Here is a 144179-nt window from a genome sequence, read left to right as displayed (position 1 = left end):
TGTCAGGGGAGACCCTGTATCAGCTCCAAAAAGTGGTTCATTTAACCACCTTCTGCAGATACCTCCTTACAGTAGGACAAATTGCCCCTCTCTCTCACCAGCTACAGAGAAGCCTGGACAACTTGATCATACTAAACTCTAGCACAGCAGATTTAAAGATAGGTGAGAGAAATCACAGTATCAGAGTATACACTCCTTTTCTGGAGCCCTGCTTCTTGTCTGTACTTTAAAGCACGCAGAATTACTTTACAAATAAAAGTAGTTATGGAGACTGCTTAAAGAAGGTATTCTCTAGAAGCTACCCTCGCTCTAGGGGTAGGCTGTCACAAAAAAAGCCCTCAAACAAGCAAAAACCACCCAACAAGTATCCACATTCAAAATTAAATCAGACTAAGACATTCAAGGAATGACAGAGAGGCTGTTGATGAGATAGAAGTTTCATCAGCAGGAACAGAGTTGGCTAGCCTGACACCTTAAGATGAATGAGAATGGCATGTCATCTGTATCTTTCCAGTGCATTTGAATTTGGTTGTGGGAAGCAAATATTAAGTTACATAGAACAGCCTACTTATTCCCATGGATCCTAACTGTAGGTTGAGAACAATTTATCCTCACTCTGTCTTCCCTTCATCCACCTCCCTCCTTAAGAAAATCATTAGAAAAGTAGAGATAAGGTTAAATCTAATCTTGAAAGAATTTGGTGAATGTATGTCCAACTGAACAACACCCACTACTATATTGAACTAATTTCTTATGCTCAGGTGGTGTAGCTGAAATAGTGTTTATAAAAAGCAGAAGTATGAATTTGTACACTGGATATCTACATGCAGGATTATTCACAAATGCTTGGCACTGGTGCCAGCGATGGCTTTTGTCAGGCAATGGAAAAGAGCTGTATGTGTGTGTGTTTAGGGAAGAAGGGATGGGCTTTCATCCTTGCAGAAAAATAGTCTGTTGAGGCATATTTCTACACTGATTCCAGAATAACAATGGGAGTGACTGAGATTACAGAGGAATAGAAATAACAGGTCTCATTTGCCTTCAGTGCTCTGATATCTGACCTAATGCCCATTGCTTAGAATAAACTAAGCTGCTCAGCGGCAAATGGACACATCTGGTAGTACAATTTGCTCATCATCTTTAGGTATTTGAAATACTGCTGTATTCTGTCTGGATATCATGTTTCCATATGCATTTCTTTACACTTCTAAAATCTAGCTCTATCAAGCCAGAGCATTTTACAAATATATATGATCATTGCTTCATGCATTTTTTTTTCTATCAAGATAAACCTCATGACTATTGTGATAACAAATGTTGTACTGGAACTCTGAAATGGGTAAGTTTTCTATTATATTGAAAGTTCTGATGTTTTAAAAAGAATTTATATTAGTATGCTTGCACAGATGCTAATGAATTAATCTGAAGTGTTGTGTGAAATTTGTTGGTGGGTTTGAGACAGTGGATTAAAATTAGAAGGAAAATTGGTACAGGAAGAAAAGAAGCATGAAAGAAAAAAAATGCAGTGGGGAAATCAGGATAGGAACAAAGAAGGCATGCTTATCTTAGACTTGGGTTCACTGCTGAGGAAGCGGGAAAAGTTCTAGAGAGAAGGTGCATACAAGAAGCTCCTAAAGCTATGTTAGAAGTCTGCTTGCCTGTAGGGCTAAGATAAAATATGGTACAAAGGCTTGCATGGAAATTGCTTTTTTTTTTTTTCTTTTTTTTTTGTCCTCCCCTAAGGAAGATGGGGACACAGAAACATGTATGCCTAGAAGGTCTGGAACTAATGTGAAGAGGACACCTGGCATAGCAGGGGCTAAGATAAAGAAGGGCCACAGGAACTGGAAAAGAGAAAGTCAGAAAAATAATGTAGTAAAGCACAGCTAGAAGTTCAGTTGGAATACATGGTAGAGACAGCTCTTTGAAGTATGACCTGATAAATAACTGTAATGGGGGACGGTGCTAAAATGGATATGAAATTTGTTTGTGATGATATTAGTGGTTGGAATAAACCTAGCAAACACTGAAGTTGCCAGTGTAATTTTGAGGAAATAAATTAATGGAATATACCTTGAAGGAAAGACATTTTTTGTCAACATAGAGAGGTTAGAAGTGGCAGAATATTTCAATGCCAGGGGTCCTTGATCACTTAAGATCACTTTGTCAAAACCAGCACACAGCAAAGTCAGCAGATAACCCAGAAATGGGAGGTAGAACACAAGGCAGAATAGTCAAATTCCAGTACAAGAGAGCGGTACCAATAGCCGAAGCAGTAGTGGTAATTGAGTAAACAACATAAGTAATATACAGAATGCAAGTTTTGCTTTCAGTTTTCTTCTGCAGAAAAAAGAGAGTTTAATCTGTTTATTGGAATATGGAAAAAACTTGGGGACCAAATGATTTAAAATTAAAAAAGTAAACTGGAGGCAGTCTATTAATGTATGGCTAAACAATCAACATAAAGCACTTGTATAAATAAAGAATGTAAGAAGACTTGATATAATAAAGACATACTTCACAATATTTCTGACTTCAAATTACAACAGACTCTAGCTGATCAGAAAGAGGCATACAGGCTGCAAACACTTTTGTGTGCTGCAAATTGAGAAGACCATTCAGATAATCCAGACTACAGTTTGTAGTCTAAAAAACTAACAGGGAAAAAATAATATATCCAGAGCTAGTCAGAAGTAACTCCATGATGGAAGAGCTGAGGAGAAGCAATACAATATCAGTACTACCAGCAACCTTAATTAGGAAAGGTTATTGCTTGTCCATAATCCATTCAAATATATCTCTGCAAAGTTAAGAAGGTTGGCAGAGAATCATCTGCAAACCTAATCCTTTTCAGTCCTAATTCTTATTCTTTCACACTCCTGGATGAATAATGTGTTGGTAATCTCTCTTTCTCAACTTCTCATATAAACAAACAAAACCTACAACCCCTAAATTTGTAAAACAAAACCCCACAAAGTGAAGCAGAAGCGAACTCACAGTGGGAATATTAAGAGCAATGTTGAAAAAAAAAAAAAAAAAAAAAAAAAGTTTGTACATTAGCTACAACCCCCTGAAGTACAGAGTTACCCCAATTTGGGTTTTGCAGTACAGCCACATTTCTTGTTCTCACCGAAGAGCAGTGAGTTATAAACCCTGCTGCTCCTGAACCCTTGAACTGTATGAGACGACTAGATGCAAGTGGTTTTTATAACCTTCCATATGTTTTTTTTAGTGTGCTGTGATCTCTAAAAAGGCATAGAGTAGATACAATGAAGTGAGTTAAATTAAAAAAGAAAGCATTAACAATAGATTTAATCTTAGTATTTAATTAGCTAGAGGCCATGTAGGAATAGACTAAATATCAGCACACAGTTCTTGATTATAATCTTAGAACAGATGGGCATTTTTATCTTGAAAGGATGACCAGCTTATCTGTAGTTTTCCAGCTATCAAGACTGATCTATACCTTCTTTATCCAGGCTAATCAAGTACAGAAAGTTTATTAAGATAATAACACTGAAAGTTATCACCAGTTAGGCTCTCTAATCTTGATACAGTTTTGCTGTGTACTGTGTTTCAAGAGGTCTGTCAGCCAACAAAGGCTAAAGTTTGAGGGGTATCATTTACAGGCCTACAATGATTTTTTTTGCTCAACAACAAGCAACATAAAACCCAGTTTAAATTGACGGCAAAAGGTTATTGTCATGACAACTCCAACAGGTTAAACACAGGCTCTGAAAACAGAGTAAAAGGTGGAAATCTTCCCCCAGGACAAGCAGGTTGCTGGGTCTCCCACTGACTCTACTTTCCCGGCACTGCCCACTAAACTGCTTTCTACAAATATGGAAGAGATTCAGCTAGTAAAAGTCAGAGTATTGGAATCTATGCCAAATGATGCAGACAAAATGATACATATAGCTAGTGGATGTAAGCCTAGGAGAGCTGACTGTTGGGAGTGTGAAATTAGTGTTCGCTTTTTTAATGCATGTACATTCTAAACATTGTTAAAATAGTCCTTCTGGTTTTTATTGTTAAGAAATCTAGTTTTAAGATTAAAAAATATTCCCCAAGAGACTTTAAATTTGGATTTATTTTTAAACCCAATTAAGTGATGAGAAATGTCCTCCATCCCATTAAGATGACTGCATTTTTGCGTAATTGAGAAGAATCAGTTGATTTTGGGTGAGTTTTACATCAATACATCACTGTGTCAATGATCACGTTACTGCACGATACTTCAAGTTGAAAGACAGTTCACAACAAATAGAGGTGCAGTGTTTTAATAGTCTGAAAAAGTTTTTGTGTTTTAAATCTTATTTAATCTTTTTCCCCCCAAAAAAAATCAGAGGCATGCATACTGTTGCTACTTGAATGCTAGAACCCCATCTTTATTTTGGAGGTCTTTACAGTATATTGCCCGAAGAGCTGTTCTGATGTCTGTATGATCATCTATATGCTTGTAGAACAGAGTACAGTCTATATTGGTTGTTGTGGCATTTCTTGTCTGGCCTTGACAAGTCAGAAATTCTTGAGGAGATGGGCTATGGGGCTCTTGACTGAAAGATCAATGCTTAAATAAAATCTGTGTGCTGATTACACATCTACACATTTGATCAATGAGTCACTGAAATTCCGTAACAAGCTAAATATTGATGACCAGAAAACAAATGTGTACAACTGCGCTTCACTGGTTTTTCTCTTCCTCTTCCTAATTTCACCCAGCCTTAATAAATAAGAGGTTGTTTCTGCCAGTTATACTACAAGTAACCAGTTATTGTGCTATAAAGTGCTACCATTTGCTGTTATTGATCTTACCTATCTTTTTAATTATTGAAGTGACCTGAGGCTTGGTTTGGTCAGCCATGCAGGTCATTCTTCCACCTTAATGATGTGAAATGTAATTGTCAGGGTGAGGGAATCAGAGTACCCATAGTTTAATGATCTTTTACATGCCAGTTATTCCCCAGACTATAGAACAGCTGCAGTCAATTAAATATCTAATCTGGAGGTCATCTGTCTTTTTGTTGACCTCTTTGTGACTGAAGCCTAACAATAGATATCTTTGGTAATCTTGCCTTTCCTATAAAAGAAATTGTGTACTAAAATTTATAGGTCCAAAAGCCCAGGTCACTTTTTACCTGAGACAAATTTGGGAACAGAGCAAAAATCATGGTCACATTGCTGGCGATCAACTTACATTTAAAACAGACATGAGCAGAAATACTTAATGTGGGTCAGAGATATTCTCAGCTTTGGCATGTGCTGGTTTTGCAAGCAAATGTGTCAGTTTTTCAAACACAGTGGTCATAGAGTAAAATTTTCTTCTTGATCAGAATATGGCCAGTGATGGCTAGTGTAGCTCTTAATTCCTGTAAAAAACCAAAGTTATATAGGCCTTAGAGACCATTTGGAAACTGAACCAAATGTTGAGTGCAGAATTTTGGTATCTGCTTAAACATAGCTTTTTAGGGGATGTGTCCTGGCAGGCAGCAAATTTCTGGCTAGTTCACTTTAATGGCATTAGTCCTCAGAGCCCTAGTGGCCTAGGATTTGCCTGTTTGAGAGTTTTTCTCTCCTCAGCTGACAGAGCAGTGGGCAACAAATCACTCTGGGTGTGATCCAAAGCCCAATAAAGTCATTGGAGACATTTGTGGAAGGGAGGTTGGCAGGACAATCTTTAGTAATGATTTCTCCAGAGCTCTCTCGTACAGTTGGTTTACCATTGATCTGATTTTTTTAACCTTTGTAGCAAGCTGAAAAATCCACTTCGCTGTTTCCACTCCACTGAGAAAGGCTGAGCTGAGAGCTGGGAGGATTTTTTTGCTTTCTTGACATTAGGCTGGTGAGTATTTGCCTATGGTCAGAGGAACATTTATTTTTCCAGTTTAAATTTTTGGGAGGGATGCAGCTGAAGATAGTTGATTATTGAGGGGGTTGTAAATATAAATGAATAACCTAAATTGTACTTATAAATGACTATAACAATCCCCTCTCCTACCTTCCTTGGGATATGTCTTTCCTTGTACTTTCCACTGCAAAAATAACTACTTGAAGCGAATGTGATTTATAATATTGCACTAGGGCGCTATGGATTTCTGAAAAGTACCTTTTTTTGTGATATGTTAAAAAAAATCTTGGCTGATTACAACTTGTTAGCTTTGCTGCTGCTCCAGTTCCGTTTAGGAAAAAAAAAATATGGCTTTATATTCCCTCCCACTGATTTTCAACTAAAACAGAACTTAGTTGCCTGCTGATCCTGCTGGCTTTTTTAAATGAAAAACTTATTCTTCTTAAACTACTGGAAAATTATGTTTAAAAATCAGCATAATTTCATTGCCTTTTATTTCTGTCTGTCATGAAAACTGCAAGGCTGCTTTCTGGAACAGCCCAATGTAATTTAATGCAGAAATTTAGTTATAGTTATGAATATATTGACTGAAAAATATTTTAATGATCCAGAGATATTAGTCACTCTATGGTAAAATAGCCTGTGTGCATACACTGGAAAAAAAAAAAGTCTGTCTATAGGTGTTTCTATCTTCATAACAGATAATTGTGTAAGAGTGAGAGTTGGCAGGTTTAGTAAGGAGTGACTTTGCCTAACCAGTGTACCAGATGTAGTTCAGCCATTTAAATGGCAGAGGACATAGAAATTAATTCAGAATTATGACCTCACATGCCAGTTATTTTTAAGAATGGTTAAGGACATTCAGGAGACCAGGAAATGAAACACTTCACTTGAAGACTGACAGAAAATGACAGTATTTCTGATTACAGGAGGATCTGGTGTTTTAGCATAATTTCGCATGTCTGTTCAATAAGGAGGATGTACCTTGGAAGAACCAACAATGGTGACAAGTTCAGATCTTGTGGAAGTCAAAACTCACATGCTGTTCTGAATCTCTTGTTTGTGAAATTTTGAAATGTTTTATAAAACTAGCCTTTTCTGGTAAAATTTCCACCATTCCATTTCCATTTATTCCTCCTGGAGTGACTGTGAACCTGTCCTTCTCAGTTCTCACACTCTCTAGTGGATAATTGTACAGAAGAAAGAAGATAGATATGTGAGCGGGACTACATATACAGATTGGTAAACCTTACTGTACCCTGTAGCAAGTAGTTCTGTGGGCAAGGCAAGGCATGGGTTGCAAGACAAGAATAACCACTAAGACCTTACGTAAGCCAGAGAATTTCAGTGGAAGAATTATTCTGCATCAAACCCTTCTTTTTTGACTGAGTAGGAGGCAGGGGAAACACTGACTACACTCATGGAAGAAGTTCATATGATGGAAAATCTGCTCCATCTCCCACTTTCCGATGGTTAGTTACATTCACTGTTCAAAACTACGTGCCTGGCTATGGTTGAAAGGATCGTAAGTACTTGAAATGTGCAGCTTGCGTATTTTAAATTCAGTCAGCTGACCATCAACTGAACCTTAATGGAAAGTTCAAAGTCAATTAGTACTCTATATTTCAGGTTTCCCGTTCCATGAGAAACCTTCTGGCATCTCCACTTTCCCTCCCTGTCTATACTCTGATTGTAGGGAAGGTATCACACAGTTCTAGCATGGCACTGTTTAGTCAGCATCTGAATAAAAATAAAATGGGGAAGCAAACAGTGGACGTATTTTTCTGTACTTGAGTGGTATGATTTTGTCACTAAAGGCTGGCCTAGAGTGTGTGATCAAAATTGCGGGAGTTTGTTATATGCTTAAAAATATGAGAAAAGCACTTCTATCCCAACATTTTTTGACTATGAAGGAATTCAGCTCACCCTGTGTCCTCAGGTTTCTAGAAAAAAATGTGTTTGCTGCTGGGTCCTTCAGAACGTGATAGTTGTTATTGCAGTGACTGTCATGTTAACAAGTCTTCAAATCATTTGGAATAAAGTGACTGCCATAATAAATCACAGTGGTGACCCAGTGATCCTAGTGTCCTGTCTTTAACACTGCCTGGGGATGGATGCTTCAGAAAAAGAGTCTTCTTACTTAAGCTCCATCTGTTGGCTTATTTGCACAGTCATTTTCTACTAGTAGCATGATATTCATACTTATAGTGGTGGGAAGACTCTTCCGCCAATTCAGACTTGATCTGTTTCTTTAGCAGTAGCCTCTGAGCATTTCAAGGAAGTAGACACAGTCTTGTAAAGTTCAGCTTGATGCCGCCTGTACTCCTCAGGGACAGTTTCTCACTCATCACTTAAAGTGGGCGAGTGCCTTTTTCAATCCCTGTGAAACTGGTAAATCTAACAGATGGTAGATGTGGCCTATATGCCTGAAGTCCTTTCATATCACCCTGTCGTGTTTCCAGAACTACTTTCCAATGTGCTTTCCCTTGGAAGTCATTGGAATATTCCTGTTAGGGTTGGTATTTCCCTTTCTATTTTTTTTTCCCTAGCTGTAATTCAGAGAAATTAAGAAGCTTTTGTCATCATGTAAACACATATTTATAGCAGATTTTGAGGGAAGAATAGTTGGTTAGGCTAAGACTTGTAGCTCCTGCAGCAAACTTCGGGGAGCTATGAATCAGTTTCAGTGGGATTCAGGTTTATATCAAACCTACTGCTTCCATTACCTCCCGTGGACTACTACTGCATAGCTTAGCTTGCTTTTCCTACTCACATTACGTGTTTTAAGACTGTGGTGGGTCACCATCATTCTAAATGCCTGACAAGTTTAACAGCCATTGCAAGCACAATGGTTGCCTACCGGTCACAATCAGAGGGGTGTCTTTTGCATGCTTGGGTCAAAAACTTGGTGTTGGGGTGTTTGGCACATATGGTGTAAAAAAAGAGCCATGGAAAAGAGAGTTGCACCTATTTAAATGAGCTTGGATTGCCCAATGGTGTGATCACTCTGTCACCTCTCTTGTGCTGCTGGTTGTTGTATGACATAGACATTAAGCCTAGGGAGGATTTATGAAGCAGAAGTAAACTCCTCTGCTCTCAGTATACGCATTATTTTCTGGGTCACTTTTACCAGCTTTAGGTTGCCCTCAGTGAAGTGAATTTTCTTCTCATCATATGGGGCCACAGCTGGTCCCATTTGTACAAGCTGGACAACACAAAGATATTTCGCCAAAATAGGCCTTTAAATTTTTAGCACATTACTTTTTCTAATTACCAAGCAAAAAAGAAAAAGTTATCTTCCTCGTGGGTGGTAGGTCATAAAAAAATATACTAATGGCATCTATATGCTTTCCTGCCAAAAGCACAGATCCACAACAGTCCTAGAGTAATGAATGTAACATTAGAGTCTTCAGAAATTATGTGGTGGGGTCATACGGACAAAAGGGAAGTTCAGGTGGTGAATTTTATCCCAGATTCTGCAACCAGCTGCAGCACTAACTAAACTGCAGCATCAAGCCACCTTCCATCACAGGTGTGTATTGAACTCTATGTAAAAATTACTATTGACTTCAAAGGGGATGGAATCGGGTCCCGCAGTGCTTGCAGTATGCACTTACTGCTTGCAAATAGGCTGAATATGTCAAGACTGGGACTTCAAGGACAATACTGGAAGGGATGGTTAGCCTGCACTCCAAAAATAATGCAAGGTGACTTCGAGAACGTGTGCCCAGTAGAACTGAGAATTTGAGTCAGGCATCTAGATTTAAAGCAATATAAAAAACAAGCTGTAAATTTTGTAGTGTCAAAAAACTGTAATCTATCTTGTGAGAAGTTTTCCGTTATCTTCTTTCTGTATGATGAGACCTGTCAATACCTGTGTGTGAGTGTGCATGTATGTTTTTGTGAGCACATAATGTTCCTTCCCTCTCCTCACTAGATTGGATTATTAAAATGTAGGTGAATTCTAGAGCTTGGAACATAGCTAGCAAATAGTGATAACAATCAAATTCAGAACTAAATGATCAGAATTGAATTTTTTAGAAAATAAATCAACAATTGGGTTTTAGTAATGCATTAAAGTAGACACTGAAGTTCATTTTCTTATGACCATTTTGCATTTTAAATTGATAATCAGTTATTTAAGGTAACTGAACTTCTATCACAGTACAATATCGGATACAAAGGTATTTCCATTAGCTTTTGAGACAACATTCAGACTGCTACTCCTCTGGACTGTATATGCTGGGACTCTTGATGGAAAAACTGGTTTATGTCACACAAGGAGAGTCTTATTCTCTTCAGCCAAACATGTTTGAAGCTCAAAGAGAAGAAGTGAGCATTTACTGTCCTATGTATGATCAGCCTGAAAACCTTCTGTGGGGACAGTTTATTTTCCTTTCTGTCAAAGTGGGTCTAATATTATTGAAACAGGTATCAATATCCCCATCACATTTTTCTGACTATTTCTACTGGAAATTATGGACTAGTCAAACTAGGAAATATTTATTGAGGAGAGTATTTTTTGTAAATTTCCTAGTTAAAAGAAATTCCTTTATTTTTTTTTTTTTTCAGTTGACAGCATTTATTTGCTTTTGAAATCACTTTTCAGTTTCCAAGAGACAGTTTGGAACAAAGCAATGCAAAATAATTTCAACAAATCCTGTGTTTCTCACTCATGCTTCCCTTTCCTCTAATTTTTCATCAGCTGATGAACATTTTCAAAATTTTAACTTGTTCTGGTACAGAAGGGGAAAAAAACCACGTGAAAAATTCTCATGGGATAAAAAAGATGCTTTACTATTCTGATCTACATCTAATTTCTCTCTTTGGCACTCAAGGACATCTCTTATGAGGGGAGAATAGGCTGAATACCAGTCCCTCTTCCCAGGAGTTTAGGTCCTCATGTTCTGCTAAGAAGTAAACAATTTCAGTCTCAGTGATGGATTTCTGTAAATTTATCTCCTTCCTTGCAAGACAGTATTTTCTTACAGCTTCTTAGAACTGTATTCTGCTAGCAAGATGGTTGGATGGCTTATGTTGCAGCTATCAGACCTGTGTATGTGTACTAGAAAAGTACATTATCTTTGCTTCAGGGATCACCACTGCCTGCCTCTATTTATACTCCAGTACTGTACCCTCCAGCTCTGTCACTCCAATAGTATTCTTGAAGCGAGCTTGATCCAAAGCACATTACAGAATTGCAGACTCTCTCAAGAGTTTTGTGGCAATGTGGCAAAAATGGTTACAACTTTTGAAATGCTGTGGAAATGTTTGCTGGAAGCCAACGAATTTCTTTGCAAAAATTTCAGAAACAAGTGGAAGTGAATAGAAAATCTGGAAAATCATTCAGCTTTTTGCAAATAAAACAAATGAAAAGGAAAATTGCACACCTCAACCCTCCTAACCTGTTGGGTTTTTCTCAGCTTTAATCAATTCTTTATGGCGTCCTCATTAGTCCAGACTTCAAGGTCAATGTATTGAGTCTTCTATCTGGAGAGGATCTTTGAAAGGAAATGTCATTCTACGTGGTGTCTGTACAGATCAAATATGCATGTGTTAATTTTACAGACTGGTGTCAGTGTTACATTTATTTATTTGGGACAGTGGTGATGATGTGTAAGCCATTTTGCTCCAAGAGAACAATGCATTGAGATATTTTTTAAGCATTAAATTCTGGTTTACTCAGGGCCTTCTCCACCCACTTTAGATGAGGGAGGAAAAAATCTTGGCAAGCGGATGCTCTGAGGGGGCACATGGAGGCGTGTGTAATCATCTTGCCAGTTTAATTAACAGTGCTTTTGACTGATATGTGTTAATGAGGATAATGTACAGTATGGAGGGAAAGAACCCTGTGTGCTATATTAAAGGGACAGGTGCTGGGCGTACTGGAAACTTCCTGCTACTAAAAGGAAACAAAGTGTATGAAATGACTTAGAAAGTGAGGGAAAGGAAACATTTCTCAGAGCGCTTGTAAGGGAGTAAATTTGTGCACCCAGTTTATGTGCCTTCAGAGTCGCTCGTGGTGGAAAATGAGGGAGTGGAGAAAATCTGCCCACCGGCGGGACAGTTCTTCATAGACAGGCAGCGGAAAGTGTCTCCTGTCTCCCTGTGCCTATTAGACCTCACCAGATTGACTCACCTGTGCATAAATGTTTGCAAGAGTGGGCCTAAAGTGTAACACATTTGACATTCTGCACTACTTCCTCTGAAATGACACCATTTATAGTTAAGAGCAATCAATGAAAGATTTCCTTCTGCATAAGGGCCTGATCGTCTGATGTTGCGAGAGCCTCCTGCAAAGTGCTGAGTACCCTCAACTCTAAGTGAAGTCAGTAGGATTGGGCGCTAACATTTTTAATTCTTCTTATTTATGGGGTATTTTTATTCCCTTTCCTATGCTTTGAAAGTAGAACTAACTTTACAGGATTCATTACCAACCTGAAATGAAAGGTAAGAGTTCAGTGTGACAAGCTTATTTGTCTTGAAGATATCCTTAGAGATTGGCAGTGTCATATCAGGGCTTTTAAACTTTTATAAAATCTATGTCTTCCTACACTCTTTACTCCAACAAAGTTGGATACAAGTCTTTCCAACACAAAATCTTCACTTACAGGAAACAATGGTATTGATGGTCCAAGAAAGCTAAGTGCTTAGTGAGTGTCTCAAGATGACTTGTGGCATTTCTTTTTCCATGACCTTATTTATTTTGGAGAAGTACTGGTGAAGTGCGATATTTGAGTTTTAATATCCCTCACTGCCTTCAAAGTTCATACTCTTTAAGGGTTTCTATTCTTTTCTTTTTTCAAAAATTGTCATGTTTCTACAAGATTTATGTGTTTTAAATCAAAACTTATAAATGTGAGTTACAATTAAATTAGATCTTTACAACACTTTATGGCTTTGAATACCCTGAAATTTCATTATGTATGTTCGCTGCCTTAAACAAAAATCTGAGATTGCTACATATGTAATGTATTGAAAACTATCAGTATCTGTAAGTATATATGTATGTTTCTGTAACTAAAAGAGAGATGATCATAAGCAGGTAGCCTGTTCCTGCTCTTTGAAAAGAAGAAACAGACACTTCTTGAAAAACAATTCCTCTTCTACCAGGGGATGTACTTGTTTTCTGTGAAACTTTATGCCAAGACTATAAATGGCAGAAGAGCTCTACAGGCTTGGGACAGGACCAACAGATGGTATAGCACCTATAGCAAGGAGAGGAAGATGTTTGTATTATTTTCCTTATACAAAAAAGAACCCCAAAAACCCTGCAAAAAAAATAACCTCATTTTTTTCTGGGAAAACCCTGTTACATGACTAGTTCAACGATAGGAGGAAATCAGCGTTTGCCCTCACAGAACAATTGCTTTTGTGTAAATAGCCTTAAACTGGTGCAATCCAGAAACCTTGAAGATTTTGGAAGCTAGTTTGCTGTGTTTTCTGGCTGTAAGAAACAAGCTGTACCCTCAGACAGGGGTGATTTGAGCAGTGGCATTTCAAAATAACTGTTAAGCAAGGCTAGAAAGAAGATGACTAAGTTATCTGCTGGCTTAGGTGTGATTAATTCTAGGGGTAGTTTCTTGGCTGTTTTCTTATTCTGGAAGGTCCAGGCTTATAAACTGTTTCTCAAGACAAAGGTAAAACTATATTTGCTTTAGATTTTGGTGGGTCATATCAAAAGCAACTAAATGTGTCCAAAAATCAGGATGCAGGAGTATTTTCTATTTTTAAAATTTTAACAGTGTAAGTATAACAGATTTTAAACAGTGTAATCCCCTTTTCTCCTTTAAAATTTTTTTATGATGTTTCTTCAACTAGAGAAGAGTTAAAATCCAAGACAATGTTGGCATAAGATCAAGTGGGTATAAACTGGTTCAAAATATATCTTGGACAGAAAGGAGAAGATTTATAACTAGCAGAGGACTGAAGTTCTGGAACAACTTTCAAATAGGAGCAACAAAGGAAAAAAAATCTAATAGGCTTTAACAAAGAATCTGATAAATTTATTAACAGAATTATATGACCTGGTTGCCTCCATTAGTTGTAGACTGGACCTGATTACACAGGACTTCACTTCTGTTTCTGTTTTCCCAAAGTAATGATGCAAGTACCAGTATTTGTAATGCAGAAATACAACACATTGAAAAAAACCCTGAGTAAACAGAAACCAAAGCAGTCTGGAATCAGCTTTTACCTATAGTAAACTGACATCAATAACCGTCAGACAGAAGGCAGAAACTGGCCCTATATCAAAATGCAGGCCCCCCAGTTTTGACCTTCTTTACTTCTCCCATATACGGCAGATTTCAGACATTAATTTTATTCCATCTCTATTCAAAGAAGACATGAGCAAAAAGATTGGCTGAATGTACTGTTATTCATTTTAGGGTAAGTCTCTCATCCTCCCTGGACAGCTTTACACATACTAAAAGAAACTAACATCCAGCAGAGTTGAAAGCCTTGAACAGATCAAGGATCAGGCTCACAGTTTTAGGATCTGTGCCTCAGTTCAGCAAAGCATCTGTTTAACCCTATGTACACACTTCATTTCAACTGAAGCATATGCCTAAATATTTAGATGATTGCAGACAGACTCCAGCACATGCTTAAAGTTAAGATTACGTCTAAATGCTTTATTAAATTGAAATCCTGCTTAACCTACAAGAAGCACAAGTTATTAATGGATGATGCTATTTAAAGAATCATCAGTAATCTCCATTATTTTGATTTATGTATTGAAGCTTCCATCATAAACAAGCATCACAAAAATACCTGACAAAGTTAATGGTACAAATATTAAGCCATCCACTTATAAACAAGAGGAAACTAAGTAGAAACTAAGATGAAGAGGAACAAGAGATAAAGACTTTCAGTTAACTTTAAACTTCACTATCATGTTCATCATAACACAGTAGATATTAAACTATATCAGATGCTCTGTTTTTCTCCCACTTAAATAATGAATAAAAATTAAAGTACAACATTCCACACATTGTTCTTACCCATTATTATCTAATGATATTCCATTCTTTTTCATTCAAGCATTTCTGGTATTGTGTGTTTAACCATCTCACTATCAGTTATATCCCTGTTAGTCTTGTTGCTTCCCTGCAGACAGTTTGTTATAGGATTCAACAAATATTGCTTCCTCTGCTAGTAGGGCTTTTTTCTCCTTCTGTTTAGAATTCCCTTATTAATTTCATGACACTAATTTAAATGCACCTAACATGTTGTCTACGGATCCTAGATAACTGTTTTGACTGATTTTACTTACTGGGAAGAACATTTATGTTTTTTTTAATCTTCGTACATTATTGTAGTCTGAGTCTTTTTCCTCTCTTCTGTATTATGTGATATATATCCTGAAACATTTGTGATCAAGTTTTGAAACAGCGGGTGTCACATTCTCAGACTGAGTATAATAATCACGATGATTTGAAGAAAAACATTGAGCTCCATGGAAGTGGCAATAAAGTCAGAGAACTAAATATGTCATTTTTCTAGGGACGATGCTATTTACAAATAAATGCTTAATAAACCCAGATCTTGCATTTTTCTTTTGCATGATATTATGCTTCATATACAAATAGAATAATTTTATTTCGATTGTAACTTTTCCACTTTAACAGCATACAGTCCATCAGCAAATAACAAAGGTACACAGTGCCTTAGAGTTATGAAAATAAGCCCTCTTAAAACACCCATTGCAATAACTTCTACATTTACTTCTACCATTTTTAATACACAGAAATAATTATCAATCACAAATACTGTCTGTTGAGGGTTATATCTCAATTATTTGCATATAGTTTAATTTTGAAAAGGGATTTTGCTGTTGAAAATAACGTTACTGCCTCTGCTAGAGAACAGTTTTATAATTAGGCGAATACTGTACCATAAAATACTCATCACCATAGCAATGGTTTTTCATGGGGCGTAAGTAAGTTGATAACACAGACAATACATTTACTACAGAGACTATTGTGGTTGAATAATGTAAAGTTATAACTTCTAGTAAAGCACCTACTAACATAAGAAATCATGGCACAGTCACACTACATATTGACATTAAGAGTTATTTTAATGAAATACATTAATATTTTATACAGCATCCTTCATACAAAGCATAATAACACTGCAATGTCTTACGATGTAGTGTCTCATATACTGCCTCTCATCTTGAGGGGTCATGTGCTTGTGTGTGTGCGTGTGTATAGGAATCACTTCAACCACTCCTGAAATTCCTTTATTTATTTATATGTATTATTTTAATATTAACCATTGCAGTGTCTGAACTGCCATGAACCTCTCTCTGGAGAGCAGAACAAAAATTGTTTGAAAGTGGATTGCATCCCTAAACAACATTTAAATTCTGGCAGCAAAAAAAGGTTAGTCTATCCAACTGAACTCCAGAACAAAAATTCAGGTAGGCAGAATGCAATTATCCCAATTTGAAATCAGGCATAACACTGGGGATGCTATTGTGAAAATTACTCCGAGGTCTTTAATGGTGGCAAATAGCCAAAATAGTTTTGTTTCTCTTACTTCTGCTATAGCACAGTCAACTCCAAATGCCCAGCAAAAATACAGTTTTGTTACTGACTTCAAGTAATGGTGCCATTCATTAAGGCACAAACACTTTCTGGCTTTTTCTGGCTGCTTTTCCCTGAGCGGCTCTCCCATCTGAGGACTGATATACTCCTGCTTTGCTGAACTTGTGATAACTGACTCCCTGCAAGGGGAAGCTGAACAGAGAAATCGAGGTTTGCTTTGTACAGGTACACTGAGACTTATCTGGGCTAGACAGCAAGCAGTGTAATGCATGTGGAAATTCATGAATGGCACAAATAAGGACAGTAGATCCTCTCCTGCCGAGCTGAAGAGTCAATCACAAGCTAAAACAGACAGGCCGGCACCATAAAATACTGGCAAGCAGAAATAACAGCAGCTCCGGTGCAAGACTCCATCACAAGCTTTATGGCTGTGAGTGCTCCCACTGAAGTCAGTGGACATGTGCTTAACAAACGGCTTCAGGCACGGCCAGTAACGGAAGCAGAACACTCGTGAAGCTGAGATGTTTCATCTCAATGGGATCTCAGTGCTTAAATAAGCACTGCATACAATCATTACAAGGCCAGGAGTGGTAATTTTCTGTACAACAATTTGACTTTTTTTTTCCTTCCCATGTGGTGGTAACTGGACTGCATTTGTCCAAATAGTTGAGAATTATGCTGTTTGTGAAATGCAGTCAATGGCGTGTTTTGAAGAAGACAAAGACTGAGGATTGCTGTCAATGATAGCATTGTGACATTGCTGTCACAATGTTGTTGTGTTGATAAAACAGAAAGTGTTGATAAAACAGAAAGAAAGATGTACAGCATCATACTGACCACTGTGTTGATAAAACAGAAAGAAAGATGTACAGCATCATACTGACCACTAAAAATGTCCGTAAAATCTCACCTGTTCACTAGAGATTTTCGTAAAAATGTCAATATCATGCTTACTCATTTGATGAAAACATTTTTTTCTAAAACATTACTGGATTATATGGAGGACTCTTGAATTCAAATTTGAAAATAAGCAGAGCTCTGAGATTTGTTAGAAGAGCTCTGATAGCAGGAGCTATCATCTGCTTTTCAAGGTATTCCATCTTTAGTGACCTGACCATGTAATAACTTGATATCTCTTCTGAGACTGAAGTCACTGAGAATGGAGGTTACTTGGTAACAGGTCAGAATGAGCTTTCTACTCTTCAAGTCTTCTGAGAGCATCTTTTGAGTATGCCATATTTAAAAATTATTTTATACCTATTGTTTGTGCTGTAGGTGCAAAAAACCTTAGAATTACAGAGTATGCTTTCCCTTGGAATTATCCCCAAGGAATTTGTAAGCTTTTTAGTTTTGCTTAAGTGAGTTTAAATTTTTTATGGTATGAAAGGATTTGAGGCTTGTATAGTATCTGTGTTAGGAACACACTTGTGAAACAGCATCAGGAAAGGAGGGGGCTTGTTCTGAAAGAAGCGAACTGCTTGTGTATTATATTTCTCTTGAAGTGCTTCTAAACTTCTGATATTTAAAATGAGACAAAAGATTTAGCCCATTTCTACCATGTTTTTTTTTATATTGGCAAAACAGTATTGAATGCATAAGGGATGCATAAGGGGTTCTTGGAGCAGAATCCACATGAGGGAATTATAATCTAGCGTTACCACAGCTAATGGATATTTTTAAAACAAACGTGTTGATGGAAATTAGGTCAGATAATTCTATAAGCATTCTATTTAGAAGGCAGGAAACTGCATAACATTTTTCACAGCATATCACAGAACCAGGTTGACATTCTAAAAAAGACATGGTTTGTTTCAGTCCTGTGCCTTTTTATTATCACATCTTATTACATTATGACTTGAGATAAAAATCACACCTTGGGCAGTTGAATACACTCAGTTTCACCTCCTCCCTCACAGGTGTCCCTCGAGGTACATTGTTATGTTACAGTATCACACTCCTTGTCGTATCTTATTGCTTACTTGCAGATTGTGGTAATATTTTGAATCCTGACGGAGTGGGCACAGCCTCTAAGCATCAGCACCAGTTTGCACTAATGTAATGTGCCACTGTACCAGTACTAAAGACAAAAAAAGCAAAAAAATCTGTAAAAATGTACTGAAGACATCTCTGGAAGTGCATATTACTACTCTGCATTATCTGTCAATTTATCTATTTTAGGTAGGACTGCGAGAGCAACCTCTCTGTCACCTTAGCACTGCTGCCAAGGAAACAATCTGGATGGCATGAAAAACTTTTGGGTTCATTGGCGTTTAGGGTTCGGTGCACTCAGTGAGAGACACCAAGTCTTGGCCACTCTGCTGTGTGGCTGCCAGGATGAGAGGAACAGTGATGGTGCAGGCTGGAGAAGGGGTGAACCACATCTGTCAACTTTCCCTGAGCAGCATCAGGCAAACACTGGAGCTGGAAACTGAGGTTTCTCTGCAGTGAGTAAGGGGGAAGAGGCATTTTCCGTTTCTCCTCCCACTGTGAAGGCCAGAAAAAGGACTGAAGGGGTGATATGGTAGAGATGATGATGGGTAATGTTGCCTGTTGTTGGTTAGTAGGTTTGAAGAGGTGATATTTCAGAAGGAAATTAGAGATTTGGGATGTGAAGGACATTTAAAAAATAAGAGAGGAGAACAAACTCTTCTGTAGTCCAGGTACTTTACGTCATATGAAAGGGCATAAAGATGCCAGCAAAAAGGTCAGAACAGTGTAAAAGGGAACTAAAAGTCAGAATTTCTTACTGGAGAAATGACAGAAGTCAACCTTAAAAACTGCTTGTTGGATTTGGGTATAGCAGATGCAGCAACTATGGAAAGGAGAAGTAGGGCTGCAACATGTAATGTGGGAAGACTGGCAACAGCATCCTGGGTGGGGATATCTGGGATGTGCCCTCTGTGTCAGAATCACAAATGAGGAACGAGTTGAGAGCTTGTGGGTTAGAATTAAGGGACAGGCTCACACAGGTGACATTACGGTGGGTGTGTACTACAGGCCATCTGACCAGGAGGAGGAAATTGATGAGGCCTTCTACAGGCAGCTACAAGCAGGCTCACAATCACAGGCCCTGGTTCTCATGGGGGACTTCAACCACCCTGACATCAGCTGGGAAGACCATACAGCTAGGCAGGCGCAATCCAGGAGGTTCCTACAGAGCATCGATGATAACCCTCTTGTGGACAAAGACCCAGAAGCTTCATGGCTAGTTCAACAGTGCTGGCCAGGAAAAATAGGCCTGCTTACCTTCTGGAAGGGTCTCAATGTCTCCAGCCAGTAGAATCCATCAGATTTGGAAAAGCAAATGTAGAAGTACCCAGATTCAGGCTGTTCCTAGGAGGGCTGTATCAAAGGTAAGTGTAACATAGCCTGAGTGACAGCCGGGATGTGCAGTTGCAATTTAGAGGTGCTGAGGTTTGCCTAAGTGATTTTCAAGGTCTTTTCAGTCTCTGAAGCAGTCTAGGAGCCAGAAGATTGTAGAAGTGCTTAAAATGGCACAGAGTCATAACCGAGACCCTCAGATGGACTTCAAATGTTTAAGTGTTGCCAGCAGCAGCATCTGTGTGATGGAAAAGATCAACTCAATTGAGCAATTTAGGAACATGAAAAAGCAGCTTCTCTGGGGCAGGAGAAAGGAAAGAAAATCTTTCACACAAAAAAAAAAAAAAAAGAAAAAAAGCAAAGTTGTCTGTCAGATCATAAGTACATTAATGTAGTTTAGTGGTATTAAAAAAAATCTGCTTTTGAAAATGCGCCAAATTTGCACACACATTTTTCATTCAAAAATTTCTAGCTACTCTAGTGAATAAAAATGAGACTGCCAAAGTCAACAAACCTGAACTGTTCAAACTTTAGCTGAAGTCTCTAATGCAGCTTCTTAAAAGGACGGTTGATTGAAGGGACCACATAGCTGGGACATGTGTGATTTTTCTCTTCTTCCAAATGCTTTACAAATCGATTTCTACTTTTGATTCTACTTAATTACAGCTGTTAGAAGACCCGCTGATGGACAAACTATCACAGAGAAGGATATGATCTGGGCATACAGTATGGTAGAGTTTTAGCTATATAACCTCCAAATAATGCTGAAAGAGTTGTTCACTTGGCTCTCCTGGGACAGCAAGTACAAACACAAGAAAAATCTCCATGTATAAAGCAGGGCTTGCTTTTGTCTGGCTTCACGCACATATCCACAGTCATTTTGAGTCTGATTCTGCTATGCTTATCTTTGCTGAGTAGTACCTCTGTTTTCATGGTCAATAGAACTTAAATGTGTGTATTTTGGCTGTGGTTTGATGTATTTCAAAATAAGGCTGATATGGTTCAGCCATCCTCGTTGCATTCAGGAGAGGAGGCTGTGCCAGTGATGGCTGTGGTCATGAAGGAACTTGAGGAGGTGATGGAGACTCTATGAGCATCCCAACATCAGCTTTTTACTGAATGCTCTGACTGGGAGTTGAGTGTATGTGTATTTTTCTCTCTATTCAGTAAGGACCATGTGCTTTTGTTCTTAGTGAGGAAACGAGGTTCACATCCCTACACTGGTAGCTAGCTTGCTTTCAGCTGCAGCTGCTTTGAAACCTCTCTTCATGGGCATGCAGGAGAGTTCACAGTCCAACAATTTTAGGGCAGCTGTAAGCTATTGTGTAGCTTCAGAGTAAGGCTAATGTTATTCAAAGACTTCCTTGCTGTTAACCTAGCCAGCTTTATTCATTCGTCTTGCATGGAAGCCACCCATGCATGGTATAGTTTTGTATTTTGTTTTGTATTTAAACACTGTTTATGTGCATGCAAATGGCAAGCAGCTAATAGATCCCAAATGGTTAGAGAGCATACTTTTGCCCAGATTTCGGAGGCATAGGTAGGTAGGCAGCTCAACATATGTGAGAGATGTGGGACTTCACATGGCATACGCAGCTCTTCTACCATCAATTGGAAGACAGAAATAAACATGGCCCCACAAAATTAACTTGCTTGGCAACACTGCTTGAGGCAGGAATAAAGGTTTAGCTGTACTGTTGGGATCTGTCTTGACACTGTTGTGCACTTCTGAGCACGGGAAGTCATATAAGTCCATCTGAAGGGGCAGGAAGGCTGGCTCGAACCCTGCCCAGCAGAAAACGCGGAGATACAGAGATACAGTCATTGCAAAAGCCCCTTCTTTCTTTATTTTCTTATTTCCCTCTTTCTCACTCATACACTTTTTTTTTTTTTTTTTTTATCCTTTTTGGGTCACACATGTCTGCAGGCCACAGAGAGTTGAGAAGCAGCCTGGGAGATGAAGAGCTTATGGAAATGAGCTCTCCTCCTCCTCCTCGTGTGGACTGCTAATCCTGATTCAACAAGATTTTTAATTCCCCCTCCGTGGCTGTGCAAACAATTTGCTGATCCCCGAGAGTTGCTCCAATCCAAGGCTGGAGTAACTCTCAGGTGCAGCTGTGAACAGGATTTTGGTTAAAATCAAGTTCATAAATATTTGCCTAATAAACCAGACTCTTTAAGTGCCAAATAAAACAAGCTGAGGCTGGGGGTGGGGGAGTAGCGGGAGTCAGAAGGAGGGAGAGAAACACTCTCCTAAGTTTTTAAAGGCTCATTTAAATACTTTTCAGTATTGCTGATATTTTATGTAACACTGGCCTTATTTATGTATTTATGTATTTTGCTTTGATGGGGGATTATTTTTCTAACTGCAGTCTTCTTTTGATTGATGCAGCGTGCCTGCTCACTTTCAGATATGGTTGAGGAAGAAGCAGCATAAGTTGGGTGACTGTATTTAAAATGGCTAATATAGAATAGTTTTAAACTTTAATATTTCACATAGACATTTAGTTTTACAAGCAATTTATTTTGTGAGATGCAAGTTTCTGCCTGGACAGTGTTGATTTTGAGTAACTTGATGTTCATTTCTCACCTCTGCATATTAATATTATTTGGACTGTGTGCTTTCCAAATACCTTATCACTGTCGGATTCTTTAATAGCCATGAAGGAAATAAAGTGAACTCCTTTATATCAAAATATTGGTTTTCTCCTTGTGATGACTTTAACCAACATATTCTTCAACAAGAAAAACAACATCACCTACTATACGAGACAGCTCTGTTAATCATGAAAAACATTAGGTATAAGAGTGAATAATTTGTAAAATCATAAATGTTTTCCCATCTAAAGTATTTACAGCTTGGGTCAGATTCACTGTTGATATAAACAAACATTCCTCCATTTACTTTAAATCAACTTTGCTAATTTATGCCCAATGAGAATCCTGGCCCTCCCTGATTTTTTTATTTTTTTTTTTAATTTGGCAAAGCAAAAGTTTCATTTTAAAAATCAGATGCCTCTGAAAGTTAGAATCTCAGTAAAGAGAAAATAAACAAACAAAAAATCCCCACTTCAAGTCCTTGAAGAGAAATGACTTCTTTCTTTGACTGCAGTATGTTTAATTGAACTTCTAATTGATTTTTCAGAAAGGAACAGACCAAATGTATTTAGATTTGTCACTGAGTTGCTTCTTTTTGAAGGCAGATGTCCGCAGTTTTTGAACCAGGACAAAAAAAGAAATGTTGAATTTAATAATGCTTATTATACCACTATCTTTTGAAAAGAGGAAAACAAACAGTACTTACCTGTAGAGGAAAGGTAGTGAAATGTATCTGTGAGTTAAATGTGTCCAGGACTTTATTCATCAATTTTATGCCACCAAACAGATATACCTAGTAAAAGATTTATTTAAGAATATTACAGCAGTGCTGGGAGAGAAAAAACATGCTTCCACAACTTATGCCTGGTACATTTAAACCTTGATTATGCATGCTTAATATTTCCAATTCTTCTGAGTTGAAATTTCAAATATGCTTAGATTTAGAAATAATTGTGACATGTCAGCTGTCTCAACATGGACTGGATCAGTAATGGTACTTAGCATGCATAACATTACTTAACAGAAACTATTATTATTTTATTAGATCTGAAGGCATTAAATGGACATAAATATATGTTAGTCAACATCTCACTCTCTGACTTCTTTAACTAGAGGGAATATTGCGGTTTTATTAAAAAAAACAACAACATTACTGATGATTAAACATTAGGTGTGGTTTGACCTTGATATGTTAGGAAAAGAAAGTGAGTCTGGGACCCGGTCTAGTAATGAAAAGTGGTTTCCATGGAAATCTAAGTAAAGAGGAGTCAGGTTACATCTGTCTAATTCCTGCCATGACTTCTAGGACTCGGTAAAAGCTCTAGGTTAATGTAAGGTTCAGTTCATATTTTTCAATAGTACAAAACTGTTCTGTAATATTTTAATGGTCATATGATTCTCTGTGAGAATCTTCACCTGTGTTAATATTGGTGTTTCATGGAATAAAATTATATGAAAAAGTTAAAATAGGTACCATACTTGGATACAGCTAACAAGCTCATGATCATAAATAGTAAAATACATGATAGAAAATTGCAGAAATCCTAGCATTCATATCAATTAGTCATAATTTTTTTCCAAGGAAAACATTTGTATTTTCTTACTGAAGGAATGTGACTGTGGGATTCACCTCCCTCATTGCTAATGATCATCAGTTCTGGAGCTGAAATGGTTCTAGAGCAGGCTGCAGAAGGCAAAATGAAGACCTGTTGTTTTCTTCTCTGCCAATTTTTAAGGCCAAATTTTTCATACATCAATAAATGGAACAGTTCCTGCTGACTCACACGACCAAAATGAGACTTGGCCTTCCATTAATGAAAGATGTTACATTAAGTAGCATAAAATATGTGTCAGGGAGTTTGAAATTCATGGGACCATACTGAGCAATGAACACACTACAAATATCTCTTCCAAGGTTCCTGCTTTGATATTGATTCTGTATCTTTTTATAACCAGAATTGTCACATCACTTTTGGATAAGAGAAGAAAGAGCCCCTCTGAGCACTTCCACCAGCCTCACACTGTGCTGGCCTGCTTCCAGAAGGACCTAGCAACCTTGTTTCTTCTACATGGAGGTTTGCATTTCAGAGCTGGTGCTTCTCAGCTCATGTGCTGCTGAGGACTTCTGCGGAGAAGCATGATGACCTTCACTTTCTTGAACCATCACTTGTACATGGAGAGTTGGTGCTCACCAATTCTTACTGCTTCTTTTGTTCCAGGCATTTTTTCAATTTGATTTCTGACCAGTGTAATGATCTCTACAGTTAGGTTTTACCCCGAGAGGTATAATAGAGTTGATGCCTTTGAAGTTCAGCTCGTTGTGCTTCGGTACATTTTGCCGTGATTAATTTATTATGCCACTTTTTGACAGCAGCTCTTGCTGTCACTGCAATGCCTTGGAAGGCTATTCCCATCTTCTCTTCCTACACAATGCTCTCTACAGATGTTTTTCGCTATCTCACTTTTTTATTAATAGTTCTCTGGAGGCCTGGAGTACCCTTTTGTTGCCTGTCTTAGCCTTACAAAATGAAATGTCTGCTTGGGGTTTGCTGAGTTTCTTGGTGGCTCAGGATGTGTCATAATTCAGCCAACATCAGCCAACATTTCTGATATTCCCCAAGGCATCTTCATAACTGCACTGCATAAGCTTTAACCAGAATCAGAGTAATGTAGGTTGGAAAGGACATCTGGAGGTTAACTGGTCCAAAATACTGCTCAAACCTGAGCTAACTTTCATGTTAGATTCTATTTCTCAGGGTTTTGTCCTATACTCTATAAACACAAGCTTTTTAATAAAGTTAGGAGACATAATCTAACTGGAGTTAAAACTGTTAGACTCTGCAAAGTTGGATGTAAAGGTGTAGACTGTCCTCTTTTCACCAGCGTATTAGATCATTGTTGCCTCATGCACCTGACTGTTGGGTGGGGAAGCTACTCCATTCACCTGCTCCTAATAATAGCTCTGAGAACAGAACTTCGATGATTGTTTTGGTCAAGAAAGTGATCTTTGAGATCCTTGACGATTCATTAATCTCTGTAGAACTAAGTGACATTTTAAGATTTCTAAAAAGAAGAGAGAACAAAAAAAGAAAACAAACCCCAAACCAGACAGAGGCATCCTTTCATATTCTGTGGCTGTGGAAATCAGGGCACTTATTTAACTGCTAACCGTAAGCACCCACATTTTAAAATACAGGTAAGATACTTGATAAGAAAAGTGACATGAATCTCTTTTGCTAGAGTTATAATGTGCTAGGCAAACAGTACACCCCCAAAATTAAGCCATCTGGTTAAATAAGTCGTCCATGGATTGTGTCTCTCTATACCTATTTGTGTGATCCCACTGAGGGCAATAGGTTTTCATACATGTTACAGATCAATGTTTGGCTCTCTGAGCCCCCCAAGTTTGAAAGCTCTCTGGCCTGGCCTACATTCCGATTCATAACAATAACAGAGTTTCCTGATGTTTTGGGACCTGTTAGATTTTGTTATCTTTGTCTCCCCATTTTGTTACTTTCTGAGGAAAAACATTACAAATAAAGCTACAAATAATATTCAGGTTGTGGCACCTTGGAGAGAGCTTTCAGAAAACATCACGGAGGAAATAGGCACACACAAAACCTGTGAAGAAAATACAGTAGGTTGTACACACACTTCTCCCACTCGTTGTTTGCAATTTGCGCCATTTGTGTCAGTGTTTGTAGGCAGCCCTAGAAAACAAGCCACTGCCTCACTGTGAAACATAGCCTTGGGACTGAAACTATTAAAGAGCTCATGACTTCACTTCCTTGCCTCGGCTTTACTTGCTTATAAAACCCTGTATGATGGAGAGTGCAATTCTACCACTGTCCACTTAGCCTACGCTTTCACAGTTTTCTGCAAACTTCCCTGACCATCCATATAGAAAACCTTCCAGCCTACTCCAGGTAATGCCTTTGTCAGCTGACACAACTACAGTGGTTTGCAGGCTGAATGCTGCTCCAGTCCCCAGTGTGACTCACTGGCTTGTAGTGGGAATGTAGTCCAAATCCCTTCGCTCCAGTTCAGGCAAAACTGGGATGTGAACTAGAGTGTCCCACCTTCCAAATGAATGTCATCTCTCTCCCTCTGCTGTTGACTAGAGTATAGAGAAAAAATTCTCATTTGGTTCTCATGATGAGAGAGTTCTTTGGTTCTGCAAACCAAGTTATAATAAAATGCAGTGCTTAAAACTAGACAAATTCAGATGAAAACTTTCAATGGTATACATTTTGAGGGAATATTTGTTTACGTGTTGTTTGGATAGAGAGAGTAATTATGGTGTTGTGCAGTGAACTCTCCATCCAAGAAATCCTTTTTTGTTTTTTTAAGTATTTAATCCGAGAAAGACCTCAGCCCTGCGATGTATCCTAAATAATCGCAATAACCCTTTCTGACCTTGAAATCCAAAGTCCTGACTGAGGACCGTGCAACTGCTGACCTGGAGCAAGACCTCCTCTATTATCTTCTCCAATCAGTCTCTTCCTGGATGCAGCCTGCCCACATGCAAAAGAGTATTTGCTTTCATTTGACACTTTTGCAAATTACGGAGTTGCCACCTCAACTCACATGCTCCTGACAGCAACTGCAAGAGGAAAAAAAATCTAGCTTTATTGCATATAGGAGCTTTTTTATCAATCTAGCCTTAGGTGTGCAGGGATCTTATGCTCATCAAGTGTATTCAAGTATGCATTTTAGAACTGGCACTTTACAGAGCTAATTTTCCTTGTCAAAGCAAGCAAAAGCAATTATATAATGTAAACATTTGATTCACTTTCATTGTGTAGACTATATTTTTGTTAACCCCACATTCTTAAAAGCATCTTAACTTCAATGGAAAGCATCTGCATTTGTGTAAAGACTATGAGGTTGATTCTCTCCGTTGGTGTAGCCTTGTTGCTCCCAGTGCCACTAATGGGAGTTAAACATGTGCATCAAGGGACTAATATTCAATTGATAGGTTGATCTCACAAATTGTTTGGTAAGTCCCTATCCCTGCACTTAGCTTCTCTGGCATCTCTATGCAGTGTGAAGAGGTTTTTAGTTGAAAAACTTATTTCCAGCATTCGGTACTCACCTCTACATTTCAATCTAATGCACTGTGTAAAGAGATTTATTTATGGACCAGGTGCCCTCTGATGGAATCTAAAAATCAGTCTTAAACTGACCTTATGCTAGTTGATATTACAGAAACTGTTAGCTTGTATTATCACTGGTTTGATGTGAAAAGGCTCTGCGGTATTACAAGCATTCCCCACGCTCCCCCTGTACCTCTGTGTCTCTTTGACATTGTGCCACCCCATTGTTTAGAAATTAAAATATGCAGCTTTCCCTGCACTGCGTGCAAACAAATGAGCGTTCATGCAACCCATACAAAATAATGGTGTTGACCTTGTTAATGGAAAGATATCCTCCACCTAAGACTAGCTTCCTACTGCAGTAGAGAGAAACTAAATGCCTGTCTGCCTTATAGATATAAACAACAAAACAATTTAGGTGAACTTCTTCTATAGCAAAAACTATATTCCAGCCTACTGAAGGGATAGCAGACTCTTCTTGTCTGTAGTAAATGCTGTATCATGCCCATTATCCCTGTGTGCATCCTATATTTGTACAGAAAGAGATTCAGGAAAGCTAATGCTTATGGCTGAAAAATTGACTCTGGGATGCTGTTCTGAGCCACCTTACCACAGTCAACCCTGTGTACCCTACCTGTTGCATCCCATCGGTGCCAAAGTGGCTCCTCCTCCTCTCCATTTTGACAAAAGTCAGATTCTAGGGTCCTTCCTGGAGAGATCCTGCCCTCTTTTTTGCCTGGACTTTTTCACACTGTAAGGGTTCTTCATGGACACACAAGCATCTGTTTGCACCAAACATGCTGGACGATGCAGCTATGCAGGACTGTGCAGAAGGACTGTGATGCTTCCAAACATATGCCAACAGTCTCTTTTCCTCACAAGAGCAAACTGTAACCTGGGTAACAGCGCCTTTTCCTCATCTAAAAATTCTTATTTTGGGTGGAATTCAGACCAGTGCAGAGGCCTCGAGAACGTAATTGGTGCACAGGCCCTTTTCTAAGGCTCTTCAAATAGGGCTGGATTTCACCCTTAATGAAGTATTAAGTGGGCTGCCTATGAGTCTCAGGGGAAAATGTATTGGAGTACTCTGGCACCATTGCTCCCACTTTATGTAAACCCACTCCAGCTTGCTCCACACTTCTGGCTCAATGCCTAGCTTTGCAGACAAATGTCAACCTGCCAAATATCTTCCATTTGCATTCCAGCCCATTTCAGAGACCATCCAAACCAAACAAAAAAAAAAAAAAATGAAAGGGGAGAGGCAGTGACTTGTCGAATATCCTTCCTTGATCCCTTAGGGAAAGGGGTTATTACTGAGTGTTGTTGCACAGGCACCACCATGAAGAATACGTGAATGGGAGGGTGGGAAAGAGGCAGAAAAAATGCCTTTAAATCATAAAACTGTCAGTGAGCTTAAAAACATAGAGCAACATTTCAGTCTCAAAGCCGATCATGTAGGAACTGTTGTGCATGTTATGGTTTCTAAGGGACTTATTCGAAGGCTATACTTTTTCCCTTCTGCATTCGTCAGGTAGTGGGCATAGTTTCTGGTGGACAGATTAATAGGTTCATAGGAAAGTTTATTTCTTAATATATGAACATATAGAAATGTGCAGAGTATTAATCTGTGAATATAAAGAGGGGTTTAAAACACAGTCATGGGGATCATAAACTAGTAGCTGTAGTGTTCCTGCATGAGGGACGCTCTTTAGAGGTAATTCTCAGGAGAAACTAATTCACGTGCTCTGAATGGTCCATTTGAGCAGCTCAGCTGACTAGATAAGGAATTGAGGGAGGCCAGTTTCCTAACTGGGATAGCTAGAGTTTACCACTGGGGAAATGAGCCTAAAAGCCTTACTCGTCTTTTCAGTAGAAGGAGGAATAAATGTTACTGCAGAATGAATAAATGTTACTGCAGGTCCATGGCTGCATACTTCTGACAATCGAATGCAAAAGAGAGATATTTGTCAGGGTTTGGAGCTGGCAGAGGGCACCATGCTGGATATCTCCGAATCAGACTGACTAGAGAATTGGACAGCTGCTGGGGAGATCCACCCACACACGCTGTAGTTTCTTTCATGACTGCGCATTTGATAAGAAATAGCCGCTAACTCTTGAAATGACCTTGTGCACCTGACCTGCATATATGGGGAGCTGGTGCTTGCGTACAGGCGGGTGGAACTTGTGCTGTTGTGTGAAGTTGTAGCAGGCAACTAGAAATCCTGCCTCAGCTTCCTGCCACAGGTCCTGCTTGCATTTGCTTTCTAAACACCAGTTCTACCTAGACCCCTTTACTGTTGAGCTGACAGGACAGGCATCCAGTTTAAGTCCCTTTATGTTTCTGAACAGTGATAGCCTGAAAAGAAACTCCTGAGTGGATTTGGTTAATTCTGGTTAGTTCCTTTTATTGCACTCTCTGAAAAGTCTCAAAACATCTTGTTCTAGGGGAAAGAGCACAATTGTGCCTCACAGACAGGCAGCTGGGGTCTTGTGCAAACTTATCAGTTACCCTCTATCCACGAGAAACCATTCTCTGTCAGTCACTGCCCTTTTTCAAACTTTACTCTGATAATTAAAATATTAGCATCGGGAACAGACTTCATCACCTCAGACCACTGCAAGTAAAGATGATTATGTTATAAACTGACATCACAGAAGCTGAACAAAAGCCACATGCCACCAACAACTAAACAAACTGACTTCCTGCTTAAAAGCACCGTAACACATGCATAATTAGCTAATTAAGCTACAAAATAAATAATTATCCAGTAGAAGAGTGAGAGGAGGAAAGAGAACAAGAGTTAAAAGGTTACACACAGACACATTGTTTTCATTTGGAAAGATAACTAAATCGTTCCACCAGGAACTCACCAGCTTTATTTGTGCTTTTCATTCAGGACTGTCTACTGAATGGTTTGCTAATTACACATATTCACTGGAAATGGCAGTGGCTGTTAGCCGCGATCTTTCTGGGTGATGAACAGTCTGTCTTGTCCGCCCTCGCTACAGATTCTTTTCTTCCTCGAGAAACTGCACGGGAGTGCTGGAGACCAAAGAGGTGGCTGGCTGTCACAGCCTGGGCTGTGCCTTAGGTGATGGCTCTTCAGGTCTTGCTCCTCGCCAGGCTTCCTGTGTGGTCTTGGGCAGGTGACCTGGGGCTAGATGCAGGCAAGGGCAGGGGGGTCTTGAGTCCTGGCAGAACCACCTTACCACCTACCCACTACATGTCAAGTCCAGACGGGGAGATCCCCCAGTGCCTCCAGCTCTGCTGCTGGGCACAACACCAAGCCTCTTAGTGCCGGGTAGCTCAGCACCTAATTCATGCCTGGCTGGATAGGGATGTACAGATGAGGCATTATCTTGCGTGTGGTCCCCTTAGGGGCTTGGTCTGCCTGGTGATCTTGGAGCATGTACAGCAGCCGGAGGAACAGTGCCTCTGCTCTTGCTGTGAATGAGCAGCTTGGGACCTGGAGACCTAGGCTGAGTTTCCTGTTCTGCTCGAGAGCCTTTGAACCCACCTCTCCAAAAACAGGGGAAAGGCGGTGAGGGAGGTGTACTCTCCCCATCTCTGCTGTGGAAGCTATTCCACTTTGCATCAGATAGTTATAGACTCATTAGAGAGAGATAGGGAGATAAGGAGATAGCAAGACCAAGCACGACTCTCTGGTGGTTTGGGGCCCTCACCTGGAAGGGCAGGGCGCAGACCCAGACTGCCGTCCCTACTCTAATGACTATTTAAGTATTTTATCCAATGGCTGTTTAATATAAACACTCGTTGAAATAAGAGAATGGAGCCCAGGTCTCCTCCCTTCCAGGTAAGTGCCCTAACCAGTAGTGTAGAGATTCATGCTCGGTCTTGCTTTTTCTCTTTGGCCAAACAAATCTCTAAATGTTTCTTGTAAAGCGAAATAGATTCGGCAGGAGGGACCGAGAGCTCCTGCAATGGCTCCGCAGATGGGAGTAGCTGGTGGGCAGAGCTCCACCAAATACAGGAACATCTCCCAGCTCCAGCATTGCCTTGCATGGGGATGGGCAGCTGGGGAGAGAAAAAAGCGCAGGGAATCCCTACCCTCTTCCTCTGCCCTCTGAAGGAAGGGTGCCTGATCCCAGTGGAAAGGTTGACTTTGGCCTCAGCTGAACCATGGAAAGCCCCTGCAGAGGGTGGATCTGCACCCCTAGCACTACGGTCCCAGGCGGGAACACTTTATGAAGGCTATATCAAGGCACAGGCACCAAGAAATGCACTCTTGTGCCACCAGATGCTGCAGAGCTGACTTGCCCTATCACAGGCACCCCTTCATCTCCTTGTGCCTCATTTTCTTCTGAACATATTTCTCCCACTGGTCGTACAGCCCGTTTATTCTGGTGACCACATCTCTCATTGTGAAGACATACAGCTCTCAGCAGTGCAAAGTGCTCATTTCAGTCAAAGCTTTCTAAGTATTTTCAGAATTGAGAATAATAAGTAGTAAAAAAGTATCATCTCCCTGAAGAAAAATTATTAGAACTCTAGAAATAGGGTACAGAGGGCATGTTTGGGCATTTTGTTTCAATACGGGGTAGTACTCAGGCTTGAGCTAGATTTAGCAAAAGTAGATCTGACCCTAAAGACTTGTTCACGGAGCCATAATCACCAGCCTGAGACTACGAGCCTAAATTACCTTCTTAGAGCACTTATTTTGATTTGGCCTAAATGAATTGACTCTATGGTAAATAGATGCATATGGAGACATAGGTTTCTCTTAATAAAACAGGGTACTAAAATGTTATGGCAAAATGTTTATCTGGGTAGTGAGATCATACACTTGCCTAGATTCATTCATTTGAGTACCGAATGTTTTCTCAAATATCCCCTAGTGCATATCTGGCAAGATCTCAAAACATTCTTAACGCAAATTGTCTTTGGTCAATAAATACCAGAACAGAAGCGTCCTAGAGGAGAAGATTTATGATATGAGCAATACAAACACACCCATAAATCAGGACAGGAACGCTTTCAGGTAGCATAGTCGGCATTTATGTAAATCACAGTAAAGGCAAAAATACACATATAGAACTTTTAACCAATGACTTACCTTTCAGTAGCTCACATTGACTAAATAAAATGCCTGAATTTGCTTAGGAAACACATGGACATGATCTCAGCTATCTAGACTGTGTTGTTTTGTCTGTAGCTAATACATTTTCTTCTTCCTTAATTTCACTGAGTTGGTAAATTGGATGCTTCAGATTTGTAATTAAAACATCAGCAAGGTATAAAGGAAATTCAGTCTTCATTCTTCGCAAGCCTGCATTTTCTGCAGAGGACACTAAACTATTCTTATTGACAGTAAGTTGTCTTTTGCCCCTGTATTCTTCCCCTGGACTGCCTTAACTCTCCCAGTCTGGCATGTACATTTAGGGCAGTGCAGGCAGTGTGACCAGAAGATGTGGGGGGGGGTAGGTGAACAGCAAGGTCATTACAAACAGAAGGAATTGTGACTAAGGTGCAGTCACTTAGTGTTTAGGCAGCGCACAAGGGGTGTAGCAATCCGGCTGACTGCAGTCGAAAACAGCACACCATAACATGAAGCAAAGTTCAGCAGCCCGTCAGGACACAAAGGAGATGAAAGCAGGTGTGCATGTTCATGCAGGGCACATCCGGGCAAAGGGACCAGATAACTGACTTTGCAGTACCAGCATCTCTCACACTCCCCTAATTCTTGTGTTATCATCATGTGATACAAGGTTTTGAAGCAAAGCACAGTCACACGGCAACCCTATATTTTACTGCTCGTGGGTAATTTTCTTGTCCTGTCAGAATCTAGTAACTGTCTCTTTGCTATCATTGTGTATTCTAATGCATACATCATGTCAGTGCTGCACCAGGCTGACATACGCATTAGATGCACTGACAGTAAACAGGAAGTAATCCAAAGTTATTAGGTAGGAAAAACATCAAGAAGCCTGTAAGCTCTTCTGCTGCAAAGCTATCAGCCTCTCAAAGATTTTTTTCTTGTTGCTTCTTGATGTTGAGGCCTACAAATATGCATATTAAAAAGCTTTGTTTTCATAATCTGTAAAAGCAGGAATAGCTACAGATCTCCCTGCTGAAAAGAGTAAAGTCCTAGGTGAATTCTCATTTCACTGACGCTGTTGTCAAAATACTCATGGGCTACCCGAAATCTGTCCCTGATCAACAATGTAATAACTTTACCAGCTTCAGAAAAGGATTGGAATCTCTTTTACTATCTCCCTACAAATTCACATTTCTCCTCTCTTGTAGGCCTTCATATTCTCCCTACCTGGTAACTATTCACTGTTGGAAACTGTGTTATAACTCTAAAACCAGTTATAAAATCATAACTACATAGCTTATGCTGTTTTAGCTGTAATCAACTATTTTTCTCCTCTTTCAGACCACTATATAACTGTAGAATTTCAAACAATTGTTGCTGGAAGGTGCTCCAACCCTATAAATGTCAAGTTACCTGAAAATTACTCCCTGTACCTTCTCCAGAATTAAGTAGTCTTTAACTTGGCAAGGGCTGGTCTGAGAAGCATTTGTGAGAGCCATTGTGACAAGGTAAGGGTGGATAAGTCCTACGGCATTTGAAGGAAAGATGAGATGAGATGAGGAAAAGCAGTAATCTTCAGGCAAAGAAAAGGCAGGAGATTTGGCTGTCCCTGTAGGCACTTTGGTGTGGCCTGTCACCACAAGATCTTTCAAAAGGTAGCTTAAAGAAAAAGAATAGGAAATCTTTGGACTCTTATTCAGGAACATTAAAACTAAGAGAGATTATTGCCCTATGTCTTGTTGAAGGTAGAAAGATATTTTTATGAGGAAAGAAGGCTTTTAACTTTGATAACATTGTTTTTCAATTGTGCCAAACCTTGTACCACATTTTAGACAGGCTAAGAGTAAAACTTGTACTCTTACTTTATTGTAAAATAAACATACTTTCTTGGGACCTTGATACCTTGGGAATCTTAAGGCAGTATGACAGGAAGACAGGATAACATAAGACAAAGTAAACAAACAGCTTAGAAATGAGGAAACATAGGCCACTTTTTCCAAAGTCCTAAATGTTCATATTCCCCTACATTATTCCAAATTAATTTCAAAATTGTTCTTACTGAAGCCAGACTTCTCTGGTATGAAGTCCTGAGTTTTGGAAGTCCACTGGATGCTTATTAAAGACACATTTTTGACATTTCAGACTCTCCTTTTTGTGTGTAAAAAGGTGAGAGAGTATTTGTGCTTGTATAGTTGAGACCTGGGCTGAACGATAGTAATGTGTTGCCAGTACTCCATGTGAGTTAGGTCAGATTTTAATCTCTTTGTACAGGGACCATGTTTTTGATCTGGTAGCGCCTACTTCACTTTTCGTAGTGGGGTAAATAAACATAAAGGACGTGTTTAATCTGTAATCCAGTGCATCAGCTTGTAGGATAACTTCCATATTAGCAGCTTTAATAAAGGAGCCTTTTCCTCTTTGGAACCACTGAAGCCTGCCTCTTATCATTCTGACCATGTCTGCAAGAGAGGTGGGGTACGGAAAGACCGTCTGAAACCTGTAATGGTGGTGGTGAATTTGAGGCAGCCTGGACAGCAGCCCAGTCCAACACATGAGAGAATTAAATCACAGTAAAGTTTATTTCCATCCCAAGCCCGGGCGAAGCAGATCGCCCATGGCTGAGCTGAAGTAGATGTCCTAGGCAGGATACCTTGCATGCTCCAGGATACCTGAAGCAGTTGTGGAAACATGTGGAGCAAGGGCAAGTTTTAGTACCCTCCCTAATGCTATGGTGGAGCCCACCACTTTCAGGTGAACTTGAGTGTTAATTTCAGGGATGTGAAATGGGTGTCCCCTTATTTGAAGTTCAGCCAAATCAGCATGAGCTGGAAACTTCAGTGATTTTAAGCCCTCAGAGCATTCATGCTATTAGTGTTTTACCAAAGTGGACTACTTAAAAAAAAAAAAAAATACCCCCATCCCCCTTCAAATCCCACTGAACTCTGGTGGAGAAGAGGACTGAGTGAATAAAAATGCTTTGGCTTACTTTTGAGTTAAGGCATGGTATGATTCTTGTTGTAGTTAGATCTGGGTAACAGATTCAAGTAAAAGATCTTGTTGCTGTTTCCAGCTTTGCAAGCTCTGGGAAATATTTTAGCTTATTTTAGCCTGTTTTTTTTCTTTCCCTAAAGTTAGTTTAAAAAAAAAAGAAGGGCAAAAAAAAACTATGCTCCTGGCTGGAGACACTTTCATGCCAACTTTCACCCTGGAGCAAATTTTTCATGCCTGACTTATAAACACCTCAGAAAAATAGGTGGTGATATGTAAGGTAAACATCAGAGGACCTTGAACTACAATTTTGCAAAGGGTGTTGTGAACCTGACAGGACAAAAGATTAATCAGACGAAAGCCTCTCTTCATAGCTGTTCATCTTAACAGGGCACTGGTGTGTTGCGGTGGATTGGGTACAGACACGGGAGATGGAACACCTCGCTTCTGGTCGTGTTTCAGCTTGCTGAGTGACCTTTAGCAAAACAGAGTATCTGTGAAGGAGAATAACAAATATCCATTTTTGCAAAGATCCTTGGATAAAAAATGCAGTGTAATTTTTAAATATTGGCATGCATTAGCATGCAGGTTTGCTCTCCAGACCCACCCCCTTTTCAGACTTTTATACTGTGGAATTAAATGCTTGCAAGAGCATAAAATATTTTTGGTTTTCCTGTGTAATCCTCCTCCTCTCTGCCTTTATTAGCTCTCATAAACTTTCTGAAAACATGCTGAGAGCGTAACTCATCCTGGGTATAATTCCAGAGATGAAGATATTTAGGAAGAAAACTTGTAAAAACATAAGGTGAGTTATGGATATTCTGAGTCTGGTGATAGTAAGGAATTTTTGGAAAGGACATATCTCTTACTTGGTTCCTATATTTTTCGTGACTGACAGCTGAAGTACTGACACAGTGCTTAATACAGATGGTGTCTGCTATATGTCCAGAACAGCATACATTTGTAAATGGAGAGCAACAGGACTTGTACAGCTACAGTTCTTTTCCAGGGGACTGGACTATTACATAAGGATACTAAAAAAACAAGAAGTTGAATGAAAATGCCTAACCTATAAGGATCTTTTCTTCACTTTTCCTTCTGTTTATAGACTGTCACGTCTGTTTAAACGTTGCAGGGAAACTGAAGACCCATCTCTTTTTTTTTTTTTTAAGAAAATAAACCTGAAGAATTAAAAGAATCTTGGCCTTGGTTCTTATTTTATAAAATGGTCCTGTTAAACACCCACTTAAACAAACCATGTGCTCATTTTAGAAGAGAGTAAGACAGATTCGCCCCTAAGAGTAAAGAAATGAAAAGGAGAGATGTATCCACATCTGCTCTGTCTCTTTCACACCTATTAAGGATGATAATAGTGTCTGATTTATTGTAAACATCAGTCTGCAGCTTATTAATGCTAAATTAAATTACTTTTCTTTCCTTTGCTTATTTTTCACCCCAAAGAGAGAAATGTAGTTGGATGACTCAATGATTCACACTGATACTTTGTAACAAAATTAAAGGAAAATGAATCAAATCGCATGGATTAAGTAAAATACATTTAACGTCATCCAGAGCACAAAGAATAAGACAAAGTAAAAGTACAGTTGGTTAAGTAAACTAATTAACCATTTTCTGAGTATACTTAAATAGTGAGCCATCTTTCACATGAAACAATTGGCTTCCCTGTAATTAACCAGAACACTCAGAGTGTTCTTACTGTGTGGGTTAACCACCATGTTTGTTACTTCCTTTTGCCCTGCACACCACGTTATTCTTTCTCAATGAGGCAATTCAAACAGATATATGTATGTATTTTCTGACTCTCTTAGTGTTTCTTTTGCTAAAATACTACTTTGCAGCCCTGTTTTTTTTTTTCAGCAACCAATGTAGATATAACAAGGCATTGGAATATCACTACTAATTCCAGCCAAGCTCATCAAGTTTTAGCAGCATGATGAAATGCAGTAACATGCATTCATTTATGGGAAAATTAAGTGGTATTTGGAGATTAATGCAACCTTGGTGACATTTATAATTCAGTGTTTTTTGAGATAATTACTCTCTAACTTTATACCACTATTTTTCAAGAGAGATTTAACTTTCAAATACTCATTCCCTTTCCAGCATATTCAAATCTGGTAATATAACTTTTCCCTGCTGTCTAGATCAGTGAGGGATGACGAGAGCAAGGAAGCAATGCCAGAAGTTTAGAACTTGAACAACATCAGAGCGGTCTGAAATCCTAACCTCAGACTTTACAAGTTCCTTCATAAAGCTGGAACCTCATGTTTGTGAGATAGCAAGGGGATAGGCAGAAGACATTCCCATGCCCTTATGTGTCTTAGCTCAGACAATTATTTCTTTGAATTTCCAAGTTTAAGCTTATTCAAACTTGCTTCTTTCTCTGTCATTCTTGCCCCAGCCTACCTGCAATTTAAGGTTGATCAAGTAACAGTCTGAATGAAATAAAATAGTCTTTAAACTTATTTTCAGTTACAGACTTACCAAGCATTTTTGAGTGCATGAAAAGAACTTCTGTCATTAACCATACAGAATTCTAGCTGATTAAGCCAGGACATTTCTTCTAATCACAGATTTCTTTCGTGTTGCCTCTTGTTGGCTGGATTGTGGCTTGCAAATGCTGCTAATCCAATGAACACTGGCAGTTCTCCATTTTTGACATTTCCAGAGCTCTTTCTCCAAATTCTGTGACATTTTGATGTCTAAAATGCTATCGAGTTAACATTTTTAAATCATCACATGATGTTAACATTGTCCAAATCCACTGACTTCGTTGGGTTTTCATCAGGGGTGAAGCTGGCCTGTGAACTTAATCAAAGGCTTGTATTAGTAAATTCTTAAGAACTAATTTCAATTACATGTTGCAGTACCAGGCAGTATTATGCAGCTGCCATCGCGTGAATACAAGGATGACACGAAACCCATAGCTATTCAACTTTGGTAGTGATTCTGAAATTCATGAAAAGTGAATAAATTGGAGAAATTATTCAGAAACAAGTATATTATTTAGAAACATTTCTGTTGTATTCCATCTGATTGCCTACTGTACTAGTGACACAAAAACTTCAATTTTTTTTTAAAATGCATCTAACTAATAGAAGGGCAAATTAATCCCCTCCCTGTGAAGTGCCAAGTTCCAAGTTTTGCACAAAATCTTTGTGAAATACAACACCTTATGGTTAGTTCACTAATTGTCCTTCTGTTAGGAAGTAGCATATTAGCTCCTTCCATCATAGTCTGTGAGATGAAATGTATTGCTATGATATCTAACCACAGGAGTTCCAATAAAGCACACTTTATATTAACAATAGACACGTCTCACTCTTTTCTGTACTCTTCCGTTATTTCGTGGTTAAAAGAAATTATGCTGGAACAAAAGTTTGATGTAGCAAGGATGTCCTTTTGGGTATTTGATATAAATTGTGTCATAACACTCTCAACAAATGGAATTTTGCAACACTCTTCTGGATATCGTGCTGCATACACTGAATGACCAACCAAATTATTTGTCAGCAAGAGTGTTTTAAGTGCAGATTTGCTAAATTAAGGAACTATGTTGAGAATGCACGTTATTTCTGTTCACGCAGTGCAGTGATTCTAAAAACCCATTCATACTCAGTCAGTCTAGGGCTTCACCCAACACGGTATCTTTTCTCAAACAGCAGCTGTAAGTGCAACTGCCAGAACACACCAGGAGAAAACACGGTAAATGTATGTGATCTTCCCCTGCCATTCTCCTCAAGCATCCTCTTATGTTCAGTTTAAAGGACATCCTGAGCCTGATGTTGTTTGTCTGTTTAGTAAGCTGCGGATCTTTCTTCCATCTCTGGAACCCGTGTAAATGCTTCTCATCCTTCTCCTTTGGCAAGGAGCTCCACTGGACATCTGTTGCATAAAGAAACACCTCCTTTTGTTTGTTTAGAGTCTGGTTTCTCTAAAGGCCCTTAGTACTTGAACTGGAAGATAACAAGGAATAGCTGGGTCTTACTCAGCCTCTCCAGGCCACTTGGGATTTTGTAGACCTCTACTACATCCCCCCTACATTGTCTCTTTTCCAGACAGAATAGTCTTCACTTCCTCACTCATTCGTGTGGACGAGCTATTCCATGCTGAGATCCTTCTGACCTGTGTCTGAATCTTTTCCGATTCTAACACATTATTTTTATGAGATGGGATCTGAACCCCATATAGTCATTGAATGGGCTAATTGTGGATTTGTACTGCAGTATGACGAAGTTTTCTTTTTTTTTTGTTTTCCACTCTTTTCTTAAGGATTCCAAAAATTTCATTTACTTTTGCGATGACTACTGAGCTGGTATTTTTCACGGAACTGTCTTCAATACTTAACAGACAAACTTTCTCCACTGAAAAGTAATAGTGTGAATTTAAGAGTTTTTCCCGACGTGCTTCCCTTTATATGTATCTACATACATCACATTTTATCCTCCCAGCATTTGCTCCATGTCACCCTATGAATGCACTGAGCAGTGCTGGTTTCTGCAGAATTTCACAAGTCATCTTCATCCACTGCAAGAACAGACCATTTACTTCTAACTTCTGCTTCATAGCTGTTTCAGTAAGTAGTCCAATAAAATACTTCTGGTGGTTTCTGGACAAATGAGAAGTCTAAGGAAAAGAAGCTTACTGTGCATAAACTTAAATTCCCAGTGGAGGTTTCATTTCTTTTGGAAGATTTGTAGGGGGTTCCTTAGTCAAATAAACTCAAAGCCACTGATTCAGACCATTTTGATAGGAAGCATCCTGTAAAATCTCAGTGAAGTTTTTGGCCTTTGCAGCTGACAAACAACCAAAATGATTTTTAACAAGCTCAACTCCCACATAGGCATTTAAATAAAAAGCAGATTTTCAACGGTACTTAGTTCTCTGCAGTTTCTGGTAATAGCATTCTGGGCCAGTTTTTCAAATACGTATAACACCTTTTAACAATCTTCCATCAATTTACTAATAAAATAAAAAAGGAATGGTGTTTAAAGCCTGTTATACTTTGCGAATATTACATCCTTGGAATATTACCCTTAATATGTGTATGGGAGATGCAGATTCTAGTGTTTTAACTGATTTAAAAAGGAAAAAATATGACACTGAAAATTATGTTTAGGAGGTCCTTATTTCTTTCAATAAATTTGAGATTGAAATTTCACAGAGACTGTGGTCTTTGGGTCAGAGTTGGGTCTCTCTGGCTCTACATAAAATACTTCATAGTATTCTGAGTGCTAAGATTGTTGGATTAATGATGAAGTGTGAGCAAACTGGTAAGTTTCTGAATGTGAAAAACTCAGGAGGCAGGTATCTCAAGAATAAAGCTGTTCTTTTCTGTCTTCTCCCTCTTCCTCCTCCCTTAAGGGTAATAAGGATTTTTGATATTACAGATCATTAAAGTAATTATTTGGAAAGAAAAGTATTACTGTGGGCTGCAGAGGCCACATCTCTAGTATATTTTTTTACTGTCAGTTTTGTGAGCATCTCTGTTTTTTTTAGAGCCCCTTGCAACTTGTCCGACACTATTTTAATAAGTAAATGTAAAAGCATTGCCCATTCAAAAATTTTGCAATTAAAATTTGTGTGACATTTTTTTGCTGAGAAGGCAGAACAAGATCTGGCTTGATTTTACTGTTTTCTGATTTCTTTTACCAAGTGACATTTCTACGCATAATCACATAAACCTTATGTGTTTCCTAACCAAATGGGCAACTGAGTCATATAATACGAAACCTCAAGAAGACTCTGAAGTAATCGATGTATCATGATCCATTTGGGTTACAGGATATTTTGTTTGAATTTCTTGTCCTCTTGAGGCTTAGAAGCCTGGGCAAAAGACCATACAGACCAGTTAGTTGCAAGCATTTGATAAATAATGCAGTAATGTTAACTTGTATATAGTGCGATACTCTTTTGCTGCCAGAAGAGTGGAAGAGAAATTCACTATTAAGAAAATAAGAGTCTTCTTCCTCCCATTGCCATTTTCTGTGCTGGATAAAACTATTTTGAATTCAACATCTATATCCTACTGGACTGCCAGATATATTCATTTCTAGAAGACCATGAAGAAAATAAGGTTCTCCCTCTTATTGTCCTTCTTCTCTTTCTTGTAGCTCTACAGATCTCTTCCTAAGTAGAGAATTACATTCATGTCTGGAGCAACAGAAACCATCATGCCAGTGACAACAGTGGATTTGTGTCCACCTAGGCCAATGTCCTCAGTTTGGCCAGAAGAAAATGTTAGGCTCAAAAATGCATGGCCTGCCTTCTAGTTATGCAAAGGAAATTGATCCTGCATGGTTACAGGAAAAGTGGAGGTTACTTGTGTATGATACTAACATGACAGACATCAAGAAAAAGAACAACCATTCTTCACAATTTAAATTTTGCTGGCTCGGTTTTAAATGTAAATGTGCATAAAGAATTGGTGCATTTTTAGAAAGCACATGGATTCAACATTATTCACTCAAGGTACATGAGATTTGCTTTGTCATGTACTTTAGAGAGTTGCTAAAGTTAGTATCAACAGGAACCAGCTGCTGCGAACAGTAAAACCTTGCATGCAAAAGTAGACCTGGGGATGGGGGAGCAAGGGAGGAGCAGGCTGAGCCCTTCTAGCTGGCGTCTGTGCTAGCCACTTCAGAGATCCCTTCTGAATCCGTAGCACCATTGCTGCTCCAGCACACATTTTTCATCTGCTATGAATCCACAGTTGTCAGTGCAGCCTTCAATATGTTCTATTTAAATTCTCACCGAATCTCCATGGGTTCCTCTGTCTCTTCACACTAAAAGAGACGAGACAGAGAAAGCAGCAAAGTGGTTAGAAATCTTCTGCCAAACACAGATGGTATCTTGATTGCTCTTTCAGCCTACCTGTGTCTGTCTGTGGAGCTGTGGATGTTGTGGACATGTGTGCGAAGAAATCTGAATGCTCTCAGAGCATTCACCCAAAGGAGAATTTCCATCTAGGTTTTAATATTCACTGCAACAGCCTTGCGAAACAAATATGGCTATATGGGATTTATCTCTGTAAAAGTGTGTTTGTGTGTGAATATGTTTATAAGAAGAGAGAAGTAGAGAGGAAGAACAGGAAGACTCCAAAATTACACAGCAGTCTGCTTTTAAAAAGTACTGACACAGGCACTTGCTTGTACAGTGTAGGCAGTCTATGAAAATCCAAAAAGCTGTGGAAAAAGCCCCATACTGGCTTTACCTCATGGCATCTTAACATGCTCAGCTACTTGCCCCTCTCTTCCATGCAGACACAATATGGGATACGCTTGCATTGCAGCAGTTTAACAAGTTAGTGCCTGTCAGCTGACTTGCTGTAACCAACTGTGTATGCTCTCTCCGTCTGCCCCATTTGCAAGATAAAATGCATTAGCTTAACTTCAGGTACAGTGGATTTCCCTTCTGAGCCAGATCTCTAAATAGTTTTTGGCATACCTGGCACCGTGAGCTGGTATTCTCTTCTCAGCACAGGAAATATCCAGTGCAGCGGGGGAAAGGGAAACCTTCGTCCTTGTGAGGAAATAAATCAACCTGCCATCGGTGCACTTAGCACACGGAGGAAAAATCCTTGCTCAACTCCTATAGGTAATCATTATGTAGAGCGAAGCATGAGATTTGATTATCCTCATTATCTTAGCGCAGATAGCTTCAAATGTTGCTAGTTGTCATGAAACATACAGCCCTTTAAAAAATCCGGTTATGGTATTTGACTTACTGACCTATTCTGGTATTAAATTGCACAGTATGCCAATGCACTGTGAAAATTCAAGTCCTTTTTTAGGTTCTATGCATATTACCTTTAATTCAAAGGAAGGAGCTTTGGAGCTGTTAGCTTTTCCTTCTCTGCTTTTGGTAAGGCAGGCCTCAAAAGAAAGAGAAGGAACAGGGAACAGATTTCACTACCACTCTTCATATATTTTAATTTTTCAAACTTGACCATTCTATTTATTCTTTTTTTTGAGGTGAAATTCTCAAGGAGTAGTTGTGGGTTTGGGATCTTGCTAGCCATTTCTCAACGCACATCCTTAATAGGGTTGTTCTGAGAACTCCGTGCTGGACTTGACTGTAAAGTCAATAGAAGTGGTAGCAAGTAGAGGCATAGGAGTTCTTAACAGTTTCCTTTCCCTTTTGTCACTGCAGATGAGACCAGAATAAAAGGATAATAAGCTAAGTTCTAAGTTCTTTTCTATACCTCAGTTGTGGCTGGAATTTTTTCTTATCGCTAACTAGCAGACCAATTGATTCCAGCAGATTTTTTACTTCTGCTGGGGAAGTAACACGGATGTAAAAAAGTGGGTGAAGGCTTTAGATCACTGAGTCCTACGAAGCTTCTTGTTCCTTCTCTCCTCTGCTTCTACCTTCCTTCAGTGTTGTATGTTTCTTTACAACAGGGAGTTCTGTGACCCCATGTGTCCATGTTTTCACACACCTTTCATTCATTGATTAATTTCTTCCTTTTTGTTCCCAGTTCAGAGGTTTACAGGATGGTTGTCACGGCTGCAGTTCTTGCTTGGCAGCATTTAAATACATGCTAAACAAAAGTCTCTGTCTTGCCCATCTTAAATATAGGCAAGTTAGTTGATAAATAGCATTATGCCACCCAAGGGTGTGATTATACTTTGAGATAGCACCACCCGTAGGATGGGTGAAGGCCCTTTGATTTTGGCCCTACATCTACTCATGCGTTTTAACTCTTTCCAAGCACTGGGTTTCTGTTGATCTCAGCAATTCTGTGCATGTTACAACTGATATGGTTACTGATATACCTGATAATGCAGCTGGCATCAATGAAGGAAACTATTTGGTGGGGCTAGACAGAGCTGCACCAAGACTGCAGTCATCATTCAGTTAATATGCTAGATTATTGGCAAATTTTTCCACTGGCCTCCTTCTGTTGTTTTCTGCAAAGCATTAATGTGGTTGAGAATGATAGTGATGCGATCTGCTGGTTTTGGTTCTTGCTAATCTTAATGCTCTTGTTTTTACCTGGGAAAGTTCTCATCTGTTTTCCTGTTTTCCTGTCTATCTCCTTTGTGCCTCACAGCTGGAGACTGGTAGTGTTCCCTGTACCCAGGTTCAGTTATCTTCCCATTTTTCTGGGGGAATTTTCATGAATCCCTAGTGTTGTTCTTCAGCACTTCCTGGAGAGGTGCACACACTTAGGTAAGTGGCCAAGTCTCTGTTCCAGCCACTGTTTTTACTTGTTTCAGTTTAGGTACTGAAAAGTTATTTTAATATAAGAATGAGAGAACTTAATAAAATTATACCATTGATACATGACTTAGTATGGTAAAGCTTGCACTTGCAATTTTTGTGCTTCCCATCTATGCTAATATACGCTTACACAAGACTGACAGAGCAAAGTTTCTTAATGTAAATTACATTTGCATTGGCTTTAAGTCAGCTTTATACTATCAGAAAAGAGAAGAATAAATTCCAAAGGGTTTACAACCACAAATACTCCCAGAAAGTAACTAGTCCTGATTTCCTTTATTTACACTAGTATAAATCAGGAATAAATTCATTAAAGTGGTCAGGATTATTTTACTTTATACTGTAGCTTTATTATACTGCTCTGAAGCACTACATATTTATGCTACCAATGCAGCATGAAGGGGGCCACAGTTTCAGGCCCTATGGCCCTACATGGGTGCAAGAGAGATGAGATTGAAACATGCTGGGACTATATTCGGCAGTTACTGACTGCAGAACTGGGCTTTTTGATCATAAAATAAGAGAACATGGTTTCTTGGAGTTCTGCCTAGCTGTGTCTTTATATAATAATCACTTCTGAATAAGCTAAACAACCTACAAAATCTTTAACTGAAACGTAGACCTGTCACTTTAGGTATCCATCCATTTCCTTAGCCTGTAAACTCTGGGCTTCCATAATTATAGGTGTTTGATGCTTACATGCTTTTACATGTAAAAAAACCCCTGCTTTCAGATGCATTCTGGTTGCAACTTATTCTGGTTGCATAATATGAATGCCTAAGAGTCCGGCTCCTTAAACAGTACTAATTTTCTAGGTATGGGGGGGGAAAAGCTCTTAAAGATGTTCCCACAGACATCTAAATGGGTAGGAAGTTGAGATTCCCTTTATCCTATTTGCTTTCAGTGAATGGTGCAGAAAAGGCATTTGCTAACTGGGAGCAAGGTGTAGATTTAGGATGTAAGGAAATCCTGGAGAGTATGCACAGAGAATATAATATTATTTGTAAAAGTGTCATTATTACATCTTAATTATTTATGTTTTAAAAAAGTGAATAATATATTTTCGGAGTGCTTGCTAATTATTAAATGACACAAACAACTCCACATTTCAATTAGCTTGCCTTTCCTGGCAACAGTTTCAAATAAAAACCCAAGCAAAACTCCAACACATTGCCCTAGACTTCTGAGAGCTCTAGTTTTTCATAATGGCCTGGTGAGGAGAATGACTTTCAAACAGGAAAAAAAAAATTCCATGTTATTTTAGACCACAAAGGCATTCTAGAGCACTGGGTCATTTAGGGTGAACACCCTGCTAACTGTCCCTTTAATTTTCTCTAAGTGCAAATATTCTCAGTGAAACTGACTGCAGCCATGTTAATTACACAGGTGACAGTAAAGTTCTTCTCTATACCAGTAATGTTTCAGACAAACAGAAAAATATATTCCCCATCCTAAAGGTCTTGTACTCAGAAACAATGTTTCCACTATAACACCAACTTTATGAGTTTTATCCAGCCAATGCTTGCCGCTGACATCTTCAAAGTAATGGGAAATACAAATATTGCACCTAGGAGAGAATGAAAAAAATCAGAACTAAAGGTTGCAATAAATCTACATTTTCAACATTGGAACAGGAAAAAAGCAAAACCTACCAGGTGAGTTTCATGCTATGAATTCTTACTCAGCTCCTGTTCTCTGAGAAAAGAGGTTTATTCTACTGTGGACCATATCCTCCAGTATCCCCTGATTTTAAAAAAGTTGTTCTCCAAGAATAAATTTCCATGATTGGTATAAGTCAGGGTATGACTCTTTATGGAAACAATGTGGCAGATGGTGGCATCTTTTTTTAAAAACAAATTTGGCGAAGTTTGCAAAATGTGCATTGGTTTTACCGATGAGAGAAGTTTGTTACTTTCCTTCCCAGGCAGGAAAGTGAGGCTTACTGATCACGGAGGGTAGCCCCAAAAATCTTACCAAAGCTCCTGTTTATCAGGCTCTGTAGGCAGCCGGAAGAGGTGCAGAGCTCAGGGAGACCTCCTGGTTCGACTTCCAACAACCAGCAGCATGATTAAAGCAGAGCGGTATTTGAGACTGCTGCAGATTGAGAGAACAGCCAAGCCAAGCCTAGAGGCTTCTTTCTTTGCCTGGAGTTTATCAATTAACTTGGAGCTTTTTATGTTGCAGTTCTAGCTGGAAGCTTCATTTGAACTTCCTCCGCAGACTTTAATTTCCATTTGATCTTAGAGACACACCATCAAATAGTTTGGGTTCTATAAAGCTGAGAGATAACTTTATTGCTGTGTTTCATAGTAAACCTGAAGAAAACATTCAGTGATTGCTGAAACATGATATTCACCAAGTTCTTTAAAACCACAATAGAGCTATGATTATTCACGCGCTTAAACGATGGCTTTTTTAGTGGCAAGGTGGTGTACCTATTGAGAAAAATCCCGTTTTGATGCCAGGAAAGAAAGGGATTGCAAAGGTTGCCATTTCCGATAATTACTTTTTACTGCTTTCACTATCTGTCGCATTACATGTGGACGTGAAAAACCATGCACAGTGAACAGAATTGTTCTTTTTTTTTTTTGAGGAAGAAAGTCTATACAGTCATACCTAAATGGAATTTTCCTCCAGATAGACTTCTAGGTCTTATAACCATCCTCCCCCAAATTTTAAAAGAACCCTGAGTTTTGCATGTTATTTGTGGCAATGCTAGCGTGATGGTGTCATTTGCAAAATAAAAGTATATATTGAAGACTTGACATAGGGTTGTAGAGGGTTAACTTAGCCTAGCTGCAAAGTCCAGCAGAGCCTTTCAGAAATTCTAGTCACACACATACATAAACTGAATTATGCAGGTCTTGTCAACAACTGCCTCAGAAGCATATAACCGGTAAAGACGAATAAAGGAGGGTAAAAGTATGTGTTCATCCTTTTAGAAAAGGGGAAAAGAACTCTTTTATCCAATGTTTGAGAACTGCTTGTAGAGGTCAGAACATTTGTACTCCCATGTCAAACCTAAGACAAAAGACATTTGACTGAGAGGATAAACAGATGTAAATACCTAAATGGCAGTTGTTGGCATCTGTCCAAAGGTTAGGGTTGTTCTCCCAAAGGTTCAACTGATTAGACAATTAAAACATTGTCTTCTTTTTTTGTTGATTTCCAACCTCTCTCTCCTTCTTTTAAAGTATTTATATTTTGAAAGACGAAGTATATAAAAAAGAAAAGTAAATAAAGACATCTTTATTTTTTAAAGATCAAAATGAGGAGATTAGACTACATTCCAGCATGTCTGAATCTATGTCCTCTCACAACCTTTTATGAAGGAGACCACAATGGTTGCCAGAAGAAAGAAAAAAAAAAACAAAACAAAACCAAGACAACCTGTGTGTCTTTGTGCAGTTCTGAATTATGCACAGAGAGATCTATAGCAGATTTCTAGATATAAGCCTGGCTCTGATCTCTCTACATACTAGCTTAAATCAAGAGGAACTCCTGACTTGTGAAAAGTTAATATAAGATCAAAATCAGAACTATGTACTTCATTAAGGTCATGACCAAGATATTTATTGTGGTTTGAGAACAGACAAGATTAAACCACTACACTGCCAATAACTGTACATTATGTGGGATTGCTGGGGAAGGAGTTTAAAAGAAGTCATTGCAAGCCGACTCCTCCCTCTCACGTATTTTGTTTATATTTCAAGGCAAATGAACACGCTCTGTTTTGCAGCCAGAATAACTCTTCTGTTTGATATAGCTTACAGGCCTATAGTTGTAGCATCTGAGTGTTGATAGCAGAAGTTCTTCTCTCATAATTTTCTTTGCTGAGACGAGTGATTACACAGTTGCTGGTCCATATCTGGTTGCCACTATGTTTATGTCTCCACATTTAAATGCTAATTCCCAATCAAAATGAGAATGTGCATGCCAGTTTGCCTGCTGAAAATGAGACTGTGTAAAAATAAATAAGCAAATTATAAACAGATAAATACAGCCTGTAAGTAATTTCTCTGCCATTCCCTGCAAGGCCATCGGGCCCAGCTAACGGTGAGTTTCTTAGGCAATGGAGGAGTAGCAGGGGAAGAAGGAGAACTCTATTGTCTGGGAACTAATCAGTGTTGCTCTCTCTTTTCCTCCTGTAGGTAAAGCTGTTTTCAGAAGCAAGTTGCTACTTTCTGTATCTGACAGCAGAAACTAGTAGTACAGTTTGCTGACTACGAGACACAGACTTCCATGTGGCTGCTTTAAATTGGTTATTTGGTTCCCGTATCGTTGTTCAGCTTTCTTTGATGCCAAATGTGCTTCCACAGCCTAGATATCAGAAGTAGCATAGAAAACATAAAGGGATAAGAATTCCTACTTTATATGCACTTTTCTGTGCTTTTTGCTGTGGAGAAAAAAAGAAGTCTGTTTCTCACTAAGCATATATAGAACAGGAGAACTATAAAAAGAAAGCACCTTAATTAATATTGTCTTTACAACTGCAGTCTTTATCAGAGATCGAACACAGGTTTAGGGCAGAGATATACCCATTTGTAATTCAGATCTGATACAGTTTGTTCCAAGAGGTACTAAACCACTAATTTTGGTTAATTAGGACTTTGGGGCCTGATTTTCAAAGATGGCTGATAAAAAGCAATAAATTATTATCTTCAGCTTGATTCTGCAAAGCTTTCCCTCTAATGGAGAGGGCAGTTTGTAGTAAATTGCAAACAATAGAGAAGTGTTAACTTCTTGCATTGATAATTCCTTTAAATGAAACAACATATTTTCAGTAGCTGTATGTTATTAATTATCTACAGATATTTTTAGCAATTTTTCTGTGAAGACTGCAGTTGCTTTCTAGGGAAGAAGGAATTTTGTCTTTCAATCTACCTGTACACCACTTAGGTAATTTAAAACTCCTATTGCTGAATTTATTGAGAAGAAGAATGCTCACCTACTTAAACCTGAACACAATTCTATAGCGCTGTTAGATCAATACACATTTCAGACAGTCAGGCTTTAATTATCAACCTAGCCTCAAATGTTGGCAAGATTCTCCTGTAGTTTTCTTCTAGAAAGTTCCTTATACAACATTCCTTATGCAATCCTATTGTTTTCCACACAGGGATTTGGAGGTGTCTCAAAGTACAAAGCTGAATGGCAGAATTTTTCTTCCCATTGCATCTACTTTAAGCAGCAAGCAACTGCCATGTACTGCCTGGGACAGTATCAGTCTTCATTTCACCAGTCTAGTTTTGCAACCCTGGGCAAGTCATGTAAAACTGTATTTGTGAACTACAGATAGAGATACGTACTTGCAAATGTTCTGTGGGAGGCTTAGTCAGTTAATATTGTGAAGCACTTGAGATAGCTATGTAGAGAGTATTGCACTTTATCACACACTTACTAACATTGTAATCTTTTTATTTGGGCCTACTTTGCATGGGTGTAAATGAATGCTCAGATGTGCAACTCCTAAGTCTCTTCCATGCAGAATAGTCCAGGCTCTTCTAATCTCTTCTCATTACCTGTACTGGATACCGTACAGATACTGGGAAAGTTTGCCCATTAACCTATCCTGTCTACTTAACAGCTGCTGTTCTGAAGTCCTGTGAATAGCTTCTAGAGGTGCAGAGCTTCATTGTAAAAAGGTGTTGCTAGCTTTCACCTACCGACCGCTGATCCTCCTGTTTTCCTGGGTCCTGGTGTAAATTAGAGCAGTCATAAACTGTTTTCTGCTGTGCCAAGGGGCTGACCCTGTGCCCAGCAGTTACAGACTCATGAAGAAAGGGAAGGGGTGGTGGCTAGTTATGAGATTTTTGCAGCTTCCCCCAAACCTAGGCTGTATTCATTTCAGCTGAAAGTGTGGTTCTGGCCCATGGGCACATGGACACTGCTAATGTTGCAAGCACTCCCATAATTCAACTATTACAAGTAGTAGTGGTAGTAAAATAATCTTATCTGCAACTCATCAGAGCTTTTTTAATTGAATTTTACTTAACATGAGTGTTGAAAGAGTTAGGCTCAACATGCAGCCTTGACTTTGAAACCTCTGGCATTTTGTGGGTGTTAGTCACATCCTTAACATTACAGTAATACAGTATTTGTGGCTTAATATTTACATATTTTTATTGCTGCCTGAAAGATAAATGGGAAGAGGATGATCACAGCAGAAGCCTGAAGCAGGAATTTAATATGTTGAATTAAAAAAAATAAAATATATATATATGGGAATGTGAACTTAAAGTTGTATAGGTAAATTAAAGGCATTAGGAGACACAAAAGAAAAGGCTGGCAAAGAAGCATTTAGTTGGTGTATAGAAACGGACTGAATTTTGTGGAGTATGTATAGTGGGATATTTGAAACTGAGGGAAAAATATTCTAGAAGTTCAGGCAGCTGAATTCACATCACTGAAGGAGTGGTAGTTTTTAAATTTTTACTGTAACTTTGCAGCAGTAGCTTTTAAAACAAAAGGCCAGACTGGAGACTTTTACCTCCTGGAGCTCCTCTGCTGTTTGCTGGATTTTACCTGAATAATTCTGAACAAGGAACTGAAGACTGAGGGCAATTTTTCCTTATATTTTGTGACTGAGTTACAAAACCCATCTCATTTGAAATCATCTTGATGCCCGTTATTAAATTCTCTGTTACCTGTGTTGCATACTCTGAACAATGAGGTCTTAGTTCACAAGCAAACTCTCTTCTCTGTTACACTGTGGACTTGGGAGAAAGGTCCAGGTACAGGCAATGACATCTCCTGCCAAATTCTCTCCCCAACACCTGGTCTTGACATCCTCTACCTGAGGAGGGAGAATTCATAGAATGGTTTGGGATGGAAGGGACGTTAAAGATCATCTAGTTCCAACCCCCGTGCCATGGTGAGGGACAGCTTCCACTAGACCAGATCGCTCAAAGCTGCATCCAACCTGACCTTGAAAACTTCAAGGGAGGGGGCATCCACAGCTTCTCTGGGAATTACCCTTTGTGACACCGTTTAGTGTCATGGATGAGTCATTGCAGAATGGCAAATGGTGCCTTCTGCAGGAAAGGAAGCATGTGTATGCCCCAGCACCTAGCAGGGACCTCTGGGTGCTTTCCCAGTTCTTGTCACGTGTCTTACAAATAGGAGTGAACACCATTCGTAGGGAATCGCTGCATTGCAGGTTATATGGATATTGTGGGGTTTTGAAATCAGCAGAATTTAGAGCAAGTCAAAGAATCATCCAGTCTAACATTCAGAGAATCATGTCCCGAGTTCAGACTCCTCAACAGACTGAAAGCAAGAGTTTCATTTGTAGTAGTTGAATAAAAAGAGCAAGAAGAACACGTCCTGCTAGGAAACGGGAAATTGCCCTTACTTATTGCCTTATCCTGGGGTCATTTCTAGGCTTTATTAAGAGAGCAGGTGGAATGGTACAAATCTGAATTTGTCTGTGGTGAGTGCAAAGGACATTCTGTTTTTCAGAAGAAACACGGAAGAAGAAAGTCCTGATGCTGCGCAAAGGGATTTGAAGATAGCTGAAGGCAGAAGACTCCCTCATATCTGTAGTCTTTTAATGTATTTTCATGAAGAAGACAAAGGGTTTATACCTTAGAGTAGGAAAGTGGAGAGAAAATGCTTCCTCTCACACCAAAGCCCCAGCGAAGTTTTTGAGCCTCAAATTGAACTGTGAGTTCAAGTGCAACCAAGGAGCGCTCAGAAAGAGTCTTAATCAGATCGGCACCCAGAGATACGCAGATATCAGCTTTATGCTAATCTCATAGGAGAGGCCACTGATCTGATTAGGTCAGCAGATTTCTTTAGAGGAACAAAATAATCTTGAAATTGTTGTCAAAATTATGGGAAGGAATGCATGTTTTTTCCTCTACTTTGATGTGATTTGAAATGGCAAAAGGATCTGAGGTGGGGGCGAAAGAAACCCAACACAGTTGCGTCTTTTTTGGACAGAGTCCAACCAAAGAAAGTACGGACTAGTAAGAACGTGTGAAAATGTGTTATTATATTGGAAATCAGATTAGTACTTTAATTCTCATGTTTTCTTAGGGAAAACAGTGATGTGACACAGGAACACAGACATTGATCATATTCATTACACTGAGTATCATAAGTGTTCTGTTGGAGACCATTCTAGGCCTAAAATCAATAGTTTTAGTCCAAAGGGAAAAACCACCAAAGTATTCTTATCTCTCTCTTTAAAGAGAGGGCACTTCAGGTATTGCAGAAAGCAGGCTCTTATTAATTTGGGCTGTTTCCCATAGGAATGCTAGGTTGTTGTGGAGCCAGAATTCGTGTTAGGACACATGCTTTAAGTTAATTGTTTGTGTGAGAGTAAATGGCTGCAGGTCAGGGTTGCTTGTTTAGTCTGGGAAAAGTACACAGGAGTACTTAACAGGGGAAACAAGAAAAAGGGAGGCTTTATCCTCTAGTGCTGAGTTTGGAATAATCAGTTCTAGATGAAGCTGTAGGCTGAATTCAGGGAGTAACCTGGGTGGAGAGTTTGACTCCTTGAAAGCCAACCTCAGCATTCCAGTGAAAAAGGTCCCATTTGTGCAAGGTGATGATTATCTTCTTCCTGATTCCGAGCACCTCCTGGAACCAGCGGGAGCTGACGGTGCACGGCTCAGGCACAGAGATGTACCTTTCCCTGTTCTGGGATTTGGAATTATTTTGAGACTTTCTTAATGAACTCTAGTAAACTTTTCTGGCTAACAAAGGCACCTCATTAAACCAAGTAATCTAAGGAAGCAAATGAAAAAAAGCTTTGCTTGCAAGGTACACCACCCTATTTAGTTTGCGTTTTCAGCCTGCAACTCACTATTTGCTACATAGTGAGATCAAGCTGACTGGTTATTTTTTCAGCCTGCAAATCCTTTCTTTGGCTCTTTTTTAGAACATTATAGGCTTCATTCTTAAGGCTCCTTGTACCACAAATACTTTGCAGAAATACTTCTTGCCAGTCTTCCTAAAATAGAAAGGATAACGCTAATTGTAAAGCACAACTGTGAATTTAGGACGAAGTTGTAATACATTTCCTTCATATAAAGTGGTATTACAAAAAAAAGTCTAGTGAATTTAATGTGAGGTTTTGTACAGTAAGGCAGTAGGCCCCAGAGTGAGAGAAGTGTCACAGTTTGGTCCTTAATACTGTATAAAGCTATTTTAGTACAAAATTTGAAATTTGTCATCCTTTGTATCTTATTGTCATCTGTTTCATGAAGAACAAAAAATCCCCTGACAAAGCTGTGTCCTTATAAGAGGACTTGCATATTGGGCAGAAAAGTTACGATCTCTTGGAACTACATTCTGATCAAGTGTGGATTTATGAAGTTAACCATTTGTAAATAAATGTGCAAGTTTCTTTGCCACATAATGAGACTGAGTTATACAATGCTTAAAGAGAACCCCCTAGGAATCAATTGGCTTTATTTGCAAGCAAATCTTTGCTTGCTACTGGTACTCTGAGCTCCAAGTGTCATTTTGAGATCCAGCAGCCATTTATAAAGAAGCTATAAGGGCTGAATGCTAAAAGGGTAAGGTCTGTAATGCTACTTTTTTTCCCTACATTGAAAATGCCTATGACCAAGTGGAACTTACATTGCTCATGTGTATGAATATGGACTTTCACCAGAGGCATGGTTCACGTTAAATCTCAGTATTGCACTGCCATGTACTTTTGCAGTTCAGTGTAAAAGAATGTTATTCTTGAGCCAACCTGGTCAAGGTTGTGCATACAAGGGGCAGAAACCTTAAATCTGTTGGCAGATCTGCTGCAGCCTATTGTACATCTGTGAGCACACCACAGTGCTTCTGTTCCCATCTTCATCCTTTGTCTGCATAGCCTATTTAGACTAAAAAATCTTCGAGGCAAGAACTTTCCCACTGTGTTTGCAAAGGGGATCTGATCTCAGTTGGGGCCCCAAGGCATTGCTGAAGTAAAAATAATAGGAATAATTGCATTTAAAATTGGCAAAGGGAAGAATATCTCTTTACTTTCAGAGACTGAACATGTTGCCGTATTACATCCATAGCTTTTTTTTTTTTTTCCAGGACATCAGAAGACCTTTTTTCTCTTAATCATATCTTTACATATCGCTTCCCTTACTCAGTGAAGAAGGGACAGAGTGCTCGCTATGTTGCTACATGCTTAACCAAAGTCCACAACACATGCAGAACTGAGGCTCAGGGGTATTTTATAGTTTAGAAGTTCTTTTTAGGAATTCAGAAGTTTATATCTTTCACCTCTGAAATTGGCTGCTATGTGATTGTTCTGTTATCGTGTCGTTCTCACAGGACTTACTTTGCATCAACAAAGTAGATTTGATTCAAAATTGTTAACATGTTTGTTGTCTTTGTGGTTTACCTGATGAAACTATATTCATTGACTCAGAAAGCCTCCAGTGTGGGGGTATTTTCAATCAAACATTGAAGATATTATTTCTGTTTGTTTCTGATATACGAGGTATTAAATATTCAATGCTATAAGAGCAAAAAGTAATCTTTAAGAGCAACAAACCTGTCTGTCCTAAACAATGCATGAGTTGGAAGAATTAAACATGAATAAAAGGAGTTGGCAGCTGATATTGGCAGTTGTGAGACTACACAGATTTGGGAAAAAAGGCATGCCGTGACTCAGCAGCCCATATTATCATCTGAAACAAAGACCTGAAGAAGTATGAGTTAGTGAGAGCTATGTTATGTTTGTGTGTATATGTATGCATGTATGTATGTGAGGTACTTTACAAGGTATCTATTAGTGGGCTTCATTCCTGCAAAGACAGTATATTGTCATGCAGTAAGACTGAACGTTTTAATTTACTTGCTCCAACCTTCCATTATTTTCACTATTATTTTCTTCTTATTTCGTTATTCACAATTTAGTCAATTTATATTATAAAAAGGAATATTCTGATTTTTTTAATTAATAGATCAGTGTATTCATTTCAGAAGTTTGATTTTACAATGTAGGTGACTGTATACAATTAAACTCTTCAATTGCCCTTTAACTGGTTAGTCCTCTCTATGCTCTGGGACACTGTATCATTGCCAGAAAAGAAAGGCTTCTTGATGATTTGTTTTTGTGTATGACACACCTCCTGCAATGTATGAATATGTTGGGTAGTAGAGAATGTACATTCTGTTGGGTGGTGAACATCTCCTCTCCTCTCCTCTCCTCTCCTCTCCTCTCCTCTCCTCTCCTCTCCTCTCCTCTCCTCTCCTCTCCTCTCCTCTCCTCTCCTCTCCTCTCCTCTCCTCTCCTCTCCTCTCCTCTCCTCTCCTCTCCTCTCCTCTCCCCTCCCCTCCTGTCCCCTCCCCTCCTGTCCCCTCCCCTCCTCTCCCCTCCTCTCCTCTCCCCTCCCCTCCTCTCCTCTCCCCTCCCCTCCCCTCCCCTCCTCTCCCCTCCTCTCCTCTCCTCTCCTCTCCTCTCCTCTCCTCTCCTCTCCTCTCCTCTCCTCTCCTCTCCTCTCCTCTCCTCTCCTCTCCTCTCCTCTCCTCTCCTCTCCTCTCCTCTCCTCTCCTCTCCTCTCCTCTCCTCTCCTCTCCTCTCCTCTCCTCTCCTCTCTTCTCTCCTCCCCTGCCCTCCCCTCCCCTATGATGGAGAGAAAAAAAATCTCTTTTCAGAGAACAGAATAGTTTTGTCCTCTCTCCCTCTGTTTCATGTATTTTTTTCTGTTGAAGGAACAAAAACATATAACTACAAATGGAAAGAACTGTTCTAGAGGACTAGATCTGAAGACCTACAAAGATTCCTTAATTCCTGTGTTCTTACATGTAAACTGAGGAGAAGGAGTATAGAAGAAAGGAGTCATGCATTAGAATGGTGTATCTTGGGTGTGATTGGTTCATCCATTCTTCATCTGAGTTATCATCTGTGTTGGTGACAAGCTCCATGATTATATCTTGCGCTGGTGCTCAGATTAAACCAAAGAAATGAAATATTGGAGTGGGAAAAAAATGACAACCCAAAACAAATCTACTAAAAGACAGTATTCTTTATTTGAGCGGCAAAAAACTGCAAGGTTCACTTCTTTGCATTATCTGAGTTATACGTTATACAAGTTTAGTTTTAGTTCTTGACCTGCCATTCATACATGCTTATAATCAAATTAAGCACAGGTTTAGAGGAAGCAAATGTTGGTCACGCACCTAAAGGATACTTTCTTGTAATAAAGTAAGAAAAAGCAGGATTATCACTCACTGAATCTGTGGATTTTGAAAAAAGTTACATATTCCAACAAGAAAAAATGAATTAGCGACGTGTCAACACAGTTGAAAACAAAATAGTGTGAGAAAATACTGAATCTACTTATCCAGAGATGGTCATTAAAGCAGGATACATTTCTTAAGTGTCCTGGTTCGGAAACTGGCTCTTGCACCTTGTGAAAAAACAGGTAGAATTTGAGTTTATGTAGAACTGTTCACAAGGACAGTTGCTTCTCTGACAAAGAAGGGACAGGTAAAACGGATATTTACTTTAGTGATGCAACACTTATTTGGCAATGTATAAAAACTAAACGACTTTGAAGCAAGCATATACGACATGTAAGGAACCTAAATATATATTAATATAATACAAGTTGAGTCTTTTAAAAGCATAAAGCTATCTGTCGACCTTTGTAAATGAAATAAGGATTATACGGACACCAAACCCCATGCAGTGTGTGCATACTGCTGCTCTGGAAGTTTTCCAAATATACACCACTTAGAGTGCTGCTATAGGGCTTGAAAAATATTTAAAGCGATTTTACTCCTTTTCTTCAAAATATGACACTTTTTTTAGCCTGCTGTATTACTGAACATTAACTTCCTAATGTCTTTCACTGTGCACTATGCACATATAAGTGGATATGATATAAATGGAAGTGGTTTAGGGGCTATGCAGAGGAGTGTTTATGGAAAATACTGACAGTTCCTATCGTACATTGGTAAGACAGAAGTTTGCTGGTGCATTTCAGCTATCAGCTGTAAGTGTCTGTAGTTTGAAATCACAATGGACAGCCACACTCCTGGACTTCCAAAGCAACTGTGCACTGCAGTTCCTGAGAAGAAGCGGTAGCTTTTCTCTTGGATTCTCAATACTACGCAAAAGGGATTCGGCAGTTTTTAACTGCTGGCTTCGCAGATCACTCAAGAAGGGCTCAATTTAGCACCTTCTCCAATCCCTCTGCAGTAGACAAAGGGCTGATACAGAAAAAAGTGAACACAACCTCCTCTAGCTGTATATTTAAAGTCTTGCAACTACTTGTTGCTTAATGTCCTCAGATTATAACCTCTCCTTTCCGTTCACACTCTGAAACTCTCATTCATGTTCCTGTTGTTTTGCATTCTGGTTTAATGCAGTCTACATGTCTCCGCCTCTGGCAAATTAAATTTTACAGGGACAATATCCACCTAAAATGCTTCTCAGAGATTGTTTATGAGACTGACTCACTGACCATGTCCTCTCTTTCTTTGGCTCCTGCCAATGGCTTTCTCTGCATTCAGTATTTCTTGTAACTTTCAAATATCCTCAGAGCTCCCTTTACCTCCCCGGTTTCTCTTTTGGGATATTGTATCTGGCATGGAATGTCACCTCCATCAGTCACTATTTTACCTTGAAAACAAATCCTTCCTGGTGCCATTCCTGCGTGGTTAATGTTTTTCAGGTGTTCATTGTCCTCTTTCAAGTTCTTTCTTGAAAGGGATTTTCTATAATGCTTACCAAAAACATGCAGCCAAGGAAGCTGCTGATGTGTTCCAGCCATCTCTTGTTTTGCTGGCCAGTACCTCCTCCTCTGTGTGGCCTGTTGCTGTTAATCTCTGAGACTGTCTTTTTGATTGTCTGCTCATGTAGCATAAAGAACAATGGGCTTGCCTGGTAGTCTGTAAATAACATCTAGAAATGTCTGTGAGTTTTCAGGTAGCATCAAATCAGCACAAAATTGAACATATTTTATAGAAAGTAAATTAAAAAAATACATAAATTCAGAGCGTATGCTGAGTAAGGGACAACAATAATGAAAAAGAACAAAAGAGCTTTATACTCATACGGGTCCACTCATGGACTAATGAAAAAATCCTGCCCTATCTGTCTCCAGCTGAGAAATGGCAGAGGCTCTCTTGTCACACATCATGAAGGCTCACCCTGTGTAGCTGCTGTAGAAATTCCTGCACTTCCCCACTTTCTCATTTGATATATATTTAAATCCTAGTAATCCTGGCTCTCAGCTGAGTATCTGTCCCAAAGAGATTTAGGATAGGGTAAGCCAAAGGTTGTGAGTCCATAGCTATGTAAATTCCAGATTCAATGGGGAAAAGCAACAAGGACTCCTAGAGCTTATGAGATGGGACACAGTTCAGAGCTTCTGATTTCAAGGCAGATCATCAGTCTGAAATGTAAATTGCTGTATTTGGTTTTCCTTTTTTAGTTATTACTCTTTTTGGTGTCTGATCTGGAGAGAAACTTGCAGCTAATAGTAGTAAAACATTCATGTTGACATGCACAGACACAGACACCCGGACGATACTGCAAGCAATTTCCATAAAAAGAATTAGGGACTGAAGTTGCTTTGCCTGGGAAGAGTGTTATACTGGGCAAATTTCCACTGACACCACTAGACGAAATATGCTCGGCCACCACAGTCTCTCAGAACTAAATGCAAAGTGAGGCTTCCTCACCCAAATTCTAGTAAAGTGTTTCAAAACACTAGTTTCTACACCTTACTATTCATTTTTTTCTCTAAGGACCAGCAAAACCCTAGTGTATTCTTACAGACAGGACGACAGAGGGAAAGAAAAAGGAAGATAAATTTTAGGTTTATTTTTTGTGGTGGAGACTCACATGCCATGGTGATGATCAGCCTTATAAAATTCTAGATAGTCATAACAGACCACAAAGGAGTCACAAAGTCATTACAGTCAGTGTATTAGTAATCCTCGTACTGTAATAAGGAGTGTCCAAATAGCCTATGACATCAGAGACCTTCATAGCTCCAGAGGAACTATTAGATTATCTTCTCAAGAATCCTTAGATTAAAGAGTCCTCAACGAGACCCTGACACAATAAAACATAATGATTTGAAAAGAGTTGCAATGTTCTATCGTGTCAATAATTTGCATACTAAGCAGCCCTTGTGGTACCATAGTCTTTGACATTACAGAACAAGGACTTGGTACACACTGAGCAGCATTTACATTACCAAACATAGGAGTTGTTGAATATTATATCTGAAAAAGAAAATGAGATTCACCTGAGTTTTAATTACGAAAATTAACACAAAATATCCTCAGTTATTTCTGATGCACAAAGAGCCATGAAATACGAGGCCAAACTAACTTCTCATGTAATCCTGAAGTCTGGATTCTCAGCCAGTTGCATGAGAGTAATTCCTTTAACCTCATTTATGAGGATACTATCCTTAGTCTTTGTACTCTCTCACAGCATCACATATGTCTTGGTGTTATATGTTAGCTTATGTAACCCACAGACCAATATGTTTTCCTGCAAAAGCATGAATTAAGGAACAAGCAGGTGCTTTAACACTGAATATCTCTCTCTTTTTTTCGTGTGTGTCTGGGTAACTGACATCCTTAACCTGACTTTAACAGTGTGTGTGTGAATATTTCTCTGTAGGTGAAGAGTTCCCCCTATGTGAATACTTTTATATGTGCTGAAGAAGAATTAATGTCTCTGTATAAGATAAGAGAAAGAGAATCAACCATGACTGTTGGAGGGAGCTTCACTCTAGATAGTGGGAAGATTTTTTTACTCTGCTGAGCACAAGTCCTGCTGTTAATAATTGAAGGTTGCTTTGTGGAGAAAGGACTGTCCATATCCATCATTTTGAAGATGAATTTTTTCAGGTTCTCTCTGTTTTATGCCATATCAAACAATCCTACAGCACACAATTCACAAGTCGCATGACCAGCTCAAAGTTTCTGGCCTTTGAAAAGTTTGCTATTTTGACTTAAGTATTGAGATACTTCTTTTCAGTTACAAAGAAGATGCATCTTTTGAGGATTCAAAGAAGCAAAAAAGAATATCCTCATTTTCCTTGACAGAATCCTTGCTGTGTTCTCCATGTTGAAGACTGGCAAATATGAACAGACAGGTTTACCCTTTTATCCCTTCTTGTTACCCAATGTGGCTTTTAGGTCTTTCTCCAAATGAAGCACTCTGCAAGACATTCAAAGATAAAAGAGAAGGAGAATGAACTCACCTACACAGAGCTTATGAAGGCCTTTACATTTTGATTGATAGTGTTTCTGTACCTGTGGCACATATTTTAAAACGCTTCTACAACCGTGAGTGAAAATACTATCGTGAACACTCATAGAGAGTGTGTGTGTGTGTGTGTGTGTGTGTGTGTGTGTAAAAACCGCAGAACAGAACAGGATTTTTAAGTTAGAGAATGGGCACATTCTGTTATTGATTGTTGTTATGCAAGACTTGTAAGACCTCTATGATGGAATGGTGGTAGCAGAAAGCCTTAAAAAGAGATGTGGTCCTTGCATGAGTTTTGCCTAAATTTATCAGTTTGCTGGGTTTTTTTGCTTGCTATTCCAGGAAAGAAATTAACACCTTGTCAGCATGGCAGAGGAGAGAAACACAGTAAGTCTTCATAGATCATTGACAACTACTGATCTCTTGTGCACTGTAGGCAGATTGCTCTAAAAGGGAGACCTAAATTTATCTCTAGCTAATAGATAGGCAAAGAAAATCAAAGCCCTGATATGCACTTACTGTAGAGGGGAGAGCTTCTGCATCCCTAATCCCAGGGGATCTTCCTTCTGTATGAATAATCTTATATATTTTAAAAAGTTATTTCTATTACAGATTAATTTTGGCCATTCGCAAAATGTGTCATAGAGTTTACTGCTCTCCAAAGCATTTGGCAGTGAGAGTGCAAATGAGAGCAACTGAAATGTGAAGACCAGTACCTTTGCAAAGAGTGGGAAAACTGTGGCCAATGATACTTTGAAAGACTGAAAGAAGTTATGCAATATGTGCACATCTGCAGAGACCAGATAGATGCACTTGTTTCATCATTCAAGATAGTCTTGTTGGCTCTTTTGCATGTTTTGCACAGGGCTCTCTCAAGCAGGGCTTGATCTTCTTTTCCTTTGCAAAGCACTGACTTTGCTATCAGTGTTGTTATTGCTGTGCTGTGCTAACGTTATCATTATTTTCACTGTGTATGTATTTGTTGCTTCCTGTACAGTGTACAAATTTTTTTGCACGCAAAAGCCGGAGCAGCAGTCCTCTTTTAATACAAAACCCATTAAAAGCTGCCATTCTTAAATTAGCTCAGCAAAAAACCTGCATTTTATAGTCAAGCAAGCAGTAATTGGACACTGTGGCTATGAGTGGCCCTTGTGGTGTTTGGACCCAGTCCAAATGTACCTTCTGTCTGTCTCTGACACAGGCAGACAATAGTAGTATTATTTACTGTGCTGGCTGTGTGTAATTCGACAGGCCAGCTGCAAGAACAAAGAACCACTAACATTTTGCTCAGCCCTATTCCCAACTGAAGGCCCATCTACATTTCATAAATAATTTCCTAAAATACTGGATTCTCTTTCTCTGCTATAGCCTTTACTGTGCTAATTTAGAGAATAAAAGTTAGCCTTGCAAACAGTATCTTCCTCCAGTGCTGTCATTCATGTATTTTCAGCTTTTGGACACCATCCCTATATTGACCCCAAAGTCTTTATTTCATACGGCTTGTCTCCTTCTCTGTGTCCAGGAGTATGGTGCTAGCCCTGTTACTGAGTTTCCTATGAATCTAAAGTTAATGAAAGGGTTTGGGGATGGGTCATTTTACTCCACCTAATAAGTGACTGACCTGTGATGTTATTAAAATACAAAAGTTTAAAAGGTATTCAGGAGGAGCACTCCTCCCATATAGCCATAAGTAACACATGAATGAACATAAGAGGCAGTATTAGGTAATTTTTAATATGAAGGGGATTGGGATCAAGGGATCCCTGGACATAATAATATCTGTAGCTTTGACGTTGTTTTTACATCCTAGGGCAGCTTTTCAAACTGTAGCCTATGAAGAACAAAGAGACAGTATACGAACAACCACACCTCCAATTTACATCCATTGTATCTGCATTTCCAACTAAGGAAAAGATGAGAGGAGCTGTTACATTTTTTGCATATAACCTATGGCTTCCTGAATGTTCAGGCAACTGAACTGCATCTGTAAAATGGGTATAATCAACAGCTCATTAGGGACATTCCTTTCCATCCATGAAAGGATGCCCCCTGTGAGTGTTTTTTCTTGAACTGGCATGAGCACTGGGAGTCCCGATACTTTAAATGCAAAATACGTCCTTTCTTGCCATTAGTGTCTCCTATTTTCTCATCCTGTTCCACTGGCAACTTCTTCACCATCTTTTGCTGCCATTTCCCCTTGGGGATGACAGGTTCGTATGTGAGAACATCCACAGGTGAGCAGCAGGCAGTGGGAACGGACTGGGAGCCCAGTCCTCTGATAGCTGTGCACTGGGCTGACGGGTTGGTGGGAAGTGGGTGGAGGAGGCAAATTAATTGCAATCAGTAAAGAACTAAAACAAATGACTCCCTTAGGAGACAGAGAGGAGTTGGGAATTCTCTGACTCACCATCCCATCACCATTCCTCCAGGGCTTCTCCTAGAGCGCTGCTGCTACATGCCAGCCCTTACACAAGACTGAAACAAAAGGCTCTCTCTCTCCTTCGCAGAAAGCAATTTCCATGAGACATGGACACACTGCTCTCATTCACAGTCATATATGAATATAGTGCACATGCCCATGGTGTTCTGCAAATAATACTCATAATACTTACAGAGTTATGTTGAATTCTGCCAGGGAAAGATTAAGAGATTCTCAGAATTGCATTATTATGCCAGACAACGTCTGGCCATGTGAAACACATATAGTGACACTACTCTTTGAATTTTTAAACGTGATCCTAGGAATCCCTTAAATAATTTGTAAGGTGCGTATCAGAAATCTCTTTGCCTACTATTTAGTTGGGATTTATAGACAATTACCTCCTTCAAAAAGAAATGTTTTCCAAGTGTCACAGTGTGAAGGTAAACACTGACCAGCACCCTCAGAAAACACGCTACAAGATGAAATGATGAAAGCACAAAAGCGGACGATGTGGTTGCTAATCAGCCAACTGGGGCATGCTGGCAGCAAGGCTTGGTTTCTTTTAACTGCTCTGGCCTCTGGGAATATGCTGCTTTCTGAAACCACTTTGACTGCCCTCAGTGTTGAGCATAGGTGTTCAAAAAGATCTGCTTCAGTGCTCACTGCTTCACTTTGTTTTGATGGGTTTATGGAGAGTCTTGATTATGTCAGAAATTCCTCAGAATGAGCCTCAGCGGTATCTAAAATGGATGAGCTAATTTTCTCACAGGTAGAAATTGCCTTGATTTCTCCAAAATCTGGGCCTCCAGCACATTCACACACAGCAAAAGCTCCTCTGATAAATTAAACAACACTAAGCCAGGCTGACAGGATTTATTTATTTATATATTTATTTATTTTGCAATGTGTATTCACCTAAATATAAGTCAGTCAAATTTAAGAGCTCAAAGCCAATTAAAGCGCTGAGCTTGATAAGAGCTACCACAGATGACAAACTCTTGGAGAAAGTGGAACTGCAGGTGCTGAGGTGCAGACTTGTTTGCCTGCACAGTGAGAAAGCAAGCCCTTCTTTGGGATGTGGACAGGTTCCTCGAAAGGACTAGTCTGACATTCAGACAAATCTCTACAGGGAGGTACATACTAAATATCACTAGAGAACTGGAATCTCAAGTTGGGAAAATTAATTTTGGTTTTGTACTTCATCAGGATGAAACATTAAAGCATTTGTAGGACTTTTCAGAATTAGTATTTTCACCTTCTATCTCCATCTGAATTAGCAAAGAATCACTACATGGAGTATGCACTCAAGATACTGGTGATCCTCAGCAGAAGAGTTTATGTGTTGCTTGATTTGGGATTCAAAACCATGTCTCCAATACACCAGGTGAAAGATCTCATTTGTACATTTTTGTAGAACAGGTTTTTCAGTTTCATTTTTGCTGCTGCAAAGCCTTTTTTTGGTGAAAGGACCACTGAACTTGATAAACTACTGACAAAAATTCAGAATTTTGTAAACTGGTATTTTCTAGTAAAAAGTATTTAGTCAAAAAAAGTCTAAAAGTCTGTAGGTTGGCTGCACAGTTATGATTTTCTATTTCTAATTTATTCCTTTTCTGCATAGAATTGATAGTGTGCTAAGGAATCATGGAGTTGGATCGTATTATCATATTTTTCGTATTTCATCCAGATTGTTCCTGTCCCCAAACAAGGACAGTGTTATTTTCACAAATATTATTTTTAACCTTAGGAATCATTTGCTTCTTTAACAGCTGGTTTGACTGCTGTTTTTGAGGAAATCTCACCAGAAATTGCTTTTAAGTGTGCAAATACATTCTGGTCGGTGCTTCAGCTGGCCCATCTGACCACAAACCACAATGATAAGGCTTTAGCCAGGCCCATCATAGAGTCCCTTTTAAAAAGAGCCACAAATGATAAGTATGGTCTTCTGGCCACAGAATAATAATCCTTAACCACGATTCACCTTTCTACGCAACACTGAATCATTGTTGAGGCTATTAGAAGAGTAATTCCTCGGTTTATCATATTGCTGCTCAGGAACACGTATTTTTGTCTTTTTTATTATTTGTGACAGTATGCAAGAGGACTTTTGTACTTGTAGTAGAAGATGGTATATTGAGAAAGTTTGGTATAAAAGTGATAGTTCTCTGAGATTTTGCCAGGACTGTGTTCTGGTTCGGCTGCAGCCGGCAACAAAAGTGGCACGCGGCCGCCCCTCCCCCCGCCGCGGTGCGAAGGAGAACGGAAAAAAAAAACAGGCATAAACCGACGGGTCGGGATAAGGGCAGTTTAACAGAACAGCAAACAAAGGGAACAGCAACAACAACGATACAGAAAAGGGGAATACACAACACAAACCCGCAGAACAGAGCCCGCAGAACAGACCCGCTCTCCCGGACCGGACCGCTGCTGAGCTCTCCCGAGCCGCGAGGGAGCTCGCGCCGCGCCGCCCCCCCCCCGCCCCCGGACCCCAGCCTGACGGCACATGGTATGGAATACCCGGCTCTGTTTGGCCAGGGTGGGGTTGGGTCAGCCCCCATCCCCCGGCTGTGCCCCTTCCTGGAGTTTGGTGAAAATTAACCCTGTCCTGGCCGAACCCAGGACAACTCTTAGTGCTGCTAGTTCAGAGACTGTACCTTACTAAGGCAAGTGTGAATAAAATCACAATTTTGTAACTCACCTGCTTAAGCAACCAAACAACACCACTTATTAAACCATTACACATGATTTTGTTTTAGATAGGATACATATTTTTTGTTTTAATTATTCACTATTCCTTCACAGTGTGAAAAATATACAGTACATTAATAGAAAGATCTTCAATGCATTTTGATTATTTGGAGACAGGTATCAGACGAATCTGCAAGAAACTTTCTTGTATATTCCCACCATTATTTTGACTAGAAGACAAAAAGAAACAGGCAATGCTTCATAAAAACTCACTGTGCAAAATTTTAAATTTTAAAAAAGCTTTCAACCTTTTGTGTGTGCGTTTGCTAGGGTTCTTTCAGCACTCCCATGTCATTCCTTTGCCTCAAGATCTCTTATTAATGTTTGCTATGTGTCAAAAGTTGATAATTATTAGTAAAGAACGTCTGCCTCACAGGCACCTTACAATTTATCAGCAGACTATTATACTATTTGACCTTGTCCATAAAAAAGCACATAAAACACTATAGGAGGAATAAACTGTCCTGAGAGAGTAAAATTAGCAGTGAGTAAATCTACTCAGTGTCTAGTCTTGTATCGCATATGATGCTGATGTGTTTGTATATGCACAAATATGCTTGTGTGTATTTGTAAACAGAAATATATACACTTACTTGTTTTTTGTAACACAGATTTCAATGCCCATCTAAATGCTCTGAACAGTTCTCCTGTAACTTAGAGCGCATCATACTGCAGTGAAGAGTGCCGATAAATATCCACCAAAGATCACTGGAGAACAAAATATGAATTTAATTAAAAGGAATTAATACTAAGGTATTTAATCTGATAAGAGGCAGTATCAGTTAGGGACTTACTAAAGTATATTTTGTAGTCATCGGGGCTTTGGCTTATCTTGCTTCTTCCTGTTTTTCTCAAACCTCTGTGTGTGGGATACCTGCGCCGAGGATTGAAGTAGCTAAAAGCTACAGGCAACATTCTGCTTTCTGTTACCCCAGAACAACCTTTTTGATTTCCAAGAGGGTGCAGCCAGGTAACTAAGCACAAAAATGCAAAGAGATGCTTAATCCCATCCCAGATGTGGGGCAACTTTCTTGGCGGTCAGAGTGATTTCTGCCTGTGGAAAACTTTAGAGATAAAAGAACTTGAATATGCAGGGCTCAGATTTACCACCCTCCACATGCACAAACTGTAGCTGCAAGAACTGATGAGAGGTATTCCAGGGTGGACAGCTTCTTCTGCTGTATGTCACGAGTTATTATTTTTGTAAACATGCTGAGTCTGCCTCTGATGAAAGGGTGAAAGCTACTTCTTTCAAGAGGATGAGACTGGAACTTAACCGTTGTGATGACTGACAAGAATTCAAATCTTTCAAAGGACAGGCATAACTAGTACAGACGTTGCACTTTACCTGGACTTGTACATGTTCGTGATGACTTTGTCAGCCAGTGGCAGAAATGTTCTCAGCTGCTTACTGTTTGTTAATGACAAAACAACCATCTCAATTGAATGTTTGATGCTATTTAAAGGTCAACATGAGTGATTAATTCTAAATTATGTAATTATACTAAGAAAGCAGAGTTAAGAAGCTGCTAACCTGGATCAAGTGTGAAAATCTAATATGGTTGTTTTGAAAGGTTTCTGTTAAATGAGCATCAAGTGACTGTTACCATTGTGGTAATGAGATGGTGTTATTAACAGGATGTGGCATAGATGAAATCTATAAGAAAGACCTTGCACTTTTGAGGGATGTTAAATAACAAAATGACTACCTGGAAATTATTTCAGGTCACTCATTTTTAGGAGCATTCTTCTCCCTTGTCCAGAAGACATAACCACATGCATACATAGCCTTCCTTTCCCTGTCCCCTTACAGCCCTTGGAAAACAGATTCTCTCTCGATCTAGGGATAATGGCTTCTGGAGCAGATGAATCACTTCAAAAAAAGTCAGTGTAATACATGGCAGGCCCAAGTAAGCAGATAGCTGTAATATTACAGGGTTTTTATTGATATCTTTTTCCAGAATAGGTTATCATGATTTGTTTGTATTGCAGCAGTTCCAGAAAGACTGATTCATGGATATTGATGTTAGGTACTGGGAAAACAAGAAGCAGCAATACAGACCTTGCCTTCCCGGGAAAAAGCACTGGGTTGCATTGTCACCTCCCTGCTATTTTGCTATCCTCTGTCCCTTAAGCTGTGTGAAGTAAAACTAATCCTTCCCTCTGTTCCTAAACCACTCCCTACAAACTTCAAGAATTCAAAATGATTTGGGAAAAGTCCAGTTCAGTTCAACTCTCTGCTTAGGTTTTCCAAACAATTGCTCCAATTGCTGCTGCGCTGAACAACCTTACCACAGCCCTGTGTTTAAGAGGCTGGCTTTTTGTGTGCTTCATTTATAAATCCTGTTGGTGGAAACATTTCTGTAACTGGACCCAGTAGGAGTCTGACACTCTCATTGTGACCAGTTGTTTATTGTGCAAGCTGCTGACTAACTTGCAGTAACTAAAATATAATTTTCCAAAATAGACACAGATGACAAACAATCACTGCGGAGAGCCAATATAACTAAGGAGTACACTCAAGGCTCTTTTAGGTGTACTTCACAGGCTCATTATAATCAGCAAACGGATCTTAACTCAGGCTGTCACCTACTCAAAACTATTCCTTATTTTCAAGGCTGTGTCTCATTGTGCCACTTCACATAAAGCAAAGGGCGTCCAGTCATGTGCTTTGGTACCACTTAGCTCTCAGATGGCATCCAAACACCGTTCTTTTCCACCCCAAAAATCCCCGCGAATCTTTCATCCCCTTTTCCCAGCTTCCACTCTGCCTGAGAAGCTGGATTGCTGGGGTCCAGGTAAGCAGGGTCGCTGCCTATGGGGGCTTCAGCAGCTGATCAGCCATTCAAATCCAGGGCCAGAAACCACTTCTTTCCTGTTCCCAGAATTTCCTGCAGCCAGCTTTACACTTACATCAGTGCACAGCACTTATCAAGTCTCTCAACATGGCTACCCTGTATGGCCTTGTAGCCATTATTTCCTAACAGAGATAGCAGGAAGACAGTCGTACTTCAGGAAAATTTGAACAAAAAGACCTAAGATGATGGAGATTAAAAAGTATTCAGCTGATACACAAGCAAACAAAGGGAAGCAAACACCTTGACTTAACTGAGGGGGCACAGGGCAAAGATATCGCCAAAGAATTCAGTTATCCTTGACTAGAATAAATAAGTAAATCCCTTGAGAACAGGACCCTGGGCACTTAAGCAACAGTGAAATAAATTAAAATCCTGTGTCTGATAATAAAATACAATGTAGCTTCAGTGTAAGATTCCTTGCTACCCTAAGGAGGTTGTTTCTACTGAGGCCTCTGGTGTTCATCTATCTCATTAAATGAAACCTGTAATAGAAACATCCCCACACACCTGAAAAAAATATACGTGCATTTTGAAAAGTATCTAGGTTGGAGATTTTCAGTTAGATTTATGATTCGAAGGCTGATGCTTAAATTCTGAGTGCAGAGGTGTCACATCTGTTTGTGTGGTGACCATAGCCTGATGGTGCTCATGAAGGCAAGGGCACCAGTCTGGGCCATTGAGGTTGTGGACCCATCCATGGCTCTGTGCCCCTGCCTCAGCACCCAGCTTACTACGCTGTGAATGAAGCCACTGGAAACGCTAGGGCAGGTCTCCAGCCACTGGGAGATTTTCATGAAAGATTTTGAAAAGGATCATTTTTTGCCAAATGTGGAATGAAAAGAAATACTAATAGCAGGGGGGAGAGATTATTATCTATCTATCATCTATCTATCTATCTGTCTATCTGTCTATCTATCTATCTATCTATCTACCTATCTCAATAATTCTTATGTCTCCCATGAAATGAAATTTTGTTTTCTGGGAGCTGTGGTAACATCTCTCGTAAAAATCGTAGCATTAATATTAATCATTTAAAACCAAAGTGGTATAAAAAATCCCAACAATGATGTTGCTTGCAGTTTTTCACATTTTGTGAGGGTTTTTTTACTTTAGTTTCATAGAAACTCCAAGTATCAACTGCTTTCCACATGCAGTCTAAAAAAGTTTTGACATTAAGGGTCTCAGTGGCAGTCGGAGGTGGTGTCAGAGCACCCGGTGCGGAAAGCGGCAGGCTGTCTGCCCCAGTGCGAGAGGCCGTGTGACACATCTTTTCAGAGCAGCACAGTATCTTTTTCATTATGACTTTTCCCTCTCAGATTAGGCTGACTTGTTAACTCAGCCTCCTTGGTATCTTTCTGTTAATGCCTCTGCTTTGTAAGCTGTTTCTCACTCTCTGATCAGTCTGGGATTGCATTTGGGATTGATCCATGTAAAGGAGATACAAGGCTGTGGTGGTATTCAGGCTCAGGAGATATTTAGACATTTTATGTTCACACACATAGTGTGTAGCATTTTCTACTGCTATAAAAGGGAAAGAGGTAAACAGGAAATGAAGGAAGGAAGGAAGGAAGGAAGGAAGGAAGGAAGGAAGGAAGGAAGGGAGGGAGGGAGGGAGGGAGGGAGGAAGGAAGGAAGGAAGGAAGGAAGGAAGGAAGGAAGGAAGGAAGGAAGGAAGGAAGGAAGGAAGGAAGGAAGGAAGGAAGGAAGGAAGGAAGGAAGGAAGGAAGGAAGGAAGAAAGAAAGAAAGAAAGAAAGAAAGAAAGAAAGAAAGAAAGAAAGAAAGAAAGAAAGAAAGAAAGAAAGAAAGAAAGAAAGGAAGAAAGAAAGAAAGGAAGAAAGGAAGAAAGGAAGAAAGAAAGAAAGGAAGAAAGAAAGGAAGAAAGAAAGGAAGAAAGAAAGGAAGAAAGAAAGAAAGAAAGGAAGAAAGAAAGAAAGGAAGAAAGAAAGGAAGAAAGAAAGAAAGGAAGAAAGGAAGAAAGGAAAGAAAGAAAGAAAGAAAGAAAGAAAGAAAGAAAGAAAGAAAGAAAGAAAGAAAGAAAGAAAGAAAGAAAGAAAGAAAGAAAGAAAGAAAGAAAGGAAGAAAGGAAGAAAGGAAGGAAGAAAGAAAGAAAGAAAGAAAGAAAGAAAGAAAGAAAGAAAGAAAGAAAGAAAGGAAGAAAGAAAGAAAGAAAGAAAGAAAGGAAGAAAGAAAGAAAGAAAGAAAGAAAGAAAGAAAGAAAGAAAGAAAGAAAGAAAGAAAGAAAGAAAGAAAGAAAGAAAGAAAGAAAAAGAAAGAAAAAGAAAGAAAAAAAGAAAGAAAGAAAGAAAGAAAAAAAGAAAAAGAAAGACCCCCCCCCCACTTTTTGTGTGGAATGCTTCTCTATTATAGAGCATAGTAGACAATAAAAACTTATTTGAGTGTACTCTGTTCCATAAAAGACAACAAAAAGCTAGATTTTCAATCTCTGTAAACAGAGAGAAAGAAAGAGATACTGCTACACAGACTGACCTTAGCAGAATTGCTCAAATTTAGCAACGAAACTGATAGATTTACATGATGCATATGCAGCAAGGCTCTTCGTCTTCGTGTCCTTGTGCTCATTATAAAGGCATGGACGCAGAGCATGGTTTATAGAGTGATGATAAAATATACCATGGCACCTGGGCTCCCTGCAGAGCTCTGAAGATTTATGTGTCTTTAGATGAGGTACTGTACAGGGATGGCTCACTCCCATTGCCGCACTGGTGAACTTAAACCTAGACTTGAAAGGATCACTCATCTGGCGAGAAGAATAATTTAGTCTTTACCCATTCCAGAGTCCTCCTGTGTCTGTATTTTAATAAAGGACATCAGTTTACACAGTTGTGCTGAACTGTGTTTTTTTGGTGGTGTGATTTAAAATGCGTGCATTAGGATGTCTAATGGTAGTTTTATCTCTGCAGAAGCCCTGCTTGAGTTGAACGGAGCATGTCTGCTCTTTGTACTAATGCTCATAGAAGACCTTGAAGAAGGGTACATGACTGAAGCCAGACTGTAAGAAGAGCAGTAAATCCATGATACTCTTAAGCATTTTCTAAGCTTTATACTGATGCATTACAGTCTTAGTTACTTTTGTGAGGAAACTAGAAATACAAAATCCTTCCCTGTGCTGTGTTTACCATGCATGGCACACAAATGTATTTTAAAAGGAAGGTACTTTATCAAGCTTATGCTATTGAAATTACTTTATTAATGCAATCAACAATCATTCTTTTAATCATCCAGAAACTCAGATGCCAGTCTTATTTCAATAGGTGTAGAAACGATAAGAAATGAACCTATTCTCTTTTCTAAGATACAATTTTTCTGAAGCAAACAGACAGTGTGTAGAAAGTGAGTTTTAATACTTACTAACTTTTACAAACAGTTAAGATGATGATCTGAGGAATGCTGTCAGTTTTGATGTTAAAAATGTAATCACAATGAAATTTTGATTAGTCAGAAATTTATCCTCATCGTCTGGTGATGATAAGGGAAGATAGGATTGTCTCAAATCAGATGCAGACTTTTCTGTTATAGTCTTTGAGGTACCTATAACAAAAGCAAAATCTGACCTCAAAAAGATGTTGATTGAAAGAGATGACACAACGTATACCTTACTGTTAGAATCCGCAGTACATCATGCATGCTTAGCATTGGGAAGAAGTGTCAAGCTTCCTTAAGTTCAAGCTTGACGTTGCTGTGCAACCAAAGCAGCTTTAGTGAGACTTCTTAAGGGAGTAAAAAAAAATATTTTGGAACTTTTTGGGGTCAGACTCTCCCAAGTTCTGGGTGAGAGAGGGAGCTATAGTAGTCTAGGGTTTAAATTAGATTTCTTGAGAACTTCAGGGAGCATAAAAGAGGAAAGAATGTATCTACACTCATAACTTTCAGTTAAGAAGAAGAAAAGCAAATGGAGAAATCTTTCTTCAGGGTCCTGCCAAGACACGTGTAATTTATAGTTCTAAAATCAGTTTCAGTTCTATTCTGAAATATTTTCATGGGGACTGATTTCTAATTGCAAGACTAAAAATTGTGAAGATGGCTTCTGTTTGTTAATGAGCACCTGTACCCTTTCTGGGTGTCTGGGAGCGTGATTCTCCTTCTGTGCTGTCTCATCACATTCCCCCCACTACTGTGTAGGAATATTTCTGCACTTGGTCAGTCTTCCTTATCCTGGTGAAACTGGGGAGCTGGTCTTTCCGTTTGAACAGCACTGTGGGAGTCTGAGAGCCACTTCCTTGCAGCTGGACTTCCATACGTATAAAACACATTTCTTTGTGGTTGCTTGCTCATGAAAGAGAAAGAAAGCAGAGTTAGTATAGGTTCTTTTTTTTGTACAGAGTCTGACATCTGGCAAGCATCTGGCTGTGGACTTTCATCAGGTAAGGTGGTGGTTATCACAATTTACAGGTATAGGACCCTTAATCTGCAAAAGATTTGGGGTCAGAGCTGATTAAGCATTATGAACTGGGTTGTTTTTTACCAGAGGAAGTAGACGGCTTAACAAGTAGAGGACAGACAGAGATCTGCTTCTTTTTCTTCAGTAACTCATGTAACTCTACGTTAGGGTGCCCCAATACTGTGCTGCCAGAGATAACAGCAATCATAATGACTCAACAAACAGCGCAACTCTCCAGTTTACTATGTTTCTGCTTGACAGACACACTGAAAATGAGAGCTGGTCATGGTTTTGCCTTCTGGTTTTAAAAACCGAAAGTAAACTGCCTTACAGGTTATGTTGGCTCCAGACACCGGTTTCCCTCAATGTGGAAAAAGTGAAGATTATGTTTGAAGAGAGATGGCAGAGTGGAGGACGACAGCCACACTTACACACACTGTGCCTTGCACAGCCTTTCAGTTGCTTTTGCTATTGTAAAACTACAGAATAGCAGGATTTCAGTGAGAATGGAAGCTGCTGCTTCTGTTATCTAGTGGTACCAGTTTCAGAGGAGGAAAAATAAACCATATTGCAGGATGATTATTAACATTTAGGGAAGCATTGTGTCCTGTTCCTAATCCTGCTAGTGGCAGGAGCAAAACTGTAATGCTGTTCTGCAGCATCTTGGGAAATGATGGTATGTGCTAAAAGCAAAATGTTTACACCTGCACCAGAACTGTTCTTGCTTATACACAACTCTTGCAGGTACAGGCACGAATGGGCATGGAAAGGATACCTGATGATGGCAAAATAAATATATGATGTCTGAAAATTTAGGAACTGCTTCCTACAATTGGGATCTCACTCCCCCAGTAACCTCATTTTGACTGGGAGAAGCCAGCAGCAACACTATGGCCTATTCCTTGCCCTTAATATCTGCTTAGATTATTTCGCCTTCCGAAAGGTAGGGAGGTACTTCTGTCCTGATCTGCTTTCTTTCTATGCAAGGCTCATGCTTTGCCAAGCAGCATTTATTCCTAAATAATGGCATATCTCAGGGGTTAAGATGAGAGGAAAGCATTTTGTCTGGAAGGGATGACTAACTGACCCAAAGGCCTTTTCAGAGGAGACCAGGTGTGTAGGCAACAAACACATTAATTCAATTTTTCATTTTGCCTTACAGAAGTGAATTTGCAGAGGCAATAGCAGATTGTTGCATTTTTTTTTCATTGCCTGACCCAGGGTCATCACTGCCTGAAAAAAATCGTCTGAATGCATGGTAAGGTGGACACACCTTTGGGGTTTATGTCTCAGCCAACTAATGTTCGTAAGACTGTTATACCTTTTGTTCAGGAAGATAGGAAACTAAATTTCAGTAGTAACAATTCACCTGCAAAGGATGTGGATAAGCACGAATTCCTAGTCTACTGCAGTGGTCTTCTACTACTGCTGGAATGAAAGCTGGGAAAATGAATGGGGGCAATAAATTGGTGAATATCTACTTGGCAGAAGCAAGCAAAGGTAAAACTTTTAGTTGATCAGCTATGAATCTTTTTCAAGGAGTGGATCTGAAGTAAATATAAAAAGATTCCTGTGGATAGCTTGTGAAGAGAGTGGTAATGTTAAATTCAGGACTTATAATATTCTTGGACTTGATGATAACATGATGCTAAACCTCTACTGGTTTACTGCATGAGTTTAGTGGGGCTGACTGTCAGGCAGTTGTGTTAATTTGAGCACAGGCCATAATTTAGTGCTGCAGTCATAATCTTTGCTGAAGTAAATTTCTTAGAGTTTTAAAAACATGCTTTGTTTCTGGCCTCAATAATCTAACTACGATGTTCAGCCTTTAGATAATTTTATATATTTTGGGGTTTTTTTAGATTAATTTGTTATTATTTTTTTCCATGTAAGGGAGTGTCTGATTGTGAACAAATGGCCCTTTAGCCTCTTCTAAATGGAACAGACTGAGCTTCTTGAACCTTTCACTGCAAGACCTATACTTTAATTCTTTAACCATTACCTCAGCTTTTCACTGAACCTCTCAAAGTTCTCTAAAATGGCTGTTTCAAGCAACTATGAAAGATAACTGTAAATATAAGACCATCAAACTACCGAACTTGAGTGGTTACAAGTTTCGACTGCACTTTGTGTGATTTGTACATATCAGAGCTCCAAAAAAAGGGTTGCCTGAGGAAAATATTTTCTGAAAATATGGTTATAGAAGTAGATTTTCTTTTCCTCATTCAGATGTCCACAATGACAAATGATTTTTAAGACACAGCACTTATTAATTTGGCTTTGTAATCTCCGTATAAGAACTACTCAACCATCAAGATAAAACCCAGGAAAAAGGCAAGACTGAAGAAGGACAGAAACTCAGATTTGGGGATGCAAGTTTGCAAATGTGTCTTTGTTCTCACAGATACTCAAACAAAAACCTAAGCACTGAGATAAAAGAAAAATCCAATTTCTATCAACATAGAAAAATGTTCAGATGCACTGCTGGGAATACAGAATACTAACTTTGTAAGCAGCTGAACTGCTGCCACCTGTTTTCCTATGAATTAATGTTCTTTGCACTCTAAAAATTTCTCTAGTACTACCTGCAATACATGCAACTGTGTATTATTGTAACAATGGAATAAATGCAATAGTGTGAACTTGCATGCCCTGATGCACTAACTGTTTTTTACCAGACCTTGGCTGGCTGACTGTTGCTGATAGAAGGTGTTATAGCTGAGTTCTGCCCATCTTTTATTCAGTGCAGGCATTTCTTTTTGTGGATTTCCCCTAGCTAGTCACCAGCTTTCACAAAAGTTGTAGAAACTTAGTTCTTTCAAGTTTTGCCTCCTCTTTCAAATTTATTTGAAATGGTCTACGGATTAAAGAAAGGTTATTGTGCAGGAACTGACAGACAGTCTGGTCATATTGGTCACATCTCCTTCGGAAAGCAGGCCTAAAAGGAGAAATAATGAAAGAATAATGGAAAGAAACCTGAAGAAAATCCCTTCAGTTTCTCTTTTTCACTTTTGCTCATGTGCCATTTAAATCTTTTCTTGAATTTGTAAGTTCACTCAGTTTTAAGATATTTATAATTTTTATGATGAACATGAAATAAAAATTTTCACATATGTTAACTGGTGACTGTCACTTACTATATTTTTCATTATAAATCACATTAATTCTCTGGGCTATTTACAAGAAAGAAATCTAAATGGGTCAAATCCTCCTGTTAGTCTCTGTTCCAAGTGTCAGTATTTCACCAGACACCAGTATACACAATTCATTAAAAGCTAAATATTCTGCATTGTTAAGTGCTTTGTGGAATGAAACTTCTAAAATGAACTGCCAAAGATATTATCTAAATATCTAAAAACAGGAAAAGATTAAGGAAGTGGATAGTAGATTTAAGAAAAGAAAAATAAGATCTCTTGACCACCAATGCAGATCTTTTTGAGGAAGATAAGCTTTATATAATGTATTTTCTCTGTTGCATTCATCAGAATTATCAAGCTTTCAGCAAAGATCTAGAAAAATTGGATCTGACTTCCATGTGGTTTAGAGGATATTTTACTTACGGCCTTAAAAAATCAATGAAGAATGAAAATCATGATTGTGGGCAGATTCTTCTGAAAAGTTTTAGCTACTCTGTATTTCCTTGTCACTCTTCAGCTGCCCAAATCCGGATAGGAAGATCAAACACCCAGAGAATGGCATGGAAAGAGACATTGCAGGGAGAAGAGGACATGCAGTCGGACTGATGTAATCACCCAAATGCCTCTCCAGCTCAGCTCTAATTGAGGTTGTCAGACTTGGCAGAGAAAAAGCAAATTTTATTGATGAAATTTTCATTAGTATTAAGTGAGAAGATCAGCCTTATGTAAGATTACCAAGAGGGTAGAAGAAACGTGAAGATTATGCTCTTATCTAAGCACCTTATCCTCTATCTATAGAAATTAAAAATCTGGGCAAGACTCCCTTTTTAGAGAGCTCTTGCAGGACTGCACAAGAAACTGCCTCGTCGATGCAGATGTTCAGCTTCACTCACACAAAGGCAGCAGATCCCACTCAGCCGCTCCCGCATTTTCATCAGAGTAGGATGGGGACACACTGGGGAGTCTGAGAAACTCTACCCCTCACTGAGTAGCAGGGTTTCTGGTGTCATTTACTACATATATCAGCTGTAACTGGGGGATACTAGAAGACAGCTTCACTTTGTGGAAATGAAGAGATTTTTCGTTTGTATTGCTTTAAAGGCTGAATGGAAAAAGCTGAAATACTCAGTGTAGGGGGAGTCAAAGTACAGATCTGGATCTCTGGCAAGCTTGGGGTCCTTGAACAGCTCACTCTCTTTTTTTTTTCATTTTCTTTTCTTTTTTAAATTTTCTTTTCTTATTGTTTGAACCTACTTCTAATAAACCAGAATTAATCTCTAAGTAGAAACAATGGGGATTTAGTTTTTTCCCTTCCGCTTTCCTCATGAAACTCCTGTTGAGCGTGGCACTCTGGCATAAATCTTCCTTCACAGCAGCAGTAAGGAATTCTTTTCACTTCTGGAGTCTGTGAGTTTGGTAAAAATCTCTTCCTTACCCTGAGGTCAGTGATGTCTGTAGTTTAATTTAAGGCATTAGAGAGAAACAATTAGTTTGCCTGGTGCCTAAACTGCTGCTGAATAAACAACTGCAGAGGCTGAATCTTTAAAAAACTCCTAATGACTTTATTTATCTGGACTCTCAGTTGCCATCCAGATGCAAGAAATTACTTTAGTTCATTTTAATTCTTGCTGTTTTCTCAGCATTGTGCTACTTTAGGAGGCAAACAAATGCAGTAGGAAGATACCTATAGATGTGTTCAGCAGCTGGAGGGTTTACGATCTAACCTAAAGAATGCAAGTTGGTTTTCTTGTAGTAATTAATACCAGCAACATTTCTACTAAATGCTTCTGTGTGCCTCGTAGAGCTCCCATGTCTCAGCAGTGGGCTGCAGCTCTGAGGGGCACAGTTTCACTCACCAGCCATGACTTTTGCTGAATGGGTTTGTAAACCTCAGTGAACACTCATAAAACTAAGTCCCAGGCTTCACAACAACTCCTAATTTAAATTCTAAAGCAATCAACTTAACCCACACTGTTTATCAGATAGAAAATTTATTTTACAGAATCCTTTTTAGGTAGGAGAATTTTGAGTCTTGAACAACAGTTAAACACTCTTTTGTCCTAAAAACAAAGATCATTGTCCTGTTGCAGATAGTATCATCTTTTTTTTAACTCACGCTTAAGGCAAAATATCACATGATTTAGAATGTAATGGTCATTTTGGAGAAAATCAAGACCTGTTAGCTTGGAGTAGGTACTTGAGGCTTGCATTAATAAATATTTTTACTCTGGACCATGTAGAACTGTCTTTAAAACTTAGTAGTAATGAAAAAACTAGCAGAGGGAGAGGCAATCCAGATTGCCTTCCAACCAACACTGGAGGTGTACTTGAGAATGCAGATGTTCCTATAACTGTAAAAACACTGTATTCTGGTGAACAATCCAAACTGATTTCAACCACCTGAGGCCCAGGAGAAAAGTGGTAGAGTTTCTGTCGAGCCCACACTTGGTGTTATGTTTTGCAGTATTTCAGGAAGAGGCACAGTGCTTACTGTTACGCAGAAGGGAAAAAGTACGTTTATTGTCATCATGAGAAGGTGAACTTCACATCATTGCCCAGCTTCTGAAAAGTAACAAAAACCTACAGTATATGTCTGTTTTCTGAACTACTATCCCAGCTGCTGATGGTAGATAATAATATTGTGCTTAGTCTGGATTAAAAACAGTTTAAAAAAACCCACATGCACAAAAGAATTGTATGTATCATCTGCCATACAGATGAAGCTAATATTTTCCCACAAAAGCATACATAGGGTCTGAATAATTTGAGGATGGAACTGAGAGAGATAATGGGAAAAAAGATTAACAATATGTATTCCAGAAGCTTCCAGCTGGATATGAAATGAAAATAATGACTGTTAGGATGTCAATCTACTCTTTGATAAATCTCATAATTATTGTCAGACACATATCTGATAACAGCCATCTATGAGAGAGAAGTCAAGATACTTGTATCAATTTACTTTGTCCATTGTCTTCTTGACCTCAACCTGCTGGAAAAGTTTTATATTATTTCGGTTTGCCCTTGTTTCTCACAGATCTTTTTGGTTTATGGATACACTTGATACAGTGAGAAGACCGTATGATGAATTTTAAAATTGTTATGGCTGATTTCAAAATCATGAATGTCAAACCTGTACAACTAGGAAAGAGTTCTGTTGTTTATTTGGGTCTAACCCAAAATGTGTTGTGTTAATAGAAAAAAAATGCTAATTTCTTTTCACTAGTCCTGTTTTGCTGGAATATCTTCCTCAACTGACAGAGCTAAACTGTGCACTGCTATAAAGTTAAGGAGTGGCAAAATTAGGTCCTTTCACATTTTCCTGTTGTAAGTCATGCTAGCCAAACTGGTGCTAACACACTGCTTATCCCAGTTACATTCGGGCAGAGAAATTGTACTAATGAGAGGGAGTCTCAGTTTTAACTTCAGCTACATGTAGTTTTCACCAGAATGGATGCTTACTGTTTGCATTGTTCAGACTTAATGTAAAAAATCAGTCAAGGTGAACATCTGACTTTTTTAAAACCATTTCTATATTTCTAATCTCCAGGTCCCCTCGATTTTCAATTCACCTGTGCTCTATCAAAAAAACATCTTCCTAAGCTACTTCAGAATTCAGGAGATCATAATCCTATGAATGTAAAAAATCCCAAGCTCTTAGGTACTCAGGAAATTGTACTCCCTTGCAAAACTATGGATGTTCTGAGAATCTAGAGGACAAACATCTCTGCTTTCCATTAGGCACAACTGAAATAGTTAAAGTCACAGAGTAAGAAAGTGTTCTCACACTTGTGAGACATTTTGAAAGTTCTGAGTAAAAATATTAATTTTAGACTACAAATCTTCATTTTTTAAATTGGTGTTGGATGTGCTTTTGTAAAATCACATTTGATTAGATAAACAAAAACAGAGCAAAAGTTTATTTGCCAGTTATTTATCCAAATAGGCATAACTTTTTGATTATAAAAACAATGAAAGATAGCCAGACAGAACTGAAAGTAATTACAATGCAATTTACTAGTAAATAGGTTATTTTTTTCTTTTTTTTTTTTAATCACAGATGCTTTAATATGAGTAAGCTGAGCCTTTGCTTGGCCATTTAGTTCACATAATCCCTACCTTATTCTTTTTATCCTTCTGGTATGAGCAGATGGAAAACAGGAATCTCGAATTACTATCCTCTGTTTTTTACTTAGTTTCAGTCCACATGGATTTCTTTATTTGATTGTCTTGTTCAATACTTCACTGTCTTGTCCATCCATGAATGCAGTTTTATACAATAAGGTTCTGAAACTACTGTTGGATCTGTCTTAGCATCAGAGAAAATTCCCTTTTGTTCAGCTTGGTGTATAAACACCGATGTCTTAAAATCCTTGGAGTGAAATCTTAGGAAGTTACATGGGAATACAGGCAATTTACATGAAACCATGTTCCCACTCAGAAAATCAGACACGAAATCTGCTGGAGGACTGCAAATTGTTCAGTCTGAAAGTCATCTAACAGTTATTTTTCTTCCCAAACTTTCTCTTGCTCAGTAGGTAATGTTTTGCCTCTGTGAGTGCTCCAAGAGCTGGCTGAGAAAGGAGGCATCAAACTGCAGAGAGCCATTTGCAGGCTGCTCACAAGGCAGGTTAAATGGCTCTGTCCTACCAAAAGCTGAGATAAAAGAGCAGATCTTTTCTTCCTGTTTAGACTGTAAAATTTATTCTGTTGTGTTATCTGAGTAAGGTTTTAGCAATGATTAGAATGGGCCAACAGACTGTAGTGAGCTATTGAAATTTTGGAGGTGTGTCTGTGCCAGCAAGGGTCTATCTCCTTCTTTCTCTTCGTGTCCTCCAGGTTCACCTCTCCTAGCAGCCTTTCCACCTTTCAAAGTACAGGATCCTGCTTCCTCTCTTTTCCCTTCCCCTCTTCACCTCTCACAGATACGTACCTCTGCTGCTCTGCAAGCGTCTTCACCAATATCCTTCTCTCCCTTACAATTCACTTAGTTGCACTTCTTCCAACACGAAACTCCATCCTGCCTGACCCTGGTCTCCATCCTCCAGCAGCCTCTGTGCAGAGAGCCGTAGGGATGGGACAACACTGCTCCAGCAGAGCCAACCTCCAGCTCTTTCTGTGTGGGAAGTGAAAAAGAAACTGTTTTGCCTATATCTAAAGCTTACACCGGTAATGTATTGTTTTGGTGCTTCTGCTTATTGCATTGCAAAGTGCTCAGTCTTACTCTGTTTGATGTCTTTCTGGGCTCTAAATTACATTGCATTTCGTGTTCCACATTTAAAAAATAGTCAGCTCTGAGAAAATCTGTGTGCCTACAGAGAAGAGGATATCTGACAAAGATATTTACTGGGTGAATAGTCTGCAGCAAAATGTGTAAAACATTATTCACTGAGTTCAGAAAAAATATGACAAGTGATGTAACTACAGGATGTTTCTTTTTTCACTTGAAAGAGGTTAGTGGCTCAGCTAAGATTTGCCCAAATGTCTCATAGTTTTGGATTTCTCAAATAGGGAACTTTTCATTCTGGATACACCTCAAAAAATCACACCTTCTGACACGTGTACTGTTGCTAAACAGAATAGCTAGAAATTTCTAAATATTGGATTAAAAATATGGTTACGCTAAGTACTATTTAGAATACGTATATCTTTTACATGTTTATGTATGCAATATAGTGGCATAGAATCAATAACTAGTAAAATTTAACTTGCTTTTTTAATGTCAACTAATACAAAAGCTGGCTGAAGTTTTCTGAAATCTGAAAATGTTCTGAAAGTGTAATTGGAATGTCAATGTAAATGAAAAATATGGGATGAGTTTTTGGAAAAATTGCAAAGAATATTTGCTCTTTTCAGCCACCACTGCAACTATGTTACTGCATTTGTATATTTAAAGTTCCATTTAAAATACAAACATTATTTAATCTTAAAACTTCTGTGATATTCACAAGTGATCCTTATCTAAAAAAAACCCACAAACATGAAAAATAGCCATTTCTACCTTTAAAAGAAGAATTAAGAACAGTTTTCACATTGCAAAATCATTCAGATACAGCAGACATAATCGCTCCCCATCGACATTTAATAAATATGTTTGCATTAATATTGCCATCCAGATAGCCACATTTAATCATTAAACATGAGTAAACTAGTATTAAATGTCTCGTTAGACACCAAAAAATATTTAACAGGTAATTAAACAAATCAGCAATCAAACTAGATCAAACTATTCAATGAGGAAGCCTATAAAATAAAAAATCCAACTATTGAAAAGTTGCCATTGTAAACAGAAATTGTATTTTGCAGTTCGGTCCATACTCACCATTACTCATTTAGGGATTCATTGATTTCAGGTGGGCTTTATCTGGGATATAGACAAGGGTGAATTATTAGAGGGTGACTAAATTATTGCAGAATGAATGAAAATTCAAAAAAATTGCACTCACTTGAAGCATAGAGAAATATACAAATATGTTGCCTCCCAAGAGCACAGAATTTTGAGCCAGACTGTAAGACTGAAATAAAAATTAATTCATATGAATGCTGGAAAAACTGAATCAAGCAATTTGTTGTTCTTTGAAAAAATTGAGTTTTATTCAGTATCCTCTTAACTTTTTTACTTTATTCTCATGCTCATACACACACAAATCTACAAATTCATCCTAGTTATAAAGGTATATTTTTAAACATCTTTGACAGAACAAAATCTTATAGGGAAAAAAGACATGAAATAGCCAATGCCAGAATTGCCATGTAAAGACGGTTTTCTCTCTAATCCTGTGTGAATACAAACGTGAGGTCTGGAAGGGAAAATACAGATCCATTTGCTATTAAAGTTTAACTCTAGACCATTGTTATCAATATTTTCTGAGATAAAGAAGACTCGACAGCTACAGTAAAAATCCACAAAATAGGTTAGAACCCAACGAAATATGGACACTAGCACATCCTACAGAATTAGAAAATGCTCTAACATGTTTAACAGGGAATTAGTGAAGATCACAAAAATGAGTGCCCCTAATTTAGTATATGAAAGCAGAGATCTATAGCCTTGTTTGTCTTTAAAGCTTGCTGAAGCATTTTGATGGTGCAATGAATTATTGCTGTTGTGCTTTTCACACTAAATGTGCAGTTGAAGCTTACTTTCTTCCAGGAATATAACTGACAATGAATGTGGATACACAGCATGACATAGAGAAGCTTTGAGTCAGTTCTTTATTAATAGGAAGAACAGTTTCTTAGTTGGGGACCTTAACTATTTTGGTTGTGCCTAGGGGAAAGCAGAGACGTTTGTCCTTTAGATTGTCAGAACATCGGTAGTTAGGAGAGGGAGTATAATTTCATGAGTACCTAAGAGCTTGGGAGGCTGTACATCCAGAGGGGTATGATCTCCAAAATTCTGAACTAGCTGAGAGTGAGATTTTTAAAGCTTCTTTGGTGTCAAAAGCTGCAGAAGGTGTTCAGTAGGATTTACAAAGTAGAAAAGTATCCAAAGATCCTAAAGCTCACACTGGCAATTTCAGTAGACATGTACCTGCACAGCTACTTAAGTGTCTCAAAAAACGTGTTTCTTTATTCTGATCACTACTAAAGTATTTAAACCTTTACATGTGTATGTCCCTGGAATAACAGAGCACCTAATCACATTGAAATGGGAAGGAACTGAGAGTTGGGACCTTCATCTTTCCACTCAGCCCGTGACATGACAGTGTGCAGTACGCATCCTGAAAAAAGGCTGCAGTTGGTGACTCCTGAAGGCTATTTGGCAAACCCAGATAAGCATTGGGAATTTCTGGATCCATCTCCACTCCCTGATGTCATTTGCTAGTAATCAGGTGTTGATTGCCTTGCACTTATTCACCTACTTATCTTACCACACAGTATTTGCCTCCAAATCCATACTGGAACAGAGTGGCCCCTACTGCAGAAGCAGAGGATGCAGGCTGGAAAGCTGCAAACCTGGTTTAAAACAGGTGAACAAAAAGAGTTTGAAGTGAGTATGGCCACATTTGCACAAGTGGCAGACTTTCTGATGAACTTGTCTCATCATTTGCTTTCTCTTGACACACATATTTGCACCTGAGGTGATGCACCATATCTTTTCCTCTATCTGTATTTTGAACCTTGTTGTTGAGCTCCGTTCTAACAGGAACGCCCTGCCCTGCATGCTGGCTGTGGTGGTGTGAGCAAACCATTTCCTGTTTGGATTAAATATGATTATTTTCAGCTGATGTAAGTGGTGTGAAGGGAAACATCCAGCAGCAAGTCTAGCACGGCTCCTTGCGGTATAGCTGCAATGAGGTGCGTTCTATGCTTGTCACTGCACACCAGAATGTCTAGAAACATGAAGACCCGTGCATGTCTTGGCCCCCAGTGCAGCTAGAGAAGGTAGCACTGGTGGCAGAAGAGACAAGCTCATTCCCGTGTCCCACCTGTTAGCTGATGGAAGTGTCCCACCTTCCATCAGCTAACAACACAATATAGTCATAAACCCATAACTTCTTTATTCTTCTTTTGAGTACCTTAGTGTGGACACCCAGTTGATCTGTTGGAAAGCTACTTAACTGTCCAGTTTTCACATGTGGATTTTACTTGGATAGCATAGATTTTCTTTGGCTGTTTTACACTGAAAAGGGCAGGAAAATGTGCTTAAAAAAAAAAAAAAGGAAAGAGAAAGAGAAGGGGAGAGAATTGGTTTAAATTTGTACATTCCTGAATTACTGCACACTTACTACCTCTCCCTATTAACCCAGCCTTTGAGTTTGATGCTTTTTTCTCTTAACACAGATATCTGTTCCAGCACTCCCAAATGACAGCTCTTGGGCCTGATGTAGAACGAGATAAATTGGGGTAGCTTTGCTGAAACCCAAATGTTTGAACAGAAATCATGTCTGAGATTGTAGTCAGAAGTTGCTCTTCTGTCTCTGCAATAATCTCTGAGAAACCAGACACAGGTGCAGTGAGAATTATTTGCACAGTATTTTTAAATGAGATTGTGGCTTTTGTGGTTTTGCAATGGGGACAGAAGTCCACCAGGAATCAGACTGAAAACCCAAGATATTCCCTTGATTCCATTCCCTTTACCCTCTGCACCAAATTAAGACCACTTTCAAGAGGCTAAAATTGGTCTGCATAGTTTTGTTTGAAGAAATACATGAATAATTAGTAAGGTTTGCCTGCTTCAGGTGGATCAAGCACTTCCTAGTTTGCGCTAGAGCTCACTTCCTGTGCAATCATGCTTATGCACCTCACACAGTGTATTTGTAGTTTCTCATGTCTCTTAAAATAAGTAGTTTTTGTAAAAATCTGGTGTCATTAAACAGTGGACAACACACTGTTAGGTAGAGACTCAGGTACATGAATCACGTGCAAACAACAAACCATGTTTCTTGAAGAATGACAGTAAGGAAGATGATTTGGGTGCTTTTCCCTGCTTTTCCCCATCTGTTCTCAATTATAAGAAACTCCTCCCGCTAGTTTAAAGGAAACACATACACCCTGCAAAGCCTCTCATCTCTGTACAATATGTGACATCTGTATGTAACAGATGGAGTTTCAGGTTTCTTCATCACTAGCTTGATTTCCCAGGATCTATGACTGCAGCACCTAAGATCCTATTCTCGAGATGTAGAAACAAACTCAAAACAAAAAAGCCTCACACTTGCTGTCCCTGTCCCTGACCTCACATCAGGTGGAGAATGCAACTCTATCCACCATTAAAGCCTTTATTTCCAACCCTGGAGGTTCAAACAACTTTTCTTTTTAGCTATTGGAAGCAAAATCTTTGTGAAAGCTAGTTTTTGCTTCTCTGAGTTTTCTTTTTTTTTAATGACAAGGCCTGGACGAATGTTCTTGTGACCAGTGCAGTTGTGCTTCCTCTGTAAATCTTAGGACCATGCTCGAGGCCTAAAACTGCTGCCTCAGAGCGAAAAAGTAGTATTACTCATTTCACACTTGGACTTGTGCATATGAGAGGGAGATCCAACACTCCTCACTCGTGACAATGCTCATCCTGTTCTGAGTCAGACTGACAAGGCCCGTGCCTGCTCCGTGCATCGGCACGGCAGAGCCGCCTACCTTCCCACGGGCCTTGCCTCGTGTCAGGCCTGACAGGGCACTGCAATGACTTGACCGGCCACAGTTTTCAAAAGCACCTGGTGCTTTCTAGTGCTTTATTTTATACTTTCATATCCAACTTCATTTTCCTTAAAGAGGGACTATTCCTTAATGTATGTGTGTTCTGAACTTAGAAGCCAACAAAGCTACCCTAAGATTTCGTTGGGCTCAAAAATTCAAGCCAGCAAACATTTTGGTCATCTATTTTTCAGTTTCTTTAAATAGCCTAAAATATCTGGGGGCTGCAATCCTCCCTTCCTCCTTCGTCTCATCTCTTCCACCTTACTGCATTCCGATTTTTTTATTTCAAGGCTGGTTATTTCTTTTCCTGTGCCTAATTTTGTCCCTCAACTCCTTCTTCCATAACTTCTTGATTTATAGGCACTGCCTCACATGGCTGTCTGCATTTTCCAGAAGCCAAGTGACTGCTTTGCCTGCCAGCAGGCTAGTCCTTCCCCACAGTCTGGCTGCCTTCTTCTCAACAGCAGCTAGCTTTCACCCACCCCCACTGTGGCTGACCAAGTGCTTCTGCTGAGAGGGAGCTGCAGACATCATGGGAAAGGAAAAATCTAGTGCTTCATGTTGTTGCACAGTACCAGGGCACTGGCTATCACTCCGTGGAAGCTGGGAAAACTCAGGACTATCCTTAGTGCAGCTATGAATCCTGTATGAGTGAGAAAGCTTTTAATGTTGTAAGCTGTGAAGGAAAAATCACATGAGGATGGGAAGTGAACTTTCTAGGGCACCTTATGAAAAGCAGGTATTTGTCTAAATATTGTGGGGTTTTTTTCAGCCCACAAGCCACAGAAAGTGGAGGAGACTTAAAGTGGACAAAGGAAGAAAGGGTGATGAAAAGTGGCTACCTGAGCAAATGAACAAAGAACAGTAATTCAAATGGTTTTAAAATAGCGTGGGCACAACTAATTAGCTCACAATCTTACACAGTATATACAGCGCTGCTCACCTCAAACCAAAACGAAGTACCTCTTTGTGGATCCTGAGCTGATTAGTAGTTTTGGGCAGTGCTGTAGAATTTCTACCTGTAAAACACATCTCTGACTCCTATGAGAGGGCACAACACAGTGAATTGTGGTACCCACTAAATATTACTTGCTGTGGTTCCTATGTGCCATCCTACCCAACACAGAGACTGACGGAATTATCAACACATTGATTGTTTCTTCCCACTCTTGAATAAAAGATAACATCTAGAACGGCTATTCTTTTGTAAAAACAAAAGTAAAAAAGAGTAGTTTCATCATCTTCAGTAAAGCTGACCAGAAGTTTTCCGAGAGTTGAGTTATTCATCAGAAAAACATGAACTTGCTAGAAACATTTTTTGGGGTTATCTTAACATTCACAAGGTCTCTTTTATCTTCTCTTCACTTTGCTTCATTTTTTGTCATTCTACTCCTCTCTTGACCTTTCAAAATTTTTAATTATAATGTAACTGTCAAATCCACATTATAAATAAAATTTATATTATAAATTTTAATTTTTAGTTAACGGAAATAATCAACATAAAATGATTTCCTATTATTTCACTCCAAATTCAAGATTTTATTCCAAGTCTGAAATTATGTAATTTCACATGTAATGCAGAGGTCATTAAAATGCTATAATATGTAAGAAAATTACAGCATGTGTAGCATTATTCTTCTTACCTGGACATCATGTCATAGTATTACGATACAGATTGTGAACACAGAGTTTGTTTTGACATAAATGTTCCTTGTCTATGGAGTCACTGACTCATCATAGAATAAGTGAACTCTAAGCCAGTGAGCTCTGGCTGGTTTCACGATCAAAGAATTTCCATCTTACAGCAACTGAAACCTTACAACTTTACTATGTCAAGGAGCAAAAAAGAAAGCTGATGAGAGTTATGGAGTAAATCAGTGGCTGTGGTGATGATTGTGCAAGAGTATAATTCTCATATGCTTTTCACCACCTGCTGATCATCTTCCTACTCCTGGGTATAAAAGGGCAAAGGAACTTGCCATTTCTTATAAGACACTACAGTAAAGGTGAACACTCATTTTCCCTAAGGGAATTTCTATTTAGCAACCCTTATTTTCAGTACAGGTAGTACCTTTATCTCATCTATATAATGAGCTAATTCCTTTCTCCTGTGAAATACATGAATTTAGAATACAGATTTGTTTTTGTTGTGTTTGTAACCTGAGACCATCCTGTTGATAATAATACTAGTGCTAGAGATCTTCATTTTCCATGCTGAAGACACTTTTTACTTATTGTCCTTTAAAGATATAGAAGGAGATGCTTAACAATCTTCAGTTTAGTCAAAAAGTGAAGTGTTAATCAGAATTTCCAGTGTTTTCCAACCAGTGAGTGCAACTAGAGTACAGGAAAATAAAAGGTTAGGTGCTTGCCTACTCTTATTCTCTACTCAAAGTAGTGGCTTACCGGATTTTGTGCTTACTTGAGAGTTTGTGTTAGCAATTATTTATTGAGGATCCAGCCTCTTTCATAGTGGGATTCAGTTTGCACTTCAAACATGAACATGCCTGTGAAAAAAAAAAACGCATACTATTTTCTCTGAGTTCTTCAGGCAGATGTAGAAGTGGTATTATTTATGCTTTAACTTAACACATATACACCACATTTGAAGTGAGATAGTGTGGCAAGAGTACAAGATTACGAATGGCTTTCTAGCTCACCCTTTCCCAGAGGGTGCACCTGTTTTTTACCACGAAAAGGACGTTAAACTTTCTGATATGTGACCAAGTTGCAAATGAAAGATCTTCAAGATAAAAAGTGATATGATTGACTTAAAAGGTCAAAATCTAATATTTTAGTGTGTCAGTTTATGGTGTGATAATTTCACAGAAACATCAAAAATACTGTGTGACCTCCCAGCACATATTTCTCACCTTGAGTGGCTTGTGACTCTCCTCAGATTTCATGGTCCATCAGTGCACACTTCAGCTGCATTCCTTTAACAACAGCAGAGCAGGTTAACAGAGCATTTGTCTTCCCCGATACGTGACTTGCTGGGGTGCAGCTTTTACAGCCAGTATTTGGGAATGGTGTGCTGCTCTGTCCATTGCCCTCAGGAAAGAGACAGGAGGGCTTTAAAACAACACAGGATTCATTTTGAAGTTTTTCTAGCAGATGAGTTAGTTGAGGAATTGCTGTAAACTTGTGTAAACCAGCAGGCAGGACTTAACTCTTGAATGCCAGGAGCCTGGTTTGAGACCAAAACCCAGTATGCTTCACTAGATTTCCAGGAGGAGCTACATAACACCTCTTCTTGTAGCTGTAAGTGGCTCAGTGTCATTCACATCTCACCTAAGCAATTCCCCTTCATATGCAAAAATGTAGTTGGAGCAGTGAGATTAGGAACTGGATCCAAAAAAAAAATAGTATGAAGTGCTCGGATCTTCCTTCTGTAACCTAACAGGAAATGGGGTAAGTCCTGAATCATCCATGCTGCTTTGTGATCCATATATGGTGGTCTTTTAAGTGGGTAGAGGGGGAGCAGGATGAGATGATCCTGTTCATTATTGAGTCTTCTGTAATTTTAGAGAAGAATATAAGTGTGTCTGCAATGATCTAGTCAGTCCTATGTTGCTTTTGTGCAACCAGCCTCCTTTCCTCATTTCATAGTACTCATTTTGTAAGACACTGTCTCCAAAACACCAGCACACATCTTCAAACACATACTTACAGGGCTATCAGGAGTGTGATAAAAGAGAATTTCAGTATTTGGGAGGTGCAGCCAGGAAAGATGCAGTAGAAGAGCATTCTTGGTGTTAGGAAGGGCTGCACATACAGTCATGTACGTAGCAGGTGATGTGGGAACACACATCATGGAGTCCAGAGCTTCGGGGAAGGAGTGAGGTGGGTGGGGAAAGAAGACAGCACAAAGTCTTGCTCAGTCTTTTCACCTGCTCACCAGGTCAGACACACACACTCCTACCACTCTGCCTGGCTATTTTCATCTGAATATGCCTATAGTCTTATCTGTACCTATAGTCCAGTTCTGTTACTTCCCACCCCTGAATAGAGGAGCACAAAATATTGAACTGAAACACAAATGCACTGAGTACACCCTCCCCCTGCCAATTTCCTTTATTTTAAAACATATTAGAACAATAACAACAATAATGACGGCTTTGCTATCTGCTACTTTGTAAGGGTTCTGAGCCTCTAGCAATCTCCACTTGGGGAGATTTGACGGTTTGTGGTCTAGGGGAAAACATTCCAATTTAAGATGAGATTTTGCATCCATGTAACACAATAAAAGAAAGCCATCCAGTGTTTAATCCAGGGTATGATACAACTTGTTTAGGGGGTGTTAGGGAGCAGGGGAGGGGGCTGTCATAGGGAGAAGAGAAGCATTTAAGCATGTGCAGTCACTATTTATCATAAAGAATTTTATAATGCTTTTACACAATAGGCAGAAATTGCTCCTAAAGAGGCATTCTAGTCTATTGGGTAATTAATATGCATATTAAAAATTTCTCAATATATATTTAATCAACTAGCTACACAAAATGCCTGAAGCCCCAAATACGTATGAACCAAATAGACCAGAACAGCTCAAAAAAAGCTTGCTCCAGGCTCTGGGGGTACATTCCATGGAGTTTGCTTTTAAAACAGTTCTAAGAGGTTAGAATGGACTTCGAGAAGCTGGAACAGTTTTAAAGAAGGGTCCTTACTTTTCAGGTCACGGACATAATCTGAAATGAGGTAACAGAATTGAATAGGAATATTTGTTGGGAAGGGCACACTAATAATTAAGATGGCAGCCCAGGACTTGACCCCTTGAAGTGCCCTTCCAGGAAGATGCAGCCGTGAACCTCACCTAGCCCATTGTCTGTAAAAGTGCCTCAATTTCCCCTTTTGTAAAAGGGGAATAACAACACTTTATCTCTTCTCATCCTTGTGAGGTCTGTTAAAGAGAAATATTCAAAGATATAAAAGTGAAAGAGAAATGCTCAGGTGTCATTGAAAATCAAGTGGAGGAGACATTGAAAGTGCCCTTCATGCCCTTGAAAATATCACCTTTATTTTATTGATAGCTATAATGCACTATGAGACCTTTGGAGGAAAGGTGTTATAGATGTGCAAAGCTGCCAAGGAAGATGGAGTAAAAATTGACTAAAAGGTCAACTTCAGAAGCAAAGGAATATAATATGAGGATAACCTATGGCAAATACCCTGAAGGCTACGCCTGGGAATGTGGGAGTATGAAGTCAAATTATACCTTTAGATAATCCCGAGTCAAAGATGGTATTATGCAAATATAACAGCAGAGGAAGGTGACCTATGACATCTCAGGAGGAAAGAAACTGGTCATTCATTCTTCAGTTAACCTTCCATACGTAAAAGCTTTCTCTGACCACTCTAATGTGGATCATCTCAATGAACAGCTTCTCAGTGGTCAACTTTTTCTTTCTGGAAACTGGCACCTTTCTTTCCAATATCCCCTAGTCACGGAAGAACCAAGACTTTTACAATTTCAGCTATGTGCTCATTAACTCAGTAGTCTTGGATTTTATTTCATGGTCAAAAATCCGTCATCATATCCCCAAATAATTCAACTTCTAACCATCACCTGTTAAATCTGCCCTCCTGCATGCTGCAGTAAAGCTGTAGCAAGACACTGGGTTCCTTGGGTCACTCAACTTTGTTTCCGACTTTTCGTCACTCTGCAGTTGAATGATCTCAGAAAGCATGTCTGAGAGCAGACTTTAAATTTTGGTTTAAAATAAAGAGTCTTAACCATAGGCAACAAAACAACAACAATTGCTAAAGGCACTTGAACGATATTGTGAAGAATGACAGTAATAATTCCAAGCGCATTTAGGTATTAAGCTGAAAACCGCAAACCACATTATATTTAAGACATTTAAAAGCTAAGCTTAACTGGAAAATTAAAAATTAGAAAGTACAAACTATTTTTTATTGGTTTGTTTTAGAAGACACTTCTAAAGTGACAAATGCTAGATATAAAGCCAAAAAAGAGGCTTACTGTGATGTTCAGATAAAAAAATTATTGGGCTGTTGAAAATAAGAACTTAGTTTAGGACAATTTCCCTTTTATTACCAAGATGAGCTATGATATTTCAGGTTTTGTAAGCTATGGTTTACAATCTTCTGGATATATTCTTACCACTTCCAGAAGAAAGATCCTTGTCTCATAAAAACAACAGTCTAAACAATTAAAGAGGTCTAGAAGAGTGCAACATACAACCATAGCGGTCAGGATAATTATTGTGCTCATTAAATTATAAGTTTTAATAACGCAACTGGTTTATTAATCTATTTTCATGTAGGTTGATCTCCACACAAGCAATTATCAGCTAGTTCTTGCAGGCAGAATAAAAGAAACGGGTTCTCACATGGATTTGAATACACAAAAATGATGTTGCAGATTAAGTCAAGAAAATAATTTCATTCACTGGTGAAATGTATAAGTGAAACAGAAAAATAGGGTGGTAAGTTTGGTCTTCCTAGTGCAACATTTGTAATGGCACACCAGGGTTCCTTCACAGCCAGCTTATGGGAAGACTTGTGTTTATGGGCGGAATTGTGGGAGGTAATCAGGTGATCACTGCATTCTGCCTGTTAGCTGGGAAATTCTAGCAAGAATCAATTCAGAGTTAAGTCACTGAACATCAGTTCAAAGTGGGAAAAAAGGTGCTTGATGATTTTCCTTTGTAATTGTGCAGAAACATGTGTATAGTCAAAGCGTCGGTATAAAAATAACCTAAAAAGACAAGTCAGAAAAAGAGATGAGCGTGGTTAGGTGGAGCCTTAAAGACAAGGACATGATGTTTACATTTAAAGTGCTGTTGGTGAGAGAATACAATTTGGATTAAAGGATAGGGTTGACCCAGGTAGACCTCTGGGCAAGAGAGACAGTGTGAGCGTGGTATTAAGTCTTCATCCGTGAGGGAGTCTGGAGCTGGTATGAGGGGTTTCCACTGAATGAAATGTTAGCTTATCGAACAGAGAAAATTCCTAGAGTTTGACATGTGACCTAGAATAGTGTATTACAGAAAGAGTCTATACAAACAGACTTCAGTAGTCAGGGGCACCACAGTTTACATGCCTCAGTTCTGCTAGGATAAATTAGGACAAAATAAGTAAAGCACATACAATTAGAGGCACCTTTTCTTCGTAGTGTTTGCTCAGCTGTAATAAAATGTGAAAGTGGGTAGAAGTGATTTTTCATGACTGTGAAATCAGAATTCATTCAGCAAATCTGGTTAGTGCAGTTACTACTAATTCTAGAGCAGTAAAAATAGTTCTAGGAATACCTTCATCTTGTTTCTTCATGAATCAAGAGTGCTGATATTTGTAATAACTCAGTTAATGAGGAGGGTGGATTTTTTTTTTTTTAATTCAGGTAATCATATCAAGTGAGATGCAAATCTTCAACAGTCAGTGGGGCAAAAAAAAGAAACAAAACCAAAATTGTGACCTCCTCTCAACATTAAATTTAAATCATTGAATAGAAAAAGTCCAGGAAATGGAATTTAAGGATCCTTTCATCTTCATTGGAGACTGGTAATCTAAGAGGAAAAGTTAAATTGAGAAACAAAGTTTGGAAAAACATTCAAGAGCTTAAATTCTTCTGTGGAGCAAATTGATCTGAGAGGTTCCTCATACATTCATTCACAGTGAACTCATACAGCTTTCTTGGCTAGATGCACAGTCACTGTGAGGGAGGATAAGGTCTCTAATATTAGCAAGTACTGGGTCAGAAAAGGGATTGGCCAGACAGACACTGACATAACTTTGGCCTCCTAAGTCTGTCACATTCTCCCCTGTTCTGGTTTGTTTATATTTCAGGAGTTTAAGAGTGGTCAAATACTTTATTTTTCAGCTGGGTGGAGGAAAAGGAAATTCACTCTTTGAACAAGACCTAGATAGCAGCATTAAGGCCTGCGTATGTTTCCATGGCCGCACTAAAAATGATTCCCTGAAAACGGGGGGTTGTAATGGGAGTGCTGACACGATCTGATTCCTAGCTATCACTTTGCAAGCTGTGCTGTTATAACAAGAAGAAAAGGTTGAGTCTTCAGTGGAAATCTGACGGAAGTTAGTAATGCTGGGTGAAAATATGCAGCTCATTTAAAGGAGGAGAAACTGTAACAAAGTAAATGAATCACATAAAAAAGGCAAAAAAAAAAAAAAAAAAGACAGCTAGGCCAGAAATGAAAGATATGTAAAATATAAAGGAAGGAGATTTTTTCCCCCCATTCAGCATACCCTGAGAACCTGATTGTCATCCAATTAGAGGAGAGAAGGTTTGATTAATCTATCACAAGCAAAAGGGACTGGCTCCAGTCACTAATCAGGGAGGTGTGAAAACCGTGCTTGGGTCCCTGGAGATTTCTTCAGCTTCTGTGTTTCATGATCAGGTGTTCCCACATAGTCAGTTCCAGGACAACTGTGTCTTCTGAATTATTACAGATAATTATAAATAAGACTGTACAAGCCAAGGAGCCTTCTCGATACATCCTCACCCTAAAATAAGAGGGTAGCCTCCTCTGAAATCTCTGCCTCTTTCGTTTTTAAAGTTGGTATTGGTACAAGTGCAGCCAGCCCCATATGTTACACGGCTGATCGTTTTAAACAGGACCCCTGAGCCAGTTTGAATAGCCTGGGTGATAAGTGTCTCCACAGCAGACTACAAGGGAAAAAGGAAAATCTTTCCCTTGAGCAGCGGATTGACTGCAAAGACATTCAGAAAAGGCTACTGCAACATGAGGCCTGCAGCGGCAGTCTGAGGGCTCAACACGGTGACGGCAGATCCAGGCAGCCCGGCTTTGCCACTCACCCACCACCCCCATGCACAGTGATAAAAGCCTCGGCAGCACAGCCGCCGCAGGAGCCAGCAGCCCCTGCCCGACTTTTCTAGGGGCAGATTTTTTTTGATTTGGCTGCCTGAGGTACCTGCCTGGGGTGGCAAGACTTGTTATTGCAGCCTGTCTCTGGGAGGGTTTGATTCGGTTTTCTATGCATTGGCATCAAGTATTGCTTGACACACCCTGAGGCATCCACATACGGCTGTCAGATACGATGCCGCACCTAAGGGAGACCTGTGTCTTTCTGAAGTGGCAGCTGAGGCTGGGCAGGAATGTCCTAGGGCACCTCAAATGACACTAAGCGCCTTTGCGATGCTCAGTGCCTGTAGAAGTGAGCCCTAAGCATCTATCTGGCTTTGTTTTTATGAGAAAAGGAGGAGGAGAAATAGCAAGACACAGCCTGCATATGGAAGAGGTATAATATCATTTGGTGGCTTGAAAGCCATCAAGCAATCTTGATAGGTGCTGGGAGGTAGAATTCAGAGCACCTGGAGAACTATTGCTCTGTTAGGTGGTGTGATGTCACCACATTGAATGTATTTTAAAGTCTCTGTCATATCATTTTTCATTCATGACTTCTAATTTTACTCCGCTGTGGCTACAGAGGAGGTAAATAAACCTATGTGGAATAGAGTGGATACTAGTGGAAATCTTCCTGTCTAGACAGCATTGGTCCTATGGACCTACATCTCAGCCTGTTTTCAGGCCTCTTCTGGGAGGATGTGAGGCTCTAAATCCTGTCTGCAGACCTTCTGTGTATACAAGGCAGTGTTATACCAAAACCTAGCTACCTGCCATTTGGATAGGCAGGAATTCCTCAGCCACCATGATCGCTGTGGGTAAATAGCTTACTTTCTGTCATTTGAGATGGGTTGGCTTTGTTCTTCTGCTATTGCTTCTTTGGTTTATATAATCTTAGAATTTTCTTTCCAGACTAGGATGATCACATAACTCTTAAATAAGGCCCAGCTGGATCTTTTTCCATTCTCTCTCTGAAACTTATGTATTGAAGAACATGTAATACTGAGACTTGTTTTTATATACTTATATACATATATGTGTATATATATATGTGCATTTTTATATGCACATCTAAATACATATACATGCTTCTATGTATGTATATAAATATGTACCTAAATACAAGAAATAGACAAGGTAGCCTATCTGTTTTTTTGCAGATACTCATATCATTTCATGAACATCATTTTTAGACAATTATTATATTTATTATTCTCAATGGACATAGTCAGAATTTCAAAAAAAAAAGTGTGAATTTTGAAAACATTATTCTAGAAAGTGTGAGGTAAAAAGGATGGTACATGATCAGTCTGTGCAACACTGCAGACTGCAGTATGAATTACAATATGAGGCAAATGGTTTCCATTTTAAGCATATCTGACCATAAAATTCTGTGATTCTATTCTGCGATTCTGTGTTTGCCTGCATATAAATTAAAATCAAATGGATCTTTCCTCAGATATTTCTGGCAACACATTTCGGTCATAGATTAAAGAAAAATAACATAAACTTGATGTTACAAATATGTATGTGATTGCCACTTATAATGAAAATATTGTAAATAACTAAATCAGAAACATTCAGTGCTGATGGAGGAATCTAAGGACTTACTGCTTCAAAGCCACAGACTTCTAGCACGTAAACTAAAGAAGAATCTTCATTAACATATAGTAGCATTTATAAAAGAAGAAACATACTTCAAGATGTGTAATTATATGAGACGTTTTATCTTCTTGGGTGGCTAGCTTATGAGCTGATCTTTGTTACCATATTATCAGGTATAGGCATAATTGGTCTAACTACACTGTTTTTCAGTCTACAGCCCTGTAAAAAAGGATTAATTCCTTAATTAGGCTCACATAGTGGACCAAAAGTACCTGGCCATGCTAGGGCATGAGGAGGAGTGATCTCTCTCCCAGTCCTCTTATCCTTCCATCTCTAAGCTATAGGTATGGGAAGAGTACTCTATACATATCTCCTTATCCCAGAGTGTGACAATAAAGGTGGTCTAGCAATAAGAAAATACTAGCTCTGTTCCCTCCACAGTCAGGAAAACATTTTGCTATTGGCAAAGGTCTATAAATCAGGCAGCATTTTCCATCAGCCGAGAAAGAGTGCAATGCTTGGCATTAGCCTGGGGGTCTAGCTTGATTTCTTGCCTTCACAGGATCTTCAGCAAGTCAGTTAGATACAGATACTTAGAATATGGGAACCTTGTTCCTACTTAACTTGAGCAGAATTATCTTCCGGAAGCATGATATGAGCATGCAGATCTAGAGGGTCCAGACTTCAGTCTCACTACGCCTTACTTTACCACTATGTCCATAAAATGAAGAAAAACATTTCCTACTCCCCAAGTCTGCTGTGAAAATAGATACATGAGGCAATACTTTGAGATATCCCAGGTACACCGGCAATATGAAACAGTATTGAGTATATTACTTTTAAAGATAGAAGAGGCTGGTTTTTGAGTCACAAACTGTCCTTTCTGTTCATCAGGAGCCCATGGAAACGCATAGGAATATTTTTATTTTCCTGATAAGACAAAAGATGCTATGAGGTGGTTTAGTCAGTACACTACTAAGTGTTTTCTTTACTGAACTTTGAACAATGCATTCATCATTGGTCCTGGCTGTTAAATTCGGCATCTCTTTTTCAGAATATCAGTGATCATAAAGCAGTAGATCTCCAGGGCCTGTTGACAATTTTACACTAACTTTGCATTATTTCCATGATTTTATCTTAAATTGGCATCGTTTTATTACATTGATAACTAGAAGGAGCAAATCAGAAATTAGAAAGAAAGAAAACTGACACTGATTGATGTCCAAGTCTTTCTCCTGATTCGCTGATTAAACTCATCAATCTATATGCAGAAGAGATGTCCAATGCAAATGGAACCAACCAGCCTTAACGAAGTTGTGTTGTCAGCATACTAAAGGGAAAATGGTGTCCTCATGACAGACAGGGAAAACAAAGCTAAACCAGAGACAGTCTGCTCCAAATGATATTGATTTTAAGAGGTGGTAAATCACTATTTAAGACACATTCTAAACATTACAGTAAATTTTGTTGGCTACACTAGATTAGATTGTGGTATATAGATTGTGCAGGGAAAAAAAAATCACATTTGTTTATGGGCCCTCTGGGCTGTGAGAAAACTGCCCTCAGTGCTCTGTTTAAGTTCAGTAATCCTCCATCTTGTTTGGAGAATGAACGTTAGTGGCACTAGCTAAAGTATCCCACTCCCCAGACACACTCCAGTTTTTTCAGATTGCTCCTTTCTCTTCCTCACTTACTTACATAGGGATGATAAAGTCTGATGCTTTGTGGATGAGAGATCATCAATTTGAAACTGTACCCTAATTTTCATTAAGTGAAGCATTTTTATAGAGGTTCACTCTATTTACATTATTTTCATATAAATCAGAAGAATCTAGTATACCAAGTAACTGAAGAAAATGACCCAAAAGCATAAGTGTTCATCTGGAAAAATCAGCTTTTCCAACCTCCTGGATAAATGATGCCAATGCATAAGCGCATGGAGTAGACAAACTTTTGCATCTAGGCACGGCTGAACTGAGAAAGAATCAAAACAAGTAAATGTACAAGAATTTTATAGAAACCTAGCTGAAAATCTTTGGCTGGGATCCAGTCAGCCAGTTCAAAAAAGAATGGGCACAAGACTTTCTCCCACTAGTTTAATTATAGATGGGTGGGAAAAAATCTTTTTCTTTGGAGAATGATTTGGTTTTTCTTATCTCAATAGGAGAGAGAAAGGTTTGTTAGAATTACTTTCATTTTTTTACATTTTTATTTTCTGTAATTACTACTGCTAGCAGAGTGCCGTGTTGTGTAATTTCTTGTTAGGTGACTTCTGAAGGTCCTTGACCTAATTTTTCTTATCATTGATGAATTGTCAAGAATCTGGTGAAGGCTTAGGTTGGTGCTGGACTCCAGACAAAAAAAATAAGGAAAATATAATGTGTTTGGCTAGTTTCAGTGCCTCAGTATTTAGGGAAGCTTTTTACAAACTTACTGTGTTTTATAAACTAGTGTTTTGCAAGCTGTTGCTCGAAAGCAGTGTGCTACCTGAAAGGCTCTGTGGTGTTAATTACAGCCACAGGAACCTAAAAAATCAAGAGTGAGGTCACCACTTCTAGACTTTTTATTGACCGCGACAGTGAAGTGTAGCACTTCCTCAGGGTGCTCTTTGCTCTCTGCTCTCTGTGGTTGCCAGTGGGCAGTGATCTGTATCAGCTGGAGACATGGATACAGATCTCAGTATAAAACAAAGTCCTCTCCCTGATGCTTTGAAATGTTACATTTCATATAAAAGTGTAGTCTTTTCATTATCTCCCTTCTGAATGTAAGCTAACTACCTTCCTACAACTCATCAGAAATTTATTTCAATGATTTTAAGGGAAAAAAAATGTGCTATAAATCAGTCTATCATGTTTCCTTCACCCTTAGGCTCCCACCTCCAAATAATTTCCTAAAATAACTGTAAAGACACAAAGTGTTTTAATGGATATTTTCTGTCCTGCCCTGACATGCGATTAATACCCCATATTGAATTTATTCCTAAAAAAATATTCCTGAAGAAGAAAAAATTGTAAAAATGAGTAGAAATTAATAGATCTCCTTCTGACTAGACTGAAATGCAATAGGCTTAATTGCGACTTGGAACAGTCAGACATTTTGAAATGTCTTCTAACAGAAAGCCTAGGGAAGCATTGGGAAAAGATTGTCTAAGAGCTGTGGAATCTCCATCATTGGAGGTCTTTAAGAGCTGATTAGACAAGCAACTGTCAGGAATGACATAAGTATAGTTGGTTTTGCCTTAGGGCAGAGGGACAGACTAGCTGACCTCTCGAGGTCATTTTCAGCCTTGTGATTCTGTGAATGAAAACATGCATCCTCTCCTAACTGTAACATAATCCGTCATCACTCAACACCATTTCCTTTCGATGTCATGCATTCAACCTTAACTTTGTCCTTTGTTTTGTTCTATTAAGAAACTATGCACTCTGATGTGTCATCTTGATGTAATGTAATATTTATTAAGAAGTGCTTTGTAAAGACTGAGAAAAAGACATACGCTTTTGAGGTTCATTAAGAAATTGTAAACATTGTGTATTGCACGATGAAGAAAAGCTACAATTAACAGATAAAAATGGGGCAATAGATCTTCTTGGTTATATTTACTTCCTTAGTAAATATGATATCTATTTGTAGATCTTGCAAGGTATCTTTATAGTGCTGTGTGTATATATATACATGCATGTGTATTTACATATATATGTCTGTGTGTATCACTGTAGGGTTATATTACAAAGAAGAAATGGGAGTAGGAAATGGAATTCGTAACCTAGCAACATGTCATTTTGATATTGGCACAATTTTTTTTTTTTAATGTTAGAGCGAAGTAAGAGGATCCGCAGAATTAAATAAAACCCTTAATTGGTGAAGTCTTATAAGAATGATAGTCACTTTTCCAGGTTCTTGTTGATTCTCCAGTCAAGACTTAGACCTGTGTTACACTGAGCTTTTTCTTTCACCGTTAGATGTTCTTCATCTATATCATATTTGACGTGTTGTGGCAGTTTGGGGAGGTCCCCACCGACTGGACAAGGGGTAACATCACCGGCATTTTTAAAAAGGAAGGAAAGGAAGACCCAGGGAACTACAGGCCAGTCAGCCTCACCTCGGTGCCTGGCAAGATAATGGAGCAGATCCTCCTCAAAACCATGCTAAGGCACATGGAGAATAAGGAGGTGATTGGGGACAGCCAACATGGCTTCACCAAGGGCAAATCGTGCCTGACCAACTTGATATCCTACTATGATGGGGTTACAGCATTGGTGGACAAAGGACGGGCAACTGACATCATCTACCTGGACTTGTGCAAGGCATTCGACACTGTCCCGCATGGTGTCCTTGTCCCTAAATGGGAAGGACATGGATTTGACAGATGGACCACTCGTTGGATAAGGAACTGGCTCAATGGACGCACAAAGAGTTGCAGTCAGTGACTTGGTGTCCAGGTGGAGACCAGTGACAAGTGGTGTGCCTCAGGGGTCAGTACTGCAGCCAGTGCTGTTCAATATCTTTGTCGTCGACATGGACAGTGGGACGGAGTGCACCCTCAGCAAGTTTGCCAACGACATCAAGCTGTGTGGTGTGGTTGACACGCTGGAGGGAAGAGATGCTATTCAGAGGGACCTTGACAGGCTGGAGAGGTGGGCCTGCGTGAACCGCATGAATTTCAACAAGGCCAAGTGCAAGGTCCTGCACATGGGTCGGAGTAATCCCAAACACAAGTATGGGCTGGGTGGAGAGTGACTTGAGAGCAGCACTGAGGAGAAGGACTTGGGGGTACTGGTGGATGAGAAGCTCAATATGAGCCGGCAATGTGCACTTGCAGCCCAGAAAACTAACTGTATCCTGGGCTGCATCAAGAGAAGCGTGACCAGCAGGTCAAGGGAGGTGATTCTGCCCCTTTACTCTGCTCTTGTGAGACTCCACCTGGAGTACTGCGTCCAGCTCTGGAGCCCCCAACGTAAGAAAAACATGGATGTGTTGGAGCGGGTGCAGAGGAGGGCCAAGACGATGATCAGAGGGCTGGAGTACCTCTCCTCCGAGGACAGGCTGAGGGAGTTGGGGCTGTTTAGCCTGGAGAAGAGAAGGCTCCATGGTGACCTTAGAGCAGCTTTCCAGTATCTGAAGGGGGCCTACAGGAAGAATGGAGAGAGACTTTTCACAAGGGTGTGTAGTGATAGGACAAGGACAAGACAATAAACTAAAAGAGGGCAGATTTAGATTAGATATTAGGAAGAAATTCTGCACCATGAGGGTGGTGAGGCATGGGAACAGTTTGCACAGAGAAGCTGTGGATGCCCCCTCTCTGACAGCATTCAAGCCAGGTTGGGTGGAGCTCTGAGAAACCTGGTCTAGTGTATGATGTCCCTGCTCATAGCAGGGACATTGGAACTAGATGGTCTTTCAGGTCCCTTCCAACCCTTACCATTCTATGATTCCATGGTTCTATGAACTTGTTCTAATAAATGCCTGGTCAATTATGATCTGACTTATGGCACTAAAAATTTCTAGCAAGCTCTTCCCGGGCACCCTGGCATTTATGAAGCTGGCATAATTTTCCTTATACAATCCAGAAAACTGAAAAACAATTAAAAAGCGCATCCAAGATTCCTTATCAGGGAATAATCTTGCTATTATGTTCCAATTTAATATTGGAATAAATATATGATTTTCTCATATTGATATTTTTCTTCTTTCTCCCTGGAGTTTTCACTGATCATTTTTTCCTAGTGAATCTTCTTGTCTTCTTTGTCGTATTCTCCATGACTTTCTGTCACTCCTGTCTCTGTTTTTTCTCTTAGTATACAAACATGACACTGTTTTTCTCATCTTAGAAGGTCCATTAAAGATGACTCTTGCTTTTCCAGTAAATCTAATCCTCCCTTTCGTCTCCTCTCTGGTTCATACTCACTTTCAGCTTATTGTGGTGGTACCACTTGTCTTGCTCTTTGATATTCTGCTTTTCCACTAAATCACAGGACTTGGTCACCTCATTCACTCAGATTGATGCAACTATCACCTTGGATTTACTTGTCTTGATAGACCTGAAAGAAAACAATTCTCTATTCTTCTTTTTGATCAAATTCATCGTCATCTTGTATGTCACTCAGGCTTGTAACCTAGCTCATGTCTGACAGATGCTTTGTCCTTGCATTCAAATGCTCTCTACATAATTTATCTGAAACACAACCTTTCTTATCCATCTACAGTTAAAGCTGTTGTCAGCTTTCATGATATTCTATCCCAATTTCTACCACTGGGATTCTACAAGTTTTTAAAATGTGCATTTTTACAGCCCATAACCTAAACCATGATGTCCTTACTTACAAACTTATTCCTACCTATTTATTATTACTAATTTACCTTTAATGACATTTACAACCTTTAGGACTGCTACTTTTCCAACATTAACTCTGTGATGTGCAATGACTGAAGCATAGCACATTGACTGCTTATGTTTCATTGTTCTCTTGCTTTCCCCTTACTTATGTGACCAATACCCTTATCTTTGACTAGTAACTGTACAACAGTTTACACTGTGTACAGTGCCTAGTAAAATAGGAGTTTGTGTTCACTATAAGAATCTTGATGCTTCATAGTGCTAATTCCCTGAAATTATACCAGAGCTATCTGGCTTTAAGAAAGATCAGAATTAGTCCTTCTGCATCTGTTTATATTCATGTGGTTCAGGTCTGTCATTGTTCATGGAGGAGAGAAGCTCTCAATTGCTCAGTTGCACCTTTAGTCTTAAGGCATGGGCAGGGAAAATATCAGTAACCCATTATTTCCTAGAGTGAATCAGAAGAGGATAGTCAGCTACAGATGAATATTAAGACATTTCCAAAAGAGAAAAGTCTCTTGCTTGGAATATGAAGTTAATCATTACAGAAGGATCTTGAAACATTCATCTTCAATGGAATAACACTTACTAACCTGGAAGAGAAAAACGTGCCCCCATCCTTTTATTCATTTGGAGGGGCTGAGAAAGGTAACAAGTGATGACAAACTACTGAAAACAGTGTGCCATACTTATAAATTACTACTTTAACTTAGCCCTGAAACATTTCAACAAAGAGTAGAACATTATAAAACTGTGACATCCACTAGCCATGGCTAAGTCAAGTTTAAGCATTTTTACTGACTATTTAACAAACCTACTAAAACAGGAATGGACTGTGTCTAGTAAGTATCTGCCTGCTTTGCCCAAGGACAAATAGCATTATTTATCAGGCTGGGTGGTCAGACAGTTTGTCTGCCCAAGTTACCCTTGGACTGACATAACCCCTCACACTGTGAAGTGCCACGGAAGTGAAGGACTCTGTTTCAGCCATATTTCAGCCATTAAACTGCTGCTTTCCAGCCAGAATGCCTGTTCCTGGGACCACACCACTGCCAAATGCACCAGGGCTGTGGTGCAAATACCCCTGTGTTGATATTGTAGTAGAAGATGCAGTAACGAAACCCTGTGTTTAAACCCGATGTAATTCTCCAGCCCCCTCCCCGATCCCTCACAGTGGTGAATGATATCTATACAGGTTCCTCAATTGTTAAATTTTTTGTCTTTGCTAATTCTCTACGATTTGCTCTAGTTATGATCTCTGAAGGCCAAATACTCTTAGGAAGGAATCAAGGTATTTATAATACTGCTACATTTTCCTTTTGAATAGCTAAAAACTGCTGATGTGTCTGTTCCTCTCATCCGGAGAGAAACGATTATCCTTTCTCAAAACTGTACCTTCATTGGATGACTCTGATTGATGTTGGAGACTGAAATCAGTAGTGAGCCATGCAACAGGTGAGGTATTGCCCTTCTGCTCACTTCACTGATGTATGAAAAAAGATATCTTTTTTCTTTTTTCCACACTGGTCTGTTTCTGACTTATTCTGCATGGCTTTTCATCTTATCAAAATTAGCAGTCCAACTTGTGGATAGTATCCCTTGAATATACTTTTACTCCACACTTCCTCTCCACTTTAATTCTTTAGCCTTTGCTATTATTAACAATGATAGCTATTTTTCAGAAAGAAACTTATTTCTCACAATGTATTGTTTCAACAGTCAGGCTTAGAAAAATACAAGAGAAATATATTGAAAGACAAACACTCATCAGAATTTTTTTTTCTCCTAACAATGTATTTTTTCCTCCAGTTACAGCCCCACAAAAAATATAAAGGCTTTTTTAATGAAGAAATACTTGAAAATCAGCTTTTAGAAATACTTTCTTGTATGGCAATTTTACCTGGTCAAACTTGAAGCTTAACATTGACGTGTGTGGCAGACGTGAACAGTGATTCTGAGATCTGAACTTTTGACAATGACTTAATTTTTCCTCAGCAGTTTCCCTCTCTGTATAATAAAGATGCCACTTCTTATTATTAATTCTGCTCTAACAATGAGAAGGACAATATGACATTTCTACAGGATTTTTGAAGATGACATGACTGTGTCAGGGTAAAAATATAATGCATAATATTTACCAGGAGAAGACATCAAAGTATTTGGAACTTTTATGTGTATTGCTGTAAATCAGGTTTCACAATTACTAAGTTCCGCAAAAATAATTTAAGGAGAAAAATCCTTTGTATGAATTCATTCAGAGGTGTGAAACATAATCTTAGCTGATTTTGCTAGTGGTATGTATGTAAATATTTCCTCTTTCTTTGAAATTATTTATTTTTCCAGAAGCTTCTGAACAAAGACAAACTTTCAAAACAAGTGCACTAACAATTAAGACTCTGCTAATAAAGTCTAAAGAAATAAAAATCTACTTCAGAACAATTCAGTAGGCTGCCTGCAATTCCGATGACAGCAGTGTGAATTACAGATAGCACACAAGCAAAGTAGCAAGGCCACACAGCACCTTGCAATTTAGAATTTGTCAACATTTTGCAGTTTCCCATGTGACTTACCACTTGGTTGATGTTTCCCATTTCTTGTTTACATAGGCTTAACCTTTGGAATATCCATGCAAAGCAGCACATTCGAACTTTAGATCAGTCACACATAATGAGAAATCTCAAATCATTCCAAGCAATTCATTTAATATTTTATAAGGAAAATACAGCTTGAGTTGTGCAGTTAAATTTGCAAGAAGATCAGGAAGGACAGCAAGAGCAGGCACCCGTACATTACCGGTGATAAAATAGAGATAAACTGAAAAACTGTGAGATTGTACATCTAAAGTCTACAACAGATGTACTCATAACTAACGTGTAGGTTTCATTCATTAAATATAAGTAAGATATAAATATGTTAATCTTGTGTCTCTGTCGGTTGAGCAAAGAGGACAAGAAGGGTAGAAAACAATTAAAAAGTGTGTAGATATTTCTGTTAAAAGAAATTTGCCAGTAGTGTGAAATATGAATTTCTAGCTTGTCTTCTTTTAATTTTGTGACACCTGGGCCTTAAGTATCAAAAGGAGGGATTTCCCTCACATCCCTAAACCAGGCAGAGCCATATATTATGGCAAACACGGAGGGTCCCTAGGTAGCAGTCAAAATGCCTCTGGAGTAGAAATAGAAAGAATGTCAAGAAATTCCATTCCTAGCTCTTTACTCCACATAATCTGATTTCTCTTCCTTTTTCTGTCTGAAACTGTGCAATTTCCAGTGACACTGCAACATGGCTCCACAATTGTTTGATAAAGAGCAGTACAATCCCTACTTACACTATCAAAGCATTAATCAGGAAATTGGAGCAGCCTGGGTTTTGGGTTGTTTTGTTTTTTTTTTTTCCTGAGAGATATAATCTTCTTTTTTTTCTTCTTTTTTTTGGACCATTGCTAAATATATCCAGAGTGCTCTAAAAATCTGGAAAAGGAAATTAAAATCTTGAACAAATCTGTCCACGGTGAATTCAGGACTTGATTGTGGATTTCATCCTCATGGTGTTGATTTTAGGGACTACTACATCAAAGCATGAATGGTTAGCTGCAAGCTCGTGTTTACTACTTCACACAACACACTTGTTTCCCCGAAAGCCAATTCTGATTCAAATCAATTTAATTAAGTAACAAAGCTGGTTGTCATGGTAACAAAGCTACTAATTTGTCATGGCAAATACTCTGTGAGATTGACAAGTTGCTAAGCAACAGCCAATGGACTTGAAGACAGAAGATGACAAATTCTATCTGGTGCAGATGTTGTGATCCAGTCTTGAATTAGGCCTCTGTTCAGAGTGGATTCCCAAGAGAGCATCACCTGGATAGTTTAATAGCAACACAGGGAGCAGCATGCCACAACAAATTACGTTGTTTTGCACTTTTAAAAATGTGTTTGAGGGAGAAGCTAGTAAAAGAAGTTAATTTGATGCTCCTTGTCATCTTTTTATTTTCCTGTTACAGAATATATGAGATGATTCAATCTTACTGTACTTGGCTTTGCATATGCATATTTATATTTCAGAAATATTTTTTTATCCGTCTTTGTACATATGATACATAAAATTCAGGCATGCAAGCACAAAACAACTGGTTTATGGCTAAATCACCTCAACAAAACCTGTTTGGAGTAATGTGCATAATTCACTCACAACAATGGAGAATAATTTATTTTTGGTTTATTATTCTTTCTCTCAGGATAGCCTCCAACATCACTGTTTAAGCTTGATTTACTTTGATTCATGAGAATAAATTCATTATTCCTTTCACTGAATTTACTAGAAATATTTCAGGATGTTGGTATCTTCCTGCCTGATCCTGCTTTTGATCTGCACAGGAATCAAACTAAGTGTGAAGTAATGTCATTTTGTCAATGCACGATTTTCTTAAATTCACCTTACTAGTTAATTTATCTTGAAATCCTTGTCTAAACATATTTTAGGTCAAAACCCCACTTTAGTTTGGAAATAATGAAAGTATTCTCTTAGCTTCTATGTTTAGGCATTATTCTGAAATCTACTTGTTAATATTAGTGCTTTGTGTGCAAAACGAACCACACTGGTAAAGGATAATGAAAAGTACAGAAAACTTTGAGAAGATTAGAGGTATTCAAAGAAATGTGGATGGATTTACAGTTCACTGGAAAATATTCCTATCAAAACAGAAATTCTTTGTAAACTAGGATTGATATTTCTAGGATTTCACTTGCAAATGTAAGGAAGATTTCTAACAATTTTGAAATGGCTTTTTTTTACATTATATTAAACATTTCATTTTTCAGTAAAATTTGACTTTTTGATTAGAAATAATTGGTCAAATCATAATCAAAACAGAATGAGTAGTGCTTTAATATAACAAAGAGTCAAATACGGATATCAAAACAAATCCTTCTAATTTTCTGAAGCAAGATATCTAAATGACCCAAAGTTCTCCTCTTTGCTCTGCCATCCTTTTCTGTGCTATCACTCCTGCTGGCAGACAAATTTTTAATTCCCAAAGAGCTTTATACTCCAAATATTCCAGCCTCCACACATTTCCAATACGGATAGTATATTAGTTTCTTACTAGATTCATCACAACTAACAGATCGCTGACAGGAAGATCCAGCCAAGAATCTAATTTTGTGCTCTACAATACTCACTTGAATATATACAGCAACAATTTAGCAGTTTAAATAAAATGTTATCTAGAACCAAAGTAGGGTTTTGTTTGTTTTATCGATTTCAATGCAAATGCAATCATTGTGATAGAGACTGAATAAAACCAGGATCTGGCATTGTATTATGAGAGGGTTAAAATAAACCAAATGAACAATCTAATAAAATTGTGGTTTTATAAAGCTAGAATCAGCCTTTTTTAATTAGGGTTTCAATGCCTGTTCATAAATAGAAGGAGAACCATGCCTGTCAAGTTTGGTTAAAAGGGTGTTCTGCAGAAAATTAGCCAGGAAAATTCACACAAATTAACAGAAAATATAAAGGCAATAGCTACATGCAACTTAAATGTTGACCTTTCACTATTTCAAATCACTTGTTAGACTAGTATTTGTTACTTTATATTGTATTTGGAGTCCATGACAAAGCTTTGGCTATAGGGGCGCAGCAGGGGTGGCCTCTATGGGCGGAGGTAGGGGAGGAAAAGGATTTTAATATTTATCTTTTGTTTCTCATTGCCCAAATATATTTTAAATGGCAAAAAATGTAAGTTAATTTTCCTCAAGTTGAGTCTGAATTGCCAGTGGCAGTAACTGGTAAGCAATCTCACTGCCTTAATCTCAACTCACAATGTTTCTCATCTTATCCCCTTGTCCCGCTAAGTAGAGGGAGTGAGTGAGCTGCTGGGTGGGAGCCTGGTTGTTTGCCAAGGCTAAGACACTAGGTATACACAATGCAGTCACTGAAAAAAGTCGCATGTAGCAAGTGCATAGACAAATGGAGCCAAGGCTTCATGTTCAACAGTAGTACATTTCTTTGTGAAATGTTTTAACAGGAAAGGCAGTAGACAATAGGCTTTTTCCTCTCCTCTGAAAGCTGCAGACAAAATCCTAACATTCTACCAGAAAAAAAGAAGAAAACAACAAAAAAATCTTAAAAAAATCACATGCAAATAACAACATTTCATGTGAGACCTTGCATACTTATTTGCCTTTGGCCCTGAAACTGTCATTTAGGCACTTTAATAGTACCTTTTGAGTGCCCCAAGTGCTTGATTTGGGATCTCAATTTATGCAGTCCTTTTTATTTATGAAACCCATAGGCAGTTACATATTTTTAGTTTTCTTTTGATGAGCCTGACAGTTCAGAGATAATTTAAAATTGACAGTGAAGGGAACAGTTATGACCCTATCTGTTTCTTGCATCAGGCCTGCTGGTAAGAGAGAACATATCTTTTCAAGGCTTTTCATTTTGTTAAAAACCAAGAGCTAGTGAAGCCATGAGATCCTTAAATAAATTATTCCTCTTGTTTATCATCAACTATTTATTCTTTACGGCCACAGATCTGAGGACTGATATTTGCTGTCTTAGCTTTCTGATCATATGTTTTGCCACATCACATGGATCCCTTGAAATTGCCAGCTCCTTATGATACTCAATTTTAAAATGAGTTTCTCCCTCAGAGAGATATTGTGACTTGCAGTCTTGGTTCCTAGGTATATAATGTTGTTGTTGGAAAACTTAAAAAAAATCTTACTCAAGCAAGTCCAGTTTATTGAAATATCAAGGTTGTTCATCAGATCTATCTTTCTCTTTATTTACCATACTGTTGTTTTTGTGTATGTCTTAACAAGACTGATTTTACGTCATTTTGCACATTGTTGGTCAGGTTGTGACTTGAATCAGGCCAGAAGAAAGCTAACAGGAAAAAACAGGTTATTTTTTTAATTAGCATTCCTTTTTAAAGACTATCAGTTACAAAGGTTTTAATGAATTCACTATCTGTAGTATTTTTGAATCATAATGAAATCAAATGCCTTACAGAAATCTTTGCCAATAAAATCATAAACTTAATCAAAAAAGCAAGTTTACTTGACAAAGTTTTTTTCATCAAGTTGTGCTGATTGACAGTATGTATATTGCCATTATTTTAATTCTTCATTGATTTCATCTCCCATCACCTTGACTTAGTTACTTTATATCCATTTAACCAGATGAGAGTTTACTGAAGTATTTGTCCTTCTTAAACAGTGGTACAACAACCAGTTTTCTTTTAGAGCCCCAGAGATTTTTGACTCTTCCAAGATTTATCCATCAGTCTGACACTCCTTTGAACGTTTTTGTAACTTATGGTGTATGAAGTATTTCATCATAGTTAAAATTAACTTATTTTTTTCTTAAAACTGTTATTTTGTTTCTTTCCTCTCAGTACTACTGGAACAAAACCTGTTTCACTATTACTGTAAACATCAGCCTTTTCTCTAAGAACAGATGCAAGATATAGACTGGAGAATTCTCAGTCTCCTACAGCATTACTGATATTTATATTGTCCATTTTTGGTAAACTTGCTGCAGAATCTGCCCCCAGGACAAACTTGATGGGAGTGGAGAGAGGTGGAAAGTCCGGGGAAGGGAATTAAGAAGACTGCAGCTGTTTAATCACTTTTCTCATTACAGGGCACATACCACAGGTTATGGGACGGACTGAGGCTTCTCAGCAGAATGCTTCTTCCTCTGTTTCACACTCAAGTTCCAACTGCCCCTGCATCAGCCCATCACCAGGAATCACTTTGGCATCTATGCAATAGTAACAGTAAGGAGAAACTAACTTTTTTCTGTTCACTGCTGACTTTCCTGATCTCAAGGACCACCAAATGTCTGAAACTGGCAAAAAATTCAGAAAACTCTTTTACTTTTTTTTTCTTAATTGATCTGACACTTAACAGCATTTGCTTCAAAAGGTTAAAATCTGTTCCTATAACTAGTCTTCTCTTCTCCAAAGCCCCTTTTCTCTAGCGAATGGCTGGTCTGGCCTCTGGCTGACTTTCTGTCTTCACAAATTTCTCTAAAATTCCCTATCCTACCACCTTTCATTTTAGCAAGGGTCCCTGGGAAGACTCCTACAAATCCATCACTGAGAATGGCAACTGGGGAAAGCAGCCATTTCTCACTCCTCCAGATGAAAACAGTTCTGCCACATTCTCTTCAAGTATATTCTCCTCCTAAGGCAAGCACAGGGCTCCCATCAACACTAATGCAGATGCAAAGGTGAATATTCCCATTTGTGAGGGACCATAATTGAATCACCATTAGCTTCAGCTCCTGGTGTTGTTCAGAATGAGTTGAGTCCTATTGCTTCTTGTTGCTAGAATGCTATAGATTAGTTAAACCGTCTAAAGGCAGCTTTGTTCTTCTGTCAGACATCTGCTGAATGTTTGTTTAAAATATAACATCTCCAAAGAGGTATTAGAATCTGGCAAAGACAAAAGACTGAATTAACCTTAACTACAGAGTGGCTATCAAAGCCTCTGTCACAACCACTTCAAAATCCCCCTTTCAGGTATATGTGGAACAGTTGTACTACTAATCCATATTTACCGCTAAGCTACGTGAATGTACATTTTCCTAGTGTTTAAGTGGAAGAAGCTGTAAGGAAGTGAGATTGTCACTTCTCTTCCAACTTTTTAACAGACAGCAGTAATACAAGAATACTCCATGGAGTAAGTGGTTGTACCTTGACTTTTTTTTTCCTCTCCAGAAAATAGAGTCTTCCTAAGAAAACTTTACTGACTTACACACAAAAAAACCAAAATAAAAATGTACTTTTATGAAAGCTATCCATCAAATGTCAAGGCTAATAATCAATTTTTTGTCACAATGAACTGATAAAAGCTTTCAGTAATAATGTCATGGGGAAAAAAATTTGTGTTGGAACTCGCAATGCTCAGCCCTGATATCAAACGAATTCATAAAAGCTCAATACCACTGTAGCCCTTGGAGGCAAGACAAAACACAATTTCTCATCCACAGGATATGGAATAATTCCTTCTTTTTATTTTTTTTTATCAGAGAGAGAAGCAAAAGGAAAAAATCTGATTTTCAAAAAAAATATTACACAATCCTGCTTATGCAGGTGAACATTAGCGATCATTTTGGTTGCCGATATCACAAACCGTTATGGTGATTTCTCTCACATCATGCAAATGGCTGCATAATGTCTACTCCTCTTGGAATGTAAAATCAAATCAGCATTCTAATGCTACAAGCCCATGATGAGCTTGGAAATAAATATGCAGAAGCACATAAAAAAAAAATCAAGGCAATCAAGGAGAGCCAGCGTCCTAGCTCGGACTATAAATCTTTGTCTGTTTCAATCGTAGAGCTGGCCGAATCAGTGTAAAATTCGAGCGGGGATGTCATCAATTTCTGTTAACCTCTCTATTCTTCTTTGTGTTGGCGGTGCAGTGATGGATTGGTTTTGTCACTTGTGCTCAGTTCACAGTATGTTAACATGGAAGGGTGCAGGCAGGTTATGAAGAAGGGTTATTACTGTCCCAGCTCTGACCTGGACTTACTATCTTTTCTAGTATCACAAAACCTTACTGTCTTTGAGACTGAAAAGTAGCATCCTTGGAGCTGTCTAATACTAAACAGAGAAGCCAAGATTTTTCTCCTCCAGTTGCTTTTCTGTAGTTCTTTCTGGTCGCTTTGCTCCAGCTCATAGGCCTTTTCTTTCCTACCATTTTTTAATTAATAAATGAATGTAGGAGATGCTTATTAAGCCAACTATCAGTGCAGGAAAGTAATGAATTACTGGATTATGTTACAAGGAATCTGTGATTTGCAAACACAAAGAGATTCATAATTTCACAGTCTCCAAATAATAAAGCACTGGTAATAAAACAGAGGTAATAGCACAAACTTACTGGCATGTAGTGAATACATAAATGTTTCAAGGAATGGACTAGCAGTTCTTTCATGTTGTCTTGATCATGTATTTGGTAAGGGTGTTTAAATTGTGCTAGTTAATTTCTGCAGTGGATTTGATGAGTTTGGGTGTTCTTCAGTTGTTTTCCGCTTTTCTATGCTGTGTCAATGCACTTGCTGAGATCTGTATTGCACAGCACTGAGACACCTGGCTCTACTTCAAAAAACTCGCAAACTCAACTTTAAGCAACTTCAAGCTCTGTTAATGTCAATGGAACCGATCAAGTGCTTAAGTTAAGCACGTTCCTAAATGCTTTGATGGAAAAGTGTAATAAATCCTAATCCAGAGCCCAATGAAATCTTTCGGAGTCCTTATATTGACTTCAGTGGGCATTGAATCAGGCTAACAGAGCTCAACACCTTGCAGAACTGAGCCCTTAAATGGTTGGCTCATTTCACCTCATAAGTGGTTGTTTTAGTGGTGGATGAAGTGATCCCTATGAGTAGTGTTTAATATAGTGTGTTTCAGCTTGTTAAGTTAGTAAAGTGCTTTGGGATCACTTGAGATGGAAGGTACAATACGAATGCATGTTATTATTACACTGCCAGAAGTACCATTTTTTGTCAGTGAAAAATCACATTAAAATAAATGCCTTAAAATGAAGGAAAAGGAACATTAATCTATAAAAATTCTATAGCTGTTTATCTCTGTAAAGAAAAATCAAGTGGAACAAAACAACTCCAGCGATAGGTAGCCCAGGTTCTGCAAAAAAAGCCAAACAACTGAGGGTCAATGGCATTTTGCAAGTGATGCTTTTGCTCTTGACAAATTGGACCCAGGATATAGGAGTAAATCTGGTCACAAATGTCTGCCACTTCTCACAGCTCTGTTGGCTGCTCAGAAGCAATTAAGTGAAGTGGGTGTTCAAGTCCCATTGAATGTCCCAATTAACAATTAGCAGGACTTGTGCTCTTAAGGGTTTTTGGAGATCTTCTCAATACAGCACTGAGAAAGTCACATGAAGGAGACCTCCGTTTCCATATTCTTCTTGTAGGAGCTATTTTTAAAGTCACAAGAAAAAAAAACGGATTAAATATAGTAGAGAACCGTGAAAGAAACAATTGTTATGTCATAGCTTATTCTGCTATTCATCATTGAGTTCAGGAATGTAGAAGGAGCCTAGCCAGACTGCAGACTAGGCAATCTGATCAAATTCAGACTGATAGTAGTTTCACAAGCATTTTTTCCCATAAAAAATGTATTCCTACATCCTGGTATTTTTAAGATGTCTTGGGAAATCAAACCACTGCATATTAACAATAAAACCAGAGATAAGGTTGGCATGATAAAGTTTTTCTATGTGACCAGTTTAGCTTGCTTTTTGTCCCAAGTTTGTTTCTATTTCTCTTGCCATAAATTTAAACAAAACTACATGTTCAGTGCCAGCTTCAGAGACTCCAGTAGAAGTAGGCAAGAAAGGATCCCAAAGAAGTCACACTGACCTTGCTGATCTGTTTCACCTGTGAAAAAGCTGCATGTAGCACTGAACCCAAGAGGAACTCTGCATTTGCTCATGCTGCCCCTGTCCCATGGAAAGGAATTGTCACTCCAGAAGTAAGAGCTCCTGGACTTCCACCAGCTCACATGTAGCCTCACGTAGCACATAAACAGAATAAACGCAATCCGCCATGGGAAGGCCTTGTGATAGTCTCGAGATATGTGAATCCCATTAAAATTGTTATTGTATTGCAAATACTTTTAGCAGGATGCCCATTTCCTGTTATATTTGCCTTAAAGGTTCATGTTCTCAATTACATAATGACATACAAATTAAATGCAATTTCCAATTTAAACCTGTACAAGTGTCAGTTATCAAGTTCCCTTGTTAGTCCCATGAGGCTGCCCACAGCAGTGCTGAAAAGTGCACTGCTGTGCAGAAGTTACAGTACTTACTACAAGAAACTCCTCCTGAAGGAGTAAACAGTAATGATTCTTATTATAAATAAGCACCTCCAAAACAAAGAACTACCAGGGCTGATGCATCTGCGAGATTTTAAATAGAGGTTGAATAATTTTTGTCATCTAGACTGACCTGCAAAGTGATGAATCACACTCTGTTCCATCATTCTTCTGTGCGTAGAACCTACAGGAGTGGCTAGTTTAGGTTTTCGTAAACTCCATGAAACTTTGATTATTGTAATGGGCACTTTGTCTAATCAGTGTAGATCAACACAGAGCAAGCGGAATGATGTTCTAAGCACCTTGTTCATAAAATCCTATAATTTCATCCGTTTTTGAAAAGAGAATGCAAATTAATTAGGAGCCTGGTTAAATTAATTTAGTTTAAAAACCCTAAGAATCTTTTAGAAATTATTTATCTTTTATTTATTATTTATCTATTTATTTATTTATTTTTTAAATTATTTTTGTCATGTTTTCTTCTTCTAACATTTGCAAGGAAGTATTTGGGTGAAATCCTTGACATGTTGATGGGTTGTTCTGCATAACCTGTGCTGATAGAGGTTTGTTATTTTGTAACACCCAGTCCTGGGAAGGCTGCAGAGGGTCTGGATGTTTGTTTTGATAATTTATGAGCATATCCATTGACTATGGGACTTTGGGTTTTGGGTCCAGATTCAGCTCAAATAAGGAATATTTTCAAATGAGGACTAATTAGCAAATTAACACTTTACAATCTTCATCAACAATTATTTAAATCAACCCTCCCCAAAAGCAGAAACAAAATGCATAGACATTAGTGAACATAGACACAAACACTAACACACAAATTCAAACACAGACACACAGAAAGTCTAATAAGAAGGTGAAAAGGTGCTTCCTAACAATACAGAGTATCTTTAAAATATAGGTTAATGCATGTCAAATTCTACCCTCACCCTTCAGTTTCCCTTTTCTTTTTAAAAATGTGTTGACCTTGAGCCCATTCTGTAATGAAGGTATTTGATAAGTCAAATCCTTCAGAGATGTAGGTAAAAAGCACTTTTTATAATGTTAAACTGGTAACACACAGGGTTCAGTTATTGCTTTAGAGAAATGTCATGGATGTCCTCTAACCTTTTTTTTAGGAATGTATTTCTTGGATGATTTTTTTCAAGGACTCAGGTCAGGAAGAATCTACCCCAAGGGTAGTTGGAGGGAAGAAAAAATAACAAGGCATGGTGGCACCTGGGGACCACAACATTGTTCACATCCTCTGTAATCATCAGTGCACTGCTCAGCTGCTTTGGTAATTTACATAATACCATCCTGACACGTTCACTTCAGTTATCCATCACCATTGGGACAGTGTTGCTGTTTTCCTGCTTTATTTTCTTCCTCCCTATCTCACTCTCTCTGTGACTTTTTTTCCTCTCATTGTGCGTTATGTTTATCTGGCCAAGCAAAAAAGATTGATTTCACGTTGTTTCTGCCCTCCTTGTTCAACAAATATGAATTTGGCAAATGATGAGGAACTGGGTGCAGCTAATAGGCAAAAATGAACATATAGAGATTTTATTCTCTACATTTTAATGAGTAGTATCTTTAGGGGAGCTGAGAAGGAGAAGAAGAGTGATAATTTAATGGATGCAGAGATAGGAGAGAGAGTCAGTTTAATAATGCTGAATTCTAAGGATATGATGGACTTTATTCACATGTAATCATGGCTAAATCTGCAAGATAGGGCTGGACACTAAGCTTAAAAAAAGCTTAGTTTTTGTCTCTTGAGTTACATTTCCTCAAAAATGAACAAAGAAAAGATAATAGTTCATTGTTTCAAAATGTTGTTATTGGTTTTTTTTTTTGTCACATGACAGATCAATTGGCCATCTGAAAAAGTGATTAATTCTTGCAGTCCTACCTACCAAGACCAGACTAAAGGCTTGTTCTCCCCAGTTTTATACCTCTACACCGCTTGGACTTTACTGGAGTTGTTCTTGATGTACATCACTGTAACTGGTACTGACGGTTAAACCATTGTGTACACGCTTGTCTATCACCCTTGCGTATGACAAGGGTGATAGGGGCACCTTCCCACAGTAAAGCAAAACTTTAAGACACGGGTAAGACCCACTGACGTGGAGACCTGGATGACATATTTCTTGTTGCTTTCTCTAGCCAATTGGGATGAATTTCTCACCCTCTTAGCCGCTGATTCCCCAGCAGTGAAAGCCCCAAGTACCTTGGCTACCAGCGCTTCCCACTGCAGGAAGCAAAGAGACATCTCTTAAGTCAATGTGGTGCCTGGGGCAGGAAAGGACAACAGGGCATTCATAGCATGCATTTGTATTGGTATCCCTGAACGAACATGGGAAATGATTCCTTTGCCTCTGTAAAATGATATTCCTGATAAATCATGTTGTGGTTTTGCCCTAACAAGCAACAAAGAACCATGTGGTTGCTCTCTCACTCATCCCCCATGGTAAGTCAGGGAGGAGAATCGGAAGGAAAAGGCAAAACTTGTGGGTTGGGATAAAAACAGTTTAACAGAACAGCAAAGGGAGAACAAAATAACAAGAATACTGATAAAAAGAATATACAGAGTGCAATTTTTCTAAGCCACCTGATGCTCAGCTTACTCCCAAGTAGCAAATCAATCATCTCAAGCCAGCTTTTCTACCTAAATACCGAGCATCTTGTCACATGGTATAAAATATCCCATTTGATTGGCTAGTTTGTGTCAGCCTTCCCGGCTTCTAGTGAAAATTAACCCTATCTCAGCCAAACCCAGGACATTATCTACCCGGTTTTTTGTACCACCTATGTCATGCCCAGGTCTAATGCTTTCCACTTTATCACCATTACTTTTCCTGTCTTTTACATGTATATACATATATATACACACACAGAGAGAGATATCATTCCTTTAGTCTATGGACCTTCCCTCTGAGATGACCATTGAGTTCATTTAATCCATAACTTTGGACTACATCTATCATAACAGTCTTTCAGGTCAGGAGAGATGACGTGTGGTGTTGGATGGTCACATGCTGCATCCAGAGACTGCAATTGGTGTATCCTCCATACCAGACAGTCTTTATGCGCTTGTCTTGCTTAATTGCAGCGCATGTTTCACATTCATGGATAACCTGTGCGATAGTGTCCGTAGTCATGTCCACCCCTCGATCATGAGCCTGTCTGTAGGTTTCATCTCTTCCTTGGTGGCCTGAGGTGTCGTTGGCCCACTGAGCTATGAGCAATTCACCTTCATGTTGCCAGTCCAGATCGATGTGAGCCACTTCAATCTTAGCAGCTTGATCCACTTGCTGGTTGTTTTGATGTTCTTCAGTGGCCTGACTCTTGGGTACATAGGCATCCATGTGATATACATTTACAACCAGATTCTCTAGCTGGGCAGCAATACCTTGCTACAGCAGGGCAGCCCAGATTGGTTTGCCCCTGTGCTGCCAGTTGCTCTGCTTCTATTGCTGTAACCACCGCCACAGAGCATTTTTCACCATCCACGAGTCAGTACAGAGATATAGTACTGGCCATTTTTCTCAGTCAGCAGTGTCTAAAGCCAGCTGGATGGCTTTCATCTCTGCAAACTGGCTTGATTCACCTTGTCCTTTAGCTGCTTCTGCTACTCATTTTGTAGGACTCCATGCAGCAGCCTTCCACCTTCAATGTTTTGTACAAGACCCACTAGGGCATAGGACTTCTCATTTTCTGGTAGTCTATTATATGGTGGGGCATCTTCAGTATGTGTCACCTCCTCCTCTGGTGACATTCCAAAATCTTCGCCTTTTGGCCAGTCCATAATCACTTCCAGAATTCCTGAGTAGCTGAGATTTGCTATTCGAGCCCGTCGTGTGATGAATGAGACTCACTTACTCCGCATAGCATCTGTTGCATGAGGTGTGGAGGGGACCTTCCCTTTAGAACACCCAGCCTAGCATCAGCAGTCAGGATGCTAAGAGGAGCTGTGCTTCGGTACCAACAACTTTTGAAGAAGAACTCCTTCATACACTGCTATTATCTCTTTTTCAGTTGGAGTATAGGGGACCTTGGATCCTCTGCATCCCCGACTCCAAAACCCTAGGGGTAGAACTCCAGCCTCCCCTGGTGGTTTCTGCCAGAGATTCCAGGTAGGGCCATCGTTCCCGGCTGCCATCTAGAGCACATTTTTAACCTCTAGTCCTTCCCAGACTGGTCCAAGGGCTACTGCGTGAACAATTTCTTGTTTAATTTCATTTGTTCAAAGGCTTGTTGTTGCTCAGGGTCCCATTCAAAATTTTTCTTCTTCCAGGCAGCTTGATAGAGAGGGCTTACAATTTGACTGTAATTTGGGATATGCATCCCTCAGAAACTCACAACGCCTAAGAAGGCTTGTGTTTCCTTTTTGTTGGTTGGTGGAGACATGGCTGCTATTTTGTTAATCAAATCCATTGGGATCTGATGATGTCCATCTTGCCATTTTATTCCTAAAACCTGGATCTCCTGTGGAGGTCCGTTGAACTGCCTTCATTGTATGGCAAAACTGGCTTTCAGAAGGATTTGGATTATTTTCTGCCCTTTCTCAAAAACTTCTGCTGCTGTGTCGCCCCACACGATGATGTCACCAATGTATTGCAGATGTTCTGGAGCTTTACCCTGTTCCAGTGTAGTCTGGATCAGTCTATGGCAAATGGTGGGGCTGTGTTTCCACCCCTGGAGCAGTCAATTCCAAGTATACTGGATGCACTTCTAAGTGAATGCAAACTGTGGCCTGCTTGAGAAAAACGCATTAGAGATATCCATGGTGGCATACCACTTGGCTGCTTTTGACTTCAGTTGATATAGAAGTTCTAGCATGTCCGGCACAGCAGCACTCAGTGGTGATGTGACTTCATTTGGGCCATGATACTCTACTATCAGCCTCCACTCTATCAGATTTTCACACTGGTCATATTGGACTATTAAAGTGTGAGTGAGTTTTGCTGATCGGTCCTTGACTCTCCAGTTGACGAATCAGCATGGGGATCAGAGAATCTCAGCTGGTGTGATATTGCTGCTGGTGCAGCATTGTGGTAGCAACTGTCACCTGTTGTTCTTCAACCCCCAGCAACCCCCACAATGGAAGGATCCTCCAAGGGACTGGGCAAGGTAGACAGCTGTTTTTCCTCTGTCTCCAGAGCAGCTGCATCCAAAGCCTACTGGTACGCTTTTGGTCCTTGAAATACCCTCTCCTGAGACAGTCCATGCCAAGGATGCAAAGAGCCGCAGGGCCAGTCACAATGGGGTGCTTTTGCCAGTCATTCCCAGTCAGGCTCTCTTCAGCGTCCAATACAGTCTGCTCTTGGGATCCCTCTGCCACTCCAGAGATAGAGATGGGTTCTGCCTCCTTGTAATCTGATGACATTAAAGTGCACTGTGTACCAGTGTCCACTAGAGTTTTATACTCTTGTGGATCTGACATGCCAGGCCATTTAATCCACACCGTCCAATAAACCTTGTTGTCCCTTTCCTCCACCTGGCTAGAGGCAGGACCCCTCTAATCCTGGTCAGAGTATTGGTGACTCATTTCTTGTAAAAATAACTTAGAAGTCCCTTCAAGACCATCAGAAGTAAGATCAGGCTTTCTGCTCTGTCTGGGGAACTGCCCGCTGGAAACTGGAGCAACGTTTTTCCTATAAGAGTCCTCTTTTGTGGTGGTTTTTCCTTGCAACTCGCACACTCATGCCTCTATACTTGAGGCAGGCTTTTCATCCCACTTCCTCTTGTCCTCTCTGTGGTCAAACAAGTGAAACCACAGAGTGCCTCTTGGTGTGTACCTTCTATATCCCCTCTCTTTAGCAGAGAAATACTTACTCCTGATAGCTGAGATACTGGTCCATAAAGGTGTGGAGTAGGAGATCTTCTTCCTGAGTTGTTGGATCTCCCAGGATAGTTTCTCCACAGCCAAGATAAGGGAAGAAGAGAGACTTTCTTTGTTCTGCTGGAGTCATTCAGCCACTTCATCCACAATTAGTGCCTCTTCGCCTTTCCACTCAATTATTGCCAATGAGTTGGCATATGAGGCTGGTGTGCTCCCTACAAACTTCTGCCACATAGGTTGTGTACACTGGACTTCGTCTGGATCTGTGGGTAACTGTGCATTTTCTGGATCGTAACAAACCATCTCCTGCATGGCTAAGTCTGTAAGGTACTGGATACCACCCTCCATGGTGCTCCACTTGCTTGGATAACATACAACACCTTCACTGAAGGGTAACCTTTCCTTCATGGTTAACAGAAGTTACTTCCAAAGGCTGAGGGCTTGTGCTTTTTTCCAATTGCATTGTCAATGCCTCCTTCCCTAGACAGGGATCCCAGCTGCCTGGTTTCTCTGCCCTCTGATTCCAAGCTACTGACCCCATTATCCCAGCATCAGAGTAGCCAGGTAACAATGTGCTTGTCTGGATGGTGGCTGAAATCTTTCTGCATATCTCACACCCCATTCAGGGATAAGGACCAGATGATTATCTCTGGTTCTATCTGTTCCTTCTGCTCTTGTGATGGCCCTGGTTCATCGTCATCCTTTACTAGGCAAATTAATTATTTTGTGTATTTCTTTTTCTGTATAGGGGCAACGGATACCAGCATGGGCTGGTTTTCTGGTTTAGGTGCAGTGCCTGTCACTGGAATTGGAGTAGCTGCAGTGCCCATCACTGGGGTTGGGGTAGCCGCTGTGCCTGTTTGTTTGTTTTCCCCTTCTTTCCCTTAAGAGTACTGAATATTGCTGAACAGGGTGGCTTGGTAGGCATGGGCCAGGCCCCAGCATGTTGCAGTGATTTGTGTCTCTCTGGAATTGCCAGGGTGACAGTATATTTTTTCCAAATATTTCACTAGGTCATCAGGATTCTGCACTTGTTCAGGAGTGAAGTTCAAAAGCACTGAAGGTGCCCACTGTCCTAGATGCTTGCCCATACAACATGTTACGGGGCAGAAAAGACCAAGGCCTGCAGCAGTAAAAGAATGATGGTGTTCAAAGCCAATGCCACCAACCCCCACAAAGCCAGCTGCAGATACTTAGAGTTTCCAAAATCCTCCCTTCTTGAAAAAACTGGGTCCATCTGTACAAAGGCATGAATACCCCTATTTTTAAACAGCTTTGCCATTATTAATGTAGATACTACTCAGTTTAGTACCTCAGGTTAGGTGGGAAGAACCTGAGCATCAGTCTCTGCTGTACAGAAACTTTGGGTTCAATCTCTGTTATACTAAAATACTGAAATAGGGAAGTCAGCTGCATATTTGTTGAAGGAGAGATGGGGACATGCAGGAAAGGCTAACAACCTTAGACAGATCTCCATAGTTTGTGTTCCTATGCACTATGTTATTTAAGCAAGAGTATTAAATTGCTTGGTGATAGCACTCTGGAAAAGTCGATCCTCTGTAAGGCCAGGGTCTTCAGCAGCTAAAGACTTTGCATAAACTTATGACTTGTCTGCATCAAATCCACGGTAAAAATGAATCTCTAAAATCCAATATGCAATTTAAAATAAAAAATATTTCTAATGAGCAAAGCCTTCCCCCTGAAAAAGCTTCCCGCTCTAAAATGGAAAATTATTTATTGTGGACTATAGTCACATTTATTGCAGACTATAGCTGCATTCGATATCAGGATCTCTACTAAAGGCTCTTTACACTCTTTGATTCTTCTTTCATAAAAAGTTTATTCTGATAAAGAAATACAGGACTTATTGAAGACTCCTCAGAGATGTTTCAATTAAATCCTGTCTTCTTATATGTCAACTTTATGTGGCAGAAACAAATTCAAGGCCCTGTCCTGCAAACACTGATACAATGAGATAACTCAGGAGAGCACTCGAATGATTTCAAGTATAGGCTCCACTAGACAAATTTAGCCTTGGCAAAATCAATTTATTTCGTGTGTATTAACACTGCTTTATGCTGGGGATGATTTTTTTTTTTTTGAGGGGAAGAAGGACTTCTTTTTGACACCAAAAACATGTCATCCAAACCACCTTGTTTAGAAAAGCCAGCATTTGTCTGTGTAGAGCAAATCCATATGACATTCAAGAACCTCAGTAGGTTGGGAAAATGCATGAAAAGAGGATTCTTCTGGGGCCTCACAGAATGATTGTGAAGGTCAGTGACGACATTAAATCCTGGGGACCTTGAAACAAGATTTTATGGCAGCTGACCAAAATACTCGGAGCAAACTACAGATAGCATGATCTCTTCCTTTAACCTTTGTAGTATTAATATTCTGCTGTTATCTGATGTGCTTTAGCAGTTCTCTACTATATAAAGATAGTATAATGATATATGAGTACTGATCATAGATTCGGTATTCTGATCCATTCATGATAGTGCTAAAGGTATAGGGTTGTAGCTGAACCATGAGCAAACTACAATTAACTTCCTTTTATTCATGTTAGAACCTACTCTTGCATATGAGATTCATCCATCTCTTTATCAAAACTAAAAATCTTTCAGTCTGTGATAATTTTTAAACTAGGCCTATTTTACAGGATTTGTAAAGTGATGTTAATTATTGAAAAAATATCTATGAAACAGGAGACTGCCATGCTCCTCTTTTGGCTTCCCTGACACTGGGCTGGAGTTGATTGCTTCCAGTGCAGTACACGTGAATGTGGCTGTCATCATTGATTTGGAATATCTTCTGAGGGGCTCAGTTCAGGCAGCAATTTATGTTGGAACTGAGAGTACAGCCAGCACAGTTAACGGAGACCTCCTGAGCTCTGGGGCCCTAAATCTCCAGCCACTTGACATTAGTGAACAACATCAACTCTGTTTCCATTTTTCACAAGAAGAAAAAAAACAGAAGTTTTTTAATTTTCCTTTTTTTTTTTAAAGCTGGGAGAGAGGCATGTCGGCAACTGATACCAATGTGACCTCTCTCTGACTGACAGAAGGGTCGTCATTGTACACTATACCTGTCACCTCAGTAATGTATGTAGTCTCAGTTGCCCAGTGATTGCAAAGTCAAAATTCCCATCCCTGACCTATAAGTTGTAACCTTTGGGTGCATTGCATGAAAAGCAGCTTCACTGATGAGCTATGCAGATGTTGACAAGGTGTGGAAGATTAATATGAAAGTAGATGAGCATTTTCCAACCTCTGTATTCAACAATGGCCTCTCATTGTCCATTTAGCAAAAAAAAATACACAAATATGAAAAAGGAGATAAAGAGGTCCTTTCTTCCAGATGAGGTTCTGCAAGGAGTATGTTTCTGATGGGAACCTTTTCTGGGTCTGGATACCAAATGTTACAAATGTCTTCTGTGTCTTACAAATTATTATATGACAGTTAACATTATATGAAAATGTCTTTATTTTCTAGACAATTTTGCATTCCCAATAAATTACTTTACTAACTCTTTTAACATTCATGGTCTAATTGTGTATAGAATATATTATTTTTTAATAAATTTACAAAGCCTGGGAAAATCCACATGGAATTTGCATCCATAGAGGAATTCTCATCAAACAACTAACATTGTGCTTTTGTCAGCTGAAAATTGGAATGGTTCCTATATATTATCACTTGATTAAAGCACACAGATAGAGAATTTCCAAAGAAAACCAGAAATCACATGAGTATTTGGTACTGCTGCATTCTGTGTTCACAAGGGTACAGGTAGTGAAGCCAGTGAGCTACGGATTTATGGAGACTAGATGCCCATATATTAAAAACAAGCAACAAACAAAAAAAATCCCAGCTCAATTCTGACAGTATCTAACATTATAAAGTTACTTTGTTTGGTCTGGATTTTATGATACAAATTGAATTAAGGTGCACATACATACAGTCCTTTTTTGCCTTTTAGGGGGGAACTTTGCTAACTTTCTATTGTGATAAAGAAAAACATTAGATTCTGACAAGGCGAGAAGGAGGGAAATCACTTTTACAGAAATAAGAACAAAATGATGATAACAGACACTGAATCCAAGAGATAAAATATTGCATCTAATAAACATGTTACTTATGAGATTAGACATGGGCCCCTAGATTTGCACAAGAAGAGAAGTTACATGAAAACAATAAAATTAGTACTGAAAAATAATAACTAGAGATTCTATCACAGTTTAAAAAAAATATCTGCATTCTTATTAAAAGAACTTAAACAGGAGGAAATAACTTGTTATCTTGGAGTGTCAGAGTTTTTGTTTCAGGTGTAAGTCTGCCAGCCTTGCTCCCGCCTGTTGTCTCATTTACCTAAGTACAATTACTGCTGCGAGTGACTGGATCACTTGGTGAGATCGTGATCTTAACTGATAACATACACTCTTAAAAGGAAAAAAAAATACGTAACCATCCAGCTCACCTGGATAGTTGACATTTCTACCTTTGAAGCTATCTCTCCCTCACTGTCCATTCAGAGGCAGGTAGCTGATGCATTCCCTGGGACTAAAAGTATGATACTGATATACACACATTTCACTACAATTTGATGTGGCCAGCATTGCTTAATTAAGCACATAATCAAGCATTCTTTTCTGGTCCTCTCTCTTGCATCTCTCCTTACTGCTTTGTAATTTTCTTATCCCTGCTAACATGGGGTGGAAAGCAGCATATAAACATCTACCCCCTCTTTCATCAGCCCTGCATTGTGATGGTTGTTTGTGTAATTTTTGTAAAAATTTTGTGAACGCGTATGTAGGACACCTTGAAATGTCACTTGAAAAGAGACTTCCTTTGAGTTCAGTAGAGTCCTTTCACCACTGACTGAAAGACCACTTGTCCTATTTTTCTAACAAGTTTTACCGCTGTAATTCCAATAACTCTTACTTTAGAGATGAATGATGAACTTTTGGATGCTGAACTGGAGCCGGGTGTCTGGTTTTTACCTTCATTCTGATTTTCCAGTGACCTTAAGGAAGATATGCAGTCTGTCCCAGAGTGGAAAAAAACCCACCATCCCTGCCATGTTGTCTGAGCAGTCATTCAGGGGGCTGACTCTTGCTATTCTTGTAACTTGCCTCTCTACCATCCCACATTGCAGGGCTATAAGCCTTTAAGGGAAGGACTAAGGAAAACTTGTCTCATCAGCACTGAGAAAGTGGTGCCAGAGGACAGCATGATAGCATATGTAGAGGTTGCCTCAGGCTGAGTAAGCCAAGCCGCCCTCGTTCCCGTTGCCCATGCTGCAGGTGGGTATGCAGCTGGGGAAAGGCAAACTGAAGCTTTCTCTCCCACGGTTATCAGCACTCCCACAAATCCAGCGGGACCCTAAACATGGGCTTGTGTGCAAACTATCTGAATGCGAGGTGAATTTGGACTCCAACGTTGCTTTGCACCTGTGCTTAGAATATAACTAAAATGTAATCTGAACACCTCAGTTCTCTCTAACAATCCTTTATTCCTCCCACCCTTTGCCTGTAATTATCTATTTAGCATTTGAAACTTTTGTCTCTTCCCCCATATTCTAGAGCCTAGTACAATGTGAACCTGATTGTAGTCAGGATCTCTGGACACTACTCTATTGCAAATAATTCTAATGATAAGAGCAATTCCCCATGGGTGTTGCAAAGCTATCTTTATATCCAAACTTGATAGTAATTTTATTTAGATTTTGTATTACTGAGTAAGAGCGTTTATCTTCTTGCCATGTGCGGACATGTTGTTAGTGCACATTGGTTATGGGTTTCCAAGATAATGTAATGCAAACAAATCATATATCGTCTGAGAATGAGTCAGGCCCACATTTCAACTCAATTTGATTTATTGTCACCTGTGTTGCAATGACTACTACTCTGTTGAAATAATGAAAGAAAGGGAATAAGGGTTTTTAAGGCCAGTGTGGGAAAGTACCTGTTATATAAGGATATTTAAAATGCAAAAAGGATAAAAAAATTTTTAGAAGACTTAGAGCACTGGAAATTAAATATGTGATGCCTCCTCTGAAAAAGGACTACTCTTGCCTTTATGGGTGCCAGGGTGGATTCATCTGATAAGTCCGGTCTGACTTTAGTCTTCTCCGTGCTCAAGACTGACTCAGATGTGTGGGAAAATATTGGAATACCACTCAGCTCATACCTCATACCAAGTTCAGGTTGGTCTTTTCTGATACACGGTACAACAGCATAGAAAAACCTCCAAATTTGGATCTGGATCTCAGCAGCTTTCACTGAGGGCTAAACTGAAAAGAATGATCCAAATCCTTGTGACTAGTGGAGGGACCGGCCTTCTCATATGTTGGGGGGGGTGGGGGGTGTGTGTCAAGCATTGGTCCAGGTTGTAATTCTAAGGCAGTTTGATAACTTCCTATTCAAAGATATTTTGTGAGCACAGATTAGGATATAGTAGAGTTTTTCCAGGGTGAATAACAAATACCTATTTTCCTTAGTAACTGCTTCGGCAAAAATTCTGCCTATACACCCCTTCACACATACATCCCCCTAAACACTCAGCCATGCCACCTCTCCCTCCATGTACTGGTTCTGTGTTTTGCTGATTGTGCCTAGAACTGGAAGCTGTGTCTGCTGGCACTCTTATTTTGCTGGGTGTTTTTGCGGTGGATACACTCTGAACTGATGGAATACCTGCTGCTCTTGAGCACAGATAACAAGGTAATGTAAGAAAAGATTTCAAAGGAGACACACAGACATGTTGTCTCATACCTTTTCTGCTCCTCATTATTTAAAGTCTGAGAGAGAGATGTGGGGGAAAAAAGAGCTCTTCACAGGTCCCATGGGGCTGCAAAGACATCAGCTCGTGAATATTTCACAAGTGTATCTCTGTCCTGTAACATTGCTGTACAGATACCTGCAGTTCAAAGGTAAGGACAACAAGGAATGCTGTATATTTCATTATCGTGCCAAGCACGAGAGCTAAATTTTTGCATGTGTAAAATCCAGTGTTTTTTCTTTTCAGTGACTAACATTTTAAACGTAAAGATAAAAACAATCTATGCTCTCAGTATGCTGCATCTTCTCCACATCTGGTGAATCTCTAACCTGTCACTTATGGTGAAAAGTTGAAGACTTTTTTTTGTTTTAAACTGTCTCTAAATGGCAAATGACAAGGCTCCTTGCTCTTGCTCTATTTTACAATCCCAGTTTCAGCATATCTGAATTGACTATGCTTGCCATAACTTTAGTTATTGAAACACTTCTCAAATATGCAGTCCATCTGCAAGCTGTGCTATAGTTGTGTATTAAAAATTTTTTTTAATGGGATGATCCATAACATTGTTCAGAACATGTTTGTTGTGGTGACTGTGACCTCATAATCTCCAAATTTTGGGAAGCCTTGCTTATTTCTGTTGACAAGAGTGCATTTTCCATCTCGATTCCCTTCTCTTTTTGTTCTGGACCCTTGCACATCCCAGACGGATTTGCCTTCTTCCCTTCAGCTGAATCTGATTTCATCAAGTAGTTTTGATAGTGAAAAATTCACAAGAATTGGGGTTTGTATACTTGCCCTCATGAAAGAGAAAGGAAAGCAGGAGAAAGCATACACAGGAAAACTACAATAGTGAGCAAAATGCAAAATACAAATTGCTTTCACCCATCTTTACTAGCAAACAAAGCAAAACAGCATCAGCATTGGAGTGCTTTGTGAGATACATGTCGTTAAAAAGCCTTGTGTTTTCAGTTAGCTGATTCTGTAATAAAAATTGTTGGTACTGGCAATATTGCATCATTGTTCTTAGCAAGAAAAAGCAATTTGGCCTATTGTTTCCAGAGACCGTTTTCTCTTATAGAAACAATATAGTTGTTCAACCTAAATATAAACAAATATTATGCCAATAATTTTATATACATTACAGACTGTTACATACTCTTTAACAACTGTTGGTGCTAACAGACAAATTCTGCATGGCTGGTTTTGTTCATTTATTATCAAGAGCAAAATGTGCCACGGCTGCTTCTGGCTCTCTGTGCTCTCGGCAACAGTACGTGTTGCCCTCTGCATGCACCAAGGTCTGGCCTTTGAGAGACAGAAACTTGTCACGGTAGGACTAAATGCACTGTTGCTGCTGCTGCTTTCCTTCAGTCTGACTGCCTGCAGCTCAGTGATTTCAGGGACTATATAACGAGTGCATTAAGGGTTGGAATAAACTAGGAATCAAAAAAAGGGACTCTTTCTCATCTGGGCTCTGAAAATGATGCCCTCTTTGGTCACAAATATGTTGGTTTATTTTCCTGTCTTAATTTACTGTCTGTGGAAAAGCGATGTTAATTTTTGATTGTGTCGCAAGGAAGAATTTGATCATTAATTAGTTAATGTGAAAGCTGTACTGTTCTCCAAGGTAATTGGCAGCTGGAGGTCCATATCCTCCAGATCAGCAGATTGTTAGGATAGATATCTCCTGACTTCTTTTTTAATAAACATTGCTCATGCGCAAGGACCTCACATTTTCTTCTCATAAAGCAGCAGGACGGTAAATGCCCTAATGACCTTGCACCATACCCGCAGCGTTAGTCAAAAGTGACTAAGCGAGTTGGAGGGAATCTTTCTCCTTGGCATTCTCTCACTCCTCACTCTTGCCTGCCACAAGGCCACCACAGGCCACACAGATGCTGGCTATGTCTTGGGAAGCGAGGTGAAAAATGCTTTAGCAGGCTGAGTGAAGTAAGCTCTGGAAAAACAGTGTAGCCCATCAAGAGGAAAGCATACTTTTGTGCATACTGCAGATGTATTCTTTAGATTGTCTGCAAGCAAGCAGGAATTCATAAGCACTTACAGAAAGCGGCTGTACAAAGCCTAGTGCCCCGGGATGGAAAACAGAAGACATATTAGGGTTCAAGCATAGATACTTGTAGAAGTGCTGTGGCACCCAGTTCCTGGGCCTGCGGTTGGTACTAGCATCTCAGAGTTCTTTAAAATCTGATCAGACCAGAGCACAATTAAATATTGTCCCGTACTTTGCTCTGTCGAGGTGCAGATGCATCTCATTTCTGAGTGTGGATGCAGTTGCAGCACACATCTGTGTGGGTCACTGCTTGCTGTCCACTTCAAGAGAAGCAACACATCTGGCCTCTTTAGCAGGTTGACCCTGGTTGGTAGAGCAATGTCAAAAGGCACATTTCTGATGTCACCTCTGTGTTTTAGGAAGAAAAAGGAGCCCCTGAGATGAAAGGGCATCTGACCACACCTGCACCAACCCCGCACTGCAATTATACATGGTGGTTGGAGTCATGTCATTAATGAGACCACAGAAGATGAGCCATGTGCTGATGATGATTAAAGTGTTCCCAGTGCATCGGACTGCTTTAGTACAAATTCACTGGAGGCTGATAATGACCCTAATGGAATACAATGGGACCCTCAATACTGTTACTTGTAGAGGTGAGTGAGTGCTCAGGTGCTTAGATCTCCAAGAATAGTAGCACATTGTTCTAGTAAAAGTGATAGGATGGAGCATGACATTACTCCAAAGTACGCACATAAGCTCAGTCACACAGTTTGATTCTCACAGGCAACTTTTCCTCAGGTTTCTTTCACGTATGTTTTAACTGCAAATCGTAAAACACTGTGCATGTATCAAACCCAACAAAATTTCAGCTAAGTTTTCGTATTATAAAGAGCGTTGCATTTTCGTTGCGATTTCTACTTAGATTAGTAAGGCTAAAATTAGCATTTCAAAGAAGAGTTGCCATATTGTAACAAAAACAGGCTTATTGCATCCTGGGTTAAATTAGGAGATTGTGCTGAAAGTGTGAGAGAAATACCTTGCAACTTCTTTAAAATACCTCGTATACATATCACATAACAGCAAGGCATGGTAGGAATTAACATGACATTAATTCTATAGAAGAGATAGGAGCTGACTGTTTAATAGTTTCTGTTTAATGCTAGGCCACACAGACTAATACTTCTGTGAATTATCTAGAGAGCTGTTAGGGAAGGAAAGATATTAATTGGTCTGATGCAAAGTAGGAGGGACGTGTAAGAAAGGGAAAATGAAAGGGGAGTACAGAAACCGCAGTTGTAACTATCTGGCTGATCTGAGCATTATTTTGGACGACTCATCATTGCAAAATCTTACTTTATTGGTTGAAACATGTTTGGGAGTGCTATTGATTTTTTGGGAAAAGGATCATTAGTCTTTTATTATAAACTCTTGATTTATACTACTTTCAGTTCGTTGGTTCCTGAGGGAGAATGTTGAAATGATTGGCTGAGGTCTAGGTTTTGGTGTTTGTCTTTTTTTTCCTTTTTTTCTCTCACTCTTCTTCTTAGCTCTTTCTGTTCTTTTTTTTCTTTTTTTTCTTTTCTTTTTGTCCCCTGTCTTGTTTGTCTGATGTGATCAACGTAGAGATTTTGAAAGCTCCTGTTCAAAAATATCTCAATGTTATCTAGCTTTTATTCATACCATTTAAAAAAAAAATGTTTTTATCTGCAGTCGATACTTTATTTGAGAAGCTGAGTCTCTGTCTTCCAAGTATGTTTATGTTTGGTGATATCCTAATCATTGCAAAGAGGTAATTCCATGCTTAAACTATGTAAATGGGTCCCAACTACCTTACGGTGGAAAAGATTGAACACAATGTCAGTGATTTAGGTCAGAAGATACCCACAAGGTCTTAACAACTTATCTCCCATCCTTAGAGAACAGTTTCTAAATAAATACATAATAATAATAATAATAATAATAATAATACTAAAATCCTAATGTTTTAGCCAAATCAGTATGAAATATGACAGAAACACTGAGGAACTCGCAATTGCTGGTAGCAAATTTTTTACCTCCAGTATAACAAAAATTCTAGCTGGGAGGAAAAGTCCATCTCCCCAGTGGAAACCCTCACTACTTCACATTTTTTAGAGAGGACTAATTTTCTATCACTGCTTTAAAAACGCAGAGGTCTTTGAGTAAAGACAACCAAAAGTATGATACTTGTGTCAGCAGTCTTAGTACCTGCTCAGTGTGCTGTGCGCCTTTCAGGGATTGCTGTGAGCAGTGGCTAGAAGTATGTGATAGCAAAAAAATGACAGAAAGAGAAAAATTTAATTGTGGCAGAGAAAAGGTGATGAGCGAATTCGTTTGGTAAAATGGCTTGAAATAAGCACCAGACCACTGCTCCTTATGCTGGTAGGACTATAGCATACAGACTGTTCCTGGAATTTTGTTCCTATTTTCATTCGCGTTCTTCATCTAGAGGGATTAGCGAAAGGAGGGGGAAGAAACAGTCTTTCCATCAATACCGTAAAGAAATCATGCAGAATAATGATGTAGGCTCTTCTCAGACGCATCACCCCTCTTCCTTTGATTCTGATAGTCCTATTAGTAACGTTGCCATTGCTGTGTGATTTATTTAGGGAGTTTGTGTTTGCAATTGAGCTGTGCAGCATGCAGCTTGCTATGATCTATACTAAGGGATACGGCTGAGTACATCTGAATAGTGCAACTCTATGGAATCTGGAGGCAATGTGTTGTAACTTACACATCTTCTTCTAGAGAATTATATTACAACTCAGTTTGATTTTTACCTGATGTTTCACCTATTGAAATGAGACATTTAAAAAGGGGGAAATACGCAGCTGCTGACTTCTCAGAAAGATCAACAGTTTCTGTAATTAATATGGAAGATAACAATTAAAATAATGAAACACCCATAATACGTTTCAAGAAAGCAGCTTGTTGCTATAATTAGAACTAGAATCAAATTGTTCTGATGGCAAACACCATTTATTGAACTTCGTGAATGGAGCAGCTTCACAAGCAAATAACACAAGTGGGAAAATATCAGAAACTATTACATGATGATCTTAAAGATCTTTTCCAACTTAAATGAGTCAACGATTCTGTGATTCTGTGACACGGAAAAATGAGGCTGATGGGAAAATCCTACAGCTGAGCTTCTTGAGGCTCTGTCTTTCAAAGACTAAAGCACGCAGAACGTTGAACTGGCAAACTGAGACAAGCTGGTGTTTGTGGCAGAGAACACGGACCTGTGATTGAGTCCTGACACAGTCACAGGTTTCAGATGGTGGCATGAGGACAGTCGGCTCGTCAGGAGACTATAAAGTGTCCTTTCCACTGCAGTACTTGTAAACAAGGTGAAAATTCATCTCCCATTCTTCTATGTCATTCGCTATTTTTACAGTCCACCCTGGAGAGCTAAGACAACTGGCCTGCCCTCCCAGATGATGTTTCTTCCAATGATTTCTCGTGTGTTTTTGCAAGCATTGGATATTTACCCTGTGAAAGCCTCATGTGTGAATCTGCCTGTGGCCCAAATCTGGTCTTCTGCTTCTGGTGGATTTGAGCTGTTGATTGTGATTTCTCAAATCTTCATTTTGATGATGTAGTCTGAAAATGTTTTCTACAGGACCTTGGAGTCTCAGTCAGGTTTGTTTTTCCCTGGGTTTTACTTTCTGTGCTATGTTACACTGCAGCAGACACGAGAGAGAGAAATGTGACTCCTTCTCTGCTGTTCCAATCTGCAAAGTCTGTGCTTATTCTGGCAATGAATCTGCATTTTGCTGGTCAAGAAATATATGAATACAGAGGTGGAATAAAGTTTGGGATTTTGACACTGGCAGAGCTGTGTCGCTAGCTGAGAAATCACTGGACTGCAATGAAGTGTACAGAAACTTCTGGAGGAGAAAAAATAAGTGGAAAAAAAACAGAACAAAATATGTTGATACTGTTTCATTGCTTTGGTTTCTCCTAATTAAGAACAAAACACTTGCCTGAGATTGATAATGGAGCTCTTAGCATGTTACTGTGGAGCATATCCAATCATATTTTGACTGGGAGGCTGGGCAATTTCTCCCTCCTGTCAAGCCATGGGAGGCTTAAGCATTAGGTAGTGTGAGCAGGTTGGAGAGACCTTGGTCCCTTAGCCTTGCTCCTCCTCCTTCAAATAAACCTACCCTGGTAGGGTAGATCTAACCCTCAGTAGTGTTAGAATGTGTGGAGAGCCAAGGAAAATGTGCTGCATTCACCAGCAGTGAAAATATACTCCAGTATATTATACTGAAGGCTTGGCTTAGAGGAATTGCTTCATTGCAAATTTAGACTAGCAGAAGGATTTTATTTATTAATTCTTTCATATGTTTTAAAAATAGTTTTTAACATCATGTCTACTTTGGGCTAGAACATTGCAACTAGTACAGAGAGTTCATTGTTAGTAAGCATTTGCTTGTATCAACAAGAGCATATGTGTACTAGTACTACAGAAGAGAAATACCTGCTTTGGTTATAGCAGATTACATTTGTAATACATTTTCTTTTTTAACCACATTTTCCAGACATGACATAGGATCTTCAACAGATTTATGTATTTGTAAGAAGTTTAGAACATATCATTTTTAATGAAATTGTTGCATGTTGTTACACTGTTGCTGCAAGTTTTAGTTTTCCCTTGGGTGCTCTGGCAGCCAGTACAACGGGACCCTGTTCAAAATGAAGCAGCAGCATTCCTAGAACTCCATTTTGTTAGGTAATACTTTTGCTGAATCTGAAAGGCACAAGTGAAGACTGAAAACCCGTGATAACTGAGAAAGAGCAAGGTACTTAAACCACAGGGCAGAGGAAACATATTACAATGCTTATAGGAAAACAAGCTAAACAGGTGGAAACATCAGATTTCAAACAGCTTTCCAGCTTCCTGGAGTGCAGGATAATAATCGATCATATGATAAACTTACCAGAATTTTCCTGTCTGTCTTTTGGTACTAAACTATTGATGTAAAGTGATAACTGTAGCTGAATTCCTCCTACTCCATCCAGATATTTACTCGTTAAATGGCCCTTGTCATCATGGTATCTGAATGCCTCTCACACACTAATGGATTGCATCCAGAAGCTCTCCAGTGAGGGTAAGGGAATATTAGCCCCACTTCCACAAATGGCAAAAAACACTACAAGTGATACTCTTGTCTGTTCTCTGAGTGTATCTCAAAGGAATAACAGAAACTTCTGAATTAGACTTCACACCTAGACAGGAACTCAGAAGGGAGCGTTGTCACAGCCATCTCTTTAAGGGACAAATAGCCCTCATTGTGCGCAGGGTAGAAATGACTTTCCTGAGGTTATACTAGAAACCTGTGACTGGAGACAGAATTGAACCAAGGTCACTTGAGTACTATATTCAGTGAGGTTATCTTTCCTTCTATAATTTCTATGTAACAGTTATTTAGTTAATAACATGATTCTCTTTAGGGTTTTTTTTTTTCTGTTGTTTTTCTTTCTGAATGCATTTCATGCTCCAGGTTCATTGTAGCTCATGAAAGTCTAACATATTTATAAAGGCAGACAATATACAATGATCCTGGAGACAAAATTGTTGTCCATGATGTATGAAGCAGAAAAAACAGAGTTTGATTTTCATAAGCTCTAATGACCCTCCTGGGCAGTTGGAAAAGTACATTGTTTGAGCTAATCAAACAAACAGATTTCATTATAAAAAGATGTATTGTTTCTATTTTATGTTTTCACAAGCATTTTGTCTAATTATCGCTGACATTTCCAAACATATTGTGAAGTTTTTCAGAGGGAAAAGAAGGAGTTTGTCTCCATTAAAACTGGAAACACACTGATGCTAACTGTTCTTATAAACTGAAAACACTAAAATAAAATGAAATGCATTAGAGCAATTAGGAAGAATTATAGCAAAATCTGTCTTGCTTATATTTTCCCTGTGAAAAAAAGATATACCAAAGATTTCCATCCAACAGTATGATTCTGTTGTTCTCAAAAAGCACCCTGAATGTTTTTCATTAAGTTATCTAGCACAGAAAATCTGCTATTGTTTAACCCTTTCGTACTCCTAGGTGCTGAAACATGTTTAAATGCTGAAATATAAATGCAGACAGATGATTAACAATAATTTAGGATTCAATTATTATTCCTGTTCCTAGTTATTTTTACAGCTACAAACTTCTCAGGCCAAAATACCATAAGATTTATTGACACTGAAAATCAGTGCTTTGTTTAGTGGTAGTGGTTTGAAGCCAATGGTACGATATATTCCAAGGTGGGTACAATGATCCTTTTCTGAAGTGGAAGATGATTCTATGGTTATTGGGTAAGCAGCGTATTATTGGTTAATTCTGTAGAGTTTGTAAATCATGTTCAGAGCTTGATCGCAATGGTGCTATGGCGGGGAAGAGCACTGTTACTCGTTTGTATTACTAGGAGATGAATTCCCACGCTCCAGAGCAGATACACCTTCCCGATGTGGTGGCGGGTGAGCTGGAGGCCTTCTACCACACCAGTCTCTGCAGGTACATGAGAAAACATGTTGCTAACGCTAGCTCAAAAAGGAACCTTCTGGTACTGTGGCTTCAAAAATAAACAAGTAAGTAAATAACCACAGGCTGACCAGTTCTGAAGTTGTCAAGGACATGAGTTACGTCCTCAGATCTTTCTAGTTGTTTGTGCAGTCTGGTCCCTGATCCTCTCTGGAGATCAGATCTTCTTATGAAAGCATGATTTCTGAGTCATAGTTTTTCTTAGGTTTTCTACTGTTTTTCTAGGACCAAATTTCCTAACAGTACTTAGTACAAATGCAATGTGCTGCCCACTCAAATGTAAGGACCACCGTTCTGACTGGAGTAAATCTGCTGAAATATCTGCTGGAACTGATTCTTGAAGTTAGCTGTAACAATGCTCATCTCCTTCGAAACTGCCTGTGAACTTCTTTATCCAAAATATTTTGTAGCTTCTGCAGTCAAATGCAATGATAGAAAAGGACATAATCTATGTGTCCCAAGTGCTTTGCCATGTACCCATAAATCATGTTCAATTTCTGTACATCTGGTTTACACAGGACACACCAGACTGAGAGCTACTACAGCTGAAAAGATGTTAGAGTCTGGTTAAATATTAGGTTTTTAAAAATCAAAATCAGTTGGGATTTTTTTCACAGTAAAAAGCTGACTGTAGTTTATTTTTCTACCAGGAAAAATGGAAACAAAGTAGTCTAATTTTAATTAGGCTTACTAATCTTGGCATCTACCCAAATAATTTCAGAGACTTTTGACAACTGTAGTTCCAGATCCTGGGTAGTCCATCAGGTTCCTCTGTGGGGGGGCTGCAGAGTATAATTCCTTTAGAAGTCTTGATAGATAATTTTTTCCAAGATATAAGCCTGGACTGCAAAACTTCAAGTTAAAATGTTTTCATTAGAAGTTAGCAAAAAGATTTTATTTTATCATTTCGGAATAGAAATAGTGGAAAATAATATTCCACAAAAAGTCAGACATTTTGAATTTTTTCTTGATTTGTGATGAATAAATTGTAAAAGCACTCCATTATCATTTGGGATGGATGTTTAACTTTTGATCAGCGGAATAGTGAAAAACTGAAAATGGTGCTTGATTATTGTAAGTGTTATTGATTTTTTTCTGTATTCTTCCAGAATTGCATTAAAAAGAAACACCAGTGTTGGGAAAGAAAAGTAGTAGAATGTAAAATTACAAAAATGGAAGGCTAATATTTTGTTCCATGTTTTTGCTTTCTGCCTCAGGAAACGTACTGTGTATGAAGCATAGTTAAAAAAAAATAGTTCTTTGAAGACAGCAGACAACGCAATTTTAGTAAATATAATATTTATAGGACCTTGCAATTAATTTACAAAAATTTTACATCAAAAATGTATGCTGATGATTTTAGTCTTTAGGGACAACATTTGTCTCCTCAGTCATGTTTTCATACACTAAAGGCAATTATAGTTGCTTCTAGCTGTAATAAAAAAATAACCGAAACAGATAGAAGTGTCTTGGTAGAAATTGAGCTGAAACTCCCACTGTGGAAATAATCAGAAAATTAAAAGCTCTGCAATCTTGCAAATAACATTGCAACTTAATATTATTGGAACATAACATTATTATCTCTTTTTGTAGGGAAAACAAACATAAATGTATTTTCAAACAACACTGGTGTTATGGTTTCACTTTATTGGCTAACAGAAAAGGAAAAAAGTGGGGAAAAACAATAACTTTTTGGAGTTGCATATCAAAGAGCCAATGGGGAATTTGTGAAAAATGATTAACAGTGGCAGGGTTATATTCCTGTTACTGTTAGGTCAGCATCTTCTCCACTGAACTTACTGTCCACAACACCAGTGAGACATGGCCTGTCTCCCCAGCTGATGGGCTCTAAACTAAATGTTCCTCGTGTATGACTCGCTTACTTATTAGTTAGTGTTAGATTCACAATGTGAACAACACAATTGAAAACTCAAAACAAGGCAGGCACCAATAAATTTTTGTGTCCGACTTTGCTTTAGTGTTTTGTCTTTATTTAATAAAATCGTTTTAACAAAACCTGTTTGCCTTTTTTTTTAATGACGATCTTATATGACTGATGAGCTGCTGTCTATGCTTTACTCTCAAATAAAGAGAAATTTACATTACAAAACCTTTTCTTCCTTAAGGATAAGTCTACTTTTGGGTCTGTTTCTGCATTTGTGCATACTAAAATACCTCACCAGCCACAATGGGTAGACTCCTAATCTCCTGGGTGTGGGGAAGAGAAACGTCATACAGCATCCCCCGATGTCTACTGCTGTCATATTCAGTAATTGCTGAAAATCCTGGGAGGAAGTTGCTCCACCTTTATAAAGGTGCCACACAACAAATCTGAGATTTGAGCCCGAAAGAAAAATTACACAGGCTGTGGCCTTTGTTAGTGCGGCTAGCTCACAAGTTAATGCAGACTGAAGTCCCACCCTACCGATTAGTGCTAAATGTCATGGGTCATTTGTTTCACCTATATCCATCTCCGGAGAACAGTTTTAAAAGAAGTCATAATTCTCCTTTCTGTCAAAACCATACAGATTTTAGGAGCAGAATCATGTGAGCAAATCTGGGAGGCAATAGGAACCAAGCTGATACTCCACCTGATCATCAAATCAAAGCCAGCCATTTTGCTGTAGTATTTCATACACAGTGCACTAAAAACATGTCAAAGTCCACATAGTTTTTTTCAAAGGATGATCCAAAATTGCGGATGATGCCACACATACAAAATACCATTGGGGACCTCTCTAATTCAAAGTGCTACGCCATATTTTTGCCTTTATCCTCTGTAAACCAAACACATGGCTGCACACACATACACACCCACATGAAGACATGCACACATAAAAATGCACACATGTTTTAATTTAGGATTTTGTAGTGAGAATAAGAATAAAGAATAAGCCAGGTGGGAAGGACTTTAAGCTACATCACCTAAAGCACTATTCTTTAAGTGCTGGGGTAACAGCAATTAGAGTGTTACCAATCCTCAGTGAAACAGAGTACCTAACTGCACATGTGCTTTCATGTCACAGTTGATGATGGCTAGGTTTGCTTTACTGCTGGGAGGGAAAAGTGTGCCCACATCATTATCTTATCTCAGTTTACAAGGGTGTAACATTTGACACGAGGGTGGTGATAGCTAAGTTGACTGTTAGTGATCACAGGGGCATTTTCCAAGAATTAGAATTAGAAATTCTTCTTACAGTAATGTTCACTGCTTCTATTCCCTAGAGGAACATCTTCCTTTTCTGAAATATTTTTTTTGGAAATCAAGGAAAATTTGCTATTTTTATTGGCTCAAATCTTGAAAACATGGAATTTCTAAGAATTTTTAATACTCATGGAGGTTTTTTACATGAGGAGAGTTTAAATAAAAATCAGCTAAACAAGTCTAAACCTACCACTTCTGGAGCGGGAGGATCTGGATTTGAGAGGAAGGTAAGAATGTAGGCGAAAGAAAAGATGCAGATGGGGTGCTGCTAAGAGGCCACAGACAGAGTGACGAATAAAAAAGATCAGGTGTAAGTAATGAATGACAGAAAAATAATCCTGTCACCTCTGTCTGGACATCAGCATTTTTTGAAGGGTGTCCAAACCTACTTCTAAAGCAAAGTCAGTTTGGGAAAGGAATGGAGTATCTTCTAGTCTAGGTTTAATTTCCCAGTAACTGACGATACCTACAGGCATCACTATCTAATATCTGACAGCATCTAGCATCTAAATATGATAGATAAGAGCCTGGCAGACAGGCAGGGGACTCCCTCCTTCTGTTTATTCATGTGAAACCGGGAGGAGAGAAGAACGTCCACAGGATTTCTGACCCTCTCTTTCAGCTCCACCCCTGTCAAAAGCTGAAACTAATGAGCTGGAAATAGGAAATGTGCAAAATAACTGACACTTCCCTATCTGAACTGCATTCCTTAAGAGGTGTTTTTTTATTACTAGATAAATGCTTTGACATGTGTATTTATGTGCAGTCTGAATGTGATTTAGATACCAGCTACCTGCTGAGCTAAGAATATTTGCTTCCTACTTAAACCAATATGTTTATTTAAGGGATCTTTAAGTTTTAAAATGCCCTTGGCTTCCATCTCCATAAATGGGTAACCTTTGTATGTGGAAAGCATTGTGCACTCCATTTGTTATTAATATAAAGTAATATTTTCCTTTTCCTCTGCTTCATTCTTTCCTTTAGGATTCCTTTTATTCTAGCAGACTCACGAAAAATGTGCATACGCGTATGGAAAAGGCTGATTCTCAGAGCTTCTGCTTAGAGATGATGTCCACCATTCTAGCTTAAATAGCGAACAAAGGGTCTTTGTTGCTCTTGCAGGGAAGTATTTTGAGAGGTAGGACATTTCTTTTGTTCTGTGTTTTTATGCATAGCACAATAGGGCTAGAAGTTGTGGATGCTGCTTTGATATAAAAAATAAATGGCAATGTCAGCATGCAGACAAAACAATTTAATTCATTATTTTTATTTAAAAAGGCCTCATAACTGAGCTCTGTACTTTCATAGGTGAATTCCCTGACTCTCTGCTCCTTGGTTATTCATGTTTAATTCAAGTAAGGCTTTGCTCAACTGAAGCACTCTTTAAAATCAATGGAAATATTGTGTAAAAATATACAGGCTTGGCTCCAAATGTAAAGATTGTTTATTTTTACATTGAAAAATAAAGTACTATTTTCAGGACTTCTGGTCAGGAAACATTTGGAAAGCAGCCAGCAGTCAGAAGTCATGGTCATGATTTGAAATTTCCAGCGAAAATCAGGACACCTTTTCATGAAAATTCACCTTGTAAATAAAACCGTCAATATAATGGAGGCTAATCCCTTCTAGAATGAAGTCCTCTGAATGCAGATGCAGATAACAGGATATTTGGGTTCCTGTCAGCAACACTACTGACACAAGTGCTCGAAGGCTTTCAGTTAATGTATAGAAGAGGCCAGCAATCTGCAATGCAAAGTTTTGAGGGCAATTACTCTTTCTTTTTAATTTGAGTCTACATTCAATTAAGTGGGGCTGAATTGCTCACATCCTTTCAGCCAATTAGTCACAGACTTAAGTTTTTGTTTTGTTTGTGCTTCTTCTCCTCTCCTCCCCATCCCTCCAAGAAATACTCAGTCCTTGGACTCCCTAACGAACATAACCCAAACTGTCAAAACAAGTTTCTGGCTGTTAAGGTTTCAGACAGCAAGCTCTAAGCACCAGATCCACAGAAAAGCAGGTGCACCCTTTGGAAAGCACATGGCATTTGGGTTTGGGATCCATTCTTTGGGGCAAACCATACCACAGCCTTGGGGTGACAGAAAGTATCGTGGCAGAGAGCAGGATCTTTGTGCTAAGGACTCTATGGCATTCACAGCTGAGCTGAATCAGGTTGAAAAGGAACTGTCAAGTGCTCTGCCTGCCATAATTAACCTTTTTCAGGTTTCCTTCCCATCTTTTAACCAAGCTTCCTCACAGGCTATTATGCCCTAAAGCCCACAATGATATAAAGCTGTGATGATGGAGCGCTGACCTCTCCACTCTGCTTGGATCTGACCCATAATATTTGGAGTAGTGGAGATCCGATCATTTGCTAATATTTTAATACCTTTTTGAGAAGGAAAAAAAGAAAAATCCTCTTATCTGTTACATATTTCCACAACAATGAATGTTAAATGATATTTATTGGGGTGGGTGTGGAGTTCCAGGACTCATTTTTAATATAATGGTTAGCATAATAATTCCTTGAAACTGTTCCCCTGTGGTGAAATGATGAGAAGTAACTGAAAAGAGCTGCAAGTGCAACTTCTGAGTGAAGGATTATTTTAAAGTATTCCTTTTCTTGTGATAGCTTCAAATATTTGTATAGTAGAATTTGTTGCCCTGTCTAGAGTTATAAATTATAAGCTTAGCCATAGCAGTGTGCCTGAATAAGAGCCCTTAGGCTCTATGTACTGAGTCCACAGAAACAGCATGATATTGAGCAGGACATTAGTAAGAGATACTCATTCTAAAGCAAATATTTCATTGGTATTGGAAACTAAAAACTGATTGTAAAGATTATTTGTAAAGATTTCATGTAGAGACATTGAAAAAAAGAGGTGGGAGGGGTGTCAATTTTTTTTTTCTTGATATTTTTAAAGAAAAAAAAAGACCAGACCTGGATGACATGGCAAGGTTCTTAGGCACATACATGATTGTAAGGCACTGTTTCCAATAGGACAAGTCACATACTCAAAGTTAGCTCAACAGCCTTCATGAATTGAATGTAGAAAGCTCAAATACTTTAAAAACTCTGGGTCTGTTCAAAAAGAATGCTGCAAAAAAGTATTTCAAAGTGAATAGAAATGTTAATCCGTCCTTTGGGGGGTTGCTGTTGCTTATAATGTAATAGTAAATGATACTTGACTAAAAAATCAGCATTTACAATTATAGTCTTAAAATTCACACAAACTGTTTGCCAGAGCCATTACTGTTGTTCTGTAATGAACCCTGTTCTTTTTGTAACAGTTCCATTCTCTTAAGCCTTTTCTGTAAGGTGAGTTCAGAAAAACAGTGCTGTAATCACAACACTTCACTTTTTAAATCCCTTCCCTGACTCTGTTCTAGTTCTTATGCTGGGCTCGAGTGCACACAGAACTTCACACATGTGAGTAATCACACGCAGAGGGCCATTCATAGCCACATGGTTTTGCAAGTCCAGGGTGTCAGCTATTCATTAGCTCCTGACCTCACTTCATGGCTCACCCTGAACTGTTCCCCAGCCTTCCTTTTGGTTCCTTGTGTGCAGGCTGTCTGCCCAGAATTAGCTGGGAAAAGCACTGTTATAAAATTCTTTCTTTGAACCCACTCCTAACACAATCCCGGTATGAAACTGCCAGCTAATAATGTCTAAATAAATGGCCAGGAGGAATTCAGGGATGAAGTCTTAGTTCCACTTAATTTACCAAGGCATCCGCACCACTGTCACAAAGAATCTCTTCTTGATCTTATTGTCTTGTGTATGTGTATTTTAATTCCTCCCCCCTCCCCCAGTCCCCCAGTCTTCTGTTTTTTCTTTTTAATTGTTTTTACACCCACTTGTAATATCTAGATGCATTCAGCATGGCTGAAACTGACAGTATTAGGTGCTTTCATGTCTTCCCCCTTCCCCTGATGGATTTAATCATAAATAGATATTTCAGAGAATATTTTCCCTAAGAAATGCACATGTGTAAGGATAACTTTGTGGCTTTTGATAAAGGGGACATTGCTGTGAGGCTGTAAAGGCTTCACGAAATCAGGAGGGCTGACAGCAAAGTCCTTTGTTTTATTGCAAATATCTAAGACCACATAACTGATATATGGCTCGTTTCACATATGGCTTGTCTTTCTTGCCAAGTCTACTGGAAGACATGAAGACTGATCCAAGAGTTATTTTTTGCATGTGCTTGGAAGTCCTGATTGCAGATTCCTCCTACAGTAGGGGGACACTATTTCAGTATCGGTTTTATTGTACCATGCAGAGATTTTTTATTTTTAACCCTATGTGTTGTGGTTGCCTTTAAAACGGTAATAATACTTTTTATTTTTTTTTAAAAAAGAGCCAAGTCAAGCAGTTAAAAGCAGTTATTGTGCTTTTAATGTTACAGGCAAAACTTCCATTCATCAAAAAGGGACTGAGATTCCACTACAGTCCCTGAAGCACAGTTAAAAATGACAACTTAGTTTTACAATACTCTCTTTAAACTGGATGC

The sequence above is a fragment of the Opisthocomus hoazin genome, chromosome 7 (assembly GCF_030867145.1).
Source record: "Opisthocomus hoazin isolate bOpiHoa1 chromosome 7, bOpiHoa1.hap1, whole genome shotgun sequence".
In the NCBI taxonomy this organism is placed as follows: domain Eukaryota; kingdom Metazoa; phylum Chordata; class Aves; order Opisthocomiformes; family Opisthocomidae; genus Opisthocomus; species Opisthocomus hoazin.
This window is presented reverse-complemented; position numbering follows the sequence as displayed.